Genomic DNA, 121,896 nt, shown 5'->3' on the forward strand with positions numbered 1-121,896 from the left:
TGTAGAGCTGGTCCACTGTTCCACGGCCAGGACGAAAACCACACTGCTCCTCCTGAATCTGAGATTCGACTTCCCGACGGACCCTCCTCTCCAGCACCCCTGAATAGACCTTACCAGGGAGGCTGAGCAGTGTGATCCCCCTGTAGTTGGAACACACCCTCCGGTCCCCCTTCTTAAAAAGGGGGACCACCACCCCAGTCTGCCAATCCAGAGGCACTGTCCCCGATGTCCACGCGATGTTGCAGAGGCGTGTCAACCAGGACAGCCCCACAACATCCAGAGCCTTTAGGAACTCCGGGCGAATCTCATCCACCCCCGGGGCCCTGCCACCGAGGAGCTTTTTAACTACCTCGGTGACCTCAAACCCAGAGATAGGAGAGCCCGCCTCAGAGAACCCACACTCTGCTTCCCCATGGGAATGGGTGTCGGTGGAATTGAGGAGGTCTTCGAAGTATTCTCCCCACCGACTCACAACGTCCCGAGTCGAGGTCAGCAGCGCCCCATCCCCACTATACACAGTGTTGGTGGTGCACTGCTTTCCTCTCCTGAGACGTCGGATGGTGGACCAGAATTTCCTCGAAGCCGTCCGGAAGTCTTTCTCCATGGCCTCACCGAACTCCTCCCATGCCCGGGTTTTTGCTTCAGCGACCACCAGAGCTGCATTCCGCTTGGCCAGCCGGTACCCATCAGCTGCCTCAGGAGTCCCACAGGCCAAAAAGGCCCGATAGGACTCCTTCTTCAGCTTGACGGCATCCCTCACCGTTGGTGTCCACCAACGGGTTCGGGGATTGCCGCCACGACAGGCACCGACCACCTTACGGCCACAGCTCCGGTCGGCCGCCTCAGCAATGGAGGCGCGGAACATGGTCCACTCGGACTCGATGTCCCCCGCCTCCCCCGGAACATGAGCAAAGTTCTGTCGGAGGTGGGAGTTGAAACTCCTTCTGACAGGGGATTCTGCCAGACGTTCCCAGCAGACAGACACGATCTACAAATAAAACACTCTGATGTGCACACATTTAAACACACACTCATGCAATAAACTTTGCTTAAACCTGCTACTCTTCATCGTATTCCAGACATTTAGTTGAACTAAACCATAAACAAAGAAAAAAACGAACAAAAATAAAGTTTTCCTGTTCCTGTCTATATATATATATATATATATATATATATATTATACTACAAAGTTATCTGCAAATAGAACGGAAAAATTAAACAGTAAAAACTCCCGCTGTCTTAAAACGACTAACAGAATTTCAATAACAACTTATAGTAACTTATTAAGATTTTTAAGGGGAAGAAAATGCTCGAAGGAAGTGAAATACTCTCACTCCAAACCTGCGTGGTAAGAAGAAATATCTTGGCAGAAAAAGAACAAACCTATTTCGCCTTGATTTGAGATATTTAACCTTGTTTAGACCAGTATTATTTTCAGGTAACTCCCCCCGACCCCCGACCCCCGACCCTTGGATTGGCTTGAATGATGTCTTAAATGTTGAGGTTTGCCTTCCCCATGGGATTTTCTGTTTATGTGTCGCCAGGAGCGGATGCCAAGATATTTGTGTTTGCTGGCAGTGTGAAAGTGTCCGTGTGGAACGGTTATGTAAAGAACACTTGTTTTTTTTTTTGTCTGTTTTTTGTCTGTTTTTTTTTTTCAATTGACATGCATCTTAAGCATGTATCAGAACATTCTCAGCATATAAACAGTCTGAAATCTTCCAAATGCCTGACGGCCATTTTGTTTGTTTACTGAAAAATTGTTGTACGAACTGCAATTTGACCAAAACTTGACGAAAAGGAAGACACTTTGATCTGCCAAACCTTAAGAGACCACAATTCAGCAAATATGAAATGGCAGACTGGTGTGTTTTCTTTTCCTGGCTTTTTGTGTTTGTTTATTCCCCAAAGAGAGTTATTCTAAAAGAAGGCGCAGCTTCAACAACGGCTGTTAAAAGAACACAACACAAAATGTTACATAAATTAACCTATGTGGACTCACATTCAATTCTAATAAACCCCCAACTATTTGTGGTTCGTTATTCACAAATTTATCAATTTGTGTGGTTTTTTTTTTCCTCGTGGAGCCTATCCTTGGGTATTTGCTCAAAAAAAAAAAAAAAAAAAAAAAAAAATCACCTCTTGCGTATTTCTGGGCTCTTTCTGTATTTTATACTCTTTTTGTATTTGATGGCATGAAAGCCCCGGCTAATTGGAAAGAGATCATTTGTGTTAAGGAAGCATTTGAAGTGATACATTTTGACTGGTCTACGATCATTGTATATCAGGGAGAACCCAAGTTTAGCCAGGGCTGTAAGTTCCGGAGAACCATGATTTTTGCTCTGCTGAGTGGCTATTAAAAATCGCAAGCTAACAAACAACGTATTGTAGGTCTTGTTATTACTTTACAATTGCTATTTTTACGGGTTGCAAAGCTGAAATACCCGTGCATGTCCGGTGTTTTTTTTTTCTTCAAATCAAATCGTCTGTAAGCTATTTATTTTCAAGGGAAATGTAAGATCAGTTTATATTAAAGTGATTTGGGATCATAGTGTGTGATATTTGACAGTTTAAACTATTAACATAGGCAATCATGCGCATTTGGTGGGGCGTAATTACTTTCCATTTTACTATTAAAGGTGGTTAACTTCTTTTTCACACTTGAAAGGACTGAATGGTGTTCGGCCTTAGAGGATATACTCAACTCAACGTCCAACTTTAATTTAGAACTTGTCTACAAAATGCACAGCGACCGCTTTAATTACGTGTGGCTGCTGTCGTCTCCCAGCTAACAAGCTGCTATGTACTGCATGAGAGGCTGATCGCGTCGGAAGGAGGAACTCTCACAACCCAGCACGTGATGGATGCTGTGCCTGAAGTTAGTGTACCTTTGTTTGCTTTTAATATTTCAATAGGCCACTTAGTGGTAAACTACAACAAGGCCAAAACAAATAATGCTCAATTGTGACGTGTACTGAATTTAGGCCTGTTAAATAAGTGCTTGTAGGTCAGACTATCACCTTGCATCTAGTGTAGTATCATTAGTAGAATATTTTCAGGAATGAACCGTACTTAAGAGAAAACGAACTGAGAAAAAAAAATGTTTTACGTACTTTTGAACAGTTGATCTTTTGTCCTGTCGATAGCGAAAGCGTTTCTAATCAGTTACGAATTGCCGAATTTGGCAAAACCAGACTTAAGCCCCATTTACACGAGTCATTCCCTAAGCCGGAATTTTCCCGGCTGTTTTTCAGCTGGCCGTTTTGTGTGCAAGATACAGGTTGAAGTCCTTCCACTAAGTTACTGCCTTCTGATTTTTTAACACACGAGACTCGCAGGCAGCGGTGCTTTATGTTTACCACACATCTAAATATCTGAATGCGTAAACCCGCAACAGCTGTGTGAACGCTCTCTACGGACGCGGCCATGTGCTGCTAGAGTGATTTATGTCTTAAAGGCAAATAAATACTGGCAGTACCATTACGCCTCTGATGCGGCAACTTGCCGGGTAGGCAGTGTGAAAGTGCATACAAACCAAAAACATTACTTCCTTTGCACCGCCAAAAATGAGCAAGAGGATATGAGTAAGTCTGACATGGACCAAATTGTAATTACAGTGACAGAGCATCTGCATGTCGGATGCTGTTGGTCTAAAAAGGTTAGTAGCAACCAAGAGTGGTTCTAAGGAACTACAGCCAGTGGACAAGGGTCAAGGCATCAGGTTGGAGATGCAGTCTAAATAAGTCTCATCTGAGGCAAACGCAGTTGCGGATTTGGGGACTCCCCCTGCCCCATGGCGACCTCCTTTTGGTACCGATCTTTGTCTCCACTCTCAGCCACCCCATCCTTTTTTTCCCAGCTGGTGTGGTGGCTGACGCTGCGTTAGACACTCTTGGCTATGGACTACGGGAAGGGACCCTGGCCCACGCTTCCCTCTCGGATGGGTGAGCAACCAGCTGACACCGGAGACACCAGATGACTAACATGCATGTATAACAATGTTAATTCATTAATGTACCTCCGGAGACACGCATTTAGGATCTAGTTGGTGGATGTGGGGCTACTCTCAGGCGCAGTGACACATCCCTTATGGTTACATTAACTCCCTGCTATGTCCTCTCATTTGCACGATAATGTCTTTACAGGTATTTAAGCACTTCATACACACCCACCACACACAACTGTCTGGATCGGGCTTTCCTCCACAGATAAGAACCCCACTCTTTTGTAACATTCTTGTAATTATATATTCTGCTATTGTTGTGATTTCAGTTTTTACTCTGTTCTTTGTTTTCCTTTGTGTCCCCTCACAAACCTTAGTCTGTCGGACTGGATCTCCAATAAATATCCAAATACAAACAACCACTGAGGGAGTATTTCAAAGTCTCCTGTTGCACAGAAAAAGAAAACAAATAAATCGGACTCCTGCGGGCATCGCGATAATTTGGCTCAATGTGAAGGAACATCAGCTCTACTTTTCTAGTCCTTTCAAGATCATTTCTAATGGTGAAACCAGACGCAGTCTGTGGGAAATGTTTGCATCAACAACTTTATCCTTGAGCACATCGCCCAGAAGGCAGGAGTCTACGCAGGAGTCTACGCAGGGAACATCATACCTCACTGTCTCGAACAAAGATTTGAGCTTTTGGCTCTAATCTGTCCAATACACTACTATCACTATATACGTACGCTACTCCCGATTTGCTTATCGCAAGCTCCAAACTCATGGTCTTCCTTGCGAAACCTGTGCCCCTCCACTGGGAGTGGAGCTTCAGTTTCAAACTAAAAGGCTGCAATATTTTTTAAACAGACCATGGTGGAATCAAAATTTCAAGTCTCGGATTCGCCTTTCATCCAGTTTCCAAGGATTCATCTATTTTTACTCCTCTGTTATATTTGCACCACTGAGAATATTTCAAAGGATGACTAGACGGTTAAATCTTGGAGCTTTGGCGAAGAACACCAACGGAACACATTTTCATCTGCAAGACTTAAAGCCGCATCCTCACTTCTAAGCCAAAGACATGGGGAACAACGTAGACTGTGATGTGTTCCTCCACTGCGTGCAAAACTCTTCAAGGGTATCAGTGCTGACAACCAGTACCGTAAAAAAGGACCCCCAATTACTGCTTCTCAAAAGATGGCATCTAACAACTGATAAGACCTGAACGCTGTAATTGATTATTTTTGCAATAGGAAGCGCACTCAGTCACAGGCAGTGTTTAATTAATGATGGCGGACAAAGATAGGCCGTTAGCTCCATGATGTCAGTCAAACACTCAAAGACGAGAGGAGGCAATGGGAGCTTGGTAAGTGATTCCAGAAACAGAGAGAATAGAGCTATATGCGCGAGTCTGTAAGCGTTAATGATGGGCGGAGAGCGGGCAGAATGCTGCTGTGCAACTTTTCTTTTTTCAGGATCTTGTTAAAACATCCCACAAATATTGAATGATACTATGTCTTTTGAGAGGGCAGCGAGTGACTGTAGTATTTAAAGTTCCATCAATCAAGGTTTTTTAAATTTTGCTACTGACACAAGTATCTGTACTTCTACTTAGGTACAGCCGGTGAGCATTTTTGCCACCTCTGATTAGTACAAAGGTCATTAATGCTTTTTCTTAGCAGGTTTTTTTAGCGAGCTTACTTAGCCCAGTTTTACCCTCTCCCGCAATGACTGTGTATCATCGTACATGATGGTATCCGAATATGTTGGATTCTAATAGGAAGCTTAAAAGCACGAACCTCTCGCCTGTCATCCATGAAATATTTCGTAAGACTCTGATGAATAGCGCCCTCTCCAAAAGGCATTAATAACTCCCCCCACCCAATTGTTCAGGTAGGTTTTGGAGTAATTCTGCTGAAAGCTTACACTTGACATTCATCCATCCATCCATTTTCCGTACCGCTTATCCTCACTAGGGTCGCGGGTGTGCTGATGCCTATCTCAGCTAATTCTGTGCGAGCGGCGAGGCACACCCTGAACTGGTATGAAGCCATTCGCCTTTGGCAACAAATTTGGAACTAGGAAGCACACTAAGTCCTTGTGGCTCATGAAAGCGACTCGCCTATGATTAGAACTGGACGTCAACAATGTCACTATGACAAAGCACACCGGCATGGTAAGTTTGGATAAAATGAAAAAAGATGTTTTAACTTTGTACTGTACTGGGTGTTTTAGGCCATGAAAAAAACTGTACATTAATATGGGTGCATGTATCTTTAAAAAAGTGCTTAAATTTAACGGACAGTCGGCTATTAGTCCGTTCTATCGCGCTATGTTTACAGTATGTTTAAGGACTCAAAAAAAAGGGAAAAAAATCTCATTGTCACTGGTACATTTCTCAGAAGGAGTTTTGGCAACGTGTCCAAAGACCTTAATTCCAATATGGTTCCCTCAGTTAGCAAATGCTAGCAAATCCACTCAAATCCATATAGAAGAGAGAGTAAAAACAGAGGAGCTGGCGCTTTTAAGCGCCAGGTTGTGACTCATTTCGGAATAAAATGTTTTTGTTTTTATTAAGAGTACTGCAGAAAACAAACATGATGCGTTATGCCTGCAGAGTATAATTTGAAGGTCGGAGCATGTGTGGAGCAACTATGTTTCATTTATAATGGAATAATGTGACGCATTTGACCTTAATAAATAAAAAAAATGGCTCCGTACGCAGTTTAGATTTTGCATAAAATAATACAGTAGATTGATTGTGCTTATGGCAAACTGCACAAGCAAATGTTCTGTCTTTACAAACACAACAATGTTCAGTATTGACTGACACTGGTATAGTTTAGTAGTTTGGACCAACCCTGTTGGTAAAAATGACCGTTCATTCATTCATTTTATGTAGCGCTTATCCTTACCATGGTCGCAGGTGCACTGGAGCCTATCCCAGCTGACTTTGGTTCCATTCATTGACTCTACTCCTGTATTTCGGCAACATTAACTCTTCATACTTCGCTTTTTAATCCACAGGTACACCTATCATCCACCCATGATCCATCCATCCATTTTCCGTACTCCTTATCCTCATTAGGGTCGCAAGTGAGCTGGGGCCTATCCCAGCTGACTTTAGGCAAGAGGCAGGGCCCGCCTTGGACTGGTTGCCACCCAAACGCAAGGCTTCATATAGAAAAACAACCCTTCACACCTAAGGAGAATTTAGTCTTCAAATAACCTGGGAAGCATGTTTTTGTAACGTGGGGAGAAGCAGGAGAAAACCCAAGCAAGCACGTGGAGAACACCCAAACTCCACCCAGGAAGCCCGAAGTCCCTGATTCGAACCACCAACCTCAAAACTGTGAGGCGTTTGCACAGGTCCACCATGCCGCTGTCTGATTAACTCATTTAAAACAAACATTACTGCATATGAAAATATTAAAATTACATACACAAATATAAAGTAAAAATACTGGAACGATGAAAAATACAAGGAATATTCAACCTTTTTTTTTTTAAACCACTAGCATCGGCTCAGGCTTTTATGCTTTCAACGTGTTGACATAGCTTTGCAAATAATGTGAACTGACGAACAAAAAAATGCTTTTGTAGAAGCCATTTGACTATTGTAATGGTCTTCTGACTGGACTCCCCCACCCAAAGAGCATTAATCAGCTGCAACGTTGCAGCTTGTCTTCTGACCAGAACAAAGAGGTCACAACATCATACTGTATTATTCCAATTCTAAAGTCTCTACACTGGCTCCCGGTCAGCTTTAGAATACACTTTAAATCTCTGCTACTGGCCTATAAATCATAAAATCTACCTAAAGGGGAACTTGCGGCTTTTTTGGGCGGGTTTTGCCCGACAAGGTGTCAATAATTTAGCGAGCACTCACAGCAGGTCACACCACCGCAGTCTTGGGCTGACCTGTTAGCTTGGGCTTCAGGAACTTTGCCGGAACTATTTTGGAATATTCAACGCTGGAAAAGAAAATGAAAAAATGCCCATCCCTCTTTGCTAACAACTGAGCATAAGATCAGCAAACAGAAGCGGAGCGATGGGACAGCTGTGAGGATTCAAGACGCGACCCCCAATTAGCAACGTTTCTGCTAATTGGGGGTCTAAAAAAATCTGCTAAAAAAGAAAAGGTTGGCTCGTTTACAGTGCTAACACTAGCTTAGTATTGCTGGCGCTGGTGTTTCATGGAAGCGGGACAGCGTTCTCCTCTGTGACGCCAAACTTCTCCCCTAAATACATCCGAAGTATTTGTAGCTTATCGCTTCCCACGACTGAGTTCAGTGTTGTGACACAGCCACCCACCACTACACTGCTGCTTGTAAAACTGAAATATTGCTGCTCTAGCACCTGATATAGGATGTGTTCCCATTCGGAAACATGTTACCTCCAAGAGTCATCTAACATAATGAGGATGCATATGTCACTTGCCGACAAGGAGTGGCCAGAGGTGTTGAGAGGCATGCCACTCGTCATCGTCGTTCGCCGGGGAGGAGGACCACCGTCCCGCCTGCCTCCCTCCCTCCCTCCCTCCCTCCCTCCCTCAGTCAGTCAGTCAGTCAGCTGCCGGGATGCAGTCCTGCAGTGGGACTCCAGCGGGCTGCAGCGTCGGAGACTGACGGCCGAGCGGACTTGAACCGAAACCACCACACCAGCGGAACGTTTACTTGACTTCTTCTTCTTCTTCTTCTTCTTCTTCTTCGTCTTCTTCTTCTTCTTCTCTTCTTCTTCTTCTTCTTCTTCTTCTTCTTCTTCTTCTTCGGACGTGGATGTCGGCCCCCGCCGGGCAGCTTCTCGGAGTTCTCTGGAGATTCCCCTCGGGCGGTGGGTGGGTGGACGCGACCACAGCGGTAGCAGCGGCGACGCAGGTCCGCTCGAGGAGTCGAGGAGCCCGGCGAAGAGAGGCGGACCGGACCGCTGCTATTCCGGTGAGTGGAAACATGATCGACTCTCGCGTTTATTGTGTTGCTAAAACACTTAAATATGCAAAAAAAAAAAGAAGATAAATAACGGGTCGCATTATCATATTGATATTTTGAATTGTTGCGTTTTTTGACCTGCTGCTAGTGTCTGGAGTTAATGAACTTGCGGAATGAGTGATGGCGTGATGTGTATTGCGTTGAAAAGTACTGGACACACGACCAATTATTTTCTAGTTATGTCATGAATTCCACATTTCCAATCAATTGCGTGCGCAATAAAAGTGCCTTGGATGTGCAATTGTTGAAGATGATTACACAAAAGAGCAGCCACTGCAGTTGATGTGTCCTTTTTTTTGCAGGTGTTCTTTGAAGTAACACATGAAATTCAATTTCATGGCTTCGACTGTGCAGTTAAGACCTGCTTGTGTACTGTAGCTTGTGTGTGTTTTTTAGGCGTTGTGCACAGAAAATGTCTTGTTTTTAAACGAGCGGGAGCTTTTTCTTCACTTGACATTTTTTTTCCTTATTATTTGAGACGTTAGCCCATGCCAGCCATCATTCAGTCAAGGGCTGGTAGCCTTGACCAAAGCCAAAACAAACAAACAAACAAACAAACAAACAAAGTGTGTGCGTGCGTTATCAGGAAATCATCATCATGCTGCTGCCATTTGGCTTTTCTTCATCTATAATGCAGCCCAGTTCGGAGACGTGTTAACAAGTGCGAGCCTTACCCCGCCAAAACAATTTGAATAAAAGATTCAACACTGGAAGGTTTGAAAGCAAGAACCCTGGAGAGCTGGTCCCAAACATTAGCTAGAAGGAGACACAACGCAAAAAAAGGCGTTTGTTGTTGTGGTTGGAGTTTGCACTAATGCATCATACTGAGAGCTGCTTCTACAGTATGTCACGAGAAGGTCCTGCTGGACCCGATGAAGTGTCCTGTGAGTGGGAATTTGTTCATTTGGGGTGAAGATTGGACAAATGTAAGGTGTATTAAAATGTACTGACTCAGTAGAATGTTTAGGCTTGCTATTTTGTTGCTCATCTGGCGAAATATTTGAAATATCCCACAACCACCACGATATTGAACACATTGTTAACCGTCCTGGTAACTGGGTGTATTTACACTGCAGTTTCAAGTGCCAAATTCATATCCCAAATGTGCCAAAATTAAAAAAATCAGATTTGCCCCTGCAGTGTCAATCCAGCCTTTAAAAAAAAAAAAAAAAAAAAAAAATCCTGTGGAACCTATTCCTAGAAATCCACCCAAAAATTCACCTATTTGCATTTTTTGTGCTCTTTCTAAAACACTGTAAAGTGGCATAATATGCTACCAAAGCGCTGTCTAGTTAGGAAAAGTAGTACAGCAGTGTCAAGGAAGTATATTGACGTGATACATCTTGACAGAGAAACAAGCTTTGTATGTCGGGGAGGAGCATAGTTTGACTTGGGTCGTTAGCGGGGAGTTGTGGAGAATCTTGGCCGTATGTGGATGTTTTTGCTTGTACATTTTTTTGGAAATCATTTAATCTGTAAACCGCTTATTTTTTAAGGGTAATGTTGTAAAATGAGTCTAAGATGATATTAAACTCTTTTAGGATCATAGTCTTTGGATTTATTTATGGTTTAAACTATTAATATAGGCAATTATAAACATTTTGCGCTTGCTAATTACTGGCAGCGGGAAATACATTACACCCAAAATGTTTAAATGTTACCAACATAACTATATGTTACAAAATGAAGAAAGGTGTTTTTTTATTGGATCCCATTACATTGCGCAATTGTATATAATATGCTGGCCTTCTATGTGTTAAACCTATCAGTGTCAACCTATTGAGACGCGTGCGTCCTGCTTCAACACGTTTCATTTCTAGAGACGGATAATGTGCTCCATCGGTTCCCATCATTCCCTGCTGCAGTTTAATTGAATTTTCAGCAATGGGGGGGTCCAGATTCATATTTTAAGCTTCACGTCTGGGGGTGAGGCGAGCCAACAGCTTTCGCCAGGGGTGTACAAAGTCTGGCCTTAAAGTCCGATGTCCATTTTGAACAGCATACTGTATACTAAAAATAACATTTGAAGCGAAATGCAATGCTATTAAACAAAAGGGTATTGGCAGCATGAAAAGTGGAGGTGTCGAAAAAGTGTGACACCCAAATCCCCCGAAGGTGCAAAGCCCCTGACAACTACCTCTGACGAGAACTTTCTAGTAATGCAAACACATAAAGAAACTATTTACAAATCTATGACAAACATTTCTCTTCATAATGTTTGATGGATAAGGATCATTCAGTTTCAGAAGCTTCAGATTTTGCTCCCCATTAAGGAGCTTGATTGATTTGTGAACCAAAAACACATTATTGAAGCTCCTCAGTAGCGCCTTTAAACATTCTTAGCTTGCTACAGCTTGCGCTTTTTTTTGGTTTTGAATGTGAAGCTGTAATACAGCTCAGTGCAGGGGCAGATCTATTTAGTGGGATGGATAGAGGGCCGCAGGCCACTCCGAAACAAATCTGAAGAACTGCAAGTAATTGGCGCACTCCCTATAATTGTTAATCTTCTTTTCCTTTCGGCTTGTCCCTTTAGGGGTCACCACAGCGCGTCATCCTTGTCCATGGAAGCCTATCTCCTGCATCCTCCTCTGGAACACCAACTGCCCTCATGTCTTCCCTCACGACATCCATCAACCTTCTCTTTGGTCTTCCTCTCGCTCTCTTGCCTGGCGGCTCCATCCTCATCATCCTTCTACCAAAATACTCTCTTATTTCTCCATCCAAGTCTGCTCTCTCGAACTTTGTCTCCAGAACATCGAACCTTGGCCGTCCCTCCGATGAGCTCATTTCGAATTTGATCCAACCAGGTCACTCCGAGAGCGAACCTCAACATGTTCAGTTCCGCCACCTCCAGCTCTGCTTCCTGTCGTCTCTTCAGTGCCACTGTCTCTCATCCGTCCATCATGGCTGGCCTCACCACTGTTTTCTAAACTTTGCCCTTCATCCTAGCAGAGACTCTTCTGTCACATAACACACCTGACACCTTCCTCCACCCGTTCCAACCTGCTTGGACCCGTTCCTTCACTTCCTGACCGCACTCACCATTGCTCTGGACGGTTGACCCCAAGTATTTAAAGTCCTCTACCCTTGCTATCTCTTCTCCCTGTAGCCTCACACTTTCCCCACCACCCCTCTCATTCATGCACATATATTCTGTCTTCCATTGCATGACTAATACACAAATGTGAGTAAGTCACATTTGTATACTAGTCATACTTAAAGGTCCCATGCCATCATTCTTTTTTGTCTTTCTATTGCATGCCTCCATCTTTCTAACTGTTCCTCCACCTGCTCCCTGCTTTCACAGCAGATTACAATGTCATCTGCAAACATCATGGTCCACGGCGATCCCAGTCTAACCTCATCTGTCAGCCTATCCATCACCACTGCAAAAAGGAAGGGGCTCGGGGCTGATCCCTGATGCAGTCCCACCTCCACCTTAAATTCATCTGTCAGCACACCTCACCGCTGTTCTGCTACATGTCCTGTATTATTCTAACATACCTCTCTGCCACTCCAGACTTGCAGTACCACAGTTCCTCTCTGGGTACTCTGTCATAGGCTTTCTCTAGATCTACAAAGACACAATGTAGCTCCTTCTGACCTTCTCTGTACTTTTTCATCAACATCCTCAAGGCAAATAATGCATCTGTGGTACTCTTTCTAGGCATGAAACCATACTGTTGCTCGCAAATACTCACTTCTGTCCTGAGTCTAGCCTCCACTACTCTTTCCCATAACTTCATTGTGTGGCTCATCAACTATATTCCTCTATAGTTTCCACAGCTCTGCACATCACCCTTGTTCTTAAAAATGGGCACCAGCACACTTTTCCTCTATTCCTCAGGCATCTTCTCACGCGCTAGAATTCTACAAGCTGGTCAAAAACTCCACAGCCACCCTTGCTAGATGCTTCCATACCTCCACAGGAATGTCATCAGGACCAACTGCCTTTCCATTTTTCATCCTCTTTAATGCCTTTCTAACTTCCCCCTTACTAATCATTGCCACTTCCTGGTCCACCACACTTGCCTCTTCTACTCTCCCTTCTCTCTCATTTTCCTCATTCATCAACTCCTCTGAGTATTCTTTCCATTTACCTAGCACACTACTGGCACCAGTCAACATATTTCCATCTCTATCCTTAATCACCCTAACCTGCTGCACATCCTTCCCATCTCTATCCCTCTGTCTGGCCAACCTGTATAGAGCCTTTTCTCCTTCTTTAGTGTCCAACCTGCCATACATGTCATCATATGCCTCTTGTTTGGCCTTTGCCACCTCTACCTTTGCTCTATGTCGCATCTCAATGTATTCCTTTCGCCTCGGCTCGGTCCTCTCAGTGTCCCACTTCTTCTTCACTAACCTTTTTCCTTGTATGATTTCCTGTAATGTGAGGTTCCACCACCAAGTCTCCTTCTCTTCTTTCCTGCCAGAAGATACACCAAGTACTCTCCTGCCTGCCTCTCCGATCACCTGCCAGTCTTCTGGAAGATCCTCCCGTCCACCGAGAGCCTGTCTCACCTCTTCCCGAAAAGCTGCGCAACACTCGTCCTGTCTCAGCTTCCACCACATGGTTCCACCCACAAGCAATGCTGCTCTGCCTTTTGTCTTCCTAATCTTTCTCCTCACCACCAGAGTCCTCTTACACACCACCATCCTATGCTGTCTAGCCACACTCTCCCCTACCACGACCTTACAGTCGGTAACCTCCTTCAGATTACATCGTCTGCACAAAATGTAATCCACCTGCGTGCTTCTACCTCCGCTCTTGTAGGTCACCCTATGTTCGTGCCTCTTCTGGAAAAAAGTGTTCACTACAGCCATTTGCATCCTTTTTGCAAAGTCTACCGCCATCTGTCCCTCCAAGTTCCTTTCCTGGATGCCGTACTTACCCATCACTTCTTCATCACCCCTATTTCCTTCACCAACATGTCCATTACAATCTGCACCAATCACGACTCTCTCTCTGTCTGGGATGCTCAGAACTCCTTCGTCTAGCTCCTTCCAGAATTTCTCTTTCACCTCTAGGTCACATCCTACCTGTGGGGCATAGCCACTAATCACATTATACATAACACCCTCGATTTCAAATTTCAGCCTCATCACTCGATCTGATACTCTTTTCACCTCCAAGACATTCTTAGCCAACTCTTCTTTTAAAATAACCCTGACTCCATTTCTCTTCCCATCTACACCATGGTCAAATAACTTAAACACTGCCCCTAAACTTCTCGCCTTACTGCCTTTCCATCTGGTCTCCTGGACACACAATATATCAACCTTTCTCCTAATCATCATGTCAACCGACTCCCGAGATTTTCCTGTCATAGTCCCAACATTCAAAGTCCCCACATTCAGTTCTACGCTCTGTGCTTTCCTCTTCTCTTTCTGCCAAAGAACCCGCTTTCCACCTCTTCTTCTTCTTCTTCGACTTGGACCCACAGTAGCTGAATTTCCACCGGCGCCCAGCAGGTTGACGGCGCCGGTGGCGGATGTTGTTAACCCGGGCCACGACCGATCCGGTATGGAATTCTCTGGATGAACGCTCACATTTGTTTGGCAAAGTTTGAAGCCGGACGCCCTTCCTGACGCGACCCTCTGCATTTATCCGGGCTTGGGACCGGCCTACAGTGTGCACTGGCTTGTGCCCCCCGTAGGGCTGCATTACTCCCTAAAATTGTTAATAATGTCTTATATTAATAGTTTTGAATCTGTCAATATTTTACAAACTATGATACCAAAAAAACGTTTCATATCATAATCCAAGTCATTTTACAACATTACAGAAGACATACAGAAGATTAGAGCTGACCTAAAACTCTCCATAAAGACACAGGCTGAATTTAGCTCCTCCCTGACATACAAAGCTGGTCTCTAGATGAGGATGCATCACGTCAACGTTTTGCTTGGACCAACTGCACTACTTTCATATTTGGACATGGCTTTGGAGCCATCTTTGGCGTCTTTGTGCATGTTAGAAAAGACAAAAGACATGAACAGGTGAGTTTTTGAGCAAATAGCTGAGGATAGGTTAAAAAAAAAATAGGTGAATTTATGGGGGTTAGGGTATGTTAAAACAATAAATAATTGCTTTGTGGATTGGTTTTAGAGCATTTAATAAATGAAAGGTGGCCCTTGCATCCTTTCATGTTGACGGATGTGATGTTCCCGCCTGCTTAAATGAGACAAATATTGACGGGAGTCCACTGGCTAATTGAATATGACAACCCCGCGATGAAGGCTAACCCCTGGGCCACGTGAAAGAAAATGTATTGCAGCAAACAGAGCGAGAGATCTGACTGAAGGAACTGCCTCGCCGAGACAATGGCACCCAGGGGTGTCTGCTTGTCACTGACAAATCTGAGTGGAAACGTACATAAAGGTCTCCTGACCCAACAACCCAATACGTCCCCGAAGCTTGTCGTCGGCTTACATGATGGCAACGCTGTGATAAGTTGTCACACTGAACCTCCAAGGCGGTGGTTCTTAAAAGTACCACCACAGAAAATCCTATCAAATACTGTAATTAAAAGTTAAATACATCTGAACTGTACATAAATGTACTGTACGATACTTGAAAGTTAAAAAATATACACTACAAAAAAATGTAAGTAAAAAATGTACTGTACTGGGTTAAAAAAAAAAAGAAGCTTAAACGTGTTGTAACAAGCTTCATTCTAATACTGTATGTCTGATTGTATTTCATGTTTTAAGTGTTGTAAATTTTATTTGTATTTAATTCAGTGAATATTTTGTGTGCCACAAGAGATCCTACATACCGCTAGTGCAAGGGTCAGTAACGCATTTGGACTGTCTCCCAGAGGAAACAAAAAACACCGGGTTCCGGACAAAATGTGTATTATGACAGAAGAAAAGTACCATTTTTATTTTATTTATTATTTTTTTTTTTTTTCTGAGAACCAAAGGCAGGTATTTTCCCTTAATTTAGGAGAATAAAGTTGTCTTTTCCAGAACGAAAGGCAAATTCACTTAAAATATCAATAAAATATGACTTCCTTCCCATTAACTTTGACTGTAATTTCACAATAGCCCTGCTTTATCTTTGAAAGATACGCCTATGCTAACAAAATATGTCTCTGTTTTTTGTAACGTTTGCTACTATTTGTTTCTCAAAAACACAACTTTATTCTCATACATTATCATTTTTTGTGAAAAAAAGATGGATTTATTGTTGCAATGTTACAACTTTGTCTTTCTTGAAAATAGGCAATTTAAAAAAAAATCCTTTCTAATTATTTAATTGCCATTGGGAATATGAAGGGGTCCTTGGAAAAATCTCTTTCCTGTAAGTGGTCCATAGACCCAAAACAGTGTCGTTTGAGAACCTCTATTTTTGTGTATACAGAACACTAAGAATTGAATGTGGTTGCAAATTACATCTTTAATCACAGTGACAGAGAATATCTTTGCTCAGATTTGAGATGACAGGCATTTGTTGGATTAAAGACTCCTTTCAAGCAAACATTAGCAATAACACATCCCTGTCGGACTTGCCGTTATTCTTCTTCTTATTATTATTATATCTTTTTGAATTAGCATTATTACTCTATGAATCTTCCCTTTTGTGACTGAAATGTTCCCTCCAGGTTTGGTCTGACATCGTAATTGGTACGATTGCCTGACGTTCAGCACCCTCCCCCGAATGTCACTTTCACCAGTGACTCAGATTCGTACAGACAATCCCACAAGCAATGCTGCTGTTGACAAAAATAGGGCCTACTAATTGCATTAGATCATTTTTAGCAGAGGTGGGAGTAAGTCACATTTGTATACTAGTCATACTTCAAGGTCCCATGCCATCATTCTTTTTTCTCTATAATCTTTGCCGTCCTTTTGCAAGATCATTTGAGTTGAAAATGCCCAAAACGCCCTTTTTCAAGCTATTTTAGTTGGTCTTGGACCCGAAGGGATATATTCCAGCGGATATACAGTGTGTGTTGTGTTGGCATAAGAAAGGTGCTGGACAAACTAACAAGATTTTTCAGCAGGGCATGGTTTCACGCATTCAGCGGGCATGCCCGAAGTGGTGACAAAAGCTTGATTTTTCTCGATTTTGAAGCATTACTTTACATACTTGACTTTTTTTTTTTTTTTTTAAATAATCTTTTACATTTTCCTGGGTTTGTCCCAACATTTCTGTGCGGTGTGTCAAATTGACAAGAAATGATTGTTTTTACTTTACAGGACTTCAACATATCTTACCAATCGTGGTAGGCTACAGTATTTCATAAAATGTAAAAATGTAAGTCATGTCGTTTCAGCTGAACTCACTTTGTCTTTCATGAAGTTTTAGCTAAGTAAGTTCTAAGTCATAAAATTGGTGTCTTACGTCTGCCTTAAGTCAAGTTATGAAACTCGAGTCCGTCCACCCTTTGCTTTATAGTTCCATAATAACAGCACCCCTTCTAGCACTTTCACTTCCTGAGAAACAACCGTTTTTTCGCCCGATGGCCGCTATTATCTTTTTGGAAGATGCAGTGGCTTGTCTGAAAGAGCAAAGATCCAGAACAGAATCAAATTAAAGGCCAAAATGGAGAAAACAAGCAAAGTAATCGGGTCAGGCGTTCCATCAGTTTCTGTTAGCATTGTAGATTGTCCACTGACTTGCCAAAGAACAAATTATAGCAGACACTTCACTGACTCAAGGCTTTGCACGCCAATGAGTTTGGGCTCGAGCATCAGGCGGTGCAAAGGCCCCCTTTGAATCACTTCTAAATTGGGAATTGCCTTTTTGGGTTGTCAACATGTCCCAAAACGCAACAATTTTGGCAAGAATTCTGGTGAAAATGGACTATATTATCGGGGTCCAAGAAGACGACGACCCCCACAAAACATCGGGACTGGAGGCTTAGAAAACAATAGCCCCGTACACCAGTTTCACCGATAAACGACTGTATGTACCATCTTGACAGGACGCACGAAAACGTCTGAAGGAGCCATGCATGAAATTGAACAGGAATTTGGCCATTTTGTCATTTTCGGCATCTGGTACTCTGACAAACTCCTACTAGGGAATTTCTCCCCCTTAGTTGCAGGTGGAAGTAGTTATCCTCGACATAAGGGTGAGACGCTAAATTGCCAAGTGTTTTTACTCACGCCATCCAATGTGGGCGGAGCATGAAGTCAATGTCTCTTACACAGGTGCCCCCCCCCCCCCCCCCCCCCCCTTGGAAAGTTGAAAAATGTAGCATCCTTCGTGGCCCCCGATTTTATTTTTTTTTTTTCATCTTAGCAAGACTAGTGTGCTTCCATATTAATGAGTACAGTTAAGAATATCATTACTACTACCACTACCCTCACTAATAATCGTATTTTGTTTCATGATTTTGAAGCCTTATTTTACCAAGATGATGATTGTTATTCAACATACTTTTATACCTTGGCGTTCAACGTAACATAACACGTTTTAATTGTTTTTATGCTTTATGTTCGATTTGTATTTCTTCGCTATGTTTCAGCAGTGGTTGTTTTTTTTTTTTTTTTTTAAAGTGCTCTATAAATAAAGTTCAGTTGAAAGTTGAGTGGAGTCGTCGTCGGAGCTATGTTGGAGTCGCCACCCCCGTGTAATGTGTCGCGATCTGCTTTTTCCAAAGCTCCCTTGTAAGTGTAAATGAAATTCCTTACAAATGTGTGCGAATGTTGAGGGCTGCTTTAATTAACACGAGCGACACGGCAGCGCAAAGTCATAAGTCAGCTTCAGCCTCTCTCTTGATCCGATTTTTTTTTTTCATCCGCAAAGCTTCGACGAGACTCTTAGGGTGTGCCCATGTGTCGGGCAGCCTCATTACCGTTAATTAAGCCCTTCTTTCGTCAGCTTCTCTTTGTCCCGTCTTCACCCTGTGAACTCTCGCATCAAGTCGTCTGCAAAAACACCCACATGATTTCTTTGTTGCTGCGGCAGTAAGTTGAAGGTTGTTTGTTGTATTGACAATACCAAAGTACTTTAGTATTGAAATACACTTTACTACTATTATAAACACCCTCACAATATACTGTCAAATCAAACTTTCCGCACAAGCATTTTTTCTCTTAGGCGCTCCAGAAGCCGTGGCAAGTCCAGCGGACTGTGAAGGTTAGACATCATATAGCACTTGAAGTTTGGATTCAGTTACAACTTACTGTGCATCACCACACGTTGTGAACCTTTCCAGAAAGCGATGAAATTAATGTAGCAAGACTGAACTTTTGTTCTTTTCATTATTTTATTTTTCATTGAGCTGCTCAAAGAGGTGGTGTAAGTCGGCCCTTACAGTATTTTAGTCGTGATATTTATTGGCGAAGTATATTGACATTTACACCTACAACTGCGAGAAGCAATTCTGCTTCAAACATGGTTCTGGCAAGACAAGCCTTTGCTTTTTGAATGCACAGGGCTCCCACTAAAGCAACAACTACGGTAATTGTAATAGCGTAACGATCATTTGTTTTGATTTGCTTTCATGCCAGTTGTCAGAAAATGTTGACGTTAAAGTGACTCACCCGGTCAGTCAGTAAAGTTGGGCACCACTGATCAATAGAACTGCAGGCACACCCCCTTTTTCATTGAGGGACCTCCAAACATGCATTTAGTCATCAGCACAGCATTCTGAATGAATTACTTTTATTGGATTTATTTCATACAGAATAAAAATAAACATACTCTTCTTCTCAGTCTCGGGAAAATTACATGCACCATGATTTACAACCAACCTCAGAATCCAATGAATAAGGCCTCTTTGGTGTTAGCATACTCATTCCCAGCGGAGGGTGCGTCAGACGTCTGGCCTGTAGAATACATTTCGATGACTACTACCCAAGCCCAAGCGCGTTAAAAACGGACTTACGAGCAAAAAAAAGAGTATATAGCCCATAGTATGTGGTATACGACAAAATCGGGCCTTTGCGGACTTGGAACTGATAGGGTGAATTAAGCTCCATTTATTATCAGTATGTTTGAACCACCCAACAGCTCCATATCAGTGCAGCGAGTTTGTCAGTGACCAACATGGCGATGATGGTTTAGAAAATAGCCTGAAGGTAGTGCTTTTGTTCTAGAAGGCAGTTCCTGTCTGATTCTGTGTGAGAATAAATTGTCTTATCTTAAAAGGATGGCATGTTGACACTTTTTGTTTTTGTATTTTTTTTTTTTTTTTTTTTAAAGCATGTAGAAGAGAGATTAGAGAGATGAAGGTGGTTTTGGAGCAGTCGGGGTCTAAAGGTGCAATCTGCAGCCTCACTGATAGATCAAAACCTAAAGATGAGCAGAAATGACTCCGGTAACTTGACATTGTAAAGTGCAAATAATGTGATTCCTTGATGTCCTAAAACAATCAGATCAAACAAATTCAAGCTGTGAGTTGAGGGATGACTTGCAAGTTTCATGCATAAACTTTAGTTGAACTTGTCACTACATCTTTCTGCACTTTCCTTTTGGCTGACTGCTTCGGGGGACAGGTGTGTCACATTTATGTGTGTGCGCGTGACAGAATTTGGTGTGTGTGCGTGCACTTTTTACAGTGCCCAGCTGTGATGTCGGAATCCTCGCTTCTGTCTGCAGGTTTATCTTGGCACATTCTGCCGTCCAGATGCTTGCTTTATATTTTTTTTTATTATTATTATTATTATTATTTTTTTTTTAGTATTGCACTTTACTGCACTGTTATTGGTATTAGAGGTGTAAAAGTGAATTATTGTATATTAGAAAAGCATGTTTTTAGTACAAGTTTTGAAACCGTAGATAGGTCATAGTTCCATGTTACATCTATCAATCACTCTTTTTGGCTTTTAAGGGTTGCAAGATCATTCGCTCTTTCCGATTTGATGGCTTTATGCCAGAACAAGAATCCTGTTGAGATGGCCGAAGTACTATGTACAGTCTCTTTTTTTTCCAAACATCAGTGGTTTTAGTTCAGTAGAAACTTCTTATTTATTTATTGTTTTTTAATATCTTGCAAACACTTATACACGCTGCTGAACAGTGTTTTAAAAAAAAAAAACGAGAGTTTTTATTAAATAACTTTTTGAAATCTACGTATCTATTGTTTTTATATCTGTCTATCTATGTCTTGTCTGTCTGTCGGTCGATCTATATCAAGATAGATAGATAGATACATACATACATTCTTAGATAATTATCCATCCATTTTCTGTCGCGCTTCTCCTCACGAGGGTCGCGGGCGTGCCGGAGCCCATCCCAGCTGTCATCGGGCAGGAGGCGGGGGACACCCTGAACTGGTTGCCAGCCAATCGCAGGGCACATAGGAACAAACAACCATTCGCACTCACAATCACAGTCACGCCTACGGGCAATTTAGAGTGTCCAATGAATGCATGTTTTTGGGGATGTGGGAGGAAAGCGGAGTGCCCGGACGGAGAAAAGCCACGCAGGCACGGGGAGAACATGCAAACTCCACACAGGCGGGGCCGGGGATTGAACCCGGGTCCTCAGAACTGTGAGGCTGACGCTCTAACCGGTCGGCCACCGTGCCGCCTCTTAGATAATTAAGTGGATAAACTAGATGGAACATCTCTGTAGCTGGCGTTTGATGAATTCATTTGGACAGCTTTATTGTACAGATGCCTCTTGTGAGGACGACAGGTTTAAATGAACACATTTGAATATGTGTCCTGTCAACATGTCATTCACTCACTTGTTCACTCACTCGCTCTCAATGCTGACAGCTGCTCGCATGTCGCAACAACATAGCAGTCCGAGTTCCTCCAGTGAGATGGACGTGAAGAATCTTGCACCAGGGCATTGCAAGTCCATCTTGGTCCTCCAGTGCATTAGGAACAGACGCCGTAGCGAATAATAACATCTTTTTGTTTATAATTCCCGTCCAAGTTGATGGCATCCCTGGGTTCAGCGACTCGCTGTCCTCAGCTCACTTCCTGCGGCGTCTCACCCTCTGACAGCCACTGGATTTATTCCATCCGAGGCGGCCGGGGAGCATAATTCCTTGAATATATATCTTGTATGCAATGGCAGACCTCTGGTGGAGGGATGAGTGATTTAATAACACCCTCCACCACCTCTCAGCGTCATTCTGATGACAATGAACCCTGCGCACAGCGTGAACGTGATCCATAAAAGTACATTTATTTAGCCCAATGCAAAGGCGTACACCAACAAATCTGACACATTATTGCGAGCAACGTGTCCTCCAGATATTAGACCGATGCGAGGCTCCATTAGGCATGGAGATGAGACACGAGCACTGAGGCGATGGGCTGGAAATGTGGGAAAAGAAAGCAGCTTTATATGATGCTTTTATTCAAAGCTTTCACTGTGTGATATGATCTGTTGGGGGGGGGGGGGGGGGGGGTGTATTGCAGACGCGTGAGAACCATCTCTGGCTAAGCTTAAATATTCAACCTCAACAATAAAACTGCCTTTTCAAGTCAAATATCCATGTTAACTGGGTTGGTCCGTAGAGTGCCTTTCCACTAGGGCTTGTTCAGAATAGTCGACGAGTTAACTTGCCGAGTTTACTACTCCACAATGACGCTCAAAGTGTGTCGTTGACTGGTCGCTAATCGTGTTTTTGGCCTTTTGACGAGGCAAAGCCGGCTCCGGCAACAGATAAGTGGGCTGAATGAAATTAGGCCGTCATACTAATTGTTTTCAATTGTCTTCCACATTGGTACCTTGACTTACGGGTTACCCAACTTGAGGGTTTCTTGATATAAGAGCCATCGCTCAGCCCATTTTTGCTCTAGAGGGTTGCAACAAACTCAACTTAATTCACTTAACAAGAAGAAGCCATTTAGCAGGTGGTGAACAATCCTTCAAAAAAGAGGCTTTAAGCTGTTTATTGGCACTCCCAGTTGTGTGTTTTAGCCTGAAGAAAGTCCACTGAGCCTAATGCTGACAAACAATGCAAAATGTCATAAACGGGCTAACAAATAGTATCGGTGTTATAACCCTTCAGGCAATCGATATTTGATCACCTATGGGGCAGCAGTATATGTAGGCAATTCAACAATACTCACATGCATAGATTCTTTATCCTTTGCGAAAAAACGACATATTCCCATAGCATAGTCCCGCAATGAATTCATTTCCTAAATCAAGACACGATGGTTTGGGAGAACCAGTAAAAGGATAAAGCCAGGCTCAAAAGGATTTTGAACAATTTCTCTGCAGGGAATGATTCCACAGTACAGGAAAGGGTCTGTGATTTTTTTTTTTTTTTTTTTTTTTCCCCCCCACCATGTAGAGCCCACTGCTGTGGCGGACCCCAGAACGAGGACAGTTTACCCTGTTTAGCCAAGTTGTGCAAAAGTTACCTGATTGTTCCTGGGGTAATCCCAACAAGCCAGAGGATATTTTGCCATCACACAACATCAGGGTAGCCATATTAATCGTCTGGTCTAAGACACGCAGAACACCCCCTTGTTGTGGCTGAGCGAAAAAGCCACCTGTAAAGTTTGTTTGGACCTCCTTCGCTATTATTTACTTGTGGTTGAAGCATTTAAGAGAATATTAGTTTTATGACGTGCACACCATTGGTACCTTCTGACTGAATCAAATCTTCATCAGAGTGTTTTTCTCTCAAACATTACCGCTGCTGTAATTTAAGAGCCAGGGCAAAATAATAATAACACTCATAATAATTTCCCTCCCAAATCTTGAAGTGGGGTTTCATTTCCCCTCTTCTCCATTTCGATCGTTTTTCATTTTCTGTGCATGCACTAAAAATCAATTTGTGACAAGCCACAGGTCAGACTCGAGTGTAAAATCTCTCTCTCTCTCTCTCTCTCTCTCTCACACACACACGAAAAGAAGATGTGCAAAGGCCCGTCGGGATCCAGACGCTGGCGATGGCCTTCAAATAAAATGACGGTTAATTAGATCAATATATCATTGACACGCGTGTGCTGTTGGACAGCATGGAAATGCATTGGGGAATACGCGTCACAGCTAAAAGTTCCAGAACATCCCAGCAGCCTCTCGTGGGCTGCTTTGTTTTTACTAGCAACAACATAACGTAGTCAAGTCATGCCTCGGATTAAGTCCTATATTTTTGTTGGAGTAAAATCATATATTCACAGATTTTAATGGTCCCGAACTTTATTGTTTTGTGAATTAAACGCATAACCGACAATGAAGCGTAGTTCATGTTGGACCAGCTATCGGTGAGCTAAACTGTAAAAGTTAACGTAGCTTACCCCCCGTCTTTGTCGGTTTTATAGTGACAGATGACGTTAGAAGTCGGAGACATTGCGTCTCTTATCTTTTGAGTTTCACACCTTGCATGTTGCCGTTCTCTTTCCCCCAATTTGATCCCCCCCCCCAAAAAAAAATCATAAAATAACTAAATGAATAAATTCAGGAAAATCAGCCTGATTCCATGCCGTGGCTTGAAAGTGGCTCTAAATCTTTGTCGGGTCTACAAAATGTCACTTCAACCAGATTGTAGTGAGCAGCCAGGACAGAGATGCACAAGTTACATTTTGGGTTTGTTGTCATCATCACCTTATTTTCATCAGCAAAAAGCAAAACACCCTTATTGATTTCATCTTTGAGATTGACCGACTTTAGCCATCTCGCACTAAGCAGCACGGACAGACGGTTCTTTTGTTTAACTTTATTCAAACTGTTTACATCGTGTCAAACAATAATATAATGTAGCAGATCCCAAACAGTAAAAAGATTGATAAAGACATAATCCATTTGCAATGTATTGAATAGATTAATAATTCAATATGTTAACTTCCTTGCTTCCATCTATCCATCCATTCATCCATCTTCTGTCCTTATTTGGGCCTGTTTGCCAGCCAATCACAGGGCACATATAAACAAACAGTCATATTCATCCCTGAGGACAATTTAGTTTTTGAGCGCATGTTTTTGGAATGTGGGAGAAAGCAGAAGTACCCGAAGAAAACGCACACGAGAGCGGATTTGAACGCCCAACCTCAGAACTGTGAGGTGGATGTACTTACCGCGCAAACACCGTGTCGCGCATATTTTATACATTTAAAGAAGAACAATGACTGCATGCATTGATCACTAAATAATGGTTAAATAAGTGACAATGTTAGGGAGATGAACTACTTTTACAAAAATGGAAATATAGGACAAAACTGCTTTCTGACATGAAGAAAATCAGATGGTCCAAAGTTTCATCAGCATGCCCACAAAAGGTCGATGAACTGTCCGCATCCACATGACAGATTGCGTGGCATCAGTCCACACAATATGCACGACTCCAAAAAGTTTGCACCATAAGCGTTTAAAGCAGTTAGTTCGACTTGATCTCCCTTTCCCTAATACTTCATAATGTCATCTCGTTCGCATTGTTTGATTGTATCCTGAGCCCCAAAGAGCAGCTTTGGCTGCTGCGTCGCCACGGGTACTTGAACGCCGTTGCCGACGCGGGCATTCTCGCCGCGAACGACGTCGCTTTTCCGCACGAGCGGCCGTGTTAACTAGGCTGACCCGAGGTTTAGACATCCAGCAAGGAGCCTTGAGACATAGCCGCATAACACATAGCTCATTAAATCTCAATTTCCTGCTGGGTCCTTTGTGAGCCACCACTGGGGAAGTACTTAAACTCGAGATGTCATCATGTTCCATGTCTCGTCGTACATGCGATAAGTACACATTTATGTTTGATGTATTTGAATGACCACTTGCCGCTTTTCAGCTCTTATTTAAACACACTGTGACAGAGAACCGCCTTAATCCGAGCCAGTGGTGTCATGTAATGAAGTACGACTTAAATCATTCACAGCAGAGTTCCGAGTGAAGTTCTCCATATTGCCTGCCATTTTAGAGCAATTTGTGTGTTCTTTCAAGATCCACAGAATATTGTGTTCTGTGACAGTATATAAAGTGTCTAAAAACGAACCTACAAAAAAGCGGGGAAAGATAGCTTTTTGTGTCAAGCAGAACAGTGAGTTTGAAACTCATATTTTCCATTTTTTTGACACCTTAAAACTGTAAAAGAACCAAAACAAGACTGAGATAGTGCTTTTGATGGGAAAAGAATTTCTTTCCAGATAAACAACTATGGAACTTACCTTGAGTGACGCTGACTTGACTGCATGGTCTGTGGCTTTTTTTTACCTACCATGATACATACTCTGTATAAACCCTACATATTCATACTCTGTTTGAATGTGAGGCGCCTAAACTTGTTTGACTTAACAACATGTTGGCATAGCTCTCCGTCATAATCGACGTGACAAGGCCGAGATTCACCACCTAATTTTCATCTTCTACTCAAAAGCTGTGCTGATCTCAAATCCAAAGCGATGCAGTTGCCATTTTCAGGGATCTGTCAGTCATTACAGCGGTTTACAAACCTGAATTTCTCAGACAAGCTGCCGTACTTGACAAATATAACGTCGGAAGCAGTAAACGGTTGGATTCCAGTGGACAAGTAGTGTCAACGTCCATGGCAGTGAATGAGTTAAGAACCTTTTTCAGTTATCGGCGCTTGGGTATTTTTCTGACGACTTTTTACTTTTACTCCGTACATTTGAAGAGATCTAGCTATACTTTCTACACCTTTGTAAATATAGCCTTACCTTTTTTCAACCTCCGCAGATGACGAAGTCGTAAAAAGAGAGACGTAAAATCAACCACGGTTGAGATTTTGATTGATTGATTGAGTTCTTGGTGACTTATAAGGCGCTAAAAACAGGAAAAAGAGCGACACGGAGGAATGTGCACCAGGAAGCGTTAATGACAATGACGCAACAGATTCGGAGAAGCAAAATTTCCCCCACCCTTGGTCTTGTTTAAGAGTATTTTGATGTTATTTAAGAGTGTATTTAAAATAGGCTCATAGCTTACTTAGCCTTTATTCAGGTAGCTTAATGCTAATGCTAACACATAATGGAAAAAGACCTGTACGACCCTTTAAGCAACTGCTATCTCAACACAAACGTGCAGCAACACATTTTGACATTAATTATAACAGTACTCACATTCATACGTCTATACTGTGTGGACGTTCATGAACAGTATATCAGGCTGCCTGTGTTATACTGCCCCCAGGTGGCCAAGGCAGGCATCTGCCCAATGGCCATCCAATTGATGCGTGTGACTGTTTAATTCTTTTTAATTTAATTACGTCATGACTGTATTGTTTTTTATAAATTACAATATCATTGAGCGCTATTTTCTCATAAAAAAAACAAAAAACAAACACATTACATTTTAGATGTTTTTTTTGGGGGGGGGGAGATGAGAACAGATTAATTGCGTTTGTAGTCATTTCAATGGGGAAAGATGATTTGAGGTTCGAGCGTGGTAACGGAATGAATTGAACTCAAGGGTATCTCAAGGCGCTGGCACGGTGAGCGACTGGTTAGCACATCTGCCTCACAGGTCTGGGGACCGGGGTTCAAATCCCGGCCCCGCCTTTGTGGAGTTTGCATGTTCTCCCCCGTGCCTGCGAGGGTTTTCTCCGTGCACTCCGGTTTCCTCCCGCATCCCAAAAAAACGTGCGTGGTAGGTTGATTGAAGACTCTAAATTGCCCGTCGGTGTGAATGTGAGTGCGGATGGTTGTTTGTTTCTATGTGCCCTGCGATTGGCTGGCGACCGGTTCAGGTGTACCCCGCCTCCCGCCCGAAGATGGCTGGGATAGGCTGCAGCAGCTCGCGACCCGCGTGAGGAAGATGGATGGCTGGATGGATGGATGGATGGTATGTCAAGGCACGACTGTAGCCCACGTTGCCAATTTCACCAAGCATTTTGAATACGTGTCGCTTATCAAAATCTGACCGCAATTTAAAAACGGCAGCTCTTCACCCAACCTAGTTACCGATCATGAGCGGCAATCCAATAATGTGGAGTTGTTGTTTTTTAATTATTATTATATAGTACAATCAAATTCATGTCAATCATGGTGCTTTTATGTAAATGCGATAGTCGTTTGCATTTCCAATTGAGCGTCCTGTCTGGCTTTTCTCTTTGCATCCAATATCTGTGTGAAACCAAACATGAATTTCAATGTTGCCTCAGTGTTTTTAAATCAAAAAGATTGTGCCATCAAATGACAAAAGTCTCCTCTTGTTCTCCTTGCCGCCTTTAGAGCGTCATTAAGCTGCTGCTGCTGCTGCTGGATTGTTAATGGCTTCTGCAAAAGGCTGATTACAGCGTGAGTAACGTGTCTGTATAATAAGGCAAATGTGTTCATATGCAGCACGGGCTGGATAAAAGCTTCCTGTACTCTGCATTAGTGTGACATCGCCGCTATGTTTTATTATTGCGCTTTCAGTTGACAGTGGGTTTTTTTTAATAGATGAAGGGTAGGGCTAAGCGAGGTAAACGGCATATTAGAGAAGCTGCTACGTGTTTATGATATCATCAAGAAGTTGATTGCCTCTAAAATTGACTGTACAAACATACTATTTTATGTTTATTACCATCCTTACATATTTAAACATTTGACGTTTTCACTTCTACTGTACTGTATTATTATTATTATTATTATTATAAAGTATATCCCTCGCCATTTCTTTATCTAGCTACGAGTCTTTCGCTCTCTCTGTATATACACATGTATAGCTCTTTTTCTCGCTATCCCGGTATTCTTCTCTCACTTTATCTACTGATTTTTTTTATCTGTAGCGATTCCTTTCTATCTCTCCTTATTTAACTCTATGCATCCATCTCTCTCTGTCTGTCTTATTCTCCCTATCCACCTACAGTATTTCTCTCCATCCATTTCTCAATCCAACTATTTCTCCCTGTCATCCAATTTGTCTTTGTCCATCCATGTCTCTTCATGCATCGATTCATTTCTCCATTTCTGTTTATTTCCCTCCATCTTCCATCGATTTACATCCATCCATCCATCCATCCATGTATATTTCTCCACCCAATCATCCATTCATCTCCATCTTTCTCTCTCCCTATCCAGTTCCATTATAAGGCTGCCGCTTGTAGCATTTCGTGGTTGGGGGAGGTAATAATCTTTGGATTTTGGATTGGGTCTCATGAGACAGATGTACCTAATGTCGTGGCCGGTAGTAAGCCTGCAGGTTCTGTATACTGTACTGCATGTTGTACTGTATTCATCAATTTGTCCAGGCGCCTTATATTTGTACAGTGTGCACCTTTTCTGATGTCCTGTATGTTCCAAATGAATGGAGAAATCATTACACACCACACATCAGCACATCTTATTTGACTGCGTCCTTGTTAGACATACTATATAGTCTCAGACACCAGGAGGAAAAACAGCATAAATAAATGTTTTGGTGCGGTTAGACTATTTCCTCCCCCCCTAAGCACAAACAGATGGCCGCTTTTTACATTTGAAGGCAAAATGGATGCGATGCAAGAGAGTTCTTTTAAGTCTGGTCCACGCTGTCTGATTTGCAGAAGGACACTTTCCCATAGCCCTGTAATACTTCAGCGGTAATGGCAAGATGTGACGTACGGAATTGCGCCTCGATGGGAAAATTGCAACTCTCGCCATTTGGATATTCTTTCCCAGAGAGAGTCTCTGTTTTCCAACATATTGTGTCTATGGACTGCGCTCCAATAGGGAGGACGAACCGGCATATATATATATATATATATATATATATATATATATATATATATATATATATATGTGTATATATATATATATATATATATATATATGTGTATATATATATATATATATATATATATGTGTATATATATATATATATATATATATATATATATATATATATATATATGAGCCCCAGAAGCAGGTATCCTACACATATGACTACGCCAGCTAATGTGGGCAGACATGTTCAAGATTCTTTAAACACGAGTGTCTGTTTGAAGCATCTTCACCTGTCTTGTGACCTTTCAAGGCACACGATTGGGTGCTCAGCGTGCCACACATGTAATCTGCTGGCGTCATGGCAGAGAAGATAATTGCTTACGCCATGCTCCCTTGGTAATTGTCTTTTGATTGAGGTCAGCGGGACAATTAAAAGCATCGAGGGGTGAAAAAGTGGCGGCGAGAGAGCCCAGACAGCCGACGTTAGCGACAGGGATGAGCGCCGGGCATAATTGCGCGTGGGAGCGGGCCTCAAAAGTCAGCTTAATGATCATATGGACTTTTTTTTTTTTTTTTTTTTTTTTTAAATGGATATCCACACTCGACCATTTTCCCGCTCGCAGCAGGAACAAAATCTTCTGCTGGAATTTCATGTCGCATGACGTAGCTTTGCATAACCGGCAAGACAAACAAACCCGGAGATGTTCAATTATTCTGTAGGAGAGACTTTACACATTTTACAACAACAACACCATTCTCTGACATCTTCATGCACCCTGATGCAGCGTGGGTGAATGCAGATATTTATGCGTTGCTGATTAAATGTCATGTTATTCAGATTGGATGTGATATTTTTCATTACCTCAGCCAATTATTGTAAACAGTTTTTGTTGCTGTTCGTTTGAGGAGGATAACTCAATAATATCACATGATTTTTGTGGAGAGTCAGGGCAAAGGACAATAAGAACCAGTAAATCCAAATAAATTGTTGTGCCTTTTTTGTTAGTTGCAAAGTGAAAACTATTACGGGCAAAATTCAGAAAGTGGGTATCTATGAAGATGTACAATTTGGTGCTGATCCAAAACTGCCGTTATTATTTGTTTGTGAAGAAAATTATGCACACACACTTATCAAATTGTCATTGAATGACCCACCATTTGGTGCAAATCTGGTCTACTGAGTGACTGGTCAGCTTTTCTTGGCAAAAACTTACAAGATTAGCCTCAGTTATATTGGGGGGGGGGGGGGGGGATCTTGGCTCGGTCACAGGGAGTTTTGAATCTGTGCCGGGTTTGATGAACATGATGTAGTAATGTGAGTGTTACCGTTTGAGGTAGGTGTGCTGCGAGTAAATGAGTCATGTTCAGGTTGCTGCAAGTGCTCCTGACGTATCGTACCTGAAGTAAACTAGACGTGGCCACGACCTTCCCGGTCGTTCACCATGAGCGGCGAAGATGTCTTTTTGCTTTGATCGTCAACCTTTCACTTCGACATGAATTCGGAATCGAACAGATGTGACGTTACCGTACACATGCTCATGATTTACATTTTGCGACGCCAATAGAAGAACAATTCACTTACCTACCCCCGCTCAGAAATGCCGCCCTGTGCGGTCACACATGTCGCACATGCGAGAAAAGAAAATGTGCTGCCCGGTGTCTGAGGCTCGTTTATGTTATGCGCTGCTTTTTCTGCATCTGGCACAATATTTTCTTGACAAACAATGAAAGAGCTGTCTGCATTAATAACCACATGATCTGTCCATTGTGATGAGGAAAAAAAAACAAAAAAACCTTGTTGGTCAGCACGAGGGTGTCATTTCTCAAAATTCACGAGGTCACATCAAACCCAACCAAGCGGGAATATTATTCTTCCTATTCGCTGTGAGGCCTATTAGACGAATCATTGCGATTGTTTTTTTTTTTTGCCCTTCGTGCTTCTGAAGTTTCTCTCGCTCAGTTTCATCGTTTTATCCAAACGGGTCAGTGGTTTCAAACATGGCTGTCGCTGTGGAAACATAGAGGCAGAAAACATCAAATAAAACAGTGATAAAGAAGAAGAAGAAGAAGGTGATTTTGAGCATTCACACAGTATGGAAGAGTCAACGTGGAGACAATCCTGCGTTGAGTGACAATGTGTTTTATTCATGGCCAGTGAGTGCTGAACTTCCGCCAACGTCAAGGAGCCAGGCGGGCACACTAACTAGTCTAACAGTTGTCGGCTCGGCTGTGATTTATTACACAGCCACAGAGCGTCGCCTTGGCCTTGGCTCTTTTCCTTTCAGTTTTGGGAGACACGATTGGGTGAAACCGAGAGCAATTTTTCCGAATGAATGGCACGTCGAGCATCGGAAAGGAGTGACAAGCTGATGCCTGAAGATGTGGGTCGCGTCGTTGGGTTTCTCGTGATGTCGTTTGGATTCTGAAAAATGGCATCGTTAAGGCTACATGCAGATTTGTTTGGGCAGAACCGGATTAGGGTCCAACTTTTAAATTGTGTCGGTGGTCACTTTTTCCAGTACGCGACATATTAGGCAAGGCAGTGATTCCACATGTGTGATTCCGCGCGAGATGTCATCGGGTGTTCTACAGGAAATGATGCAATTCAATTGAATTGGTCTAAAAAAAAAAAAGATTATTCATTTAGTCCAAATCTCAATTTATGCCAGCGACAGGCAGAACAAACAAATGCACTTCCACGAGTTGACAGAAGGTACAATGAACCTGTGTACCCCCCTGTTGCCATTCATACAACAGCATAAAAGCTTTGTGTTCAAATGAACAGTTCCAGATTTCACAGTGAGTAATATACATTGTTTTTATCAACTTTTTTGACATAGGCAAATACACTCCAAAACTATTTAGAGCTCGAATAGCAACATTTGCCTACATAATGACCAGTGAGTAAATAGAATTCAGCTCATAATTAAGCTATTTGCCTTACAACTCTTTTAACAGCGAGCTGTGATATAGCAGCTTTTCAAAATAGCTAGTGTATATATATATATATATATATATATATATATAAGACAGTATAATTGATTGACTGATTGTGTGCAATGTGCTTTTGTTACACCAATGAAAAGTTTTGTTTCGCAATTTGTTTCCTGACTACACAATACTGTATGTACTCAACTGTATCCTTAAAACCGAGGTATGTACCCGAGCTTTTGGTGTACCGTCACACGCTCGGTGACCAATAATAGATCATCCAGTCAGCGCAATATAGCGAGGTACGAAAAAAAACAATGGCAACAAATAATTCCAGGGCTACTATGTCTATCTGCGTGATTGCTATCCGAGCATCAGAGGCAGAAGTAGAGCAGTGCGGCACTGTGGGAGGAAAAGGAGAAGGAGAAGGGGAAGGGGATGGCGAGGAGGTGAGGCCAGCTCTCTGCTTCCATAAATGATAAATGCGGAACGACTCCTGCTGGATGTGGACAGGCTTCCCTCAACTCTCGCCGTTGTCTTAATGATCCCAATCACGACGCAAGGGAGAAGAGAGGCTGCACTGGACAGCGGTGGAGAGATGCTTGCGAGAGAGCGCAAGAAAGAGAGGACATGTCGGAGCTAATCAGAAAGAAACACAGATGATTGACCAAAAAGGGCAACGCTGTCCGGGAAACAATACCTGATCTGTACCCGTGTTGTGATTGCAAAATTGTCTCGCTCTCTTCTACCTCTTACAAGGATAGTGTGCTATTTCTGGGCAAAAGGGCAACAAGTTTGTTTTCATTTTGGTAACACATTTTCATGTTATCGATTTGGGCCAAATGTGGGGCAGCGGCCCACCTGATGTGCAGCCGGTAGGACCTCGAGATGTCAGGTTCATGTATTTAGGATGGCTAAGCCTCGGAGGTGGTCCGAGCTCAACTGAATACTGCAATGTAAAGCTCGAATCACAGAGGAGGCTCACTTATGGCATTGTGTCTTCGGCACAGGGTTTGCTTGACTTCGTGCGGGGTACGTTGAAATAGCTGGGTGGTATATAGCCTCAAATGTATATCATCGTATCAACTGAATCCCTTAAAGGACTTCAAGGAGCAGTGGTAAGAAGGAATGAATGACATTTTACTATCGTATTGTCATGCATACAATTTGTACGCCAAACAATCAAGTGATCCAAAGTGCATTACGTGCATCCGGCACGTAATTTTCTTGAATCCGTGCTGCGTATGCTGCAATATCAAGCCTATCAAGGCATTCTGGAGTCAAATATGCTGCCCAGTGTCATAAAGTTGAAAAGCTCAGTTACACTGAAGGAAAAGGGGGGGTGCTTTGTTGCATCCGGCACACCGTTTCTTGAATCTTTGCATCGTACAATCCAATTCCAAAGTGTCAAGGTATACTTCAGCAAAATGTGTCAGAAAGCTTGAAACACAGAGAAGACTCACTTTTGTTATGGGGCTGGCTACTTTACTGGTGTCTTCAATCTGTGGCGGATGTGATGACGTCTCGAGATTATCAGGGCATTCTCAGATCTTATTCCGACTCAGATCGTTGACTTTGTAAATAATACGTACATTTGTGCGTTTCCATATTTTGCCACGAACAACCGCTCATGACAAGCAGTGTTGCGTATTGTTTACCGTGTTGTCGTTTTCTGTGTGATTACGTGCAGGCGCAGCTTTAATGAATAAGCAGAGCTGCTGACCTTCTAGCTGCAGGGACCCTTCTCCACAAGTATGGGGTCACCATGGAAACCAATTCTCCTCCTCTCTGTCATCAGTGGCCTTTCAGGTAAGAGAGAGGCTCGCCGGCGTCACGCCAAATAATCTTGTTTGAGAAGGAGAGCGCCGCGTGTTGCCGTTTTTCCGGCTCTGAGATTCTCCCGCGACGACGTGTCGTATGCAAATACGGGTTGGGGGGGGAGTCTTTATGCGTGTACGTTCGAGCGCTAAGAAGAAAATTGCGTATTACACATTTACATGTATATGAAGGGCAAAGAGAGGCGCTGCCTGAAATAGAAGCCACAGTGGTCACAGAGTGGCATCTTTTTCCATCATGATGGAACTTTTGGGCATATTTGAACTCTGTCCCCGCAGAAACCTTTTGTATATGCAGACACATCCCGGTAAACATGGTAGAAAAGTTCATCTATTTTAAGAATTGTGAAACTCATGTTCTATACAGATGCATTCAAGCCATAGGAAAATACTTTCCATAAGGGCAATTTCTGCCTATTTTCTACATAGTATTGAAAGTGATTTTTATAACCAAACTCAAAATTCACCAAAGGAAGAAATTAGAATTCTCGAGATGGTAAATTTGGGGGTTTTGCCACCTGTAAGTTACAATCCTCAAAACTAATAGTAAATGCTACTACATACAGTATTTCTATTTGAAACATATGAACACAAAATAGAAAAGAGTTCATCCATCCATCATCCCCCAGTGTACATGGTCCAAAAAAAGCAGAAAAAAGTATCCTGTAGACTACCCCTTAATATCTCTTTATTTGCTATGTAGTATGATATTGCAATCTCATGCACTGTCATATACAGTAGGTGATCCAACAAATACCTACACATACAAAGTCAGTTCATTTCGGCATCATTGAGAATTGTCGTGCGTGCCAAAAAAAAAACAAAAAAAGTAGAAAAACCGATTTAACGTAATATGTATTCAAATCATTCAATTGTCAATAAAACAGCAGGATTTTTGTTCTGACCTGGAGCTTTGCTTTGTTTTCTATGGAAGAGTGCCGATAAGAAACGTTTGCCCGTTTGAATCAATATTGACCCGAGCTAAAATCAGTCCAAGATTTGCTATGACAGAGCAGAGAGAAAAAAAGATTGGTCAATCTGTGACTGAAAGTACTTTTGACAAATCAATAGGATTTGTGCTCTAGATAAAGAATGAAATAGACTCAAGTCAACGGAGTGACTTTTGCATGTTGTTGTTATTAAAGACGTGACCGCCCCGGGACGCATTGGTCGGTCTCGCCGCCGGTCGCTTCGCAGGACTCTGCCGTTCTGTTATGCGGGTGAAGGAAAGTGAAACCATGGATCTTTTTTTGTCAGGAGTTGAAATGCCATTTTTTGAAAGACATTTGAAAACATTCAATTTGTTCACGATTTCTGGTTTCAAGCTAGAATTGTTTTTAGCTAGGATATTCTTAGTTGATATAAATTAAGCAACTCATTTGGAAATAATCTGTCTTTGTCTTTCAGGAGGTCTTTGATGTCATTTCATCGCCAAACCAGACAATCATTTTCGAAGTCCAAAATGTTCCCATACATAACAATAAAGTTGTACCGAAATGGTAAATATTATATTTTATGACAGAAATTGCTAACAGCGTCATCCTAACCTTTCAGAGGGGAGGCAAGTCACATTGATTGCACAGATATGTTTTCGCTATCCTCAAGATCCTGTCGACTCACTTTTTATTTCTTCTTGTCACACTGTTCGACTGCAGTTTGAGACAAATTTGTGACAAATCAAACAGTTTGCATGGGGTAGGACTCCCCTCCGAGGCCTTAATGGGTACAATACTTGTTATCCGATGTTATTTGACTAGTATCAGAGCTCGTCCTCAGGGCGGAGTTTTCTCAAACTGGGTTCGACAGACCCTTTCAGGTCAAGCAGTTGTAGCTGCAAAATAATTAGCAATATCTTCTTGTGCATAGCTACTGTACATATGGGGGCCTACGTGCCAATAAAGCAAACATAAACCATGCCGTTTCATTCTCGGCATTGAATCGATCGCAACTGGACTTTTCTGTTTGTCTTGGAAGACGTTTTGCTTCTCATGCCAGCAGGCTTCATCAGTTCATGCAACAATGCCTCATGCGAGTCTGTCCTAAGCCTTGTTTTTTTTTTTTTTTTTTTTTTGGGGGGGGGGGGGGGGGGAGCATATTTTTTTTCGAAAATACAATGATACCTTGATTTAAAAGTGCCCCAACTACCGGGGTCCTTGTAAAAATTCCTCCCCTGGTAAAGGTCCCTGGATCCCAAAAGTTTGAGAACCCATGCTGTCGCAAATGGGAAAGCGGCGCCTTTTGTGCCGAATTTAGCACCGGCAGCTGTCACAAAGGCGCGATAGGCTTCAGCTTGCCACTTAGACACCCACGGGGGGTGTGATTCTGCCTTTTATGCGTCGTGATACTTTTGACATGACGGCTCGTGTACTGGATTATTGCCCCATTGTTCTCGCGGAACATTCAAAAAGATGCCCACTTTTGAGGACAACCGCGCCTCTGTTGCTTCCGTTCCTTATTAGAATTTGACTCCCTCTCTCGGCTATCTGGTCCTTTTTCCATTTCGACAGATAAGCGCACAGCGGCGGCGAGGGAGGGAGGGAGGGAGGCAAGCGTGGCTCTCTCATGTTTAAAAAGTGGGCCGGCAAGGAGGCTGCGACATCAGGGCCATTTTCTTCTCTCTGCTCCCGCCCGATGCTGATTGAACCGCAGTGTTGAGTGTAGAACTGTAATTCAGCTGTCCCTTGGCGGCGTCTCCATTTCAAAGAAGTGGGTTCCGGGGAATATAGATGCGTTGCGCTGCATAGGTGATGCATGAGGCTACTTTGACCAAGGGCGAAGGTGTCATTTGCCACAAAAATTGATGGATTTGGACGTACTACACATGAAACGAGAATATTGCCGTGATAGACTCTTTAACTGCAGATGCAAGTGTAAAAAACGAAAGAAATCCAATACCATCTTATTGTTATTAACATTGCTGCATTGTAGATTGCCTTTTCTTTTTGCGTTATCATTTGGATATTTGTTCTTTTTTCGTTGGATGTGACTAGACATGCTCTAATTTTGTCTTGTGTGTCTTTGCCCATCGGTTCATTAAGCCAAAGTAAGGGTGATTGTCATCGGCCTTTGTTGCTTTGTGACACTTTTGCGCATTTTATTCCACCAAAGTAAGGGTGGTCGATTTTGGTCTTCGCTCTCGAGTCTCGCTTGTTGGTTTATTCAACTAAAGCGACAGCGGTCGACTTTTGTCGTCGCGGCCTTTTGAGTCTTTGCTCGTCGCTTTATTGAGCCAAAGTAAGCGTGGCCAACTTTGAACTTGGCTGTCTTGTGAAGCTTTACTTTACTTGGTTTATTAAACCAAAGAAAGTGCGGTCAACTTTGCATGTCAGTTTAAAATTAAATTAGGGCAGGTGACTTGTCATAGCTGTCTTGTAGGCCATTGCTTTTTGGTTTCCTGAACCAAAGTAAGGGTGGTTGACTTCAGTTGGCTTGTTGGTTTATTAGAACCAAGTGAGAGTGGCCAACTTTTGTCTTCGCTGCATTGTGAGGCATTGCTTGTCAGTTTATTATAACACAAAGGGCGGTCGACTTCAGTCTTCACTGTCTATCTAATGAGCCTTTGCTTGTCAATTTCTTTCCCAAAAAGTGAGAGCGGGTGACGTTTTACCCTTTGCGATTTTGGTGAATGGCTTTCGCAGGCCACATAAAATGATGCGGCAGGCTGGATGTGGCCGGGCCTCGAGTTTGACACCTCTGCAAAATGATTGCAAAAAATCCATTTTCTTTTTAGTTCCTCTTTCATATATCTTGTTATCTTCACGGGGTTTTGAATCTTTAGCTGAGGATTAGAAACTATTCTCAACACCTAACCATCCTGACTGGATGGGGTCTATTTTTGGTCGCACCGTTAGGGGAGTGGTGGCCTTCCTCCAACTGGCAGGAGCTCCCTTCTACTCACAACTTCAGCTTTGGATTTGGAATTTGACATTTTTGTGGAGTCTGTGTGCCGATGCCAGTGCCAGTGCTTGTTAAAATGGTGTTTTCATGAGCCACACAGCCTGCAGCCAATTAGAGAATGCTGCAGACATGAAGGGAATATTACGGCAGGTGCTGCAATGTTTGTATGACGTGCGGGAAAAGAATTCTACATTCAAACCTTAAAACGTACCCGAGTCTTTCAAAATGAAATCCAAATATCGGGGAAGAATCAGTCTCTCTTGTTCTCGCTGAACAAAGTAATAAGAGTGAACAGATTTTGTCTTCTTGAGAGTCGGTTGAAAGCAAGGTCAGGTCTTGTCTGTGTATGAAAAGAAATAAGGTCTTCAATATGTTTCAGGACTCTTTGCGTGTCAGTCTATGACAACAAAGTCGGAGCGATCAACTTTTGTCGTCGTCGTCGTCGTCGTCTTGAGTCTTTTGCAGGTCAGTTTATCAAAACAAAGTACGGTTGGTCAACTTTGTTCAGTGGATTATTGAAACGAAGTAAGTACAATTGGGTTTTGTCTTCGCTGTTTTTTTTAAGTCTTTGCACGTTGCTTTATGAAATAAAAATGTTGTCATCAAACATTAGAGTCTTTCGAGTCTTTGTACATCTTTGTTGTCGTCACCATGGTAACGGGTATATCTGGTAGCAGTGACCGGTTTTCTGGTCCCCGTCTCCCCGACGGTGTTTGATTTGACAAGATGAAGCCCAGTGATCGTAAAAGATGGCATATGGTGATAGCGTAATAAATGTCTCAAGCAGTAGTCTGACACAGTACGCACATGAAACAGCAAATTTGTTTTGTAGTTTGATCCAGGCATAAATTACACAGTTTGTAAACGAGGGGGATTTTCGATCTACTTCCATATTTTCTCTTGTGCGGCACGAGGTCGTGGGTTTTTTATGACAAAGTAAAGGCGATGGACTTTCGGCGTTGTTGTCTTGTCACTCTTTGGTTCGTCGGTTTAATCAAAGAAAATACGAGCGATTGGCAATTGGCATTTCCTGTCATGTGGTCTTTGGTCTTGCCATTTCAAACATGTTTGTCTTATCATTTCCTGGATTCCAAATTTTCCTACTCGTGTGTTTTCACGGGCCTCGCGAGAAAGATCCGTCACTTGTGACCGGGGCAACCTTGACGCAAACCTGAGGATCAAGTAGCAAGCTCGCAGCAGCCAAGGAGCTGCGATGAAAATGAAAATGATTCACGGGCGGCCAGTCTATGGCGGATATTTCACTGAATAAATGTACTCCAGCCTAATCAGCCTCAGTCAATAGAATCTCCCCCGTGAAGGTCTTCATTAATCTCACGCTCCATCGACTAATCATTCTCATCTGCTGAGGCCCCCGCGAGCGTCTCACGTACTTAACTGTACTTACATGATTCCCATCCATTCTTTGCTCCCTCGTCTGGAGCCGCCGCCGTGTGACATTCCCACCAATGTTGTCCTCGGGCCTGCCCGACGTGCCATCTTGCCTTAGCCTTTGCATGCTAAGTGCACGGCCTCAAGACCGTGTGGTATGGTTTGGCTTATGCTGACGTTATAGGGTGTACGCTCATGCCATTTATATCCAGTGGTTACAAAAGTACTCGTATGCTGTACTTAAGTAGAAGGACCTGTTTTTATAAATCAGAGCTTTGGTAACCTTGCGAAGTGACTGCAATTCATCAATCAATCAAACAAAAGCACTTGACCTTAGCTCTTCATTTTTGTTATTTTTACGTGGTGTCATCATCGCCCGTCAAGTGGAGTCGGGAGTAGAAAGTACAGCCGTGGTTTACCAACGTAGGGAAAGGTAAAAAGAAAAATAACAAGCACCTGGAAAATGGCAGTCATGGAGTACTTGTACTTTGCTACTTCCCACCACTGTTCAAATGATAATCAGACCTATATTGTTCAAGGAGATATCGTAAAGACCTTGTCTCTTCATCAATGGCCGGCAAACGTATTCAGCGTTCATCCGGTGTGTCGGCGCTTCTGAATGGTGCGGATTGACAGGTTGGACGAGGGTTATCGCTTTTATCAGACGAAGTGAAGAGCCTTCACAAGAGTAAGAGGATGTGGGCTTCAATAGGGTGTTCTTTTTTTCTAGTACGGTGTGTTCGTCAGGATTGAGCCTTAACCCGGGCTGCCGTTCTTGCTGTGAATAAAGCAAATGACCTTTCCCTACTTGCTCTCTTCCAGAAACACAATACAAGCGCTCTTGTTGGTGCAATAAGCGGCAATTTAATCCGTGGCAGATGTCAAAGCGTAGATTTATGAGCAAAGTGAAGTTCCGGAATACTCTGGCTCGATTCAATTTACACGACATGTTTATACGCCTCTAATATAGCATCGTTCCAATATGTCATATTTAATGTCTATACACGTCCAATGTAACATATTTGGATCTACGCAAGTCGAGGCAATTAGTATGTCTGCTGGATTCTTTGCTGTTGGTTTATTAAAAGAATGTAAGGACAATTGCTATATTGTTTTGAGTGTATTGTGAATGTTTGTTGATTTACCGAAACAAAGTGATCAACTTGTCTTTGCTGTCTTCTGAGTGTCAGTTCATTAAAAGAAATGGCCGAACCACTTTAGTCTTTGGAGTCTTTGCTTTCGTGTGAGTCTTTGCACGTTAGCGTAATAAAACAAAGCAAATCTGATATTCTCTTGTCTTTGCTTTCTTGTGAGTCTTTGCATGTCATTTTAGTGCCACAAAGATCAGCTTTTGACTTCATTTTGAATTAGCCTAACGAACCAAAGTTTGTCTTTGTCTTTGTGAAAACAAAGTAAGGACGGTCACCTTTGGTCTTTTCCATCTTGGAAGTCTTTGAATTGATCGCTGCTTTCTTAAAAGAAAGTCATTGCGGTAATTTGGTCTTTGCCGTCTTGTGATTTTGTTTGATTTTGTCGTTTTGCACGACTGTTATTCCACCATCTACGTATTCTATGCAATGTCTCTTCACTTCTATTCTACCATAGCTAGCGAGTATAATGCATGTAAGGCAGTAAATCACATGCTCCGTTTGCTGTTTTGTTCTTAGCGGCCGCCTCCCTGAGGGTCGTAAGATTTCTTCTGGGCTTGTGTTGCGTTCTAATCCCATCCGGCTCCACCTCCTTACGCAACTGTCACTGCACCCCGACTCTGAGCCGTTTGCATTTGTCCCCAAGCGTTCAGTGTTCTCCTGCTCATCAGCACCATCTGTGACTTTTCAGTTATTCTTCGAGGCGCTATAAACGCTGGGTTCAGACGGTGATTTGTTATCCTTGTTATATTTAAAGTGACAAAAAAACAACATGTTGGCACACTACCACTCGGGATGGAATTTCATTGCAGTCTACAAAGTCGCGTTGAAAGGTGTAAAACATGTTGCTCGCCATTATGTTTTATTCCTGAAATAGATGGTGTGTGTTAGACATAAGGGCTCTATTTTCCTGGCTAGCTTAAATGCGGCGCTGTGCGTGGTGTTAGTGGGCGGGTTAGACCAGGTTGCCGTAATTTCGCACGCAGCCGTTGTTTTTAACAAAAGGGGCTGTTTGGGCTGGTGAGCGTAAACACAATCGAAGCGGCGTATTTGATTTGCACGGCACTGATGTGGCAAAGGACAACCCGATTAAATAAAGCATGAGCTGACGATAACCCACTCGTGCACGATTGATCTGCGAGGAGGTGGGCTAGACCTGGTTTTGGTACTGTGGTGGAACGGCGTACCACCAGCGCATTTCAAAATGGGACATGTGCGCTCGTGTGGGTTTCACCACAGCCGGCCAGCTTTATTGCAAGGGACCTTTTTTAAAAGCAGCGTAAAAAGTCTGGCTTGGAAGGGCGGGAGAGCTCTCGGCGACCCGTGTGTGACTGGAGCATTTAACGTCAGCGGTGAAAAATCACTGGCAACTTAAATGTATCCTCAGTAACCTCAATGATTTATATCCGCTTTGACGATCGGCCATTTCCACGCCCGCCCTGACCCCCGTAGTGGCGTGGCGGCCAGTACGTGGATTTAAAAAATATAATAATGATAACACTAATGCATTGAATGAATGGATTTCTACAATGGGCGGCACGGTGGGCGACCGGTTAGAGCGTCTGCCTCACAGTTCTGAGGACCCGGGTTCAATCCCCGGCCCCGCGTGTGTGGAGTTTGCATGTTCTCCCCGTGCCTGCGTGGGTTTTCTCCGGGCACTCCGCTTTCCTCCCACATCCCAAAAACATGCATGCTAGGTTCATTGACGACTCTGAATTGCCCGTAGGCGTGACTGTGAGTGCGAATGGTTGTTTGTTTGTATGTGCCCTGCGATTGGCTGGCGACCAGTTCAGGGTGCACCCCGCCTCCTGCCCGATGATAGCTGGGATAGGCTCCGGCGCGCCCGCGACCCGCGTGAGGAGAAGCGCGACAGAAAATGGGCGGTGGCCCATTTTTTCCCCCTGTAAATGTGCCTGGATTAACATTGTTATTTCCCTTGCCGCAGACTCGGCATGGGCGGTGGCGGCGCGGCCCATCTCGTACGCCGCCGTGCTACGGATGAAAGCGGACAGCTCGTCGTCGCTGCTCAACTCCCGCGTACGACCCCGGCAGCAACCCGACGGCGGGCTGGCACCGCCGCCCGACTGGCCCGTCTTCGCCAGTCACCCGCATCCGGCGCTCAGCCTCCTTGGCTCTCAGGAGGACTACAGAAGTGAAGGTAGGAGATGAAAACAGACAAGCCAACCAAGCAACCAACATACAGTAGCACCTTGACTTGAATTTTCGGATCGAATTTTTCTGACCCGAAAAACAGATCATCGGGGGGGGCAGTGGGTGCTGATCAAATTTTGTGTCCCTGAAAACGGATCGTCAACGGGTACCTAACCCTTTTCTCTGAGACGTTGAATGCTGGGCGATGTTCTCTGCTGCCATTTAGCGGCGGCATTTCTGAAGCTCACTCGCACTCGCTCACTACTTTTACCACAACCACGGTTTGTAATTCCCTATATAGATGCCACAAGATGGCCGCAAAGCACTACTTGTAAATCAGTGTGTGTGGTCCACTGGCTCCCTCAAGTGGTATGCAAAAGAATGCCGAAGTACAGTTCAGTTTTGTTTTTGAGTTGAAAACATCCATCCATCCATTTTCTGAGCCACTTCTCCTCACTAGGGTCGCGGGCGGGCTGGAGCCTCTCCCGGCTTTCTTCGGGCAGGAGGCGGGGTACAACCATACACACTCACATTCACACCTACGGGCAATTTAGAGTCTCCAATCAACATACCACGCAGGCACGGGGAGAACATGCAAACGCCACACAGGCGGGGGCGGGGATTGAACCCGGTTCCTCGGAACTGTGAGGCGGACGCTCGAACCAGTCGACCACATACCACATTTTTTTGACATCGAGATGCCACCTGATGATGCCAAAGCACTACTTATGACGCAATGCGACTCCTCAACTCACTTCAACATATTTTCTCGACCTCGAAATGCCACCTGACGGTGCCAAAGCGCTACTTATATCCAAATGAAACTGTACCTCAATTCAACATACTTTCTTGACATTGAATGACCTGGTGGTGCCAAAGCATTACTTATGTCTAAATGAAACTCCTCAACTCCCTTCGACTAGGAGAGCCCTTTTCAGCCATTTCTTAGAGGCCAGGAGAACAGTGAAACATATAATAAACCAAACGAAGGCAAATTTGTGCGTTGCGTCCCAACCTCTCCAAGTTGGCACCGTTGCCCTCATCATAGCTCCATTTTCACGGGCTTGCCGCCAAGCTGGGAACCGTATGCGAATCCCGCTCATCCATCACGGACGCGTTCGGCCTGCAGCCTTCTCAGTGCCGCCGCTTGTCACCACGACAACCGCCCATTTGACGGATATCTTTGTCAGGATCGGTCCGAGCCTGGCCGGAAGCACTCCATCATAAATCTCCCCGTCTGCCGTAGTAATTCATTTAGAGCGTCTATAATGACACATCGATCCTTTAATGCAGAATTAATTGCATTATATTCATTGTGTCTGGAGTGCTTAATTAACGGAAATGTGAAGTGTCTGGCTAAAAGCAGACGGAAGTAGCCGATAATGTCCTCTCACCGTGTTTTTTTGGGGTTTTTTTTTCCCCGTGCTCGTGTTTTATTCGACGCGCCATCATGTACCTTTTAACAGCGTCTGGTGATTTTCCCCTGTGTGAGTGACAGATGGCTGTGACAAAAAAAGTGCATACCTACATATGGGGACTGGCACTCCAGTTTAAAAAAAAAAAAAAAACATAACAGAGCAATTACTCCTCTCTGTCTTAACTTTGCACCAATTTAAAACTTGATGACTGTGACAAATGTGTAAATCTGACATGACTGCATGAATAAAGTTGGGGGCGACTAAACGTCATACAGTATGTTTTTGTGTCTTTTCCAGAATCTTATGCATAATACGAAAATCAAATTGTATTTTTAAAATTCATGTTAAAATACTGTATAACTTTCAAGTCATTTTCAGTAATATCATGTCATTGCAAAATTTGACCCCAAATAAACTTTTTTTTTTTTCTAGCTGTTGTCGTGCCCATTGTTCTCTCTTTTGGTACAAGGTTTCTTCCCGAGAGGAATTTTTTTTTCCCTTGCCTCCGTCCTTGCTCGTGTGGGGTTCGTTTGGTTTTCTTAAACAGTGGCCCTCCACATATTACATATACTACTACTACCAGCACCACCTCTAAACCTTATTAAACCGTCAAGTAAAACTGAGCATTATTATCTCTTTTAAAGACATTTTAGATGCAGCTCTTATATTGGATCTCACTTGCTTGTGTAGATGTGTCTGGTTCGTTTTAATTTTAGATAAAAATCCTTGAAGCAAAAAAGGCAAAGAGATTAAGGATGATGCGAATGTTATTGTATTCCCTGTGCTTGCTTCAAGGGTTTGTTATCATCAGTAAATACCTGTCAGTGCGCCACTGACTATTTGCAGGACGAGCGATCGAGCGCCGATTTTCCAGGCGGACAAATAAAAAACCTTGTCTGTTTTTTGTTGATTCCGCAAACAGATCAGTGGAGGGGGAGAAAACAAACCAAAATTGTGACAGTTTTTCAATGCAAACACAATCCCTCGGCCGTCTCGAGTGGCTGCTTCGTCACCGGATGCTCTTATTCCAGCGTACGTGCTTTAATGCAGAATGGAAATTGTGCTCGGAATGGGAAAACTCAACATTTTATGCATCTCGAGGGGGAACCAAAGGGGCGCGGTGGCATAGCTACACAACGAGTCGAAGAAGGAGAGCTTGCATAACATTCGTCAGAATACCTCAAGCGTCGTCCATTTGATTTCGGCGCAAATCAATCATGTGACAAAGTAATCAGTTGGGAATTGGTTGACCAGTGAGAAGGGATCCATGCTATTTTGTGCTTTAAGCTCAGTTCTTTTATCGCCTTTTAGATTGAGTTTGGTGTTGTTCAAAGCAACAGGATTCTTTCCTGGTTACAAAGTTTGAAGATGAGTTGAGGATGGCGACGGGGAAAGCGATCACATTTTCGTTCTGACAGCTGACAAAGGCGACATCCGATCAAGTCTTCCCTAGGATTTTCAGGAGATTTGTTGGAACATTGCCACCACCACCACCACTACTACAATAACTACCTTCACTACGTCCTACTACTAGTACTATTACCATCATTAGTACAACCACTACGACCACCACCACTTCTTTTACTACCGTTATTACTACTACTACTATCACTACAAACACCACCGCAACTCCTACTACTACTACTACCGGCTTCACTACTACCATCACTAGCTTCACCACCACCACTACTACTAATGATAATAATAATACCGGTAATGCTAATAATATTTTTATTACCACTGTTTGAGCTGCGTGCAATATGACAATACGTTACCACTGTCATTACTGCTACCATCACCACCACCACCACCACCACCACCACCAACACTACTACTACTTATACTACGACTATTACTACTACCACAGATGCTATCACAACCACCACCACTACCTTCACTACCTCTTGTCCGCAGGTGTGTGTTTAGAGGGGGAAGAAAAAAACCCCACATTATTTCGGCCTTCTTTGAGTCCAGATACAGTAGGATGCTAATTGCTAAGATTTTATTTTGAAGACCTTTATTCATTTCCCAGGGTTGATATTCCTTCCACAACAAAATGCTCCTCTGGGCTGTCAAATCAGCTTTCCATTGCTTGAATCCGAGTCTTGGTTTAGAGATGTGCTTGAGCCACGGGAACAATTTCAAGTAAACAAATGCTAGAAGATTGTGGACCTCCTGTAGAGATAATGGCAATCATCCTCAATAGTTTTCTTTCTCTGCCTCCCTCCTGTGTCGTTTTGCATAGAGAGCGAAGAGTTTGGGCCGATTTTCATCCAGGAGCCCAACGATGTGATTTTCCCTTTGGGCAGCGGCGACAACAGAGTGGTGATGCACTGCGAGGCACGAGGGAACCCTCCGCCTACGTACAGGTAATTGCGCCTCCGCCCTTGACATGTGATGCCTCATTCTTTTGCCGGAACGGCCTCAAACGAAACGCACAAATCTACGCTTCACCCAAGCGACTTGCTTTGTGCTTTCTTAACAGCTGGTACGTCAACGGGACACAGGCGGACACCCGAGCGGGCTTCCGCTACAGGCTCATCAAAGGCAACTTGATCATCGCCAACGCCAGCGAAAGCACCGACTTCGGGACGTACCAGTGCCGCGCCGAGAACACCTTTGGCATCGTTATGAGCCGCAATGCTCGTTTACAGTTCGCTCGTGAGTAGTTGTAATGTTTTCCTCATATGCCATTCGTGGACGGCCATTTATGTAACCCTCATCAGGCCTCTACGATCATACACTCTGGGCTCTATTTTTGTGCGTGGCGTAAATTCCGGGGTGACACGTGGCGTAACTCTGCGAGGAAGCGGGTTACACCCGACGACGGTCATTTTGTTGACCAGCGTACTCCAGCGCATGTGAAAGAGGGACGCCGGCGTGATCGCAGTCCAAACGAAGTGGTTTTCTCTCATTCGCTTTCAATGTGTCGTGCTTATAAGTGCACTGACAGTCTCTGACTTGGCAGAAGAAAACAATGATTTGCTCCAGTCCGAGTCAAAGCATGACTGAACTACGAGGAGACCTCCACTCCACGGGCAGATAACGTAGCCTCGTTGCGCCTGCATCTATCTGGCAAAAATGGCAAACACGCGAGCCTTGCGCCTTTTACGACAATCGAGATAAGTCATTTTTTGCACTCGACCGCAGATGTACCATCTAGGACGATAGAGCCCGGTGGGGTTCGCTCATAAAGACATTTGGATGACGAAAGCTTTTTCTTTTCTTTTTTTGTATGTTTTTCATTTTTATGGAGAATTCATGTTTTGGATTTGTTATGATATGTAGAGGTATTCTTTCTCCAGGTTTTTTTTTTTTTTTTTTTTTTAGAGCTTACAAAGCATCTGGCTAGAATTTTAGAAACCGTCAAGTATTCATCCATCATTTTGGAATTCCAAACTTTTAAACACATTTAAGCCTTGATCAATGGGATTGTCAAGTCACTGAACATATCAATCAATCGTGATTATTAATGCATCAGTCGGATTTTTGGTCACTGGGCAGTCTACCTGTCAATCAGTTATTATGGTGAACTCATCAATTGCCTATTTGTGCCCTGCAATTGCCCAGCATCCTGTCCAGTGTGGACACCACCTCTTCACTGTAATGGGGATGGATAGCTGGGAATACATATTTTACAGCGAAATCTGTAGCCTTTAAACTTTCCAATGATTGATGAATTCGTTTAATTTAAGTGGTATAAAACAGTGGCCAGGATGGGAGCGAATGGGGTGGGCAGTCAGGAGCTCTTGGATCATTAGCTACGATGTCTTTATAGTTGTGCTCCCACTGGCTTCCCTGGATGAAATCGACTTGCCACGTTAATGGGATGTTCCCTCCATTGCCATATCGTGGTGGCAAATGGGGGCAAACCGAGCAGCCCCCCCCCCCCCCCCCCCCCCCCCCGACAACCCCTCCGCCATCAGCAATTTGCAGGCCTCTGCAATGATGTCACAGCCTCGGCCCAGCTAAAAAAGAAGAAAGTTACACTGTTGGTTTTTTCACGAACAAAGACTGTAATAGTCTCATTGGCGATTCTATGGGGAGGAAGAAAGTTGGTAGTCTGGTGTGTTCTGCTTGCGGGAGCAGAGAGCAAGGAAACAAATGGTTCAATTAGCCTGGGACTATGTTCAAAAAAGGGGACGCGAGGTCTCTTCTTAAAACCGCATTTTTTTTCTTCAGGCCAAGAAAGCATTTGGGGTTTTCATCGGCCAAAGTACTTTTAAGTGCACATTGCAGGAATGCTCCTCGGCTAGAATGAAGCCGTCGCGTTTTGCTGGAATGCATGCAAAGCACTGTATTGACAGTTTTTTTCCCCTCATGTGGGGACAGACTGTTTGTACAATAACACAATCATAAATGTGCCGTTTCACAGTGAAGACCACCATTTGACAAGTGCGGCCTCGTTCTCGCCACAACTTATCCTGCTGAATTGCAGGAAGAGGCTTGAAGAAACAGAAATAGGTGCTCAAGACTTGAATTTTTTTTGAACAACAAAGGCCTTCCGTTGACATCTGCTGCTTTGTTCTCATCACTCATTTTACAGCATTACCCGAAAAAATAAATGGCTTACAGATGATTTTGTTTTCGCCTTTTAACTGAGCGAAAACATACCAATGTTGGAAAAATTCTCTGTAACATCCGCTAACAACCCAGGCTAAACCTGGCTCCTCCCCAATATACAAAGATTTTAGGTTCTGTCAAGATGTATACTTCCTTAACACCAATAACTACTTTCCTATTAGTAAGGGTTTTGGCGCCATCTCATGGCATCTTTGGGCATTGCAGAAAGCGCAAAGAATATGTGAATAAACGAGTTTGTCCGCCAATAGTGGACATGCTCAACGGAAAATGTGATTAGTGAACCTCAAATAGTGTGGTTTTGTGTGCTACATAAACTACAGCCTCCAATTAGCAGATTATTCACATTTATGTTGGATTTTCTGTTCGTCCCCAGGGTGTGCGCGCAAAAAAAAAAAAAGCAGCAGCCAACTTAGTAGAGTACATTTCAAATTCTTCGTAGGTCGTGCGTGAGCTCCCGGATGCGGGTTACGGCGGGTCGAGTCGAAGCGGCAGAATTTTTGTTGGGTCAGGTAAAGGCTGCGCAACACCTCTCAAGTGGCGGCGGAGCGGAGCAGCGGGAGGGCACGGGGAACGCTTCAGTCACGCCGCCTGCAATAGATGTTCCACTCACAGCCATTTTTGTTCGAGCTGTTGCTTTGAAGGTGCGCCGCCAGCCCCTCCGTCTCTGGGGTGTAGGTATCGAGCAGTCTGATGTCATAAAATGGTGAGTTCATTTGTTTATTTATCAGGCACCATGTACAGAAAACAAACTCAAGAGTAGCGATGCTTTGTACGAGCTTTGTGGCTCATTTCCATCCCCAGTCCATGTGGAAGGCAGGAAGGAAAGGAAAGGCCTCACGATTGGCTGCGCACATATTCGCCTGGTACGCACGGGGGCGTGTTCGAAGTCGCTTACGGGGGGAATCGGCGCACGTGGACAGTGCGAAAGCCGGGCGCCTAAAAAGAAGACTTAACGCACATGGCCCTATATGCATATACACACAAACTGTGTTTTCACACCTACCGAACGTATCGTTGTTCAACTACCGCGTTACCACTAAATCGCCCATTTTTATCTGTTTGTCTAGCAAGGAAATCCCCGCGATGTAACGGAAATCTGGAATGGCCTCATATGTAGAAAAGGAGAGCTGCAGCCACCGTTGCATTTTTTTAGCCATTTATTAAACGCCGGTAAAACACACAAACACAATGAGCACACTCACGCGGTAGCTGCTGTCAGCCACAGCTCACGCCCAGACACTCACTTGCAGACTTGAGCCAACCGGCCAAGCTTCCTCCAGATCGCCCACGTTTTATATGCTTTCTCAATATTGCAAATTTTCGCCTGTCACGGGTGCGTATGGAACGTTGAACGGGTGATCACGGTCGAGTAATAAAATGCGTGACTCAAATAGTATACCCAAATGCACCCACATGATTTGCATGATGTGTTTATTGAAAAATATACCGGTAGCTTGGTTTCTTAAGATATTTTTTGGGAAGAATAAAAATGACGAGCGGTAATTAGATCGAAGGCGTGGGAGCCACGATCCACTCAGTAATGTTCCATCAGTCAGAAAGGACACTTACGTTAATCCTTCCTGATTGAAACTAATTAGCATCAAGCACCTGCTGCCGTTTGCGTCACTGCGTTTTTAAACATTCATGCGGACATATGTTGACATATGTTGTAATGTCGGATGACGCCTTAATGACCACGCCGTAGTTGCTGCATTATTTAAAAAAAAAAATAAAATAAAAATAAGTCATGAATATTGATTGGCCTGTAACTAGTTTGCAGTTGCCCCAAACACCTTCTGCAAACTAGTTCGACACCAAATGGGATTTGTTTTTTTTGCCTGATTCACATACATAGTACATCGTGTCACACACTGGATCTCACATATTAATTCAATTTCATTCTCTTCCATATGCAAAAAGTAACTCACATTTTTAAAAAAGTACCACTCAAATGTCTTAACGCATTTGTGACTTTTGCAAAATAATAATAACAACAACAACAACGGCGGCGGCGGCACGGTGGACGACTGGTTAGCACATCTGCCTCACAGTTCGGAGGACCGGGGTTCAAATCCCGGCCCCGCCTGTGTGGAGTTTGCATGTTCTCCCTGTGCCTGCGTGGCTTTTGCATGACTGTGAGTGTGAAGGGTTGTTTGTTCCTATGTGCCCTGCGATTGGCTGGCAACCGGTTCGGGTGTACCCCGCCTCCTGCCCGATGATAGCTGGGATAGGCTGCGGCACGCCCGCGACCCGCGTGAGGAGAAGCGGCTCAGAAAATGGATGGGACGGATGGAATAGGCCTTCAGAAAAATGTTTCATGAATCTGTATGAGTTTCACTTTTTGACGGGATCTACTGAATACATGAACTTTTTTTTACCGTCTTCTAATTCATTGAGAAGCACATCTTCACAGTTTCCACTCGGAGTCTTCTCTAGGATGACAGCGACTTGAAAAGATTGTTATCGCGTCTTGGGCCCGACGCAATGTGTTGTTCATAGTTTTTCACTGTACTATTTTGAATTGGAAAACCGAGCTGCGGAAAATGGGCATAATACTGGATTTATGATGCATTCCTGTCCTGATGTTATGTTTGTTCTGTAAATGTCCCAATGGCCTTTAATTCTCCTAACAATGCGTCTAACGCAAACGAGCTTCGCCGAGGCCTGAATACGAGAAATGCATTACCCGCAGATGTTTTCCAGGAAATCCCATTCCGGTGATTGGATATTCCTCGTTACAATGGTTCTACTTTGGAAGGACCCGTTATCATGCTTCAGCATTCTGGGTCCATTCAATATTCATTAAATTAGGACCGGACCGTCTCCACAACAGGTGGGCTATTTATAGCCACGTGCATCCCATCTGGTCTTGCAAGTGCAGCAGTTGTGTTGTAGACTTGTAATGACTGTGCTCGTACAACATAACATACTGTTGATCACACCGTGAAAGCTTATTTGTATTTACTAGCGCATGCACGCTAACCTTTATGAATGAAAGATGACCCCATTCGGTTCTTATCGCCGTCGAGTTAGTCCATTAAAGCCGCGATGAGCAATAAGTCGGGATTTACGCACGGGTTTACAAGACGGGGAAAGTTGACAGCCGCCCGTCAATCAACCGTGACCGCGGCGGCTGTCGGCAGCGGTCGTTAGCGCCTCGGATCGATACTCGTCGCATGGAGCAAATGAGGCATGATTACGGGGGATCGAGCGTCTCTAGGACAGAGACGGCGACTTGCCCGATGAGCACCAAGAAGCCGAACGTGGAATTTAGTCCAATATGAAGAAATCGATGGGAGGTAGGTCAAAAGTTTGTCATCAGTGAGAGAGGAGAAGACCTTCATTGAGTTGATTCCGAGACACATTGACGCGTTGGATGACCACAAGGACGAGCGCATTGATACGACACCGATGTCCTCATCATGTGCTCTATTGTTTTGCATTTGTGGTGTCAGTAATATTTTCACATTTGAACAAATAACTGAAACTGCCAGCTGCCTTTGAATATCCATCCATCCATCCATCCTTTTTCTGAGCCGCTTCTCCTCACTCGGATCGCGACCGGAGTGACCGGACGGAGAAAAGCCACGCAGGCACGGGGAGAACATGCAAACTCCACACAGGCGGGGCCGGGGATTGAACCCCGCACCTCAGAACTGTGAGGCTGACGCTCTAACCGGTCGGCCAGCGTGCCGCCGCCTTTAAATATGTAGTCAATATTTGTCAAGGTGAATACGCGAAAGGGTCATTAAACACATGCCATGCTCTCCCCGCAAGCGTGGCAATTTAACGTCGCCCATCTGTCCGGAACGGTGGTTCCGCAGCTTTTTGTATCAAGTCTCACGGCACACCACTAAACAAATATTTCACAGGTCAATTATGTACCCTCTGCAATCTAATGGAAGAGCATTTCATTGTTCACTAGCATAGATAGATGGACAAAGATTCAGATCATTTTCGGACTAAAGTGAAATGGAGCACCTCTCACAGCATTCCGGTTGGAAAGGACTGGTCCAGGATGCCTGCTTCCGATTGGGGATCATTTTGGAGAATTCCCAAGTGGAAGGTTGTCAAAGTACGAATCCAGGAATTTGTCAACATTGCCGACTTCCGATTCAATTTCTTGCATGGGCCCGTCTTCATGAAGTTGGTTCATGAAAGACATGGCCACCCAATTTCCTGTCAATTGATTGCTTGGTTGATTTCTTTTTATTGAACATACTAACACGTAATAGCTGAGAGAAAAACAGAATGAACAAGGAAAGGTTTATTCAATCTAGTGTTTTAACTGTACAGGGGGCCCGACTGAGTGAGTTCTGTGCAGGACTCCTAAATGACATAAATTGTCACCGCTGTGCATGGGCTCGCCCAAATTGGTGAGTTTTCAGGCTCATTGAGAAGCCCAAAAGGTTCGAGTTATAGTGTGGATCCAACTGTTTTCCCCAAAAAGTGAAAGTGAAAATAACACAAAACACTGAGATATTGATATATGACATATGACCTTTAGAGTCTTCAATTAACCTCGCATGCATGTTTCTGGGATGTGGAAGAAAAGCGGATTACCTGGAGGCACGGGGAGAACATGCAAACTCCACACAGGCGGGGCCGCCGGGGATTGAACCCGCCGTGCCGCCGAACAGAAATAAATGTGAATTTCTTAAACAGCCCAATTAACACGGCCGCCGCGAATCCAGACCTTTACCAAGCCAAACAATGATAGCATGCACCAAAGTCAAAAGCCGGACGTATCCCGTTAACCATCAGCAACAAAAACATCAAGACACATTTGAACAGAATTCACATTTGGTGGGCAGCGCAGTCCCTGGGTGGTTAGCGCATGTGCCTCGGGTTTCGAATGAGTTTGCGTGTTCTCACGGCGCTTACGTGGGTTTTCTCCGAAAATACTCCCGCTTCCTCCCGCATTCCCAAAACATGCGTGCTAGGTTCATCGAAGACTCGCAGTTGTCAGTGAACGATTGTTTGAACATGAGCACATTTTGCAGTCTTGTTGTGAGCGATGTTCTTCGTGTGTTGCAGACATCGGCGCGTTCAGCGCAAAGCCCAGAGGTGGCGTCTCGGTGCGTGAAGGGCAAGGTGTTGTGCTCATGTGTACGCCGCCGCCTCATTCTCCAGGTGAGATCTCAGTCGGAACTTGTAAAACTTACAGTACATTACGTTACAGTAAATACGATATGAATAACACGCCAGGGCCGTGGATATCAAAAGAATCCAATAGAAGTCCGTAAGTACGGTGGTAACTGACGGCTGACTGCTGTGAGTCAGCGTCGCACACGGCACCTTTCATAGTTGTATATCTGTCAATAAATGATTATTTGGCCATCAAAAGCCTTTTCTTGATTTTCTTGTTTTATAGTTATGGGGAGACGTCACAAGTTATTTCTTTGCTTGACACGTGTCTTTTCACCAACATGTCTTTTTCTCCACCGATTGGTCAGAAACCAGTGTTTTGGTTGATAGCAACCCGTGTTCTACCGATGATTGCAAAAGAACAGAATCAAACTTTTTTTATGGCGTCGGGAGAGAGTCGACTGGTTGTTTTGGTACTTATTTGGTCACAGAGCACAATATTCTGTGTATTCTGTGCACAAAATTGTCGAAAATGGCTTGCAATGCAAGGTACTGCTTTCAAAACTGGTAGTGAACGAAATGAATTGTATGATGATGTCTGCTTAGGAAAATAAATGACCTAAATACATACCACACGTTCATTTACCATCAAATTTTCCGAAATTCCCCAGTTTAACTTCCGGTGGAATATTAGCAGAACTTTTCTGGAAGTGATGCTATCCTAATCCTTAAATCTAAAGCAATCAGGCCTTTACTGACTTTGATCGCAAGGGGTTGTCGTGTGCAAATTCTCCTTCCCGGCGCTCAGATTCCCTCGCAGCCGCCTAGCCGAGCATGCAGCAGAACACGATGTCCTGGAGAGGCAATTTGCGGGATCATTAGCAGTGAAAGGCAATGTTGCTGGGTGTATAAAAGCATATCTGGCCTTCGCCGTCCTCTAATGTACGCTCTTGCCGGTGAGTATGACTCACTCGGATACGTCGCTGCACTGCACCGGCGGGAGCGTTTGCCGAGTGCTCTTCAACCTCCGTTCCCACTTCTGGAAGCACTTTTTTGTTAGACATCATCCGGCGGCGGGAAAAGTAGCGAACGGCCAAGTAATGCCGTTTTCTAAAACAGGGTCCCGACCTTTTTCATGTATAGCAGGAGTCTGGAACCTTTTTGGCTAAGACCAACAATTTTAAAATACAAGAAGTCTCTGAATTTAGACTTTTTTGAAATGACGGTCCACTGCAGCTTACCAATAATGAATGAAATATTTCTTACCGTGACTGCGACTTCTGCTGCGGCATGGTTTTGCTGACGGCTTTGATACGCGGTGAGGTTAAGCCTCGAGGCTTCCATCCGTTAAACGTGACCGTAGGTCGGTCTTGATATTTTTCAGCATACGTAAAGCCGTTTCAATATCCGCGATAAAGAGTTCCGACTCAGTTTTCAAATGCAAATAATGCTCGTTAAAGGGATAAGACTGTATTTCCAGTGCCTTGCATTTTCACATTGAGCTGGCTCAGATGTTCAGTCATGTCCACGATATAATAAAACTTCAGGAGCCAATCATTGCTCGCTAGCTCAGGATGCTCGACATTGTTAATTTGAAGAAAAGTCCTGTCGCAAAATGGCTGAGCACCCTCCCTCTTGACAACCAAAAGCAGACCAGGATAATTATTATTATTATTCCCTACCCCGTTCAGCAGTGTTTTAAAGTGCCGCCGCTCAATTAAAGCTCGGGCAGCAATCAAGTTGACCACCCGAATGAGCAGAGACATCACCTCACGCGTTGGAGCACAAAGCACCTGCTGACGTAGAAAGCAATACGAATCGCGGACGGGTCTGTTGTCAGGATCACGAAATAGAATCCCCAAATGCTCTGTATTTCCCCACAATGCACAGAGCGCTATCAGTACACATCAAAATACGTTTAGCCATCGGTCAGGCTACTGCGTGATCCAGTGAAAATGGTCGCCACGTTTTACACAAAGCGGGCGTGACGAACCCGTGACTGCTGTCTCTTCAATGCGGCTTTCTTTTTCTTGGCTGTTACAGGCTCTTCAGTCTCATCAAATGGCCTTTTTGTCCTTCGAGAAGACGCTTGCTTTTTCATTCTTTTTGCTAGCTTGAGGACTGTTTTTGTTTTCTTGTGAGAGAGAAGAGCGCTTTGGACATAAAAAGGCACAGAGGGAGGTACCTGATTTTCCAAAATAACTTCTTTTACAATCTGACGATCAATAACATGTTGTTTTTGCACATTTGTCTCTCTGTGCCAAATGGCCCACCGACTGCTAGCGGTCTGTTGCAATCACAAGTCAACGCGCCATTCAAGCCTTTTATTTGAACAGAGCTGTTTCTTTTGAGCGCAGTCGGACCTTAGCGACAGGAGACAATGCAGCAGCAGGACGCCCTCACCGATATTCTGTCGAACCAGGTTGGTTCCAGTCACACTTCATGAACGCAGAAGGCCGCATACATGTCTCATATCAAACGAGATGGATCAATACAGATTTTATTTTGCTTTCTCACTTGAGTTTAGTATGATTCTTACTTCGCATTTCTACGATCACTAAGTCGAATGTGGTCTTGGAACCATGATGGAGCTCCACATGTTTCCCATGTTCCATGGCTGCCTGGAGCTCTGATGCGTCTATTCCAGTATCATGCTTCGTTCAGTATGTCAATGAAGATCAGTTGACACGAGCCTATCGGGTCTCCTCTGTCCATGCTTTGGAATCCAGCTGACAGATGATTTGATTTTGAAAATAATGAAACAAAGGTGCATATGCAGCAAAGACTCTCAATACCTTCCACTAACGACCCAGGTTAAACATGGCTCCTCCCAGACGTTCAACGCTTGTCTATCAGTCAAGATGTATCAATTCAATAGGGTTCTTTGACACAAAGTGACTGTACTTTGCTACTTTCCGACGAGAGAGGGCTTTTGGCGGCGTCTTGGGTCCAGCTTAAGGGCTTTCAAAATGCCTAAAAATGCAAATAGGTGAGTTTGTCAAAAAGTAGCTGGGGCTAGGTTCTACAATAACCACTAATACCCTAGGTGGATTCAGGAATTCCGCTTTCCCCAAGTCCACTGAAGCTCCACTGTTACAGTATGTCTAGGCAAGAACCCTATATCGAGCAAGCGGGTGTACCTAATATTGCGGTTAAAAAAAAAAGTCCAATCAGTGTGCTTCAGTCAGATTTACGCCGATATTGATCAGAGAAGATGGCAAGATGACCTTGCATTATGGCGGCAACAAGACTTTTATTGCACTTTCAGCAGGAAGATTTACTAACCAAGCAAAAATAAGTGTGTATATGTATGTGTGTGTGTGTGTGTGTGTGCGCGATGGCCTAATCCCTCGCTCCATCCCTTTATCAAATAGTCCGCTTAGTAGGTTAAAGCCGCAACGCCATCTAGTTAAGCTAGAAGCACCGAATTGAGTTCAAGTGTTTCCTGATGCGATCGACGCTGACACGGCACTTTATTCATTTCCAAATATTTTTGACTTTGAAGTGACAACGCGCGGCTCTCGCTCTCCAGCGTTGACAGATAACATGCAAATACTGTCGGGCCACGTTGAGTGGATTAATTTTGTCGCGGGTTCATCTTTTTTCCGCCCACATGTGGTGACAGATGTGTTAATATAGAATGGCGCAGCGTAGACACGAAGCAGTCGGCAACGCAGCTCTGGAGTGAGTGGCTCCGACTTGTGTGTCAGCCATCCATTTTATTAGTCACCATTAACACTTATTCAGGTGTTGTTTTTCATGCAGTCTGTTTGTGTTACAGTGTTCCTATATTTAATCTATTGTAATAATGTGACATTTTCACACATCTCATTTTTTTTACTGATTTTATTTTACAGTTTTTTTTTTTTTGCTCTACTTCTGCCCCTTGTGTCACACACGTTAACATGTTGAAATTTTAAGAATAAATTACAGAATTATTGTGAGGGACGATATGGCTGAATTATTATTATTATTATTCATTGTTAAAGTATTGAATTGTATTTAAAAGTTTATATACATGTAAGTATCTTTCATTTTTTTATTAAATTTAAGGAAAAATGGTTTTTCATTGATTTTATTTTTTTAATGTTATGTTATATGAGTACCTTGAATGACTTAGTTGTTTTTAACTATTCTACTATATTCCGCTCTTGTCTCAGACACATCCCTGTGTTCAAAAAAATCCATTTTAACATTTAAAGGGTCATTTAGAGCCGATGCACCTTCACAATTGTTTTTTTTTTGTTTTGTCTGTGGCTTTATCTGCGACGGGACATTTACTTTTAGTCATTTACTTAACAGCGTAATGCCGATACAGACCGTAAAATGTAATACTAAAGACGTCCTATGCCACATAACGAAGTACTGAAGTATTAGTAGCTCAGTCACCTTCTGTTCTATTTGCTTTTTAGTGGTTTATTAATACAGTACAATACAATAATTTGTTCAGCCATCATACAACCTTTATACATGACGAGGGCAATTTTTTTAATTTACATTTAAAAAGTAAAAATAACAAATGTGTCACATACACACAAGAAAATGTTACCATTTCCATAAAAAAAAATACATGAGTTCATTATATGTGCAAGATAAGTGCCATTTTGATATGATTAGCAATTCCTATTTTAGAGGCTCTGTAAAGCTTAGGGATGTAATTGTCGATAAATTATCCTAAAAGGAGCGCGCTGCAGGCCATTGTTGCTAAAAGTGTGGGTGTGGAAACCTTTAACCGGGTTATTAGGGTGTTGAACATTCAATATGATGTAGAACACATAATCCAAAAGAAAAGGAAGCCTTTAGGACAAGACTTAATATGTAGTGGATAAATAAGAGGAAAGATATTGTGAAATATTTGTACGCTGCATGTACAAGGAGCAGCAGAGTCCGACATATTTCTAAGTGTAATAAAATGGCTGCAGGATATGGAATAAGGTGTTCCTAATCTTTTGTCCACCTCCCCGCAGAGATCATCTACAGCTGGGTGTTCAACGAGTTCCCGTCCTTCGTGGCCGAGGACAGCCGCCGCTTCATCTCGCAGATGACGGGCAACCTGTACGTGTCCAAGGTGCAGCCGTCGGACGTGGGCAGCTACATCTGCCTGCTCAAGAGCACGGCTACCAACGCCCGCGTGCTCAGCCCGCCCACGCCGCTCACGCTCAGGACGGACGGTGAGAAATCCGTCCGTCTTATTTGGCATGCCTTTTGAGTTATTTATTGAATTATTTTCAATTGATCCACCCAAGGAAAAGGATATGCTTCTGAATTGAAAGAAGTCATTACCTGTGCCAATGAAGTTTGGGTTCCATTTTTATTTTTTGTTAGCAACTCTCTAATTACAGTAGTTTTTGATATATCAGCTTGGACTTTTTTATGGTTGTTTTTTTTTTAAATGATGAACTAACTTGCAGTTTTGCAAGAATTTTACCATGAATGAATAAATAAATGTACAGTATCATATAACAGATTTAAATGCAACATAAAAAGCAAATATTAAAGGTGACATATGGATATACAAAAATGAATAAATATTACAATGCAAAAACAAATGCAGGTACAAAAATTCCCCAAACAATAAAATAGCTATGTGTACAGCACATTAACAAATATATATTTGAAATTCTTTTTTAAATACACATAACTGTGTCTTCTGTTTCATCCAATACATTTTTGATGCATACCCAGGCATGGATGATATAAATGAATCTAAAATAAATAATGACATCATGAAATGATGATACTGAATAAATAAGTATATAAAAAGTAGTTCATTAATGGGCTAAGTGCAGGGGGAAAAGGATGTTTACGTTGTATAAAAATGAATACATTAATAAATTGTAAATATGAATGTATAATATATGATGAATTAAAAATGTATGTCTAATTTGAAAACAACATCAATTCAATATTTCATTGTAAATTTCAGAACTAGTGCTCTTTATAATGACTCTTTAACGTGCACAATTTCAATTTCAAAAACACCTTGGTTTTGTCATACGAGTGTCCAGAAAAGGCTACTTCTGTTTGACCCAGTTTTGTATCCGCTTTGTCCATGTTTGGCTAACACCGCCCCCTTTCCTCTGATTGGTTTCTAAGGGCCATTAGCCCATGTAGCACACAAGTGACATTAACGTCCCACTGGTTGGACGTAGAGTACAGTATTGCCTTGTTTAGCATTTGGCGTTATAAGTAACGAAGCAGTTGGTTCATCCAAACCACGGCTCCCATTTGGTGGCACTGTTGCGAGCTCCATCTCTGCCGTAAACAGATAGCGAGTTGTAAGACTCGCGCGGCGGAGCCTTCCTCGGCAGAAGTGTGCCTTGGTGGAACTGGTCACGGGGGAAATCATCTGGCAAACTGCTGTGTCCGTGGCTCGGCTCGCGGCTCTTTTATAGGCCCCCCTCCAGGGGGTGAGCGGTGTGCGTGTGTTCTATTCCGCCTGCAGGCTCTTAAAGCCTCGGGTCCGTGTGAACGTCCATCACGGCGCCGCACGGGAGCCCGTCGACGCCGAGGTTTTGACGCGGTCCACGGTGATTGAGCTCAAGGGCCTTCATGCCTTGGAAGCAGACTACCGTATCAGCTTGCATCTTTATTACACAATGACATTATTAAATGATGACATTATTACATGGCCTCCAGCAAAAAAGTCGAACCCTTTAACCTTTTACAAAATGATCCGCTGAGGCTTGGGTGATTCTTAGCTTTTAACAATGCAGATGCACACCTCCTGTATACTGTATGTCGGAATTGTTGTTGCGATTATTGTATTGACTGAGAACTCAAAAGGACAACTCATAACAAAGCACACGCAACACTGTTTGCGAGTTTGTCGTTTGCTACTTCCTGGTTCATGACTCAAATAACAAAAAGGAAAATAAATTCCTCGATCGAACAGCCGACCGACCATGAAACTCAACTCACCAAACTAGCCAGTTATCCAGTGAACCGACCAAGTCAACTCACCACACTCAACAATCAACAAGCCAGCCACCCAGTCAAACAGCTAACCACCCAGCAACCGATAAAAAAAAATAAAAAAAACGTTGACCCACCAACCAAATAAATAACTAATCAGTCAAACACCCAACCTCCCGGCAAACAATACACCAACCGACCGACAATCAACTCAACTAACAAAAGTAAGCAGTCAACAAACCAAACAGAAGTCTCATCAACCAACCAACCAACCAACCAACCAGCCAACCAGCAGTAAAACAGTTAACAAACTGGCTAGAAATAAAGCAACTAACAAACAGTTGGCCAGCCAGCCAGCCAACCAAGCAAGCAAGAAACTCACTGAACTAACAAAACCACATTTAATCCACAAGTGTAAATTGGCGGCCTGTTGCCAAAGTGCTGTGCCCACAAATATCTTTTTTTCTACTTGTGATTTACACAAGAAACAACAAACAAGTGGTAATTAAAGCATCAACAAACATTCGGTCATACTCGATGCTCATTGCATCTTGACGTTAGATGAATGACTTTCTGACAGTGTCAATCACTTTGGTTAGTTAAGTTGGTTGTTTGTTGGTTGGTTGGTTGGTCAACTGATTTTTTTTCTTTTTATCAGTTGCTGGTTGGTTGGCTGTTTGTAAAGACGATACAAATGTCCCGAAAAGGCCCCTCTGACAACTACTTCTGTTTGACCCAGTTTTGTATCCGCTGTGTCCATATTTGGCTACGACCGCCCCCTTTCCTCTGATTGGTTGCCTCCATGTAGAAGACCTACTTGTGAGTGCGCACGTGTTATATTGACAGCGCTGGCTCGGGAGTGGAGACTTTGGCGGAGAGTCAAAATCTTACAATAATTGTTAGAGACAAAAGGTTGTAATTGTATGAAATGTGAATTTTATGAAAGTTTTTTTTTTTTTCAAGAAAAAAAGTCATAGTCCTTGTAAACAAAGACATTCTGTCAGGATAAAAAGAGAAAAGAGTCTCTGTTGTCGTCGTCTGTGTGTGGACAGAGCTCGGCGACGGTTTGCAGACAAATGATTTGTCGAGTTGGATCTGTTTTGAGTCAAAATACCTTATTTTTGTCTATTTCCTGTGTTCCGGATTTACAGGGAACCCCTAAACGACCCCAAACGTCAGCTTTAAAAGTAGAAGGCGCTCACTTCACACTGCTGCTTGCTTTAGCCGCCATTTTCTTGTTGTTTGGTGAAGTGCGGCTTCCGTCCTTACAACGCGAATCACAGAGCGCCTCTCACTGGCCAGGAGGTCAGTCGATTCAGAGGATTTGCCAAAATCAGTATTGAATTGGGGATCGGAATATTGTAATTTTTTTTTGGTGCATTTATATTTTTCTTTACCCAAGAGTCAAGAGACGTTAAGCAGACATGTAGAGTAGATTTGAGTTTTCAAGAGGGATCCTTGAAACTAGTCACTGCAACGCAGGATGAGAACAGTCTATAGCCAGAGTAACAAAAATCACAGCAAAGCTGTGAAAAGCAATACAAGAAAAGTAACAACTTAGAATCTCAGCGAGGCTGCTATAAACCAAGGAAAAAAGTAGCAACACGACGTGACACCTAGTATTTGGTTTATTATGTTTGTTTTATTGCCATGTCGGTCCCAATACGTATGTATGTATGCACTTTTGAAAATTATCCAACATATGATTTTATTGCAAATTCAATTGCAGAACCTTGCGGATCCCTCGTTTGAGAAGCACTGACCTAACGGTTTGGCCAGTGAGCGAATTTAGCATTTTGCAGCAGCCGTCTTGCTTCTTTCTGCAGGAAACATGACGCAGTCAAGGTTCCACAGATGAAGGCCCATTATGCCAAAGCACCCCCCCCCCCCAACACACACACACACTCCCGCCACCCGCACACCCCCGCCCCCCAATTCCCCTTGGTGGCCTCATGCAGCCTGCTGCCATATTGTGCGTCTCACTTTTAAAGTAGTGAAAATTGCATTGGCACACCTCACGACAGACGGGCCCAAATGTTGGTGCGTTGGTCACGGGTGGCGACCAATCACACGCCGCAATCTGTGTCTCGCTAAAAGTGATTACACAGTAAACGCTCCGGCGCTGCTGTGTATAGTGTGGTGTGTGTGTGTGTGTGTGTCCAGCTCACGGTTGTCATCCGTAACCAAGGTTCTTAATCAAAACAAGCATCAGGATTGCGTTACGGGACACTGGACGCCATTGATCGTCAGCTCACAGCCCGTGTAACACGCCCGTCCTAGCCACCTGCATGTACTTACAGTAACTTGTGTATGATCAAAAACATAAAAAGAAATAAAAACTAACGTACTTAAGTAAAAGCCAAGAATTACAGATTTTTAAATGTACTCCAGTGCACAAGTAAAAACTAAATTTTAATATCAATTCTATACAATAACCGTTTTGCTAACTCGGCACAACGGAAAAAAAAAACAGCTAGGTATCATTGGCTTGACTTTTATGCTATCAAAACAACGCATATGACATGACGATACAGACAATGTAACAATATTCATCATCCTCTGCGAAAAACGACGAATATTACTCCAGCTTACTGAGTCCCGTAGAGTAGTTGTGTAACAATGTAACAATACACACAGACATAGATTCTTTATCCTCTGCGAAAAACGACTAATGTTACTGCAGCGTACTGAGCCACGTAGAGTAGTTGTGTAACTCTTCTTCATTTGTGTCTGCATGTTCGTATTATACTGCATCCCGTTGGCCAAGTCACTCACAACAGGAGCCGCAATGAATGAATCATGACACACAAACTGTTCAATTGTTTCCATTCCATTTCATTGTATTATGTATGTTTTTATAAAGTACAATATTATAAAGGGCTATTTTACGTTGAAAAAAAATGGACTTTTTCAAAAATATGGAACACATAGCAAGTGAATGACTGTGGAGGAGAAAATACCTGTATATGCAAGGTGTGTTCCGGCTTCAGAAAGGTTCAATATACGCACCGCCTGTAACGTGTCAAGTTTTCCGGTTTGTGTCTTTTTATTGAATTGCCTCGAAAATTCACACTACCTGCACTTGTTTGAATGTGTTTGATTATATTCCAACACATAAAAATCTCTTTCATTGCTAGCGAATGTCATTCTTCACCATAGAAAAAACCCACTTAACTTTTGTTTCATTAAATTTTGATGGCACTGTTATTAGAATACAAAATGATGACACATTTTATCGAGCGCACGCACACACACATCTCATCATCATCATCATCATCATCATGAATGGACCACGAGTTAGCACATCCGCCCCACAGTTCTGAGGGCCGGGGTTCAAATCCCGGCCCCGCCTGTGTGGAGTTTGCATGTTCTCCCCGTGCTTGTGTGGCTTTTCTCCGGGCACTCCGGTTTCCTCCCACATCCCAAAAACATGCATGGTAGGTTGACTGACAACTCGAAATTTCCCTTAGGTGTGAATGTGTGCGCGAATGGTTATTTGTTTATATGGGCCCTGCGATTGGCTGGCGACTGGTTCAGGAAAAGTTAAAAAAAAACAAAAAAAAAACTCAAAAGCATTGTCCGCCTTTACAGTTGCTTTTCACCTAAAAAATAGAATTTGCGAATTGAGAATTTTTTTTACCTGGAAAGCTGAAGACATAACCAAACATCCATCCATCCATCCATCCATTTTCTGAGCCGCTTCTCCTCACGCGGGTCACGGGCGTGCTCGGAGCCTATCCCAGCTGTCATCGGGCAGGAGGCGGGGTACACCCTGAACTGGTTGCATAACCAAACAAACTTCAAAATTAATTTTGACTTTAGATTTGCATTTTTACTGAAAAAGTCGATTGAATTCTTAATTGTGTGGCTGTGAAAAGACAAAGAAAAAGCCAAACATTTGGTGCATGCGGTGCAGCTGACATCTCTGGAAATTCCAAAGTTTAGGACAAAAAGCCTGCGATTTGCTGCGCCAACGTCTGGTGAATTGTTTGCAGCAAGCCAAATTACATGAAGACCAGAAAGATGTTTCATAATAGTTGATAGTCTTCGCAGAAAAAAACAAAATTAATTTGCGAACAGATATTATTGGCCGTGTTAAAAAAATAAAAAAAAATAAAAATTAGCTGGTAGCCGCGAGCTGTGACATGATCGTGAATGGATATTAATGGCTGCCTTAACCGCGAGACAAATAAACAAAAAGGAAGCTTGGTCCTCTTGTGCGAGTGGAGGAGGCGCGCCGTTAGTCATGTCGCCACTTTGCCGGACTGATAGCACCTTATCGCCTCGCAATGCGGATCGTCGAGCGGGATCGGCTATCACGGCCTACATTCCCACATTGTGTTAGTACATCATCTTAATGGCGCGCTCCTTCAATCCCATTTAACATGGCTAACTCGGTCGGCCCAGCCTTAATGTGCTACCCCGGCAAAAAAAAAGTGAGAGCATGTGCTGACGACTATTAACCTTCTTTAAATAAACACCAGGCACAAAAAGGACGTTGTGGAGATAAAAAGGAAATGCAATTATTCCCTTTTATGTTCTGTGTGAATGGTGTCGCCACCCACATTTAATCAAGTGTGAAAAGTAGAAGTGGATTGTTGAACGATAAGGCAGATGGTGCACTTAATGAGAACATGTGCAGCACAGCTTTTCAGTTATTGATATATAATATAAAGTCAAGAATCAACATTTTCTTCTTGTAATGCTTTGATTTCAACCTCTATAAAGAAAGCGAGAGAGAGCAATATCAGGCTTTTTTTTTCACATTTTAAGACAGCGCCCAGTTTTCTTCAAGAGGAGTTTGCAGTGTTAAAACTGCTTTGTGGCCTCACTTATTCCACCCTGTTGAGTCTCTGGCCAAAACCACGCCCCTCACTCATGTGCATAAGAACGATCCACATTCATAAAGGAATGCGATTATGAAAGTGTGTAGTTGTGATAAATTGTGAAAATACCAGCGCTAGCAATACTAAGCTAGCATTACCAATGTCAACAAGTTGACGTTAGCCACGGCTGCTACGTTGGCAGAACGTGTTCTGCTGTTACTTGCTGTTACTAGAACACCAAATTTGATTGGTTTGAAGTCTTTGTTTTTTGGTAATGTAATCAACCAACCAATTAAAAATCACTACCTGTCGAGCAGAATGTTGCTGAGGTCCCTGCATTCTGCTGCTCTTTGCCAGTCTGATGCCCAGTTGTTGGCAAACGAGGAATTTAGTTTTTATCTTCCAGAGGTGGATTTGCCACCGTAGTTTCAGCGAAGCCCCTGAAGCCCAAAGTAACAGTTCTGTTTATTGAAATATTGTCATTTCCAAATCTACACCAATGCAAGTGTGATTTAAAAAAAAAAGAAATCTAGCAGCAAACATTTGTAGATGTATTTCACTGCTAATTGGCCGGCGGGCACAAGGTTGTGGAACCCTCTATTAGCCTGCTTCTCTGCCACCGTAGTTTGAATGTCAGTTGAAAAGAAGATGTTACTTACGGTAAAGTGGCTTCAAAGAGAATGGAATGGCTCGCCGTAATTTACATCTCCACGGTTAAGTTGATTCAAAAATAGACATAGCAGAAATTCGCTAGCAGGCGAGCCATTACGTTTTTACTCAAAGACAACCCACGCAAACATCTAATATGTACCAGTGAGAACATTTCTTCCACAAACCTAATGATGGAGGTTTTTTATGAAATGGTATATACTCATATATATATATATATATATATATATATATATACACACACACATATGAACAGCTGTACAAAATGGTAAACTCACTACATAGGTCATTATATAGTGGGTGATTCATAACATAGCCAATATCTTTAATACCCGCTCTTTCTGTTCCTTAACCATTTCCAGGTGTCATGGGTGAATACGAGCCCAAAATCGAGGTGCACTTCCCGACCGCCGTGCTGGCTGCCAGGGGCGTCACTGTCAGACTGGAGTGCTTCGCTCTGGGCAAGTAAGTAAACGAGGATGTTTGTCACATGACTAAACGGCGGATGATATTTGTTGCAGCGGATGATTGAGGAAAAAAAAAAAAGCAGCACAGTTTAGTTAATATTCCCAGTGTTTTCCTGTCCTCTTTCAACATCTTTATTCCATTACATGACTTCTTCAGGCAGGATGTTAAGAGAGTGAGGAGAAGTGTGTGTGTTAGTTGGTTGGCGTATCCACCCTTAGGAATAAGGCGTAATATATGTGTGTGCGTGTGTTTCCTGGCTCTCTGTTGAATGAATGAAAAGGAGCGGGACAAGGTTATATCGGCACGGGAAATAAATGACATTGTTATAGTCGTCTGCCAGGAGGGACCGTCCATAGAGAGTGCATCCCAAAAGCACTTAGCACACTTTCTAAAGTTAGCGTCACAGTCGCTATCGGAAATGCTTAAAAGTTATTATTACCTCCTCCAGGGTGGCTCCGTTGGCGTGGGCCAAGGAATGTTTGGTTTGATTTGAAAATCAATAAACGCTTATTAGGGCCAGACCTATAATACTACCAGAATGAAATCAACTGATCATGGTTGGAAAAAAAAGTCATAATAAGAATAAATAAAGTTGTCATTTGATGTGGCTAATGTCATAAGACTATGAGAAAAATAGTATTGGTATTTTAACTACATATGGGTATTTAAATATGGTATTGTGAAAATTTTATTCCAAATTAGATTTTTTTTATGTACAGCTAGTAATGGTTATTCCTGAATAATATCGATAATTGTATTGCCGATTACCATGACCCGGATGACTGAGAATCGACACAGACAAGTAATATCGATATACTAACAATGAAATAGAGAAAAGTGGGTACAAACAGATACGTTTATACACGTCTTCGTATTCCTTCTCGAACATGTAAATTCTGCATTTTGGGTCCTCCAACGTTTTGCCGCAACACCACACAAAAACCTGCCACTGGGATTTTTAGATTTCAGAAGAGGTAATATATTGCAGGGATACAATTGTTACTTGCAATGTTACAAGACTGATGGAAAAGAAAATGTCGTTAGGAGGAAAAAGTATCGTTTTATGAAACTTGACAAGAATGAATAAAGGCAGAAACAATGTTGGAATATTACAGGGGAAAACTGTAATTTTAGAATATGGATTAAAAACACATCGCCAGTCTCATCAAATCTAAATTTGGTTGAATAATTACTATATCTATATCCATGCATCCATTTTCTGTTCCGCTTTATGCTCACGAGGGTCGCGGGCGTGCTGGAGCCTATCCCAGATATCATCGGGCGAGAGGCGGGGTTACACCCTGAACTGGCACTTTGAATCGTTGGAGACAGATGTTTGTCTCGACAAATGTTTGAAGTCTTGGCGGACATCTGAGCTGAAGACTGAAACTGAGATTGTCAATTTTACAACATTAAAACAAAAACACGCTGTGGCGCATTTTCAATCTTCTCCCGAGAAAAGTGATTTGCTTTTGTGAAAAAATGATCTTGCATCACACACTCCATTATGTTGATAATTAGTCACCATGAATTATTCATGGGTGTCCGTCATCCAGTGTCTCTCATCTAAAATAAATCACTGAAAACCTCATCGCAGTTTACCTAGATTTCAATCAGCGTGGCTCATTACATCAAGTTACTTTCACAACATCGCTGCGCTAGGGACTGAAAATTCAGACGGAAGTAGACGAACAGCTGCTCGGCCTGGCGCTCTCTTCAATAAACTCAATTCTGCTTGCTAACTTTCCGTCAGAAAGCCATTTCCAGTTAGTTGAGACAGATGACATATCAATGTGGACTCTTTAGGAAGTGCCGGTCCTAAGAATAGCGCCGGGAATTAAGTTAGGGATGGCCTTTGGTTTTCCTGTTGGTCCCAATGGAGGGTGGCAACCAGAGCACAGAGATCGTGGACATGATTGGCGTGATTAATGAAGACATCGCGTTGTGTTCAAGAAAAGAAACATAAGCGACCGTCCTCTGTGTTTCCCCTTGGACACCACATTTCACCCAGAATGTCATCGTGCACAATATACATTCAATACACCCTGTTCCGGATTGCGCCAAAAAAAGCCCAGAACGCAATCCAGCCTTCTCCATGTTTCACGTTTTCAGCCACTTTCGAAATGTTTGCTTCAGAGCGTCTAAATAGTATTTCACTTTCATCACACCCCACATAGATTCAAGACAGACACTCTGCGCTAGATGTAGCGAAGTAGCCTCAGAACAAAACCGAGCATTCTCCACGTTTTCTGACACTGAGCAGCAGAACGGCTTGAGATTTCATTGTACACTACATAGACTCAAAACACTCTGTGCTTGATGAATCAAAGCACCCCCAGAACACAACCCAACTTTCTGATAATGAGCAGGAAATTAGGCACAAGAATGCCGTGATAGTCTTGAGGTTTGGTGGTACCCCGCACAGATTGAAGATGCCCAGTGCTGCTCCATGTTTCACCGCGCCACACATTTCGCTGCAAATTCCAGTCTCATCTGTTTCAAGTTATTTCAGTAACCACCGTGGATCACACATTTTTGTGTCGGTATAAATGTGAGTGTGAATATTTTCTTCTGTCTATATGTGTGCTACACTTGACTGCCGACCGATCCAGGGTGTAGTCTGCAGTCGACTGGGATCGACTTCAGCTTCTGAACAGGATACGCAGTAGCACTGATGGATGGATCAAAGTTGAAAGACCACTTTTTTTCATTCCATGAGAAAGTAGCGTTGGTTCAGAGAGTTTCATCTCCCTACATCCTTCCACTCACGCCCTGAAACGTTTTGGATGCTTCCACCCAAATTGCCATACAGCGGCCCACTCACTTTTTAGTTTAACTGACCCCAGGGGGAATCAAACTCTACAAATCCTGGCAGCTACTCGTTCAGCCTTGGGGGGGGGGCACCAGAATGGCGAGGGTCTTCGCGTTAAGCAGCGGGCACGAGTGGAGTGGCTTGTTATAAAAGCGAGCTGCGCTCTCGAGGGTTAGAGACGGATGTTTCTGGAAAAAAGAAATAAAAAAATACCGTCTAGACAATAGATGGATCTTAATGAAATGAATCAAAGCCATCCTTCACTGGTGGCCTGGCATGGAGTCGACGCTGAGCCTAAATTACGGAGCAATATCTGAAGGAGGGCGCGACAATTGTGCAGAATGCTAATAGGGATGCCATATGCAAAGGAATAAATGAAGTGAATTAATAAAATGGAAAACCTTATCATCGCGAGCATGTAACACAATGTTAGTGCCATCCTGGACTCTTGTCCAGTTTTTAGCAGACGCTTGTTAGTTTAGTTGATGTCAACAACGTTATACATGGCTTACAACTCAACTCTAGTGTTGACCCTAACACTGAACCCCTAACCCAACCCTAACCCTAACCCTACCACTGAATCCTAAACCCAACATAACTGTAATCCTAAACCGAAGCTTTTACCCCTAACCTTAAAGGGTTAGCAACAAACACTGTCAAGATTATGGCTAACACTTACTCCAAGCACCTTGTCCAACCTTATTTCCAACCTTTACCCCTTAACCAACCCTCACCACAACTCCCTAACCCTAACCTCTTATTCTAAACCCCAACCCAATCCTAGCCCCCTCGTTTAAACACAATTCCCTGACCATTCCTCTAATCCGAAATCCTAACCTAACTCTAGCCACCTAACCCTAACCGTCTAAAGCAACCTCAAACACTCTTGTTTCTTAAACCTAACATTAACCCCAACCCTTAAACGCTAACCCTAATCCTAAACCCCAAGCCCAACCCTTTGCCCAAATCCAACCCTAGAACTCTTAACTCTTAGAGTTCTCATTAGCACTTACCCTAAGCCCCGAAACCAACATTGACCCCTTCGCTTTAACCCATTCTCTAATCATAACCCCTAACCAAACACTATCTCCCTACCACTCAGCCTAAAACCTCACCCTAACCCTTCTTTGTATTGGATCACATTATACTGTATAAGGTCGAGGTGGGTGAGTGTTGATGCTCAATTCCCTTTTCGAACCAAATCAGTAAGTATTCGATGACCTGATTGCCAATAGAAAATGAAAGCGCTCCAAACTATCTGGTTAAAACGTTTGATGTCCTTGTGATTCCGCAAAGACTCTGAGACTGACGGATGTGATAGATTTCAGTGATTGATGTGCTCGCTGGAGGTCGGTGCGGCGTCGCATTTCTGCCGCTCGAGAAGCCGTCACATCCAGTTGTCACACGAGAGCACGAGTGACAGCGTGCGCGTCGAGATAGTCGACTCATCCATCACTCGCTTCCAATCGGGCACTCGGCGGACAAACCCAACACTCGGATACTTATTGGCGAGCAGTTGTTGTTACTTACACACGTCTGAATGTGACAGCTTGTAAAATGCACTCATCATATATTTGTGTTACAGTGGCGTGCAAAAGGGATTTTTTTGGGGGGGCATATTTTTCACACTCAACTCTTTCAGATCAGAATTGAATAGCTCACAAAAACAAGCCAAGTAAATACAAAATGCAGTTTGTCGATTGATTATTTTATTTATTAAGGAGAACAAATATCCAAACCTATCTGGCACCATGCAAAATAGTAATTTCTCCTCTTTATTAAAACATGAGTTTTCCGTGATTCACCAGTTTTATGAACATTTGAGTTCAATTTCTCTTTCCTTATCCAAGGCCAAACTTGTTGAACCAAGAAATAGCATGAATATTACCTGTCAGACAAAAGGAAATGGGTTACAAGAGCTCTCAAAGAAACGTATCATGTCACAATCCAAAGAAATTCAAGAACAAATGTGATTGATTGAAAGTGATTGAAATCTCTCAGTCTGGAAAAGTTTACAACGCCATTACCAAGGCAAGCGCTGCTTAGAGCCTACTCCAGAACGACATCGAAAAAAGGGCAGGGTTCGCTGGCCTCTGTCATGGTCAGTGTTCGTGACTCAATCATGGGAAGGCCATTGGGCCAAAATTGGATCCATGGCAGAGTTTCAAGGCCAAAACCACTTGTGATTAAGAAAGAAGACAAAGGCTTGGCTCGCATTTGCCAAGAGGTAGAGATCATTTGATAAACTTGATAATCTCAGGAAATTTGGGAGACTATATATTCTGTAGACTGATTTTGGATGGCATGCAGGCTGTTCCATCTGGCATAAATATAACACATTAAGAAAAGAAAAACAGGTTGGGTTAGGCTGACAGTCCAACACGGTGGTGGCATTTTGGCGATTCAGGTACGGGACGACTTGCGGTGACTAATAAGGCCAATGAATTCTGCTGTCGACCATAAAAACCTGCACGCGAACGTGCGGCCATCACTTCGTGCCCTCAAACACTCTTGGGTAAAAGTCCGGACTTAAATCCGAGTGGATCCAAATTCCTCCACAGCGATGCAAAAGACTTATCACCAGTTACAGCAAACGTTAGATTTTAGTTACCAAGGGTGGCACAACCACTGATGAGGTTTAGGGGCCAATTACTTGATAGATTTGGCTTTTTTTTTTTTTTTTTTAATAAAATCAATATCATTTAGAAACTGCATTTTATATTTCAATTGTGTTATCTTTCTGTTTTGTTCATCTGAAATATTTAAGGGTGATAAATACACCAAAACCTTTCCAATCAGAAACAAGGAAGAGGGGCAAAATTGTGTTCTCAGCACAAATATTGTAATTTCTCCTCACAGTCCAGTGCCCACAATTACGTGGAGAAAGATCAACGGCAACATACCGAAAAAGGCCAGACTCCGCAAGTCCCAGGCCGTCCTGGAGATCCCCAACATCCAGCTGGAGGACTCGGGGACGTACGAGTGCAAAGCTGAGAACCTGAGGGGAGGGACAGCTTTCAAGGGACATCTGCAGGTCTACAGTAAGTAGACGGCGGCCAATCAGTTAGCATTTTATGGAATATTTGGTCAATTACTGATAATACAATTGAAATATGCAAATGAATTACTATTTTGGAAATAGTATTTTTGGGCCGTGTTTAAGAAATCAAAATGTCCTCTTCTGTTGGCAGAGAATTTTGCTTAAATAAAGTAATATATTCCTCATTTCATGACTTTTTGGTTTTGTTTTTTTAGCCCAGTTTTTTGCAGTCTTAACAACTCCCAAAAAAACGGGACTGACATTTGTGCCAATCTCGCTCTAATTTGTCTCTGTCAATAATAATCACTTAGACACACACACACACACACACGTCAAACCGTGGCCCTTTCCATTCAATCCAGACATGACACGAACCCTGGTTATCATCACGGTGCCAAAGGCTATCGCGTATTCCCGGGAAAATTGGGCTGAGCACGCCTAGAAAGCCCTATTAACGTTTTCATGAGCGCTTACAGGAAACGCTGTGCAATTGCCGACAATATTCTCTTGGCCGGTGGTGGGATTTATTTTTAGCTACAAGCCAAGAGAAGACCAGTGTCAAGACTGTAATTATAGATAAGGAAACATTGTTAACTACTGTAGCAAATTAGCTATTGCTTTCATTGTAGAACATGGGTGGGCATCATTTTGTGCTCAAGGGGCACATTTGATTTTTAAAATGTACACATGGGCCTGGTTATTTGTAGATGAGGACAAAAAAAAAGTTAGATAGCGTGTGTAGAAAAGGGTTGTATTTATTATTTAAAAATAAAATCATTCATTTTTATTTTTAAATGGTCTTATTGATTGTATTATTGATTTATTATTTGTATTATTATCAACCAATTATTGAATAAAATGAATACAAATTATACAATTGTAATATTTATACTGTATTATACATATATTTACAATAAATCAGTAGACCAATTATTTTCCAAAATACATTTAAAAAAGTATATAATTCATGAGCATTTCAAAATATTTGTATTCACACTTAGTTTAATTATAATTAATGAACCAATTATTTAATGGAGTGCAATATTTTAATGCATATGTAAAATAAATCTATGAATAAATAAATATTTGTTATTGTAGTGTGATTCAATTAAGCCTGGATTTGACTCAATTAAGGAATTGAAAAAAATAATCCAAAAATACTCGGTGAGAACAAACACCATTTTTGGAAACAAACAGCTATGACAGAGTCAATCATTATTTCAGGATCATACATGCTAATATTATGAAAAATGTACTCCCTAATGAGTTGGGTCTCCGGATGGGGTATTTGTCTGCTGGACGCCGCATACACAGATCGACACGTGGAATTCCACCAGTGAAAATACTACAATCCAATGTTTCCTTCACACTCCGGAGGAGGACTTGGTGAGCAGGTGGCTCAATTGCACGAGACACCCAACCGTGGTGTTAAAAGCGGAGGATAAGTGTGTATCTGTTGTGTATTTTGAGGGCGCTTTTGATAAGCAGCATCACATACTCAAATGTTCTCTGTGTTTTGGTTGATACGATACAGTAGTCGACCAATGTCATTTAGCAGCTCGGTGTTTAAGTGCTGCCTCCGTGAGTGAAAATGTCTAGAATTGAGTTTTTTTTTGGTAACAAAAGCTGTTATCCCGCAGTAGACGGACGGGGCTGAGTGAGCAGTGGCTCATTTTTATGACAGAGTGAGTTTAACCTTTTCAGCGCTAATATGAAATGCTTCATTATTTTATCCTTCATGTAGTTTGCCCAACGAATGTAACAGATCTATTATTTGGACAAATGAGGGAACTGTTTTCGATTCTGCAAACATGCCCAGTATGTGTCCTTTAAGACTTTTCTTTTGGAAAATGCTGCCATTGGCATGTTGCATTACTTATTTTGCCTGCGATCATAAAGGAATGGCACCCCATTCCACCTTTGCCATACGCACAAGGCCAACTTAATGGAGTGCCGCAGCCTTGGCGGGACGTGCTTCCAAGGTCCCGCACTGGCGCTTTGATTCAGTTGACAACACAAGGAGAAAAGGCTTGTTGCGGCTAAAAGTAATTTCCTTCAGGTCATCTTATAGTTTGGGCTTTCGTTGTACATTGGACATTCCTGGCCATAAAAGAGCAATCAAACAACAACATTGTGTGTTAGTGAAGTCGCGGTATATGCACGGAATGAGACAACAATAGTAACTTGGTGTATCCAGGCAACACGTAATCGCATTAGTGGAAATGAAATGCATTAATAGCAATGGCTTCATAAAAACATGCCCTTTGGACGAACTATAGCGAACTCCACTAATTACGTCGAGTGCACCTGGAAAAGCAAAGTCTCCTTTGAAATCTTCTTTCTTTTAATTAATTGCCTTTTGGGGGACTCAATATGGCCCAACTTTTGCCAAACATGTCTATCCTGGTGAAAAATGTCAAATTATTTTTAGTTCCCCATGTTGCCAGCTGTTTTAGAGCTGTTTCGACTGATCTTCGAAGACCCGCCAAGGATTGTTGTGTGACAATGTAAGCACCGAACCTACCAAGAGCAAGAGTAGGCTCTCTTCTTTCACCGGAAAAACTAAGTTTGTTTGTGGCCTTTTCCGTTCTTTCGTAAGCAGCAGTAGAACACGGGTTGGTTTCTGACCAAAAAGTGGAGAGAAAAGAAACCAGTAGAAAGTAAAGCCAAGTAAACAGTGGCTATTTTTTGCTTTCAAAATACTTCAAACTATAAACAACAAAAAACAAGACTGAGAAAGGGCCTTTGATGGCCAAATAATAATTGATGTGCCAGATATCCCACTGAGTGACGCTGACTGACCGCAAGGCTCAAGTCAAACGTCAGTGAACGTTTTACGTGGCGTTCGTCGTTCACTCCATGAACATCTTTTCATCTTGTCTTGTTTTCGCACAATCGCAACACGACCGTTCAACTACCTACTGTGACACGTACTCTGTTTACGCCATACATATGCATACTCTGTTAACGTGTGAGGTGCCGAACCTTGTCCGACTCTCCCCTTCTAATCGACGTGACGAGCCTGAAGTCACCTCGGAATCTTGTACTCAAAAGCGGCGCCGTTGTCAAATGCAAAGCGATGCAACGCCGCCATCTAGAGGGGTTTGGAAGTCATTACAGTTATGTAGAAGCTTGAATTTTACAGACAAGCTTGGCAAGACCCTTTCGCAGGCCTACACACTGACAAACCTATATTCGTCAGCGGCAGTAAATGGTTGGCTGATGATTTCACTCGGTGACTATAAGTGCCTATGAGTGGCAAAATTGAATAAATACATAAATGAGTTAAATAACTCGATGTGTCATGCAATATTTAATTCTTTCAATATTTATTTCAAAATGTCTTTAATTAATTCGATATTTATTCATTTAGTTCTATTTAATTTCAATATTTATTCGATCATTTTATTTTTTTTTTGATTACTTTAACATTTTCCCATTTTATTTAAATATTTCTAGAGTTCAAGATGTATTTATTTCTGTGTTCAGTAGACACCCGTTCCCCTGTGAATCATGAAATAATTGTATCTGTCATCAAACTCAGTAGGCGGGAGTAAGCTCTGATTAACCCCCAATCAAAACTTGTTCCCTGCATGAGCTCGTACACTTTTCCTCTAGTCAACAGTTATCCTATTTCAAATGTACACCTTAGGTATTAGAAGTAAAAGGTCATCGGAAAATAACTAATCGCGTGAAGTAGCGATACCTGAAAAAAAGATTCCCCTTATTTCCAGTTTGTACTTGGTTACTCGCAGCCACTGTTCAAATGGAATAAGTTGTGTTTGACCTCAGCTACCTCAGTCGTTGATCATAGAAAATCAAAAGGCTTTCGTATCCAAGTGAAAGCTCCAGTACATTAGTCATTGTATCCAACAGGAGGATATGTAGATGGTTTTGAAGGAATATTTGAATGCTTATTCACCGCATACGTTTTCCTGTAGAAGTTGTGTTTTTTATTTCTTTCTTTATTTTTTGTTTTAGTTTTCTACCTCAACTTTCCCTGCGCAACTGCATGCTTTATACACTTTCCTTTTCATCTGGGAGTCTTGTCTATCCGCTCGATGCATTTTTCAATACGTGAACGTATATTTATGAGATTATAAAATTTACAAGGACCTTTCGCTGGAGTCGGATCGTTCGTCTTGCGTGGGAGCAAGAATATTAATCAGCCACCAAGAGGCGAGCAACCACCGCCACCCCGCCCATTCCTTCTTTTAGTTTAATGTTTCAAGGCCTTTTTTTTTTTTTGTATTACACTTTTTCCTCAGCTATGTTAATAATGCACAAACGAGGAAGGCTAATCTACAGACAGTAATGAAAGAAATGTAAATGAATTCACAGAAAATGAAAGGAGCAAGCAGCTTTTTTAATAGCGAATCCTTGAAATGATCATCAAACGCCATGCGCCGCCCGCGTTGTATGGCCGAAGCAAAAATGTTTTGTCGATTTAGCTTTGTCCATCCAACCAAGACACCAGGTTTTGGTTGGGGGCTCATTTGGGTCGTAGGAGTTTGTCTGTGTACGAGCCCTGCTATTCGCCCCAATTGGCTGCTTAAGAACAAGGGTGATGTGCCGAGTTGTGGGAAGTGGATGAGCCACACAATGAAATTATAGGGAAAGAGTAGTTGGTGGTTTATAAGACAGCGGTGAGGGCAGCCATGACGTGTGGATTGGAGGCAGTGGCGCTGAAGAGACAACAGGAAGCAGGTTATCTTTAGTTCTTTAGTCGTGACCGGGTTGGATAGCATTAAAAAGGAGCTCATCAGAGGGACAGCCAGATGTTAGATGTTTAGCAGACAAAATTACTACCATCGTGTTAGCAACACGTTATGACATGTCCCACTTGTGTTCTAGGCAGGACACGCCCCCGCTGCGATATGATTGGCTCATGCATCACAGGAAAGGCAGGCTATACAGATGTAACATCTCGTTACATTTGAAATGTGTTCACGTTAGTACAAAATAAAAACAAGTTTTTTTTGTAGGGTATTAGGGTAAGCGCCAGGTTTGGGTTAGGCTGGGTTAAGGGTAGTGTGATTCCTAATAATGCTGCCGCGCTGAAGTCACATACTTCTTCTCCTGGCTGGAAGCAGTCGGGTGTATCCATATTGCAAGTGGGCGTGTCCTGCTTCGAGCACGACTGAGATCCCTCATAACGCGTCAACCCGTAGTCATCGCCACATACACGTTCACATCTGTTGAGAATATCAGGCCCAAAGGGTTTTTTGTTGTTGTTGTTTTTGTTATGTTATTTTCACGATTTTCCTCAAATGTTCTCTTTCGCTAACTGGTAACGACTTGATCATAGCAATAAACCCATTGACTCTGAATATCTGATCGAGGATATCTTGAGCTTAAAGCCACATCAGACACGAGGGCAAAATGTCAGCTCAAGAAGCCAACACCCTAAAAGGAAGAAATTCTACTTTTTCCTCTTTCTCTTTCTCACTCTCTCTCTCACTCTTTTAGCACTGCCGCAATGGGTGAGAATGATTAATGACACTCAGCTGGATAGTGGGGAGAAGCTCCAGTGGGAATGCAAGGCCACGGGGAGGCCCCGGCCTACCTATCGCTGGCTGCGCAACGGTTTGCCCTTGACATCCCAGGTACAAGCCCTTTGCCTCTTCTTCTTTTTGATGAAAAAATACCTCAGGTTGCTGAACGTCATCATGAATCATCATCATCCAACAACCTCCTCCTCCTCGTCTTCTTCTTCTTCTTCCTCGCATTCCAGGGTCGAATGGAGATTGTGAACGGTGAGCTCTCCATTCACAAGCTACTGCCTGTGGACTCAGGAATGTACCAATGTGTGGCAGAGAATAAGTACGGCGCCGTTTACTCCAACGCCGAGCTCAAGATTTTAGGTAAACGCCTTTGCTTTATGACGCACACTTTAGACCTTTTCAGCTTGACGTGCACGTGTGCTCGGATTAATGGCGAGGACGTGCTCCTCTTATGCTGAAATGGATAGCTTGCAAAAAAATCTGACGTTGGCTAGCAAGGCAAGCCATAATGTTTCGCTCAATTCGTAAGACGCCACCCAATCAAACGTTGTAAACAGACCTGTGAGAAAATGGCTTCCACAAACCTGATGATGGCGGTTTGGTTCCCAGTCTGTCACTTTAGAAGGGGCTACTACATTACCAGAAAAACATTCTGAAAAGGTCTGTAGGGTAGATCATTTTCAGATTCTTAAACTCGTGTCCTGGATTTCCGTGATTTCCATAGCTTCGGGGTCCGTAAAATATCTTGCAATAAATTAGTATGTCGCATCTTTTGAAGAAGCGCAAACCTACTGGAAATGTGGGGACGGGCGCGCGCCAGTAAAACAAAAATACCAATTAAAAGCCGTTGTATCATCACATAAAGCTAACATTACTGCATGAAAAAAAGTCAACAGAAATTGTATTATTACAGGAATAAAAAGGTGTAATATTACAAGAATAAAGTGAATGAATTTGTTCAAATATGACTTTCTTCCCTTCGTCATAATGCTACGACATAATCTTGGAAAATTCAACGTTCTATCCTGACAAAATAAGTATTTGTTCTTGTAAAAAATTACAAACATTACTTCTTTTTTTTTTTTTTTTTAAAGTGCAACTCCATCCTCATAACAATATGACTTTTTTTTCCCCTAAAAATATGAATTGTTTGTGTCACATTAAGACTTTAGGTAACGTTTTAATTCCAGTGGCATTTGGGGGTACTCATGGTCGTTACGTTTAATTGCCATGAACATTATGATTTTTGATGAACATTTTTTGAAGATGAACAATGAGTTAATTACGTTATGAATAATGTTCACTGTAGGAAATTATATTAATACAAATGACCAATGTCTGAGAAGCCGTTTCGCATCCAAGCAGGGTTCTTCAGTTCATGCAACAAGGCTTAGTGAGGACGCACTAGCCAGTGTTTGTGTGGAAAACTCCACTATTTATGCTCCAATTTAGAGGCATGCCCCACACGACGTATGGAATCATTCTTTTGGAATGCAAAAAAAAAAAGGGTGAGAGCCGTTAAGCCGCCTGGCCAAGAGGGCGTTGTCCGTCGTTGGGTGGAAACTCCCTCAGTGATATTCCATTCATTTGTAAAGGGTAATAGCGTATATGGGTTAAATACAACTTTAATTAATTTAGGAAAAAAGAATGTGCTGGAAGCGACGCCTGCGTCACTTCCGGTTTATCGTAATTTTAAATTACAGCGTTATAGATCAAGCCGCGGCACGGTGGACGTGGAGGTGGGCGTCCTGCCTCGGCCAGTCGGTCGGGTGAGACAAGAGCTCCTCAGAGAGGAGCTTTTTATGGCCGAAGCCAGCCAAAAGGGGGTGGTTTACGCCCTCCCGCCTTCCTTTACCACCACCTTCGGGACCCAAAGGGGAGCTGGACCGCCTCTGAGTGTTAATTTTCCCATTTTGGTATTATTTCGTGGTTTAAAACCAGTGGAATAAAATATTGCTGATTGGATTTAAGATAACGAGACCATTTTCCCGCTTTGCATTGTCCCACGCTCATCCTCTTTAATACCTGTAACGAATGTTTCAAATGTTATGTGGTTGTTGAGAACACGACTATTTTCAATGTGGCATTTGTGTGGTGTGGAGCGAAACGTTTCATCTGGTTCAGTTGACAACACGTTCGACATCAGACATTCAAGTTTGCAGCAATACAGTGAACTAGTGGTGTCTTAAGCCCGCTCCTCTGTTAAGCGATGGTTTGTCCGCCTTTGTGTTTTTGGCCTCTCTCTCTATTATTGCTTACACAATCTTTTGGTTTTGTTTCGTCAGAGAGAATTCTGCCTCAGGCGCTGTCACATGACTCCATTTTACCAATCAAACAGTCACATGACCGCACACAAAAGTCTGCATCCCCACACAGAAGCAACGTTTTCGAAGTGACTCATTTATGCGAAGGGTGTGTTATTTTAAAAAAAAGACTGAATTTATTATTGATTTACTTAAAGTGAAATTTTTTGGGGCAATAACTGGATTTGCACATTTCTATTTTGTATTTTCGTCTATTTGACGTTCATGCTCTGATTGAAAAAAAAATAATAATAATTATAAAAATTCAAATACAATCCATCAACAATTTCAAAGTCTGTACTTTTTTTTACTTTTCCTTCAATACGGGATTTGAATCAGCACCGGTACTTTTACCAGATTTTTTATTTTTTTATTTTATTTTTTTTATAACACATTTGGCCACCTGTGCCCAAAAACAATGGCTCGTCGGTACAGATTGGCATTGATAGAAGACAAAAGTCCAATGGGGGTTTTCCATAAAGGCGAAGGACTACATCACGGTCACCGCGAATGCTTTGTGTGACTTTCATGAGCGCAACACGCGTTCTCGTGCGATATTAAGGCAGGATGGCACTCCGCGGCCACGAGGCTTCGCTCAGGCTGTCCTCTGCGCTGTGTGCTGATGCGCCATTTTCTCCTTGTCATCTTCGATACTGGAACACAGCTGGTGACACCCATTCCCCTTTCGCGTTCCCCCGAGGGACGCTTTGATTTACTGTCAGCGTGGCATGCCCTTTTTTGAAGGGGAATCTGTGGCATTTGGGAGAATCAACGGCCCCTTTTGGTTGGTTTTTTTTTTTCCATCCAAATGTTGACTCTTTTTATCCCAGGTACACACGTACCGATCTTGCCAAGTCCGAAGTTTCCTCTACTGACAAATAATTATGCTCATATGAAGTCATTTTTACCCCGTTTTGTAAGCCGAGTTTTTCCAACGTCGATTATGAGGGAGTTCTCGGAAAAATATCTCCCGTGTAAGGGGTCCCCGGAGCCAAAATGTTGGAGAACCCCTCCCCAGAGGATCAAAAATGTTCAGGGCAGTGCTACAGGTTAATTACTTTATTATATATAATATAATGACTTTATGAGTTGTGTCACTCTGTGCAGAAGATGACTAAAACTTGAATGAAACTTTAACCAGACCTGACGAGGACTGATGATATTTCTGAGCCAGTGAAGCCCCTGGTACAAACTCATTACGTGGCTAATAACAGCCCACAGATGAGCGATCGCTCCAGGCCAGCCGTGGCCTGGCGCTGCGGCCCACGTCAGCCTGCGCCGGGAGGCCGATCGGTGGAGAGTGGTGGATGATGCGACCGGTGGCCGGCCGCGATCTTACGTTGATTAAAACAGAGGCGGAGGGGAGCCGCTCCCGCCCGGAAGGCCGCAGTGTGGCGGGGAGCCGGGTCAGCCTTGAGCTACGGATGGGATTGGATTGTCATTGTGTGTAATGTCACTTGGAAAGCATCACTCAGCATTTCAATAATGCTGGCTGACAAAGCCTTGCGGCCTCGAGATGGCCTCGATGTGTAATACAGATGGATGATGCTGCCTTACTTTACAATTACGCCTTAACTTGTTCTCGTGTGCAGAAATCCTCTTTTTGTGTCTAATTATGATGATGTACCTGTAGACAGACAGATAGATAGACCCTGTAGATAAGTTTGTTTTGAATTCAAACAAAATCTCCATTTTTAAAAACGTAAACCCATGGATGACTCCTGCAGCGCCTCCTTTGTGTCTTGAGACCGAACAGCAGGTGGCCTTATGTTGGCCACCTGCTGTTCCCATAGCGGCCTGTTGGCGAACAGCCGGCCGGCAACTACGTAATTGTCTTCGGAGGTCACAACACGGCGGCAAAGCACCTTTTTCCATTGGACGAGGCCACGGCCTGACTAAATGAAGCGCCTCCCCTCAGTTCTACGTAGTTGCTTGGCACCAAGATGCAACCACATAATCATTCTGTTTACTTAACGTTGTGTAACTTCCGATGTATGGTCTTGCGACACTTAAGTCGAGTGAAACTTTCATTTTTCTGTCATTTATTTTATTTGCGATTTAGCAGGTTAAAGCTGAAGTTTTCCAGATTTCATTCCACTTTTGACTGTTTTCAATGATTTTGACCATTTGTATACAGCAGTGGAGCAATTCCCGTACAAAGAGAACAATATTTATTTCTAATGCTGCATTGTTTTTCAATTGTTTTCCATGGTTACAAGAAAATAACCAAATAATCTGCTGCTTCATGTCTTTTTTTTTCCTCACCACAGCGTCGGCGCCCGCCTTTGTGCCCAATCCGGTGCGAGTCGTCGCCACGCTGGGCAAGGAGGCGTCCATCGAGTGCAAACCCAGGGCGTCGCCCAAGCCGCGGATCACGTGGAAACGAGTAGACAGGAAGATACAGCCAAGTAAAAGGTAGGAGGCGTAATTGTTCATGTTTCTTTTCCCTTTATAGCTTTTACTGACTTTATTTGCATATATGATATACAGTCGGCACTCGTTCCTTTGTATTTCCCCGCCTCTCGCGATATTTTCTCATCGTTAGTTTTGAAAGCGTTCTTCCTCCCTACGGCGAGGGCCTTGGGAGGGGTGGCGCTTTCATCAGCGTGACTGAAATGAAGCGTCGGTGCGAAACAAAACATATTCGCAAGTTCTTCCGAGACGCTCCTTCTCCTCGTCCGTCCCTCTCGGAGCGCACTGTTGCATTCGGAGCTCTCGCGCGCTTTGAGGCGTCGTCATCACCAGGAGCATCCGTCGGGCTCCGTCAATCGAAGTGAACGATGTTGCGGAATCGTGGATCCGTCAGCGTCGGGACCCTTATGTTTAGCGGCCGAGATTCCGCCTCGCTTAATGATCATAATCCTCGGGAGTTTCGCCTCTAACGTGCCCACGTTCCTTTGATGCGGCCATTTTAATAGAAATATTTCATCTCTAAAAAACACAGAAGAGGGAATCGGGCTGTTCTTTGAACTCGGCACCGCTTGCTGAAGGATGGCTTTTGGCTTTGCGGAGTGTGCGGGCCTATAAAATGATGATTAATGACTCAGGCTCGTCTGAACCCGATAAAGCCTCAGAGGCATTCGTCAAAGCTGCAAATCTATTTTTCTGTGGCAGCCGCTGGAAAAGTTGTACCTGCGATCGGGCTGAGATAAAGTGGAGAGTTTTGGAAGTGGGAAATTGCTCTCTCAAATATTGAAAATCCAGTCACCCGAGAGCAACCGTTTGATTTTGGCATCATTCTGTTATTTGTTTGCTTTAGCAAAATTCCTTAATTGGTCACTGTAACATATGTTAATGTTCAAACATATATTTCACATACTTTTTAGGAATAAAAGCCCTAGCTCATTTTTTGTTTAACAACTGGGCCTAATGCGCTACTGTATTTTCACGTTGCTCAGCATGGTGGTATTTGGTGTCTAAAGTTTGCCAAAACGCTGCGTTGACATTAAAGTTGTCCGGCTGTTGCGGACCGAGGACGAATCCGACGTGCTGCCGTCACTCTTCTGGGACCAAATCAATGGGCTGCATGTTAAAAAGGTCAGTGGCGATCCAGCGCGTGATAGCGGTGATTCCTATCCGGAAACAAAGGCGGTGTTCGGGTGGCGACGTCGGCCTTTGTAGAGCCGAGAGGTTTATGGACGGCGGGGCCGGCGTTCTTTTTCCCGGGTGAATCGAAAAGGCGTCAGCGTTTATCTGCCATTGACAGCTGTCCTGACATAATGAAGGTGTGTAATTAACATGGATTTCCGCTAATGTTCAAGCCTTTTGTTGCTTAAGCACAAAGAATGAATCCCTTTTTTTGCGGACGGTGATGGGTATGTGTTTTGTAAAGCTGCAAAAATAGTCCTTTGTGCACAAAACAGGTTTGCACACACATTCACACCGATGGGCAATTTCACAGTCTTATGAACCTAACAGGCATCTTTTTGGAATGTGGGAGGAAAGAAGCAGAGATTCAAACCGGACCCTTTTGACTGTGAGGCAGACATGTTAAACACATGCAACAATGTACCACCATTGCTAAAAGCATCCATCTATCAATTTCCTATTGCGCTAGAGCCGGAAACTAATCAATCTTTGGGTGGGGGGGGGGGGGGGGGGGGGGGTGGGTAGAGCGATGGTCTCGATCGGATGCTAATCTTCGATGCGGTGGAGGGTGCAATATTATTCTTTTGTATTCTGTGTATGCACAATCACATGCGTTGTACTTACTTTGTGGCCCTTTTTTTTTTGTGTGTGAGGTGACAATATCCTTGTGGATTTTCGCTACTTGGGCAGGGCTCTGTCCCTGACACTAAATGACGACGACGAGATTCGACACGTTTATAGGGTTTCGCCGATATAACAGGCTTTAATGAGCGCTTGCACGACTTGGAATCAAATGACCCATATGCCGTATTTGAGACTTTCATCACGTAGCAGCGTCACCGCCTTCCAATAGGTCACTCCTATGCTGTGATTCTTTGCTTTAAATATCCTGCGCTCGGCTCGATTTGCATGTCCCGATCAGGCGCCGGCCCCCGTCTTGCCCTCTGTGCGTCAGCGTCCTTGTGGGGGAAATTTCCTAATTCCCTCGTTTTAAAAATGTCTCCTGGCTGCAGATTGGACTTGGCAGGATTCGGTCACGCCTTCCCGGCTTCCTCTTTGCCAATTTCAATCAGCTTCGCGCATGATGAAGGGGGGGGAGCCGGGTAGATTTAAATGCCAAACAATATTAATTAATTTGAATGGCATCACCGCCTTATGAGCCTGAAATAGATGACGGGGATGGGGGGGGGGGGGGGGGGGGGGGGGGGGTGAAAGCCTCTCGTTCCTGCTTTGAAGCAGCACTTGATGTTGTCTTCCAGAGGTGGGATTAATGTGCAAATAATACGTCTCAAGTCCCAACCTTCAAATTTCAAGCCAGTCCCAAGTTGCTGTGGAAAAAGTCAAACAAGTCAAGTGGAGCCTTGCTAAATGTCAAGCAAGTTGACCCTTACTTGGGTTAAGCAAGTAATCAAGTTAAGTCATACAATCTTGCTCAGTCACAACATGTACACTATTTGCACATCAGTCACTTGCGTTAGTAAGCGGTACAAATGGTTCCAAACCTTCCGTTTGGCTTTATCCTCACGCGGGTCGCGGGCGTGCCGGAGCCTATCCCGGCTATCTTCGGGCGAGAGGCGGGGCATACCCCTCAACTGGTCCACAGCCAATCGCAGGGCGCAAACTCCAATCTCAACTCAACACATAACCACCGTGAAGCTTTAAAGGGCAAGTTTGCGATGCTAAAACTGCTAGCAAGATTTTCACGTAGCCTCACTTCAATGATCCCTTTGCCCCTCAAGTCTCAAAACAAAGTTTGATGTCACGTAGAGGGATGTGAGCGATAAAAGAAAAACCCGGAACAAAAAACGTGGCCAGCACTTAAGAGCCCCCTAGAATAGTCTTGGAAAACCAGTGTGCACAGCAAACGCCACCCAACCCCTCCATCAGGCAACTGAAAAACTGAAAAAAACAACAACAACAAAAAAAACAGCACGCGAAGACTTGTTTTGACAGTAGTACAAAAAAATGGATTCTTTGAAAAGTGCAAACTCCCTTCTTTTAACTCTGACTGGGGTCAATTCCGGTGACTGGAGATCTTCAGTCTCCAGCAAGTGTTGCGTTTCTCGCGTCCTTCGGCAGCTACTTACGAGTCCCAGCATGTTCACCTGTTTGTTTTTTTCTCCCCAGAGGATGTGACGATGAAATGCACCGCTCGCTTTTGACGGCCTTTCTCTGGCGGATTTGTGTGTGGAACATTTGTGGGAAAAGAACTGCCGTGAATTAAGGCAATTGTGTTCTTTCAAAAGAATCACCCCCCACCCCTCCAAATTGATAGTCAGGCGGCGGATGCGCCGCTTTTGTTCACTACTTCAAAAGCAAAACGTGGTTGAAGTCAAAGCGTCGTTTATCTTTTCATTTCTGTTTAGGTTTTTGTTGTTTCTTATTAACTCAAATGTTCTTAGCGTCATCTCTTTCTCGACGAGAATCTGCGCTTTAAACCTTCCGGAGATGCGAGCAGACTCACAGCGCTACCTGCAGGTCAGCCTCATTCACATATTTCAATTGATCATTGATCTGCAACGAGAGGCTTGAATGTCCACATGCCGCCGTTGGAGATTACGCTACAAAAAATAGAACAAACATTGTAGTAGTGTTTGCATCCTAGAGTACACAGGCGACCGTCCTTGAAAAGTGACTACGACGTGTTATTCGCCGAGTATATGATGACTTAATTGCCATTTGGAGGGCCTCAACATGCCCCAAGACTCAGCAATTTTGCAAGTGTATGTTTCCTGGTGCAAATGTAGTTATTTGAGGGGTCCCTAACAATTTTAGGTTACAGCAAACAGCAAATGTCCTTTTCTTCCAAACAATCATCCAACGGGGATTGTCAGTTGCGGTACATACAGGAGGCTTCCTCTAGTGGTATGCGAAATAATCATTGTGCACAATGTTACAGCACTTTCAACTTTTTTTTTTTTTTTTTATTCAGTACAGTACAATTTTGAAATACAGTTCATTTGTATATGACATTTGATGCAGAATACACTTCAATTCGAACTGTTAGCCGCCCATGATGCGGACAACTGTTGCTATGGCGGCAGGTTGATGCTGTTGAGAAACAACACTCTGAGGATCGTCAATGCCAGCCAAGCGGACGAAGGCGACTACGTGTGTCGGGCGGAGAATCACCTGGGCTGGGCCGAGATGACAGCCACGCTATGGGTGAAAGGTAAGCGATGCCCGGGGTCCCGTCACGGTCCGCCACATTTGGGGCAGGGTGGACAGTGCCCCGGCACATTTTGTTCCCTTACACTGTATGTATTTTAAAATCTCGACCAGTGTTCGTCAGGTGTGGCGCAGGAAATTAACCAATTAACCAAATACTGTATCTTTGTTCATTTTTCTATGCCAGTGACATATAGTGACAGGCAAAACAATGAAATGATCCCCCACTAGATGGCAGAAGGTACGATTAACTTGTTGCCTTTCATACAACAGAATAATACCTTCATGTTCAACTAAACAGGCCCGTATTTCATATTAAGTCAATTATGAGTGAATTATAACTAATTATTCATTAGTTAGCTATACCTTTTTGTGACATTTTTGTTTGGTAACATCCCATGAGATTTCAAATATGTGCCTCGGCTTAATGACGGTTGCAAAACACTGTCCACAATAGTGATCCAACTGCACAGTAAATATAGAGATATACATTGATATCATGTTAGGGTTTCGGAGTTGTGTATATATTCAGAAACTATTCTTTGCACAAATGTCTCTGTTGCTGCAGGGTCAAATTGTACACCTGAATTTACTATAAAAGTTGTGTTTTTAGTAAAAATGTTACAAATAAATTGTGTTTTAATTTTCATTATTATTTTTCATTTAAAAAACTGCAATTTCTGGTTTAAGAAGTTGTAATTTATCATGAGGAAAAAGAACTGAATTTTATAGAAAATGTCAGACTATTTTGAAAATAAAGTTGTAATATTCTGAAGATGAAGTTAAATGTATTCATAATTATTTTTTGCTGTTAAAAATATGCAACTTGTTTAAAAAGTTGTAATTCATCTTGAAAAGAAAAACAAGTCGGAGAATTTTCTCAATATTCTTTTTTATTAAAAAGTTCCAACCTTTGCAATTTATCATGAAAAAAACATCCACAATCCAACTGAGAATGAAGTGGTCATTGTGTTTGTTTGGAATTAGTTTTTGTTTAAAAAGTTGTAATTTATCTTGAATAAAGTCCTGATTTTCGAGAAAAGGTTATGTGGAATGAGGAATGCTATAAGAATGAAATTGTGAAATCTAGTTTGTATTATTTTGAAAAAGTCACGATGGTACCGAGCGCTACATCCACTCTGTTCTTAGTCGTGTGACTTTCGGAGCATTGCGATACAGAAGTTCCACCCAATTTCTTTCATCGGGGCAGTTCCGATTGAGCCCCACCAACTGTGCCGAGCAACCCGAAGACGTCGCGGCCAAAGCTGGGCGCTCCGTCTGAGGTGACAGTGCAGCAGTTTTGTGCTTGCAGAGGCCATGCGTGTGGAGCTCAGCCCGAGTCGCGTGGAGGTGACCGTGGGTGAGAGCGTGGTGCTGAGTTGCAAGGCGCTGCACGACACCTCGCTGGACGTCACCTTCCAGTGGCTGTTCGACCACAAGCCAATCAACTTCCAGCAGGGCGGCGGCCACTTCGAGTACATTCAGACTGTCCGAGCCAAAGTAAGCAGAAGCTTATGTTCATTTTTTGGCTATGAAAAAAATTATTCTTTTTTCCATTTTTCATTCATGTTGTTTTTATTTTTCATTGATTTGTGTTATTTTATTAATAGTATTTTTCTTCTATTTTTCTTTATATTGTATTTGAATTGTTATAATTGTTTTTCAGATTATTTGTTTATTTGTATTGGTTTTTGTTTGCCATCGCTGTTATATTATACTCTGGTGTTATTTTCATTAAATGTTGAATTTAAAAATTGTATTTTTTTTTTAATCTCGCATAGTAACTTTTTTTCATGACTTATTTTATTTAAAATCATATTTTGCATTTTGAGGGGAAAAGCTTATTATGTCTTTTTTGAATTTTACATTATTTATTGAGCAGAGCCAAGACTCATCAAGCTGTGAAGCAAAGGTGGGAGACTCGAGTCACATGATTTTGACGAGTCACATGATTTGACTCAAGTCATACTCGTGTCGTCAATTTTGGGACTTGAGACTTGCTAGGTTGAAACTCATGAAAGACCGTCCGCTTGACTTGGGACTGATGAGACAATCCTGAACTACATGACGTCTTGCTGGTTCACGTTTAAAAATCCGAAATTTCAAAACAGTGTACCATTTGTCCCAGCACGGTGGCCGACTGGTCAGCACATCTGCCTCACGGTTCTGGGGACCGCGGTTCAGGTCCCGGCCCCACCTGTGTTGAGCTTGCGTGTTCTCCCCGTGCCCAGCGTGGGTTTTCTTCGGGCGCCCCTCCCACATCCCAAAGACATGTTTGCTAGGTCGATTGAGGACTCTCAATTGCCCGTAGGTGTGAATGTGAGTGCGAATGGTTTGTTTCTATGTGCCCTGTGATTGGCTGGCGACCGGTTCAGGGTGTACCCCGCCTCCCGCCCGAGGATAGCTGGGATGGGCTCCAGCGGCCCACGACCCTAGTCAGGATAAGCGGTTAAGAAAATGGATGGATGGGTAGTTATTTTTGGTGTACTGTGCGCAAACCTGGGAACCACCAGGTTAATAACGACACATTAAGTGTACAAACAGGAGCGAACACTCGGCCAACGTGCTAATGCGGCTAACGAGCGCGCAGTCTTCAGTTGGCTTCATTTTGCATTTCCGGACTACTTGCTGCAACTTTAGCTCGTCATCGCTCGCTCACTAAATGACGTAATAGCTTGGCGCCACTTTTAACGTGAAGTGGACGAATTGTCCAAGCTTCACTTGTTTCACTTCTTTTGTCAATTTGGATGCTGATGCTATGGCTAGTTAGCATGTCACACTAACACCTAACTCCACGGAGTTAACAAGACTTTTTGCTGCTATCATAATTATCTCGCCACCTATGACCGAATGACTGCCGCGATGATGTGCAGAAGAACATCTCTCCCTCTTGTGTGGTACTGCTTAAATATATGTTGTGACCGAGCAAGACTGTATGACTTGACTTATAACTTTCTTAACCCTCAATAATGAAGTTTAGTGAAGACTCCGTTTGACTTGCTTGATTTTTGCTACAGCACCTTGGGGCTTGTTTGAAACTTGAAAGTGAAGACTTGAGACTTATGACTCGCGCACACAGTATGTAACGTACTCCCACCTCTGGTGCAAAGCATGAAAAGCAGGAGCCACGTTTTAAGTCGCATTTGTCCTGACAAGTTGCCGTCGTCGTGGTCTCACCGCCGCAATGAGCAGCAGCTCCCTGTTGGCGGTGGAGGCACGCGCTGCAATTTTAATTGGAATCGATTCTAAGCAACCGTGTGAGGACCCCGCGTGAGTTTGCAGCCTACGGCGCTTCTCGTTTCTCATTTTCCAGAGCAAAAAAAGAAATAAAATAAAATAAACCATGCAAAAGCCCAGGAACGAGCGGGTTAATTTAACAAGAATCTTTTTTTTTTCTTTCCAGCCGCTTGAGCTCCGAGATGCGAAGGAATTGCCCGGTTTCCTTCCGAGCGCATTCCGGATCCTTCTCATGTCTGACTTTTGATGCTTTTTGCAGCAGTTGTCCACAGTGGATTTGATGATAAGGAGCATTTTGCTGAAGCATGCCGGGAAGTACGGCTGCAGGGCCCAGACCAGCGCCGACACCGTGAGCGCAGAGTCGGAACTTCTTGTTCGAGGTGAGCTTGTTTGTGTTGCTAGTATTGGAGCCTTAAATCGTGTTACTGCTACGAGAAGAATGGGGAAAAAGTAGGAAAATCCTGAGAATGGCATCGGAAAAATCTGAATTCTAAAGAATCATATGGAAATGTTTCAAGAATAAAGTTTTAGTATTTATGTTAAAAATTGTAAAATTGGAAGGAAAAGATATATTACCACGACAAAATTTAAAAAAAATAAAAATAAATGACAAAAATATGGCACTCATAATTGCCTCTTTGGTCATGTTTGTTTGTTCATTCTGGTGACTTTACGGCTTGTTTTTCAAAACCGTACTTTCACTTTTCCTTTATTGTGTTCCCATGGACGCCTTCCCTACCAACATTGCAATCTTAAAACCCTGCGACCATATTGCCATGAGATCATTGCAGCTCGTCTAAGAATGTATCCAGCTTATTTTTAATTGAAGCGTGTCCATAAATATTGTAGTGTGAGAGGCTGGCTTCCCCCATGTGCACAAAGTTGGTCTTAAGCGGAGCTGACAGGACCTGTCATCCGGCGTAAAGTAAATTGGGTTTGCGTTTGCTGGATGACTGGACCCACTCTTAATTTGATTTGCCCCATATCGTCGAGGCCGCAAAGAGAAGGGACCGTTTAGGATTGGTGTCTGTGTCCGGCGTCTTCTAACTTGTACACAAACCGACTTATTTTCAGACATGGGCAGGAAGAAAGTCCCAGTACTTTTGTTGCTGTACTGAAGGAGATTTTTCAGGTATCTTTGTATTTATGTTTCTTCCTTTTCGTCAAATTTTCTGGATTATTTTATGTCGCTCACATCCTAATTTTTTGAGCACGCAACGCCTCATAACTCCAGAAACGTCACCTAACCTGAGTCTCGGTGTCGCAATAGTTTTATATGAGGAATTAGAATGTAAATGCGGCATATTATATGTCCTTTTCGATTCTGTTTGTGACCGCGCGATGATGCCACTGATGTTGTGTTCTCCAGTTTAGTTTGCAAACTGCAAGTGTGTTCTCATTTTGTCAGTGTGCCTCTTTGACGGTAACCTTCTTACGAGACACCTTGATGGGGACACAGCACATTGCCTTTCATTGGCGAGAACGCCAGCTGTTCCCACACACAAACACGCACACACACACATTCCTTCCTAGCGTCTGCACGCTTGCCGCGATGACGGCGTTGACTAAACAAGACGGAGGCAAACATATGTTCGCTTTTATTAGAACACGGCGAGTCCTGACACCTAAAACCTCGCCCCCAAAAAGGCGACAATAGAGAATTCCTCTCAGATCAGCGCTCTGATTGTGTTTGCAGTTTAGTTGGCCTTGTTCGTTTGTTTGTTTGGTTGAGGGAGATTACAAGATTACTGCTATTCATGCTAATTTGTTTGTCCAATGGCCTCCACGAAGACATTATTCTCATATGGAGCAGCTGCGAATTGATTCCGACGAGAGCTTGATGTTGTTTGTGAACGCCTTCTGTTTGGATAGTTCCAAAATAACACTGCCCAGTTCCTGTGAATGTCCTCTCGTCCAGAAAACGCAGGCAACACAACGCTCTAGTGGTTAGCATGCCTGGCTCGTAGTTCTGAGGTTCTAGGGTTCAGATCTCACCTCTGGCCATGGGGTTTGCATGTTCTCGCAGTACTCTGCCTTCCTCTTATATGTTGAAGAAAAGCAGTACAGACCAGGGAAGGATGGAACTCATATTGTAGCTCTGTTGAGCAACGTGCAACGCCCCAGTGATATTTTTTGCTTGTCGGGTCTGGGTCGCCACGTTGCACGCTGCTTTCTACCACGATGGTGAGGAACCTCGAAAAATGCGAATCATTTCTTCTTCTCTTCCTCGCACCCTTTTAGGTCCTCCCGGGCCTCCCGGTGTGGTGATTGTGGAGGAGATCACCGAGACCACAGCCACCCTGTCGTGGACCCGCGGCCTGGACGACCGCAGTCCGATCAGTACCTACCACCTGCAGGCCCGTAGCCCCTTTTCATTAGGCTGGCAAACGGTTAAAACAGGTAATCGATGCAGAGTCCAATCGGCAAGATTATTTCAATTGAACTGGAAAACTGTCCAACTCTCAAACCAGCTTATCGGAAGCCAATGTAACAAGTTGAAATGCAGCAAAAAATCATTGGGGTCTGCATTATTCGTCGTGCTTTGTAACTGCAAGTCACCTTGTTGGCCTCAATTAGGAGACTCGTGCTTATTTGGCATCAGTGCTGATTTTCTGTTCTTTGGCACCAAAGGCATCCATTAGCATTAAAGCGTCGACGGGTGTTAAGAAGCTATGCAAATGAGCTTTATTGTGCGAAAAATACTCTGGATGTATTGTGAGCGTATTGCCGGGATGTTCTCTTTGCCAACATCGACTTTGTTGTGATGATAATGAGAGCGTTCGCCTGATGACGCCTTCGTTAGCATGTAGCGTCACCGAGGATTAGCAAATACGGTCGCAAACGCGTTTCTCAACCCTCCGGATTACAAGAGCTCATCTCCGTGTAAAACGTCGGCGACGACGGACTGAAATGCTCTTTGGAAGCCTTTTTCAGACAAATGACAGAAAGCGGGTTGTGACCACCCAGTTTAGAAAAATATGCATAGCTAAATATTTTATGCTCTCTTTTGTCCTGTCTTGCTGGTTGAGAACAGAACAGAATTAAATATGAACATTTGCAAGAAGTACCAAAGTACAAATACTTTCTTGGGGGCCTTTAAAATGGAAAACACAGGGACAGCAACAACACGGAGGAACATGAACCAGGGAGGGAGCATTAGCAACTTTTTTTTTTTGTATCTGTACTTCTACTTTAGGACCACCTTTGCCAACTCAAAGATTTGGAGTCAAATGTGTGATTTCTCATTTTAAATTCTCAATCCGATGACATAGTTTTGCCCGTTGCAGACCCAGAGCCCGTGACCGGGGACCTGGAGTCGGCCATGGCGGTCGAGCTCAACCCCTGGGTGGAGTACGAGTTCCGAGTGGTCGCCAGCAACGCCATCGGGACGGGAGATCCCAGCGCTCCTTCCAGAGGAGTCCGAACTAAAGAAGCAGGTACCTCCGAGCCACTGCTATTTATGAAATACACAATATAGTTTTTTGGGAGTGTACCCTCAGGGTGTGTAATGTGAAAACTTTCCTTCCGTGGTCTTCAGTGCCCTCAGTGGCGCCGGTGAATGTGAGTGGCGGGAATGGCCGCAGGCACGAACTGGTCATTTCCTGGGAGGTAAGCGGCGCACCAGCCCGATCTTTTTTTTTTTTCTTTTTTTTTAATAGCACGAACGGGGGCGGGGGGGGTGGAGGGGGGGACCCTTGAATTTCACCATTACCAATGGGGCTTTAAGACAGACAGCTTCAAAGAAGCGTAAATGATGGGCTTTGAACATAACTACTATGATGTAGTCTAATATTAACATCGTAAGTGTTTTGTGTTTTAGCTCAACAGTAACTTCTGCATAGGGATTTGATTTGATTTTGCTTCTGTACTGTCAAGCGTCTTAGCGTTGAGACAGTAAATCTGTCAGTGGCCTGTTGCTTTAAATATCGTCGCCATAAAGGATTATGGGTAACATCTTTTCATAAAGATTGGTCAGGAATAACCTGCTGAAGGTGGTCCTCTAAGTACTTCTGAGTCATGTTTAAATTCGGCCCGGAACGCACATAAAGAGAGTTAGCTCGTTTTTGTGCCGATTTTGCCCCTCCCGACAAACGCCAGACATTCTTCATTCAGTCTTATAAGATTGTCCTGAGGTCTGATGTGCGTTGAGAGTGGATTCGTCACAATTTTAGGGTCCGAAACAGGTCGGGCCCGACAATCTTAAATAATGAGCGTGTTCGATATTTATGACCAAAAGTCTTCACGTGCGTGTGGGAGAGCTGAGTCATGACACCGAGAATTGTGACGAGGAACGGAATGTAGCCAGTCAATAAGCACCGTGACTCGAGAAAAGGAGACGACTGTAAATAAAAAGAAGCATGTCTAACACGATGTCGTGTTTTTTTGTATAAAAGCGGGTTCCCCAGACAGTACTCTCCAAAGCTACCGTCATTTTGTAAGGCTCCCAGCTCCGGCAACCTTCGGGAGCGTTCGGGAAACATCGGCGCCAAGCTGGAAGTGTTGCGTCGTCTTTGTGAGATCACGTGTGATCGCGTGAGATTTCGAGTTCGGCGTTTGAACAGAATCTTTGTGCGTGCGATGTGCTGTGTCGAGATCCTCGGAGCACACCGCAAACATGACGACCAAAACTGTTGAATGCCGGATTGTTTATCTTTAGGTTTGGGGTTTTGTAGCAGATAAAAAAAAAATCTTGGAAAAGTGGCAAGATCTTTGTGTGTGTACCAGGCCGTACTTGTAATCATCCACTGGTTTGAACTGCTTTGGGTTTTACGGACAGTCCTTCTCGTCACTGTTTGATGCGTACACGGACAAAAAAAAACTCAGGTGAAATTCTTTCTTGGTGTCTCGTGGCACTTGAGAAATGTTCCGCCTCTCAAAGATGCATAATTCCGCACAGGAAACGAGTGAGAAAAATGCACACACGACGAATGTGTCCAATGGGGTGGGCGGGTTTCAGTCCATGGCACCCCCCAGATCTGCGCCCGCCTGATTGTGAGATGCTCATGAATTCCAGAGCCAAGAGTGTGACATAATGAGCACGCGCAGGCTGCCGCTACACGGGGCCATTCGTTAGCATTTGTCACTTTGTCTTACCTGGGAATACCTGTCACTAGAATGAGGGAAGGGGGAGGGGGGGGGGGGATCAAGCGTGGTTGATGGATGTCGCTGCCTCCAAAGCCTCAAACGAAACGGTTGAACAATTGCGAACATTTTACAAAATAATCACAAGCGTTTACGCTCCGTTGCGCCCGCTGTCCCGGCGAGTCGATTAGCGACATCGCGTCCGTCTCGCAACCGTCGAGAGTGGTCTCTAATTAAAACTCCGAGGAAAGTTTTTCAGCGTGGGATGAAAACTTGACAAGGGCGGAGGGGGTTATGCCTAAAAATGGAGCCGAATAAAAATAGAATGACACTCAGTGGAGCACAGACCTCCACCAAGGCCCCACCATCCTCATGTGGATCTGGGGCAGACTGCACACCATCGTAGATGCAAACACACCTTCAGCACGTGTCATCATTTGCACATTAAGATTCATGCATTATTCACCAGCCAGAAAGGGAAGTAGGGGTGTAACAGTACGTCTTTCTGATCACATTTTCACATGTTTCAGCGTATGCGTACCAAGTTCCCAGATTAAACACTGATGTCAAAAGTCCACACACCCATGTTCGAATTCCAGGGTTTGCAATTTACAAAAAAAACAAATAAATGAGACCAAGACATCATTTCAAAACTTTTTTTATAACCTGTACAACTAGATTGGGGAGCAAAAAAAGCCAATCGTTTTGAGAGGCAAAATCAAAATAAACAGCTGTGGTTGCACAAGTGTGCACACCCTCTTATAAATGGAACAGTGGCTTGTGTTCTTAATGAACCAATCACATTCAAACTCAAACTTGAAAGGGAGTTGTCGTCACAGTGGAGGGAATTGTTTCCAATTCCAGCAAACACCTGCGGGGGTCCTCTGAAGTGGGCAAATAAAGACGCACAAAACATCTATGGCCTTGTGCAAAACATGGCGCCAGATGGCCGCGTTCTTCACTGGACTTCAGTTCAGAGTGCATCACAGGCTGCATACAGTATTTTGCTTTTTATTTGGCTTTTAATGTGACACCTTGTGTAAGACTCCAGCGAAATGAATGAATAAACTGAATACAAAATGTATAAACACATATTCAATATGTATAAGAGTTGTATTTACTAATACAGTAAAATATATATTTCAAATTAATTAATCATCAATGAAACAATTCTCTTTCAAAGAAATCTAGCAGTGTGTAAAATAATTTCACTTTACAAATATTGAACCAATTCACTGTGATCAATTTATTTCAACAAATAATACATTTATTTTAAGTAACCAATTTTAAAGGGGGGGAAATTGCTCAATGAATGCACCAAATATTACAGGACTCTTGATAATGTAATTATTAAGGCTCAGGCATTTGGCTCATCCCTGCTTTAGCCGTTCCAATGTACCACACAAGCAAAACCTTTGATAATGAATGTAAAACTGCCTCAGCAGAGGCAACACAATAGTGTTGAGCACAGAGAACTTTGATATGGCATCATCGATTTAGGCAGAATGCAAAGCGGCGTTTTTATTTGAAACAAACACTTTATCAGGTGCGCGTGATTTTATTTGCTGATTTAGTGATATCGTCTGAGCTGCTGCTTCCCTGCAGGACAAAATCAATAATGAATTAGCTTGGAATAAAAACGATCGTATTAGTACGGACAAGCACTCGATATATGCTCAGGCTCTCGCAAAGATTTCCAAGCTGGGACTTTATTCATGTGTTGCATTCAATGAATGTCAATGACAAAAGATATTGTTTTACTTATACATCTTGTACAGGGGGGTCAAGACTGGATTTGTTCTGTGCTTTTTTTATTCTGCCAACAAACCCTGGGAGCAGCGCAGCCAGCGAAAGCGTGATTGTTTTCCACCAGAGCAGAGGTAGAAGTGATTACTGTAATAAGACGCGCCCGTCCACGATAAAGCGGATTATCTCATTGGAGCCAGGGGACGTTGAGCCGTAGCGCTCAACACAGAATGTAATAAAGGCGTCAAATTGTGAGGTGTGGAAGAGAATGGAGACATTTGTCTTTTTCTTTTTCGAATGAATATAATTAAAATTGGAAATAAGGATAATTAACCACAATTGATATCATAATGACAATTTTTATTTGAGTTATTATCGGAACTATGACTTATTTGTATTTCATTTCTACTTGCATTCATAGTCTGATATAGGTTTAAAAAAAAAAAAAAAAAAACGTTTAAGGCAAGTTCAGGCTCATTTCATGTAAGGACTAACATCTCTTTAATTTATTAAAAAAAACGTTCATAGAGCCCTGATTTAAGTATGAGAATTATAAAACATGTCATGCAATCAAATTAATATAATACGTTATTTTGTCTTGAATAATGTTTGTATTTTTTTATAATAATGATTTTGTTAGAGCGTCTGTCTCAGGGTTCTGAGGACCGGGGGGTTCCATCCCCGGCCTCCCGCCTGTGTGGAGTTGGCGTGTTCTCCCCGTGCCTGCGGGGCTTTTCTCCGTCCGGGCACTCCGCTTTCCTCCCACATCCCCAAATTGAAGACTCTGAATTGCCCATAGGTGGGAATGTGAGTGCGAATGGTTGTTTGTTTCTGCGTGCCCTGCGATTGGCTGGCAACCAGTTGAGAGTGGACCCCGCCTCCTGCCCGAAGATAGCTGGGATAGGCTCCAAGTGAGGACAAGCGGCTCAGAAAATGGGTGGATGGATGGATTTTGTTTACGATTAACAAGGGGATCCAAAGACACCTAACAGTCTCTCACGTGGTCACGAAAATGTTGCTATATTGTATGTGTATGCGTGTTTTCTTGTTGTTGAAGGTATATGCTATAGGTATAGTTATATCATATCAGCTTTAACATACTTTTCTTTCATAATATCTGCGTTTTTCAATATTACCAATATTGCCTCTGTTTGTTGATTGGCTGGGAGAAATCACACAGTATAGTGTAGTGTCCATTTTGTCTCCAGTTTACTCTTTGGTTCCTTGCCCTATAAAGGATGAAGATATTGAGTATATAGTATTGAGGGTCTCAGACATGGAGGAGGGGAGGACGGGGGGGGTCTCACCTGGGTCACATGACAAATGTGCTGATGAGGCCGGTCCCCACCGGCCACCTGGGACCCGTGCCGCAGTGATGAAGATGTAGTGAATATGCAATTGGGTCCCAGAAGAAGAAGACGGCGGGTCAGAACCGCTCCGGATGAACCCGTCGATGTGTATTAATGTGTTTGCAATCTCCCGCTAAAGCTAATAAATCTCACGGCAAGCGAAGGGGAAATTGCCGTGAACCGTTCGCAGGCTCTGCCCGCAGACGGGTCGGGCTTTGGGGGCTTAGGGGCTGGGGGGGGGTTTATGCGACTGAGAACGAGGCCAAAAATTTGCAATTAAGATGGTTTGAAGGACACTTTGGCATAGGGGGAGAGGTGAACAGATGTGGAATCGACTCGTCGTTATTAAGTATGGCCTGGCAGCCCAACTGCCACTGGGAGAAGAGGTGGAACCGCGGAACCGAGGGCCGTGGGCGGCGGGCGCCTTACGGAGGGGTGAGCTCCGTCCAGATGGGATGGATGCCCGCTGGTGTCAATGGCGTGGTCTCTGGAACATATTGTTGGCTTGAGTCCAAGTAGAATATTAATACAGCGGTACATTGACTTCGCTCGCATCTCAGATCAACTTTCATTATCGAAATGAATGGAATACAAATAAAATAAAATAAAATAAAACATCCCCAAAAACTCCGTTTTATATCAAGTCAAATGGCACCCGACGGTATTGTACTGTACAAGGCATACAGTCGCAAAGAATGTGCTCTTCTGTTGATTACGATTAGAAAAGCACCCCAACCTCTTGCACCAAAGTCAGCTAGGATAGGCTCCAGCTCATTTGTGAAACCTAATGAGGATCAGTGCTATCGAAAATGGACGGAAGCTCACTTTTGTGGTTGTGCGACTGCGCCGCATCATACTGAGAGCTGCTTCAAATGTTCTTCTTACTTTACTCAAGGAATAACCTTTGAGGACTAGCTTTATCACACTCATATAATCTTGCTCTGGCTTTTAGCACATTAGCCACTTTGTACTCAGTCTCCGACCGGGTAAGTTGGCTGTACTAACACGTCCGGTTCATAGGTGTGAATTTGAATGTTGTCGTTATTTTCTATGTGAGCACTGCGGTTGGCTGCTATCCAAACCAAGCTCTGCTCAGACCGGCTCCAGCTCACCCGTGACCCTAATGAGGATGAGAGTGCTGCAACAAAGTTGTTTCAATTTGTTTTTCATAAATAAATATGAAACCTTCAAAGACACTATCTAGTTTCCATCCATCCATCCATTTTCTGAGCCGCTTCTCCTCACTCGGGTCGCGGGCGTGCTGGAGCCCATCCCAGGAGGCGGGGCACACCCTGAACTGGTTGCCAGCCAATCGCAGGGCACATAGGAACAAACAACCATTCGCACTCACAATCACAGTCACGCCTACGGGCAATTTAGAGTCTCCAATTTATGCATGTTTTTGGGATGTGGGAGGAAAGCGGAGTGCCCGGACGGAGAAAAGCCACGCAGGCACGGGGAGAACATGCAAACTCCACACAGGCGGGGACGGGGATTGAACCCGGGTCCTCAGAACTGTGAGGCTGACGCTCCAACCGGTCGGCCACCATCTCGTTTCCATTTCAGGATAGTGACTTTGAAGGGGCACTAACATTAGGGAAGGTTTTTTTTTTTCAGCACTTGCGGCAATTAGTCTGGGTCTGGCCGATTAATCGATTTTCAACTCTGTTCCCAACCGGGTAGCCGGAACGTTCCCTTCCCGCTGAACGTGGAGGGTCCGCAATTTCAGGGTTAGTCGTAGGAGCCACGTTTCCTCCTCCCTTCTTGTCCGCTTTCCTCACGTAGTTGAACTGGCGTTAGCAGTAGCCGCAGTATCGCTCACTCCGGTCAGATGACCATCACCATCGTCAATCTTGGCTCACATTTTTTTACAATTGCCTTAAAATAAGAATAATAATCTGCCATTTCAAAGGCGACACAGGTTTATTTCTCAGAATATCGGGATGTTCTCTTTCAGGCTTAGAGGACAAGCACTAGAGGATGGATGGATCTTTACTATTGCGGTTGTGCCAATGCACCGCGTCACGCTGAGAGACGTTTCTAGTATTTTGCTTCCCTTTACTCGAGGAAGCACTCGATTTCAGTACTCGATTTACTGCACTGGACGCAATTGGTGTTTTCCATTGGCCTTGGGGAGGTATTCACTCATGTGAGCGAGTGATAAGAAATATGAATGCGATGATGTCTCTCCTCTTCGCCTGACTGTCATCCATAAATATGACAAGCTCCTCTCTCTTGCAACCTAACCGGTTTTCAGCACGTGCGCCATTTCCTCCGGTGGCTGCTCAACACGTTTGGGAATAAATCAGCAGCGGGTGCGAGGTGATCGATGGAGGTCCTTATTGAAGGAGACGTGGCCCTTTTTGCCGCATTCGGGAAAGCTTCTGCAATCGTCTGCCGAGGGGTCGGCGGCGGGCGGCCGGACGCCGTTAAAGCAGGATGAATGACTAAACGGTCCGCCGCTTTTCCACGGGGGCGTCCATTAGGGATGGCCTCGCAGTCACCGAGCCCATTAGGGTTTGGTCATGAGCTGAGTTATCACGCATCTGCAAATACTCATTACTTTACAGTACTTTACCTGAATACCAATATCCGTACTTTCTACCCCTTACGTTGTCCGAAGGCGCTGGCACAACATAACGGAGCACCTTTGTCATTTCTATTATTTGAAGCCAAATCTGATCCATGATGGTTGGATCGAGTCATATTGTATATCTGTGACCTGGAAATATGTATGTCCCATTCTCTGCCCCTATTGCGCCTCAGCTCCACTAAACTACAGCAGCCAAATCCTGGAACGAACAGATTTTGTCAACAACAGTTGAAGTGACACATGGAAACACATTGTTCAGTCCTGACGGTCCCCTTTTTTTTATCCGATATCCGTTTTATCGTAATGTTTCTTTGCCTCTTCCGCTAACAATTCCAATTCCATCTGTTCAAACCCAATTGTCTACTTGCAGTACTCTCTCTCCGAGGTGATTATTTACTAAATGACACATATCTCCTTTCACCCCTAAACCCAGAAGTCCCCATAGCCATACATAGAGCCCATGAAGCGACAAACACTACTACTTCTGCTCAAGTACAGGAAAGGGCGTGAGTACTGTTGCCGCCTCTGTTGTCATGAGCTGAGTTATCACGCTCTGTCCACATGTGCCCCCCTCCTACGTCCCAACAGCGGGGTCCTAAATGGCTTCTGTTTGTTCACGCCGCTCCTAAAAGGCTAATATTGAACGAGCAGCACGGCCGGCCTGTAATGATCCACTTGGATGACACCTCATTTAGCTGCGCCGACCGTGCCTGTAATGAGCGCGGTCACGGTGATTGGTCATTGCGTCTCCATCCGGGGAGGAGAGGGCTCGCTTTGGGCCAGACGTTTCAACAGTTTGTTTTCTTTGCCGATGTAGGAAGTTTTCAAGGTTTCATTTATATATATTCTTTTTTATTTCCTACTTGAACTCATTGTTTTCGCCGTACAAATACTTTCTTACTGTACTTAAGTAGAATTTTCACCACGTATCTGTACTTTACTTCGTTAATGGCAATTTTCAATCTTATTCCTCCACTTTTACGAACTAAAATGTGCACTTTTACTCTGAAAGTTTCCCCCTAACCATCTTCACCGCGGTGGTATCTTAAAGGACTAATTACTGTCAGGTTTATACTGACAGTTTTAACAGAACTGCAAACGCTGCTCGAAGTACTCTAATATGAGAAAATGACTTTTGAGTCTTAAGTACAGAAAATGTCAGCTGCTTTAAGACTTTGAATCAAGTAATATTCTACAGGGCGACCTTAACGTCTACCAAAATGATCGTAACAAGCCTGACATTTGCAACTCCGCCTTGTTTCTGTCCACATGACGAAGCGTTCCGGGTTCCATTGCCCCATTTGGCATTGCGAGACTTGGTCACTTGCCGTGTTTTCATGTTATACATGCAGAGTTGAAATTGTGTAAAGCAAGTGCAAATGTGAATCCGTGCGAGTAAAAGTCAGCCTTGATTAATATGAATATTGGCTTTCACGCAGTATCATAAAAACACATTACATTCAATGCGAAAGGCAGTGTCTCTTTTCCATATATTGCATTTAGCAAGGCCCTTAATCCACGCGGCTCACATTAATTAATTGGATTTTGTTCGAATGAATTGCGGTTTGATTGGATGGAGTTGCCGGGGGGGGGGGGAATCTCCTCCTGTCAGGAATGCCGGGAGACAAACATGTCCGTAACGAGCGCCACTGAGCCGCGCGCGCTCGCCGTCCAATCCTCACGACAGACCGCTTCTTTATGAACACTGGCAGCGAATTACCGGAAATGGAGGAAATTGCTCCGGATGAGAAAAGTTTGTTTCGTTTGTGGCAGTTCCAAAAGTGAAACTGCACAATCTGTGTGTCATTCATTCATTCCTGTTTCAATTGGCAATTCAAAGAATAAAAACAAAAAAAGATAAAGTGACTGATAATTTTGTTATTTGTTTTTTAATCTAACACAAACTTGGATAATGAGCCGTGGGACTGAAGTTGATTTTGATATTCAATTGGTTGGGTTTACGTGACCAGGAAGTTTGGTGACTATAAATTACTTATTAATAATAGACTGAACACCAACTATTTTATGGATCATGAGACGGTGAAAGTTTTATTTTGAAAATCAGATGCATCTGTCAAAAATGTCATCTAGTAAGGAAGTAAGAAAGCTAAACAAGCTAACAAAAAAGGTTAAATAGGGCAACGGGCCAAATCATGACGCACAATTACCCAGAAAGCATTTGGTCTCCCTAAAACGTCGGTCTCTGGTTTCATTCCAGCCGGTTTCGGAGGAGTTCCAAAACGGTGAGGGTTTCGGCTACATCGTAGCCTTCCGCGCCAACGGCACCCGAGGCTGGAAGGAGAAGATGGTGACGTCGGCCGACTCGACCACGTACAAGTACCGTGACGAGACCTTCCCGCCACTGACGCCCTTCGAGGTGAAAGTGGGCGTGTACAACAACAAGGGCGACGGGCCCTTCAGCCCGGTCGTCGTCATCCGCTCTGCCGAGGGCGGTGAGGTCATATTATTTGGCGTCTTTGGACATGTTTTTAGGAGAAAAACAAAACAAAAATAATCATTGTGTATGCGCATGCACGTGCAGAGCCCAGAGAGGCGCCGTCTGACGTGAAAGCGTACGCGATTTCGGCTTCGCAGATAAGAGTCACGTGGAGACCACCCGACCCCGGTCCTGGAAGACCCAAAGGATACGAGGTGCGCTCCACCAGACACTACATTGGCTACACGCCGCACAATCGGACGAGGTGGGGACCCAAGTCACGTGACTTTGACCCGAGTCCGATTCGGATTTGCCTGGAAAATGTGCAAATATAGGTTGTATGACTTGCTTAAGTAATAACTTAGTGGGGACTCGACTGGACTTGATTTTCGCCACACTTACTTGAAACTCGAAGGTTAAGACTTGAGACTTCCTTCCTCCTCCCTCTGGACACAACTGTGGTTCTGCGCGACCAGGTGAGCTACTGGAAAGCGACGGAGAAGGAGGACTCGGGCTGGAAACAGAAAACAACCAAGAACGAGACTTCCTTGGTCTTGGGGGGTTTGGACGGTAACAGCCAGTATGTCGTCACCGTCAAAGGCTTCAACGGCATCGGACAGGGACCCGCCAGTACCACTGTCGCGGCCGAGACCAGGAAAGCCCGTAAGTTCACAACTGTGACGTCGATAATACTGCGTACCTCTGATTTACAAGGCCGATTGTTTTCCTTTTGTGCTTCATCAGCTCCTGTGCAGCCTCCGGGCAACCTGCTGTGGATTCAAGAGGGCAACAACGTGTCTCTGAGCTGGGACCCGGTGAAGGCCAAGGAAAACGAGTCCGATGTCATCGGATACATGGTGATCATGCGGTTTTTCGTAAGATATGAGCAGGGCATCCGGGATTTGAAATGTCATTCTTCACATCTCGGATGCACGTTTGCAGGGCAACGAAGACAAACAGTGAGGAGAGATCATTGCCGTCGTTATCGCCAGTTAATTCATCTACCTGGAGTTGGCCTTCCTGTAGGCAAAAAAAAAAACACGGGCATTACTTATAATGATAGCATGAACATTTTATGTATTCATCAGTTGATTTTATTTTACGAAGAATATTTGATGAAATAATAATAATAATAATAAGTTCCATTCACCGTTAGTGCTCCTAACTAGTAACGCTGACAAGTGATACTGCCAACTACTGGCCTGGAATGCACACAACAGCTAGCTTTGAACATGATATTACACCTTTTACTGCATAAATACAAAACTCTGAGCTTCAAAATCGAGGCCAGAGCTTCACTGGTGCTTCAACAACCCAGAGAAAGCGAGGCTGTGGAGGAGGAGAAGAGCCGGCTGGCTTTCAAAGCTTGGCAGCTCAGAGCCCACGGGAACCTCCTCCTGGCTCGTGACCTCCGAGCTGTTGCAAGGGAGGCAAGCAAGGGGGATGGGAACCACTTTCCTTATGTTGTCCAGTCCAAATGTTTTAAAGCCGCGTACCCCGACATTTTACGTGCCACGTAAAGCAGAATTTGACCGATTGCTGGCGTTGAAGCAAATAGGAAGGACTCCAATTCATCATTATGCTCGTTGTAGTTGTTGCAATGAGCCGGTCCCATCTTGGGGTAATGGCAGACCGTGACACCAAAAGAGTATTACCTGGGCCATTCCACCATATCGGTGCCATTTGCTTTATTACTCTAAATCCAATACTACACATATTGAACTACTCAAAATGGCTCTTGGCCCAGTTTAGGTAACTTTCTTTTTTTTTTTGTCATTGTTTTATTGTACTGAAACTCCTCATTTGACAAGCAGGACAGCGTAACAGGAGTCGGTTTTTAGCATACAATTAGCAAATATGGTCACATGGCATTTTTGCATGTTAAGACAACGCACACGACAGTAATTCAGCAAAATCTACAAAAATAAACAACATCTGTTTTATTTTATTATAAGTTGACTGCCGTTACATAAAATCCCTCTTCACGCAGAACGGCTATTTGAAATTTACAACCCAAAAAAAGGTATTCAGTCATTTTTGCGAGCCCGTCTCCACATATCGCTCAAAGCGGGCTTGATGTGTGAAAAAAGCCCAATAAAAGCTGTATTTTCAGTTGTACTTGAGTCATGCAGGGGTTTGAGATTGATGTAATATGTCACAATTGTATCAGAGCATGGTGGTTGCTGCGCAGGTGTTACTCAAGCAGGAGGGCCGAGGGCACAACCAGGTGACCCGCACCGTCAACCCGTCCACCGTGCTCACCCTCCCGGAGGGCGGCACCTACGTCATCGAGGTGCGGGTCCTCAGCGAGGGCGGGGAAGGGGCGGTCAGCTCGCAAATACGACTCGTCACCTCATCTGGTAAGCTGCCAGACGAATATGTACTTCAGGATGAAAGTGACAATTTCATGTCCAATATATACTGTACAATACCCATTTTGGGTTTTTCGTTCGGCGAAACAAACAACAACACATTCACCACAAATCAGTGTTGTTGCCCAAAACTTCAAGAACAATCCTCTCTATTTATGGCTTCTTCTTTTTTTTTTTTTTTTTTTCCATTGTGTTATCATCCATGTAGTTTGGGGGGGGGGGGGGAAAAAAAAAAAAAAAAAAAGTCAAAAGCCTGCTTTGACAGTAAGGAGTATAAAGAACATCTGTTTTCAAATTTAGGGAATAAAAGGCAAAAGTCATCAGAATAACAAGTAAGGTTTAGGTAACTAAAAAAAATCAACTTGAGTACCGTTCAGTAATGAAGTATTTTTACTTCATTACTTCCCCGCCTGCTGTTTATTTTAGCACAGCTTGACCTTATCTGGTCTAATTAAGCAGTCAAAGCTGTTGCGTGAGCAAAGTTTTCATTGGCTAATACTCTTTTAATTACCTCGTCCACACACACAAAGCTTCACTGATGCGCTCGGCCAATGAAGCCGCTAGCGTAACGACGGCCAGATGAAAATGGCCGGCAGATGGTTCATCCTCACGGCCGGTTCGCTCGGTCTCGGTGTTCTGTTTGCACCCGGAATTAGTTGGGCAACGCGCCACACAATGCGGTTGCAAATATATGGTGCAGCCGTCATTGAGCCTTGGCAGTGCTGTCTTTAAAATATGAATACATAAACATTTCAAGAAATCAAATATATTTTAAAATTTCAGATCAAATCTGGCCCTATTTTGTTCTTTTATTCTTTTTGTGACCTCTTTTCAAATGTTTTTGGGTTTTTGTAAAATTCCAAATATTTCTATTAATAAAATAATGTAACAGTACTACTGATGTGTAATTCAAATGAAGTATATAATAAAATAGCGTGGTTTCTAGTTTTAACCCTCCTGTTATGTTGCCGGTCCAATTGACACGTTTTGAAATTGTGCTGTCTTTAAAGATGTAAAAAATAAAATTACATTTAAATAAAAACCTTGGAATTTATTTTGTAACTGTATCTTAAAACCTCTTCCTGAATATGTATTCATGTTCTGAAATAGTTTTATATTTCTGAAAAAATAGTATATTTACCCCAAAAGTTTATTTTTATTATATTTCTAAAATGTAATTGAAAAAAAAATGTCATATATCCAAAAAATGAGTTGCATTATTTCATAAAAAAATCCTTTTTTGTATTTGAATGCCCGCCTGTGTGGAGTTTGCATGTTCTCCCCGTGCCCGCGTGGCTTTCCTCCCACATCCCAAAAAACATGCATAAAATGGAGACTCTAAATTGCCCGTAGGTGCGACTGTGAGTGCGAATGGTTGTTTGTTTCTATGTGCGCTGCGATTGGCTGGCAACCGGTTCAGGGTGCACCCCGCCTCCTGCCCGATGACAGCTGGGATAGGCTCCAGCACGCCCGCGACCCGAGTGAGGAGAAGCGCGACAGAAAATGGATGGATGGATGGATGGATGGATGGATGATTGGCGAAACATGCATAGGTGGGTGTTCATTGTACTTGATTTGTTGAGTGCATCTTAATGACAATTGTCCCTCTCCTCTTCCTCCCGTCAGGTGTACGGGCAAAGAGCGGCGAGTGCAAGGAGAAACTGGCGTGGCCCGCGTTGCTGTTGGTCCTGCTGGTGCCTTCGGCATCCTGGTGAGGCCGCCTGCAGTCATGTTTTTCCATTTGGGGGGATAGGACACGCCCGGCTCCTTTTTTTTATTCCCTCTGCCGCCGCCGCCGCTTGCCCGGCCGGGTCGGCGTTCCCGACGAGGAGGAGGAGGAGGAGGAGGAGGAAAGGTCCGGGTGGGGGTTGTGTCATCTCATCACCCGTTTAGTTTCGTGTCCAACATCGCGCTAGTGTTGTGCTGTCGTGTGCCGTGCGAGGAGAGATTTTTTGTTTTTTTTAAGCACTCGTCTCATTGACTCCCGGGCTCTGCGAAGCGTGAACGCTTCTCGGAAAGGATGCGGCGCGAGCACGAGCGGGATCGTCGCCCGCCTCCCGCACCCGCACCCGCACCGCCTCCTCCTTCCTCCGGCTGCCCGACGAGCCAGGCGGCAGAAAACTCACTCGAGGAAAGAAGAAGTGCTTTTTTTTTACTAACCGAACCGAGACGACTCGGACTGCTTTCCAAGACTTGCTTTTTTGTACGTTGTGTTACCTTGTAGAGAAGAACACAGTGGCGTGTATCAGCTTTGTTTCCGTTGGTAGCGGCGCTTACGTGCTCGGTGGTCCAATTCGTTGGAAGGGCAGTCGGCAGCAGTAGGGACTCCTGGTGACCAATAAATGTGATGTATATTTTCAAAACCTCGTCCTCTTGTCATCTTTTTTTTCAATTGATTCAGTTGTGATTCGCAGCATTGGCCATACAATCAACCTCCGCATATTGGCGGTTCGGCTTTCGAGGAGTCGCCGAGTCACTGATTTCTTTTTTTCCCCAACCAATCCTCCTATTAGGCCAACGTCAGGTCTGATCTAAATAAATACAGCGCTGCCTTGAGATACAAGTGACCTGGCCTTCGAGTCACAAAACTGTCAATCGGCCGATAGATAGAATTTATTTTTTGATTTTATTTCAATTTTTTTGTGTGTTCTTTTTATGCTTTGACTTGCGAGCCCAAACTTGAGATACGAGCGCTTTGTGGTGGCACGTGACTCAACTCACTTCACAACAAGCAGTTTACACATGCGGACAAAATAACAATACTCACGAGCAAATAATGTTTACCCTGTATGAAGAAGTACTAATATTACTGCCGTACTGAGAACCCAAAAGAGGAGTTGAGCCTTCAGTACAGTATATCTGTATGTCTGTCTTGTACTGCCCCCAGGTGGTCAGGCGTGCACACCAGAATGTGCATTGCAGGAGAAAGTGTGACAAAAACGGTTTCATTCTTTTTCATTCTATTGAATTATGTCATTACTCAATGTTTTTATAAATTACAATATCGAGCGCTATTTTTCACATTAAAAAAATGTTGTCGTTTTGGGCGGGCTGAAACGGATTCATGGCATTTCCATTTATTTCATTGGGGGAAGATGATTTAAGCTACAAATGTTTTGAGGTACGAGTGTGATCAATGAATGAATTCACTTCAAGGCACCACTCTATGTTGCTTTGGTGTCATCTGATGGCTCAGCAAATAAGGTTCAAATGAGGGGAGGAGCTTCAGTCAGTCAGACCATAGCCTTGTCTAATAGAAGCAAACGTGCTTTGCCGCCATCTTGTGGCATCTCTAGTAAGGGCTACACAAATATGTATTTTTTTGCAGTTGCTGTTGGTTGAGTGGATTCATCGATGACGTCATTGATTGCGCTAATTACATTCCAACCCACCGAGGATTGGTGAAAATTTGCAATATAGAGAGGCCATATTAAAAAAAAACAACAACAACAACAACGAAGTAACAAAAGCACTGAAGGAGGTTGTCGTTATTCCAATCACATATCCCGACTGCAGCCCATCGTAAAAGTTGTCCGTAGTGGAGCCGACGGACGGGACCTTTTATTCCTGGCTCTCTTTGTCTCGCAGCTGGCGTTAAATGTCAGCCATCAGACATGGCAAACATTTCATTTGTCACGCCGTGACACGCCATTGAATTGCCCGACATCCGCCGCGACCGGGGAGCCGAACGGGTCGTGGGCCAGCATCCCTTCTTTCTCCGAGCTGTCTCTGGGGTGAGAGGCGGTGTACGCCAGCCAATCGCAGGGCACGTGTAGGTGCCTACGGATAATTTATGATCCCGGAATGTGGGAGGGTGAGGAGAGCGTGCAAACTTCACAGGAAGGCCGGAGCTCGCATTCAAACCCTGAGGCTCAGAACTACGAGGCATATGTGCTTAACACTAGCCCCACCAAAATCAAGTTTTTTGAAGAACTTTTTACAAGAAGCACATCTCAGCAGGTTGACCACTTGGGAGCAAAAAGCACGCTGAGGACTCACATTGCTCCGAGCACTATCTTGAAAAAAAGATTCTTTTTTGGTTCACCGGCAGGATTCTGGTGCTCAGGTGGACCTGCTCCAACTTGTGTCTGGACTGCACAAACATTGAACATTTTTTTTTCTGTTGCAGCTTTTACACACACACACACACACACACAGGTACTAATGTAGCGGCCTTTAATTATTCATGCAGCTGTTGTCTGCGTTGGCACGGGATTTATGATAATGGATCATGTTTTGTGCAAGGGAGAACCACAAGCTGCATTGTCAGCAATTAAAGCACAAGGCCCACCCGCGCGTGTGCTTGTGTGTGTGCAAGAGTGGTTCAAATAAATGGACTATTTCAGACCGCTACGCTTACTTTCCAGTACACAAAGCGTTGGCCTCGCCAATGCTGTACAGCAGCAGTTCTCAAGCTTTTAGACACCAACTACTAGCACAAAAAAATACTTAGCTCTCCAAGTACCACCGACAAGGACAACATTAAAATACAGTTAATCTTAGTGCGCATCAAAAACGAGACAACGGTTTGACTGGTAACAAAATGCTTGCAATATCTCAACATTATACAAGTAAAGACACCAATTTTGGTGTTTCACAAGAAACATCAAGTCGACACACACGATTTGCTTTCGCGGGCCACATAAAATGATGTTGCCGCCCCCGGGCCACCAGTTGGACACCTGTGTTGTAAGCCATTGTAACGTTCCCGAATGTTTCCAATTTTTGGGGGTCTGGTGACCCCCCCAAATTTCTCCAAAGACCCTCATAGTCCCAACGTCAATTCAAAATAACTGCTGCATGTACCCCGAAATGCGTCAGGAATTAAAAAGTTGCCTATTTTTTGAGGGGGGGGGAAAAGTTTGAATGTTAAGAGAATAAAGTTGTATTATTCCCAAAAAAACGTCTTTTTTTTTTTTCAGTCCAAACAATTCTTCCATGAGCGGGGATGAACTGTTTTCAGTGTTTTCAGTGTTGCTTGCCTCCAAAAAAGCAAAAAAAAAAATATATATATATATATATATATATATAGAAATTGAAGCAAAATTGTAAAAAATTATTTTATTTATTTTTTTAAATCCGCAAATATGTGTGGCTCCACTGTACTGCGTGTAGTTACAATATTGCACTGAAAACTACTGATTCCATGTCACAAAAACAATACAATACACAATATATGGCATTATTGTATGGCCGTTTATATTGCGTAGTACTTTGTGCGCTCGTACTTGTGGGGTCTTACAGGTGACTCCTCGCTTTCTGTTGTCGTAAGTGGGATTGTTGGCATTTGGGTTTATGCTTGCTCCTGCTAATGTGCTTATTCTTCTTGTGTGATGTTTGATTTTTCAGCCTCTTGCTTCTCGAGATTGAGAATTAGGAAAGTGTGCCACGTGTGCGCAAGCGTGAACAAAAGGATTACGGCGGCGGCGGCGGCGGCGGCTTTGGAGCTCGACTCAACACGCGGGCTTTTTTCTCTTTTGTTTTTTCTTTTTCTTTTGCCTTGTACCAGCGCGCTAATCACGGCCGCCATAATTGAAGTCGTTTTGTGACCTCGTCGGGAAGCAAAGAATAAAATCAACAGTGTCCTGCTTGACTTTGACCTTCATTTGTTCGCGTCACCTTTAGATTTGTGTTGTTTTGCTCGCTTTTTCCCGAAGAAAGGAAGTCTGGGCGGTTCGCGTAGTGCTTAGCACATCTGCCTCACAGTCACTTGTTCTGAGTTTGAATCCCGGCTCGGGCCTTCCCTTGTAGCGTTTGAGCGGGTTTTCCGCCGCTTTGTGCCATATTCCAAGACGCCATTTTCCATGTTTGACCGGTCCGTGGTGTACTCAGCCGGGTTCAACTCCAGCTCAGCCGTGACCCTGAACAGCACAAGAAGCGTGTCTGCATATGTATCATTTAGTCATAAATTGCTGATAATGAGGACATTAAGGAGGATGATTGAGGACGCGCGTACTTGTTGAAGCAGGCCCTCGTTTGCGAGAAGCGGAAAAAAAACCTTCATTAACGCCTCGCTCCCGTCAGCGCTCGCCTTTGCCCGCGTGCGTTTTTAATAGGAGACGTTGCGCTGGTATTTAAAAAAAAACCAAAAAAAAGCAGTCAATTTATAAACGTGCCGAGCTCTGCCCCCCGTAGGAAATTAAAGCGCGAGCATCCTGCTGCGAGTCCTCATTAGGGAGCACATTTCTGAGCAAATGTGAAAAAATGCCAAGACCATTCTGAGTGCCGTGGTTGGTTTGTACAGGTGAGATTGTTTCAAAAACAAGGCGAGGTGGCCCGAGTTGGAAGACCAACTGGAGCAATCGATTAATGAGCAAAGAACAGCCGGGAGACGCGTCTCTACAGTCACCGTTCGACTGAGTGCAATAACTCGGAGCTCGCCGTCATTCCGGGAGGCTCGACGAACCGCCGGACATCCGTGTAACCAGGGCGTTCAAAGTGAAGTTGCGAGCGGCGCGGGAGCCATGGACAGCTTTGCTAAGACTAGCAGGCGGCGCCGGGCCAGTTACGCCACAATTTGCGAACGGATTGTGGATGCTCGGGCTAACGTGTCCGTTCGCACTGTCGTTCGAGCTTTCGTAAAAGCCGGCATCGTTTCTGAGGAGCCGCACGGCGACGAGACGGACTCCGACAATGAAGAGAGGGAACCTGCCGTGGTTGATGGAAAACTTGCCCAGCTGTTCATTTCGGATACAAAAGATGAGGACTCTGATGGATTTGTGGATGAGGATGGATCCCAAAATAACGTGAGTACATTGTTAAATACTTCAATAAAGTACAACTCAGTTTTGCTCCCGCTGCCTTTTTAAAAATATTGTTTTAGCGTGCATGCATGCTACCATATGTTTTAAACTAGCGTGTTTTAAGGTATTATATGGTAAAATTATATTTTTACAATTCTAAAAATTGGGCGTGAAATGATATTTTCACGCCTTATGGTCGTGAAAATACGGTAATTATTTTGCGGACCCTCAGGTTACAGCTTGTGGACCTGCACCGGTCCCCGAGCCCCAGTTTGAGGACCACTGAGAGTACTGAAGGCGCCAGTGTCAAACCCAAGGCCCGGGGCCCGATCCGGGCCGGCATATCATTTCACGTGGCCCACGTAAGCAAATCATATTTCGTGTTCTTCTGGACCTAAATTTCAGATTGTCTTCACTTTGAATCATGTTGAGAAATTGCAAGCATTTTGAAATAAGAGAGTTCGGAGTGACGTGGGCAGGCCGATGCATTTGGACCATTTTCAACTGGACAAAAACCAAGCAGATGTACAAAAACTGGGACAAAATTCTGGCGGAAAAAACATGTCGAAAAGCGAATCCTTTACGAAAACTAGGGCGTCCGAAAACCGAGGTTCCACTGTAATATGCAGAGATATGATGAGACGATGATACATTTTCATGAATCCACGATCCTAACGGGCCTCTGAGGGAAACCTGAAGTGGGTGGCCCTGCGACCAAAAGGAGTTTGACAAACATGGTCACATCTGTCGCTTTTTCAAGGTTGTCCCGGTGAAACCAAACCTAAAACAAAATGTGGAGGTGCGCTTGTTTTTGCCAGAGAAGGTAATCATTGGCCCCGAGGTCATGCTCGGAACGGCGCACCTGCCGTCCATCTGGCGCAGCTGGAAATGCCGTTTTCCTCCGTTGAGCTTACTTACGCACAAAATTGCAACGAATCCATGCAGCCTCGCGCTCTGTTGAGCTTTGAAGACGCTAATAACAAGTGGATCTGAGCTTAATACCCAATGTTTTATTCATTGCATTTCGATTCAAATGGATCAAAGTCTAATCTGTTCCTTTAATGCACTGGCTTCTCGGCGGATTGAAACGTCCTGACCTGTCGCCCGGTCGGCCAATCTGCAAGGAAAGGTAAACGCGGAGCTTCATCCTCAGGGTGGCGTCCTGTTTTCTTTTTGTTTTTGTTTGTTTTTTTTGAACGGCTTCACCGATGGACACTTTACAGCGAAGCCAACCTTTCATGGTTTCATGGTGCTGACATATCGGCCGATTTAAAGGCTCCCCGGGCGCTCGGCTATGCTGAAGGCGAGGATCGGCCGAGGCCAATCCGAGGGGTTCCTTGAAACTGAAACTGAGTCGTAAAACGGTAAAAGGCTCGCACTGCGCTCGTCTACCGACTTCCGACTTCCGAGCCCCGCTTTTAAATCGGCTCTCGTGAAAGCTAAAAAGAGTTTGCCCGTCTCTGGGCCGCACACATGACGAGATATGACAGCCAATAACTCCGGCCAGCAAAACGGTTATTCCAAACTACATTTAGTGTACTACAAAGTACAAACTTAAGAGGGTTACCCACATCTTTGCAGATTTGTAACATTTTAGAGAGCCCCCCCCCCCAAAAAAATCACCAGGTATGTCCTCACTCTATCATATACGTCTAGGAAAGCGCTCGTTGCGTGCAATCAGCTAAATGTACAGATGGTCGTCGTGCGTCATAGAAACCACCAAATGAGCTGCGCACACGCAACGCCGTCCATAAACAAGATGGAAAGCGTAAGTGGGAGGGTGGGCCATTATTAATTACAGCACCAAAAAAAGGGCTCGGTTAAGAAAAACTACCAGGGCCGACTTCTACGCACGTCCTTTATTAGCGAGCCGATAGGGGAGCGCAATAACACAATGGAAATGAAGGTAATGTGAAAACAACATGCAGGCCACCACAAGGAACACTAAAGCTAAAAGTTTCATTAACGAGTTTGAGATGACGGAAATGTCAAAGAATGAAGGGAAATGTAGAATGTCGGGTTTGGGAAATTTGAAAATACGGAACCCTAGTGTGGTTCTTGTTGATAAGATCACGGAACGAGTCAATGATCAAGCCATAATATGAGTTCAATTCATTATTAAGCAAGTAGCAGTCATGCACAAGTGGAGTCTCACCAGAATGATCTGGTCATCTTCTGGGATCTGTCACTTTCTCTTGCTCTCTCTTACGCTGCCCACACAAATCTGTTATCTCGAGCGCAGAACTTCCAAAAAATAAAAAAGTCACGCGAGTCAAGTCCCCACCAAACTGCAAGCAAGTTCAGTCCAGCCGTTATTTAACAAGTCACAGTGTTTATTCCCTCACTATTTATGACGGAAATAGCGGAAATCTGCTCCCCCCAAAAACACATGCTTCAAAAAATCACGACATGAAATAAAACTCAACTCACTCCAACATAGTTCCTTGAAAACAAGATAATGCACAATCAAATGAGGAACTGTACATTTTTCGGCAAATACTTGAGGATAGGTTACCTCCCAAAAAGTCAGCGAATAGGTAAACGTAGGGAACACTGAAATGCGCTATAACCTTTACAGGTCAACTTTGACTTTGACCTTCTGGAAACTTTTGAATGCACATGTCCAACTCGTTCAATGTTGCAGCTTTTTTGCACAACTTGCCGTTCTCTGGCAAAACGAAAATCCATCCGATCTCTGTAGCGCTTCTCCTCGCTCGGGTCGAAAGACTTTGACAAAAAAACAGGTTTGCAAGTTATCTGGTAATGCCGGTACAATTGATTTGATTCTTTTCTATTTTTGACAATTGTGCAAAAAGACGCAGAGTCCTCTAGCACTTAGAGCACTTACAGCAGTTTCGGGCACACCCTGGCGGCGGAGCGAGTATGGAAAGTATTCAAGTGTGCAGATTGCTCCAGGAAGTTGGCTGGAACAAGTTTTGCTCCGACCGACCAATCAAAGGACGGAACAGTGCTGACATCTTCGAGGTCCGGTGCTCTGGAACCTGTGAGGATAAATTTGAAATCTGATTGGTTATCGACGTGTTCTTCTGGAAGGCCGGCCCGAGCGTTGTCACGCCTCCAGCCGCGAGCAGATGTGCAGCGCGCGCAAAGATTTACACTTAATGAGCGCCAACAGAGATGCTGACTTTTCCTTTTTTTTGTTTTTTTTCCCGTTCCCGCCGATGATTAATGTTGTGGGTTTGACCTTATTGACTTAAAGCTCAACGGAGGAAATGGCTCTCGGGAGTGCTGCACTTTATCCCGCAATCACACGTGGAAAAGACAAGACAAACTCGCTGAGAAAATGCGCAGTCAGCAATCACGTCTGTTCGCGTTTACATTGGCACCAAATGTGCAATCTGGATCGGACGCAGATCGAGCTTCATCTAACATGACAGATTCTAGAAGACATAATCGTACGTTTTGTTCACGTTTGGAAAGACAATTTAAGCATTTGCCCATGTTAAATGGTAACAACAACAACAACAACAATAATTTAAAGTCAATAGATTAAATGAACAATAAATGACACTTTTAAAATGAAAAAAACTACAGTCATTTAAACAATTGTTTTTTTTTTTTTAAATATGTTTGAGGACAAATGTCTCCATTCATTTGGGAATTCTGTCGTGGAAAATGTGTAATACTGAAAACTGTTAATTTGGTAAACGTCCGATATTCATTGAAGTTGGAATCGTTTGAATCAGATGTGGAAGGATGCGGTAAGAATTGTAAAATGTCTGCCTTACTTTTAGAATGTTGTCTCTGTTTGTTTTGGAATGTGGAAGGCTGAAAAAAGTGAGGAATTTGGAAAAATGGGAACAATTCCATAGATGTACTAACTAATGGAAGTGAACATTTTGAATTTGGAATGGTTTGAATCGGTCAAGAAGTGTGAAGACATCAGGTACATATGTCAAATGTTTCCATTCATTTGGGAATTTTCTCATGTAAAATGTGAACGACTCAAAAATGTGGGAATTTTGGGAACGGGAAAACTACTTTGCAATAGGTCAAGAATGTGACGAACATTTTGATTGGAACGGTTTGAATCGGTTGAGAAATGCAGAATGATTAGGGGGGAAAAAATGTAAACAATTTTCTGCATCAATTTGTGAATTTTGCCTTGGAAAATGCGGAACATTGAAAAACATGGGGAGTTGAGCCAAAGTGCTCGATAGTTTTGGAGATGTCCAGAATGAACGACACAATGGGGAGCTGGTCGCTCAAGAAATGTGGGAAAATTAGGTGCATTTTGTAAAATGTCTCCATTTTGTGAATGAAAATGTGAAATACTGAAAAATGGGCACATTTTGAAAACGTTTCAATCGCTTTCCAATCTCATCGTGACTGAGCTGAACCTTCTGAAGTCGGATTGGGTTGAGCAAGGGAAATGTGCTCGTTTCCATTCATTTCAACTGGATTTTGACATGGAATGAAAGAATAGATACATAAACAACTGCAACGCGGCTGTGCACATCGAAGGCGTGTGTTGGTCCTTCATTATCGTGCTCCATTTCAATGCACCGAGAGAAACGATTGAGATCAATATGCGTGTTGCGCACTGGCACAAAATCAATGCAAAGCAGCTCGTCTTAACCGCGGCCATGCAACTGACCGGACGCAACTCCCGAGGCCTCAGTTGAGCACAAAAAAAGACGCCTTTTGCGGGACGCCAGTGTCGCGACGTGACAAGTTTTTGCGGCAAAGACAAACATGACCGAGGAGATTTTTCTTCATGAGAATGCAATCAACTGAGTGGATCAGTGCAGAGCCTTACTATAATGTGCACACAGAATGTTCATTTTACACGGTGGCAGATGTTTGCTGACTACCATGTTGCATGAGTCGGAATGCGATCGGTTCATTCCCAACAGTCAGCCGCCTCCCCGGTTACAAGAGGGTGTGCACCCCGGTGCGACCGGCATGTAAATAGGGGTGGGGAGACTTTTTTGTATCCACTGTTTACCCCCAAAAGGTTTCGTATTTTTGCTCGATTTCCTTCTTTAAAAACATGAAACGAGCGGCTGTCGCAAATAGTCCAGAGAAGATCGCAAGACTTCTTCGAAATGTGGTAGCCACTTGTAGAAGGGCAGACCGGGAACCAAAGCCTCATCAAAAGTCCATTAGCCCAGTCGCTGAATGATCAGGTTAACTATATCTGAATTTCCATCAGGTCCATTTTTTTAAAAAAAAAAGTTTTTTTTTTAAATCAACTTAACTGCTGTCTGTTCAAACTGCGATGGGAAAGAAGGAGGCTAAAATCCTCATTTCTCAACTGCTCTTGAGGCCTTTGTCAAACGACACACCGTAGAAATGTTTGTTTACTAATGTCGCCATCTGAGATCACTTTGGCTTTTGCCCCTTGGAAGTACGCCGTGGTGAATGATTGTCCCAAAATGAAGCGGTGGCGCACCTAAACGGGCCAAATTGGGCAAGGATATTACGTTGCTATTCATGCACGCAAGTGGAGCGTTCTTAGTATTCCCCCCGGCACACCTGGCAATGCGGCAGAGACGCTTTTGATGAGATAAATCACTCCGAGCGCTTTCCATCAGCCCAAATGAATTACGTACCCCGCTTTTTTTTTTGTCGGGGAGGCTGAAATGCAATTTTGCATTCTGGCTTTTTGGCTCAAAATGAAAAGCCCTTGAGTTTCATTCACTTTCTCAAGGCCACTTGCATTTTATGAAGCAGAAGAAGAAGAAGAAGAAAAAGAGCTCTTAGTTTCGAACGTGACTCCTTCTGTTGGTGATCAGCATCCAAAAATGTGTGCAAAATAAATTTTGGGTGTTATTCTTTTGATGAAATGATCGCCTTTTTGGGGTAACTCAAGTGGATTCTCCCTGAAAATGGACGCAAGGGCCCTTTTTACGCCGCTGGCAGCTTTAATTACTATTCTTTCGTTTTGGGGGCCTCGACGTACCCAAAAACTCACCAACGCAACCTTGCAAAACTCACTCAGTAGCGCCCCCTGGAGTTTTAGTCAATATTAGCCCGCGACAACAGTTCCACCAGTGCGCACAACATTGGGTTTCTAACATAACTGAATTCACAAAAAAAAGTCTCAAGGACGCACGCGTGGAACTGAACAGGAAGTCGGACATATTGGTATGAAGCGGCCGTTTTGAAGAACATGAAGAACTTCGAGGAGGGAATTTGCCTCAATGAACCTTAATCGGATGGCCAATGCTTAATTATGAACCTTGTTTGCCTATGCCATCGAATGTGGAATTTCCCATTAAGGTGGGTGGGGCATTCATCTTTGCTGGCAGCTTTTATTATTATTATTATTCTTTTGACGAATTAATCGCGTTTTAGGGGACCTCGACACGCCCTAAAACAATAACATCCTGCTGGAAACATTTGTGTTTTAGGATTCCTGAATACGACCCTAAAAAAAAAAAAAAAAACTCCCACAGTAGCGCCCCCTGGAATTTTTTTTAAAAATAGCACACAACGATAATATTAATTTCCTGTCAACAACCTATGCACAAATCCATCATCCAAGACGGGGGCTTGGCTTGCATGACCAGAAAATGCAAGCGAGCTCTCACACGCGCACTCACCGCATGACACTATTCAAGTGACATTTCTCAACACATTCCTTTTCCAAACTATAAGCTAGAACACATTCTTCCTCGCTCATTACAGCAAATGTCAAGTTGTTACATTTCGGCAGGCCACAACGTGAGGTCGCGGCCGGCGAACGCTCGGCTCGGAAGACGCCGCCAAAAGCGGCCATCCGTCCATTTTGTCCTCGAACGGCAGCCTGTGACAGAAGCTCAATAATCCGAGGTCGCGCCATTTAACACACACAAAACAAAAAGAAGGCTTATCGGACCGCTTCGCTCCGGCCTCGACGCAGCTCGGCTCGCATCGGCGACAAGTCGCAAAGATTTATGCAAATCGGCGAGGTTGTAATTAGCATGCGCGCTACGCTGTCGTTTGTCCTCGGAAAGAAGAAACAACAAAAGTTGCTCGGAGAGAATTTGGCAGGAAAAGTGCACAGTCATGTACTCCAAGAGAAAAACAAATGGTACGGGATTTTTGCACGAATATGATGGGCAACAATATTATTTCCATGACATTAGGTCATTTCAAAAATATATAAAAATTAAGGTTTGAATTTTAATTACATATTTTCTTCATTGCATGCTTTTTTTTAAAAAAAGAATCTTGCATTAAAAGACAAATTTTAGTATCTATTTTGGGAGTATTTTAGCTTAAACACAAAAATATGTATATTTTCTTTAATTGCAGTATTTTACTTTTTGTACATAATTGTACTAAATTTCCATATTTTTAAAAGATGCAGTAAAAGATACAAGAAATATGTATTATAGTTATTATTATTATTAAAACAAAAACATTTTTTTTAGATATGTTTATATCTTGCATTAAAAGACAATGTTTTTAGTATTACATAAAAATATGCATTCATAATATTCGTCATAATTGCAGTGCATTACTTTTTTTATCCAGTAAGATGGTACTAAATGTCGATATAATATGACATGTATGTCCTGTATTGAAAGACAACTTCATTTGTTTCTATTCTTTTAAAAAAAATAAAAAAAATTAAAAACGTTAAAACGTAAATAAAAGCAGAATACATCCAAAGAAGAGCAAATCTTTTTCAAAAATATACAGTATTCAATTTGATTGTATTTTTGCAAATGTTTACTCCTTTTGAATTTAATACCTGCAACGCATTCCATAAAAAAAAAAAAAAACGGGACAGGGGCGTGTTTACCACTGTGTTGCGTCACCTTTGCTTTTTAACAGCACTCAGTAAGCGTTTGGCAACTGAGGACAATAATTGTTGAAGCTTTGTAGGTGGATTTCTCTCTCATTCTTGCTTGATGTCCAACTTCAGTTGCTCAACAGTCTGGGGTCTCCGTTGTTGTATTTTGCACTTCATAACGCACCCCACATTTTCAATAGGAGACAGGTCCGGACTGCTGGCAAAAAGACGTTGCTTGGATGGCAGCATATGTTGCTCCAAAACCTCTACAGTATGTACCTTTCTGCATTAATGGTGCCTTCACAGCTGTGCAAGTTACCAATGCCATGGTCACTAACACACCCCCATACTATCACAGATGGTGGATTTTGGACTTTGTACTGATAACAATCCAGATAGTCCTTTTCCTCTTTGACTCGGAGAACACGACATCCATGATTTCCAAAAACAATTTGCAATGTGGATTCCTCAGACCACAGCACACTTTTCCAATTTGCGTCTGTTCATCTTAGATCAGCTCAGGCCCAGAGAAGCCAGCAGCGTTTCTGGGTGTGGTTGAGACAGTATATTGTATTTGCTTTGCATAGTAGAGCTTTAACTTGCATTTTGTAGGCGTAGCGACAAACTGTGTTAACCGACGATAGTTTTCTGAAGTGTTCCTGAGCCAGTGTGGCAATACCCTTGACACCATGATACCAGTTTTAAATGCAGTGCTGCCTGAGGGATCGAAGGTCACGGGCATTCAATGTTGGCTTTCGGCCTTGGCGCTTACGTGCAGAGGTTATCTGAATCTTTTGATGATATTATGAACCGTAGATGATGAAATTGCCAAATTCCTTTCAGTTGTAGGATGAAAATATTTTCTCATGCAGTTGTTCCCAAAGTGGTTCCCATCCTTGCCTGTGAATAACTGAGCCTTTCGGGATGCTACATTTCGACCCAATCATGCCACACATCTGTTTCCAATTAACACGTTCACCTGGGTCATGTTTTTTTTTTCAGCATTCCTCAACTTTTCCAGTCTTCTGTTGCCCCTGTCCCAGCTTTTTTATTCTGTTGCATCAAATTCAAAATGAAAGAATATTTGAAAAAACATCTTGTCTTTGTAGTGTATTCAATTTAATGTGGGTAGAAAGGGATTTGCAAATGGTGTTCTGTTTTTATTTACATTTTACATAACGTCGCAATTTCCTCGGAATTGGGCTTTGTATGAAAGCATACGATCCTGATGCACAGTTACGTGTTAAAAAATGTGTTGTTGGTGTTTTGGTTGGGCAGGGGGACGGAGGGGGGGGGGGGGGGTGCTGGAATGGATTAATGGCATTTCCATTCAAAGGGACACTGGGCCGGCCTTGCAGATGCATCTGTGAGCGTCGAAGTAGAGGTAATCGTGCAGAACAGCTCCGTCGGCTCGGTG

General features: G+C 43.4%; 1 protein-coding gene across 5 annotated transcripts; it reads left to right on the forward strand.

The window, feature by feature from the left end:
- The first annotated feature begins 8,496 nt into the window (after positions 1 to 8,496).
- On the forward strand, positions 8,497 to 108,352 carry cntn5 (contactin 5). 5 transcript variants are annotated; one of them, XM_061782350.1, is made up of 25 exons: positions 8,497 to 8,880; positions 27,985 to 28,050; positions 34,061 to 34,179; positions 42,585 to 42,797; positions 46,454 to 46,577; positions 46,694 to 46,869; positions 53,830 to 53,925; positions 58,848 to 59,051; positions 66,653 to 66,755; positions 72,430 to 72,611; positions 78,080 to 78,216; positions 78,345 to 78,474; positions 82,688 to 82,832; positions 87,050 to 87,177; positions 88,486 to 88,673; positions 90,670 to 90,790; positions 92,652 to 92,810; positions 93,698 to 93,847; positions 93,949 to 94,019; positions 103,399 to 103,633; positions 103,723 to 103,832; positions 104,094 to 104,280; positions 104,362 to 104,474; positions 105,788 to 105,977; positions 107,616 to 107,848. In XM_061782350.1, exons 3-25 carry the CDS (start codon positions 34,125 to 34,127, stop codon positions 107,702 to 107,704), a joined length of 3,306 nt encoding a protein of 1,101 aa, XP_061638334.1. In that variant the 5' UTR covers positions 8,497 to 8,880; positions 27,985 to 28,050; positions 34,061 to 34,124; the 3' UTR covers positions 107,705 to 107,848. The 5 variants fall into 5 exon arrangements, with proteins under 5 accessions (XP_061638334.1, XP_061638333.1, XP_061638337.1 ...); XM_061782349.1 differs by lacking the exon at positions 27,985 to 28,050; XM_061782353.1 differs by lacking the exon at positions 27,985 to 28,050 and having other exon boundaries at positions 105,809 to 105,977.
- Positions 108,353 to 121,896: the final 13,544 nt, after the last annotated feature.

This window comes from Phyllopteryx taeniolatus, chromosome 8 (assembly GCF_024500385.1).
Source record: "Phyllopteryx taeniolatus isolate TA_2022b chromosome 8, UOR_Ptae_1.2, whole genome shotgun sequence".
Classification (NCBI taxonomy): Eukaryota; Metazoa; Chordata; class Actinopteri; order Syngnathiformes; family Syngnathidae; genus Phyllopteryx; species Phyllopteryx taeniolatus.

Bases quoted from the DNA above. Each gene is read 5' to 3' on its own strand.
- cntn5 (XM_061782350.1), top strand. From the start codon at position 34,125: ATGGGGTCACCATGGAAACCAATTCTCCTCCTCTCTGTCATCAGTGGC. The intron at 78,475-82,687 runs GTAAACGCCTTT...TCCTCACCACAG, and splicing joins CGCCGAGCTCAAGATTTTAG to CGTCGGCGCCCGCCTTTGTG. The intron at 104,475-105,787 runs GTGATCATGCGG...CAATTGTATCAG, and splicing joins CCGATGTCATCGGATACATG to AGCATGGTGGTTGCTGCGCA.